Here is a 144,179-nt window from a genome sequence, read left to right on the forward strand (position 1 = left end):
AGATTTGATGATTTTGTTACAGACTTTTCAAAAAAAGTGTTTTGTTTTTCTTTCACAAATGTGGGGATTAAATTGTGTTAAAATGTACAAAACAGTGATGTCATGTTTTGAGACGAGGACCCAGGCACAGAGAGACTTGATGAGTTTAAGAATCTTATGATTTAATAAAGAAATTTGCAGACTTGCACAGAGATGGTAAAATTATGATGACTGATAACGGAGACTAAGACAACAGACCACGAGGACAGGGAGGAACAGGGGTTTAAATGCACCTAAGAGACAGTTATAGAGAACTCGGGACAACTGGAGACATTTAAGGATGCAGGGACTGACAGAGACAGGGAAGAAGTCTCATCGTGACGTGTAAAGTTTATTTTGCCGGGCTGGGCAGCTCTCTGGGTGCTCAGCACCCCCAAAGCTCTGATCCTAGAATCGCCCCTGTGTTGAACCCCAGCTGGGTTCTGTGAGTAATGAGTAATTGTGATGCAATGAAAATGAACTGTTTCGCTCCGACTACAACCTTAGACATGTACGGTTTATCTGTAGGAGGTCACTGTGAATTCATTCTGCATTACTCTAAAAAGGTCAGTAGACCTATAGCTACTTTCTTATGGGAAAAGGAGATAATGGGATGCACCATCATGTGGCTAAATTTAATTAAATGTTATTTTAAAAGGCTGATAGGAGAAGGTAAAAAGCATGCCGAAACCTTGTCACTGCAAGGTCATCCATCAACATATCTGTAGCACAAATGAGTCTGAGAAGATGTACGACTATGACCCCCAGCTACCATCTTCTCTGTTGCCCTGTGACTCAGATGTCATGAATCACCGGTCATCAGAAATGATACATGGCATCATTACCATTTTAGGGGTCCTTGACCAATGAATTAATAACCGAGGATTATGCCGATTAAAAAGGACATTCTATTTCAAGGCTCTGATTCTCACAGTGGTGTCTATACTGACGGTGTGTCAGAGCATTTTACAACTTTACAATGTGCAAATGACAAATGATTTAACATTATCCACTTCAGTATGTTCGTTTTTCCAATAGAATAAGATGCCATAGAAGTAATTAGACGCCTAACTAGCCTCTGTACGGTAACCATGCTCATAATATAACAGAAAATTAAACATCCCCATCATATTTTATGCAGTGGATTTCTTTGAGTTCAGGAGTTCTGAGCTCCGTGCAACTGTCAGACAGTCTCATTTTACTGACCAGAATTATTGCAGCTACATTTATCTGTTTGAGACTGATTGCAGACGGTCTAAGTTGAATTGTGATTGTTTGGAGACAGGTTGCCTCCCACTACGCAACCTATGCAGTCAGCTCTTGATCAAAAGTGGTCACCCAGAGGTTTAGCATATTGCATACTCAACCTCTGGGGATCCAGCTGGTCACAACTAATTGCAATTGACCACCAAATGTGAAAAATTAAATGCAAATACCAGACGACCAGCAATTTTTCCTAGTCACAAAGAGGTTGTGCCCTTTTTTTACTCCAGTGTGACTGAATCATAATCTTGCTAAAAGGCAAAACTATTTTTCTTTTTTTTAATGTTTGCAGTGTTTCTGTTTAGTTTCAGTGTTTTTAAATTCAACCAAAAGACTTTAATTATAAAATCAGACGCTTGTATATTTGCATTTGAGTTCCCTGCCAATATGGCACAAAACAAAAAGATGCTTTTTGCACACAGCAAAGAAAACACAGCATTGCAGGCTAAACACATTTCTCCTCTAGCTTTCCCCACTTGCTGTGATTTCTATCACTGACAGGTAGAAGTGGGAATGTGGGTGGAATTGCTGATATTCATATGCACCAGCAGCTCTCTGCATGCAATCACATGGCGACCAGCTGCCTACCCCAAAGGGAGTCCCTCAGTGCTGCGGTGCTGTCTCTGTGGTCAGCAGCTGAGATTTTCTACAGCAGAGATGAGTCAGAGAGGGGCAAATGAGGGGAAAGTTGCCCAAGTGTTAGACTCAAACCATTTTTTCCCCCCTATTCAACTATTCTTTTACAATTAGTTAAGAAACACTATTCTGACACATTATGATATAAAACACTCACATGGCATTCCTAACAGAAATAAGGTAAAATAAAGAAAAACAAGACAAGTAGTTGATTAATTCGGTCTCTAACCCCCTTAATCCCCAGACATGTAAACAGACATGCAGCAGCTTTAACATGTGACCATCATGACGTCTGTTAAGCACCTCTGCTGAATTCTAATCCAAGCCAGCCTCCTTTTGAGAAAATACCACTGAATCTTAATAGATGTTTAGTTGCCTGTGAAATAGCTGTTTGGAAAAGGAGTCATATATGACTAACTGTAAATTCATGCTAAGCAAACCCCGTGAATACCAGCCCCCGTCTAACATGTATGTTTTACCTGCTTTCCTTCTACGTTTCGACTCAAGGCTGTTTTTAGTGACTAACACTCAGCTCCTTCCATTACAAGAGGACAACACAAAAGAGTAATTTGTGTGTTTCTCTTGCCCCCGACCTCTCGTCTTGTATTGTGGTATTGCTCCTGATGTGCTCTTTTGAAAGCAGAGCAGCATGTAATAAGAACAAGCATTTTCAAAGTGTTCTCGTATCTGGGGAGAGCTGTCAGGGATTTGAGAAGGAGTCTGCACCTGAGGGTCGCAATGACAGAAACACGGACAATCAATTATCTGAACTGCTTTTCAAAGCATGCAGCAGCTCCTCATCTATCCACCTGAGGTTCACTTCTAGTACTTCTGCTGAGCTGTTGTAGTAGCAGGAAAGAAAACGGGCAATGACAGACGCGACCCTCTGGGAGAGTTTGCACTAAGTCACCGTGATGCATTTAAGAGTCGACCTGCGGAGCCATTTGGGCCAAAAGGAACAGCTCGGGCACTTAAGGTCTGATTTAGAGCCATCAGATAATTTAAAGAACAGAAGCTTCTTGGCTTTAGTGACAGACTAAAATAGTACTAGAATAATTTTCCAAACATGAAGCATCAAGTTCTTGGATAGCCAATCCCACACAGTAGGGTGATTGTATTAAAATGCTCCAAAAGGCACCAACAGCAACACAAAGTCGTGTTGCTGATCAGCAGCAGCTCCCACTGTCAGCCTCGTCCTTAAATTGCACATCTGGGTCAAATCAACAACTGCTTTTCGCCAGTTCAGGCTTTGTCTTCCAGTCAGTTTTTCAAATTCATTTTCATCCATTCATTCTTAACCACTTCATACTCCACATCTACAGCAAATATTGAATCACCAGTTAACCAAACACCAAACATTATTGTCTTTGGACTATGGGAGGAATCTGTTGTACCCATGCAGACACAGGGAGAAAGTGCAAACTTATTATGAAGACATGACAAGAGAGTTTATAACAGGTGAAAAGTGACAAACAACCAGCTTTTGCACAGCTCTTCACCTCTGTGTAGCGGTTGTGAAGCGATGTCTTCAGCAACAGTGACATTTTGTCATGGCCTCATTAAAGGTTAGCGTTGAGCACTGGCTCACACTGTCATTACAAATCCTCCCCCCAGTCCTGACAGAGCTGCAAATGTCACAAGCATCATTTAGATGCAACACCAGCAACAGCAGAGCGTGCAGTTTTCATGTCCAATTTTCAAGCCAGAGAGGAAGAAAGACCCCAGTTATAACTCAAATGAATCCAGGGTCTGGTGGTTTTATCTGCCTCTGCCTTTGATCACAGCAAACACTGCCACTTGGTTAAAAAGCTGAGAGAAAGCAATCAGTTCCTTTTTTGTTTGTTTGTTTTTTATATATTTTTTAAAATCCCAAACTCTCGCAGCAGGAAAAGCAATACAAAGCTGAAAACTAGGACGTAAACAAGTTAAATGTCTGCCACACACTGTGATCACTACTTTGCATCTGTAGTTTTGTAAAGATATTCCACTGTGTTATGTTTTGTCTTGCCATAATTTTGTTCAGGTTTTGTTAAAACTGCGTTAATGAAATATCAAATTGTGCTCATATGCCAGCAGAAATGTAATGTGAAAACGCTTACTTACTTTTTAATGTCACTCCTACTCTCCTATAAATTATACACACTGCAATTGTTGCAGAAGTGCAATCAAAAATCCAAATCTTTATTTCCAAGTTGAGGCCATAAATAAATAAATAATAATAAAATCTAGCTTAAAACTCATGTTTTCATCATGTAGTGCATTTTGGAAAGGTGAGTTTTTAGTGGAAGCGGTGGTAAGAGTGGTAAAAGTACATACATCTGACACTTAAGGAGAAGTACAGATAGTTTTGGTAAAAATACCAGAATAAGTTTAAAGTCTTTATTTGTGTCAAAGTGAAAAGGTACAGCTTCTGACATGTACTCAAAGTATGAAAGTAAAAGTAGGTCTCTTGGGGGACATTCAGGTGTTTTAGCGAAGCTAACTGATCCTCATGTCATATTAATACAGTAATAAAACAATATTGAAGATCCTATCCTCTTTGTCTTACATCTTTCTCCATCTCTGTCAGTGAACTTATCACACGTTATACTTTTCTCTCCCTGTGAGCAGCTGTACCTTTAGCTGGCAGACACACTGTGTGACGAGCTGCACGAAATGCTGCCTTTGAAATTACCTGCCGCTTAAACACATCACTTTAACTCCTGAGCACAGTGCAATAAATAATACATAAATTACATTGTTTTTGCCTCTTCTATCTCTTTATCTTTTACATCAGTTGTGTGTGATAAGCATCAATGATGACTGCACAATTATACATTATCGTTCCCTCTGTTTAATCGGCTCAAAATAGGCATTTAGATACTTGTATTACAGTGCAGTGAATGAAAGTAAAAAAGTAAAAAAGACAGATAAATAAATACTCCAGTATAAATGTATGAAAATTCAATTTAAATTCGGTAAGAAAGAATTTGTAGTTAGCTACTTCCCACCTATTGACTATATAATGTTTTTAAGTTAGCTACAAAAAAAGAAAAAATGAAGGAAACTCCAGTAATACAATTTTTAATAAAAGAAGACTAAAATCAGGTTTTGTGTAATAAAGAAACATGGCCGCCCTGCAATTGGAATTATTTACAGACGTTAAGGAACTCTTTGATTATGTCTGTACAGTTTCTGCCTTAAACCAAAACACTGGGACATATTTAACACTGCTGAGGATACAGAGATACTATACTGTACTATACTGTTATACTGTAGATGGATTCTTGAGCTTCTTCTACCGAAGTGAATTAATTGTAATTAATATTGTAAAGTTTATTCTATATATAATATTGTAAACTACTTATGTCTTTGTGTAATGCATATAAATGGTGCATAGTCTTTGTGTTGGTTAATAGTTCTATCCTCAGTTTTTGCTTTGCTCCTATGTTCGTGTCTGCCATGTCCTTTCTGTGTGTCCGATGTCTGCTTTTCTGTTTTTCAGTTAATATCGGTTATTTTTCCATTATTTTCCTGATGTGACATCCTGGGACTGAGCTTTCTTCTTTTTTCAGTTTTTTGTTATTGTCTTGCAAAATAGTCGTGCATATTGCACATTTCTTTTTCTTTAAGTTGATTGTATGAGCTAAGAGACGAAGCCAGGCTTTGAAGACAGGCACCAGGTCTGTGACCACTCACAATTCAATTCAGTTTAGTTCAGTTCCATGTTATTTATATAGCACCAAATCATAACAGCAGTTGCCTCGAGACACTTTATATTGTAATGCAAAGAACCTCAGTAATACAGAGGACACTCCAAATCAGATGGCCGCCTATGAGCAAGGCCTTGGTGAAGAAAAACTCCCTCTTAACAGGAAGAAACCTCCAGCAGAACCAGGCTCAGGGAGGGGCAGCCAACCAGTTGGGGGTGAGTAGACAAAACAGGCTGTGAGCCATAGATTAATAATAACTAATGATTCAGTGCAGAGAGCTGTATAAGCACACAGAGAGTGAAAATGTTTAGTGGAGAAGAAACACAGTGCATCGTGGGAAGCCATCAGCAGCCGAGGCCTAATGCAGCATAACTAATTCGGGTCACCTGATCCAGCCCTAACTATATACTGTATAAAAAAGAAAAGTTGCACGCAATATTAAAAGTAGAGAGGGACCAGCTCTCAGTTTGAATCTGAAACTGAGAGCTGGTCCACAGAATAGAATAGAATAGACCTTTGTTGTACATGTACAAAGAAATTGTGGATAGGGACCTGAAAGCTGAAGATTCTGCCTCCCGTTCTACATTAAATATCCTAGGAGCCACATTTAAAACAGCAGTCTGAGACCAAAGTGCTCTACGTATGTAAAATGGCAATTTAACTGCAGAATGACATAGGTATTCAGCAACCTTGGTTTTGTATAGGAATACTTGAATCAATTCTCCTATTGTAGAGAGACGCATTGCAGACGAGTTGCGCTCATTGTCGCTGACATGTTCGCAATCTGTCCTCGTTTATAAATCACACAATTATCTGCAAACCTTTGCCCGTCTGAGAGTGGTTGCAGTCAGTCAAAGTCAGACTTTAGCTGGTTGGAGATAAGTTGCCTTCCACTAGGGAAACATTTGCAGTCAGTCTGGGCAACTTATAAGGGCTGATTACAAGAAATTGCAATCAGTCATTGACAAGTTGACCAGAGTTGTACAGCGGCTGAGCTTACAATACCCTTAACCTTCAGATGACTGAAAGGTATTCATTATCTCATCTAACTCCTAAAAAGAAAGTAAGTAAGTCTAATTTTCAAAATGTTGAATTATCCTTTTAACTCAGCTCATTTTGGATTTGTTGAGGCGGCTGACAATGATCTATGAGCAACCCTCAACTGAACAGCAGGTAAGTCAGTGGGGTTTGAAGGGTCACCTGAAACACTTGCTTCTCATTAGTGACCACGGCTTGGTGGCTTTGTACGTACATTTTTTATTCTTTTTTATGGAGAAATACATAAAAGGTCCAACATGTGCTATCAAAGTGGCTCCTCAGAAAGGTGCCTCGCCATCTAAGGTTATACACAGTGAACAGACGTGAGTGCTCAAGAGAAAAACAAGCACTTTTAATATATAATGAAGAAATATCCATCAAGGCTTCCATTAGAAAGGGCGTTTGGTTAAAACAAAAGGACCTTTAAGAGGCATGAATAACACATTTGATGGATTACTTTAAAGCAATTTTTATTCTGCGTTTAGCAGGAAAATGTCTCACTGAGTTTGAATATCAAGGTTACGTTAAATAGCTTGCTTTCCAACTATGTCAACATTCTGGGTAATCATTCATTGTTATTCTTGCCGAGAATGTCTTTCTGCAAATCAAAGCTTTTCATACATCAAAGGGAAAAAAAATAATGTTAGACAGGATTGTAGTTTTAAAGCGCTCAGAGATAAAAACGCAGTGTTTTCTCTTTTAACCGAGCAGGATTTCATCACAAAGATACGTGTCTTTTGCAGACATATGCGGCTTTCAATCCCTGTAAGCTTCGAACCAAATCACTTATTTGGTTTCTCTGAGAATTGTTAATTGTGAAGAAGGGGTGAAGAATTTATGATGAAAAAGGGTAAAAGTGGCTCAAACAGTTTTCCAGTCAACTTTCAAAGGATAAAATATTACATTTAATGGTCTGTCATAAATGGTCTGCCAAGGAGGAGATACGATCATTTAATTTGAGGGAGACTAATTTCTCTCTGCAGAGGAGTTAAATGAAGACACGTAATTTAAGGTTCAACAGCACAGGTCAAAGGTCAAAGGTTTGCACATTTTATGGGACTAATTGGCAGCTTAAGAGGAAATTTTAAGACCTGTAAGACATTCTGGATAGCATTGTAACATTGTAAATGTTAGAAAAGGATCAATATAATCTGAAATAACTTTAACATTGAAATCCAAATATCACATTTATACTATATTGCCTTTCAGATTTCAGATTTTTAAGTACTTCCAAGACCATTCAGTTTAAGGTGTCATGGATCCAGATCTTTGACCGAGTGTTTTGTGTTTGTGGACTTTCTGAATTGTGTTTAGTTATCATTGTGTATTCCTGAAAAGTGATTTATGTTTCCTAGTTTAGTTTTCTTGTGCATATGATTTTCTGATTATGTTGTTTATCTCTGGTGATTCAGCTTTACTTGAGATTGTTTACTTTACTTTCTCGTTTCCCTTTCTGTCTCGTCCTCAGTGTCTTTTCTCCATGTTTATTTACCTCCCTACATCTCCCCCTCTCTCGCTGTGTTGCTCTCACCTCCTCTGTGTCTCTGTCTCTCTCGTTCTGCATCTCTCTTCCTCGTCTCACTCATGTCTCTGTGTTTTGTCTCCTTTACCTGTTTCCACCTACTTCTCTGTTTTATTCCCTGTCACTAGTTTTTTTTGTCTGTCCCTGTCTTGTGTCTTTGTCTGAGTCTCAGTCTTTATACTACTTCCTGTCTCATGTGCATCGTGTTCATTTTTCTAAAGCTTGAAAAGAAAGCTTGACTGGAGTTCTTTAAGTTTCAAGAAACCTAAAGAAATCAAGTCTTCAAGCTCCTTAGATTAATATGACCTGGATGACTGAGAACCTAAACAGACATATGTGTTTAGTTTTGTACCCCCTGTTTCATTATGTCTAATTTGTTCCTGCTGTGTTCCCATGTGTTTCCTTTCCTAATCACTCTCTTGTGTAAGTGTCAGTCTGCCTTTGTCCTTTGTTGGATTGTCTGTGCTGTCCTTGGAGTTTCCCAGTGTCTGTGCGTTCCAGTTTAGTTTTCAGTTTTTAGTGTTCAGTGTTCACCATTTTTTGCATCCAGTTATTACTCTCAATAAACAACTCGTCTTTTGTTAAGCCTTCCGTCTCCAAGCATCTGCATGTGGGTCATCACTCCATGCATCACTGAGTCTGCATATCTCACAGTCTGACTGACATAGGATACTTCAAAATAAAATGGGAGGCAGAGCCTTCAGATTTAAGGCCTCTCTTCTGTGAAACCAGCTCACAGTTTGGATTTGGGAGACATACACCCTCATTGTGGAGCTTTCCCATACTTTTGTTAGTGATCCTTTATGTGATGATGACAAACCTGACCTTGTGAAGAGGCCCCTACTGGCTACCTCTATGGGGCTGATTACTGCTAATTAAGTCCATTGACTGGACTGATAACACCTGGTTGCACCCTCTCTACCTTTCAGGTCTAAGATTAAGCTTTAACATTTCTGTTTATTAAAGCTTGTTGTACTGGATGAAGTGTTTTTTGTCTCGTCTTCCTCCCCTCACCCCCAACCAGTCACAAAGATGGCTGCCCCTCCCTGAGCCTGAGGTTTCTTCCTGTTAAAAGAGTGTTTTTCCTTTCCACTGTCACCAAGTGCTTGCTCATATCAGGTTGACTGATTGTTGGAGTTTTCTCTCTATTATTGTTGGGTATTTACAGTATAAAACACATATACATATTCTGTAAAACTGTATTAAATTGAATTAAATTTGCCCTGCAAGCTCTTTTCCCAGTTTAAACATGTAAAATTCAGTTCATCTTTAGTTTGATACAAGAAATATTTCTAACTGTCTCCAACTTAGCCTAATAATCAATAATAAAGCCTTAATTTTACTCCACAGGCACAAAACTGCATATTGCAGCTGTTTGTTTTCAATGATACTTTGCAGTGTGACAAATTCTATGAGTATTGCACCTGCGTCAGCATTAAAATGCCCCTCTCTCTCTCCTGCATTGTGGGTGGCTGATTTGGTCACAGCAGAGAGTCACAATTCTCCTGCGGCACAGGACGGTTGAAAAATACATGGAGCATTTGCAATTAGATACGCACTGTGAAGGCCATCCGCCATTAGTCAAGGCCATCCTGTCCCACAGCAGTCTTGGGTCATTTTAATCCTTTGGAAAAGTCTTTAAAAGATAATAACACTACATGTAAAGCTAAAATTAAACGGTTTTTGATGACAGACATAACTCTGAATTAATACCCAGTTTGAAATAGCTGAACCACTGTGGACCAAATGGATTACTGCAAAATCACTGTGTAATGGCTGGATATAAGTTTGTGAACTGTTTTCCAATGTTCTAGAAAAGAAGGGCTGTATGAGTGAGTGGATGTTCTCTGTACTGTAAAAGCACTGTGAGTGGTCAGTGAGACTATCAAAAATGCTACATATTTAGCTGATTTTAGCCAAAAACCTGTCCATGCATGTGCTAAACATTTATCTGCTTTCAGGAACCATGACTGTCAGGGTTTCTGTGTGTCTGCTGGATCACAAATAGTTTTATCAGCTTTAAAATATGTGCATGTTTTCATTACATGTTTCTTTTTGCAGCTTGTTTCTAGCAGATAAGCTAGGTTTAAATGTCCAAGTAGATTAAAAACCCAGGATAGCATGAACATTTCTCACTTACAATTTGGCATTTAATTTAAAATAACACATGCCACATATTATTATTAATTGGAAATAAAATTAATGAAATTAAAACCCACCACTAGTAAAATCTGTCTAACTTTGGTGAGCCTTTGCTGAAATCCGCACAGGTGGCCAGGTAGTCAAAACTGTGTGAGTGTTTGAGATGGACTGCAGCAGAGAGCCCCCATAGCATGTAGTGCTGTGCTCTTGTTATTTCAATGTGTTTCAAGTAGGTCACTGGTGGAAAAGTGCTCGGTATTGATCTCCAAACACGGTGGGAAACAGCGTGTGTCCTCCGATACAAATGCAGGCTGACACCTCCAGCGTCACCTCCCTCTTTCTGCTGCCCATTTGCTGCCTCCTTCTCCGTCTCTGTTTCTATCACCCGATTGCAGGCAGGCATTTTGAGGTTTGACTTCCTGTTTTTCTTATGATTTCTGATTTGACTTTATTAACATCCAACAAATTTCTGGTCCACTTAAACTAAAAAACACTGCTCCAAGAAATACCTTTTCCTTTCTTCACCACGGCTTTGCCATATTGTCAAGATATCTCGGGTAGCAGTGGTCAAAGACATCATAAACAATTAACTTCAGACAGTAAGAGTGTGTGGGTGTGTGTCAGTGCGTGCGTCTCGCCCCATTAAAAGTGTGAAACAGGCAGCTGCAGGAGGAGTCTGTCTCTCGTTTGTCTCAGCAGTGCTTTCCCCTGCTTGTGCCAATAGCCACCTCCGACCAGAGTGTGATGGAGGAGGAGGATCACGGGAGAAGAAAGGAGGTGGCAAATGAGATAGAAAACTGGACTCAAAGGATAGAGCGGGGGGTTGGGGGAGTAATGAATGCAGATGAAAAATCAATCTTGCCATCGCTGACTACTGTTACCCACCCACACCGTCAGCACCAGTGTCAAAAAAAAGGCATATGCGAGTTTGCTTTTGCTGCACTGCAGTGTAAACAGTTCAGCTTCGGTACGGGGACTAAGGAATCTTAGTGAACTCTCAGCACAAGGCTGTTGGGTAAATAATACGCCTGTGGATAGATGTGTCGGCGCATGTACCACTTATGTTAAGCGCACTACAAGCCACTTTTCTCAATTTGACTATCTGTGCTCTGTCACCTCCTCCTCCTCATCCTCCTCCTGCAGCATCTTCTGCCCTTGTCCTTGAGATACTGTACTCCCCTCACACAAGCAACCCCCTCCTAGCTGTAGCACCTCAATTCACATACACACTCATGTCTCCTTCCAGCCAGGACGATCTGCCAGGAGGACTGCTTCACATACAATGAAGAGGGATAAATTTCATTAGCAGATAATCTGTCATGCCCCCACAGTTTAACACTCTTTTATTCTAACAGTCCAAGTATACATGCATGTATTATGTTCGAGTGTGTGCATATGAGGCTCTGTGTGTGTGCTTATGCCCTCAAAACATTGCTGCTGTTTAGTGTGTTAGATTTATGGTCATACATTCCCTTGGCTGTAACTGAACAGCGCTGTAGTTTCTTGTACAAATGGATTGCAGAGATTTAGTGTAGCAGTAGTGTAATCCTCTCCTGAGATTACAACAGACAGTATTGTTTAGCAGCTGGGCACCATGAAAATGAGTGGGCTCCAATCAATGGCCTGTGTGATGAGAACAAACCCTTAGATAGGATTAACACAGATGGAAAAAAAAACAGGAAGACGCTTATTGATCAAAGGATCTGAACTCCTTTTGGCCAAAACATTAAACCACTGATACAAAATTCATCACAAATGCAATGTTTTGCTGGGAATTTGCTGGGAATGCCCTGGCATTTAGGTTGATTTGACTTTGACATGAATTACCATCTTAAACACTGTTGTAGGCCAAATGAACTCCCTTATGGCAGTCTCTACCTAAGACAACCTAATGAACACACCACACTGCAAAAACTGCTCAGGAAGGGCTCAAAGAACATGTGAAAGAGCCCGAGGCATTCCCACAGCCTTCAAACTCCCCTGCTGCTAATTCAACCAAACATCAGCAGGGTGTGCTGGAATAAGCTTGATCCCTGCAACCTACAGGAACTAAAGGATGTTGTCCAAGAACACTGGGATGACACTGGGATGATGATGATTTTGCATTTGGTAATGTAACACCGGGACACCGTTCAGCCAGAATTTTAATAGCACCTGGTTAATATTGTATAAGTGCCCTTCATGATACCCAAACAGCTTTGGTGGGGTGTGAACATGAGATCTCTGCGGGTTTATTACCAAATGCAAAATCATTGTTTATCAACTCCAAGTGTGATACAGCAAACATACTGTAAGGCCTTTGCTTGCAATAAACAGTATACAGGCACCAAATATTGACTATTTGGTTTTAAATTAAACTTAGCTGTGCCAGTCAGTTCGACCTGGCACTCCTCTCTGAATTACTCTGAAAAACCTGTCCTCATGCAGCTGAGCTAAAACACACAAACCACAGCCGTAAGCATTTAGTCGAGATTGACATGTATGTTGTTTGAGCAGACTATCAGAGACGTTTACATGAAGATTTAAAGCAAAATAGGTCACTATGTCACTTGCTGATTTGTTTCTCTAGCAGCCTTGAAAATCATCAGTTCAACCACCTGCTAGACGATAGAAGCTGGGGTTGACCTACAAAGGTGCAAATATCTAACATTACAATCCGCTACATGTTAGATATTCTAAAGCTGTACATGTTACAGTGAACATGACATGTATTGTAGTTGATGTTTGACACTAGTTTTTTGATTCTACATGAAACCTTTACTCTTGAGGACACCTGCTGTAGTTGTTACTAGTCAAATTCGAACACACTTTTCTGACTGTCAAATATAATAAGAAATTATGCCCAAATTGCTGACTTTAATTTAATTTCATATAAAGTTTCTGTGTCACTTTGTTACATAAGTACAATGTAAAATATTACATTTAATGGAATTTGGTCAAATGAACTTGAAATTATTGCTTCATTTTTATTAGTTATTTATTATTTATTCATTAATGGGAGTGAAAAATCTTTTTTTTTTGATGCATCACAGGCAGAATGAAATAAAAATTAAAACAGTCTTTTAAACATTAATTTAATGTAATAATTGATTATAATCCATTAGATTTTCCAGTGTCTCAGTGATGGAGCTTCCTTCACTCTATTGCCTGTGCACTTACTGATAATTGGGATCGGTCATGTATGAAAACTCATTTTGAATCCTTGGGTTAAACAAGTGAATTGATAAGCAGCACCATGTGACTTTATCCTGAATACCTCACGTACCTCTTTGAATATTTTGTAAGAAAATTAATTCAGAAAAGTCCAAATTAAAATAAATAACTGGAAATGTTTCCATTAGTGTGTCTGTCACAGTGACACAACTGTTGGAGGTGTATGCATGAGTTTCATTTAACACAATACGGGAAACATTCTGTAACAGTCCATTTCACTACATGCAAGTCGCATGAAACACACTCCACGGTTTATTGTAATTGACAGTACAGAAACTTGTGATTTTTATCATTTTGAGTTATCATACATCAGAATTACATCTGCCATCTTCTTTTTATGATGGGTTAAAAACAAGCATATATTTATCAGTTTAAAGAATTTCTCATCTTATTTGAAAGGAAACAAAGCTATGAAATTATAATAAATGAATAGCAGCAAACTTAATGACTCAGAAAACCACTTACAAGGTGGAACATAATGATACATAATCATAATAGTGTGCTGCGTGGAGGTTTGGGGTGCTACTTACAATATAATCTTCACAAAATGATTCACACTGCTAGACATTGCACACATTATTTATTAATTAAAGTGAGTTAACATCATTTCACTGGTTTACTGTTATTTGTCAAATTTTTCCCTGCAAGTGAACATCCTTATTTATCCCATAGTGTGAGCACTGGGAGATATACAGGCAAAGAGCTGCGCTGCTGATCTTATTTCAACTATGTCCTTTTTAAACATCCCAACGCTAGACAGCTGTTATTGCCCCACTGTTCCAGGCGGAGGTCCTGCACGGCAGCTTGGATCAATGCTTCAGTGCTTGTAGTCCACCAGTGATGGCATTTCCCTGTAAACCTTCCCACAGAACAGACTGAAGTGCCTCTCATGTCCCACTGGCGGCTGATACTGAGTGCCTGGTGTGAAGGACAGGCATGCTTCGCAAACAGGGACTTTCTATGCTCAGGTTCACATCCCCTCCAGATTTTTATGCTTTAAGAAATCTTTAAGAACTTTAAGAACCTTTAAACTTTAAGAAAGTGTGCCACAAACTATAAGTATTTAGGTATAAATTATTTTTTTTATTTATTGATTGATTGATTGATCAATAAATTGATGTATTTCATAATGTTAGAAGAGATCAAAAGATCATAAGAAACATAAAGTGTTTGTTTCACCTCATTACACCCAAAGAACTCCTTCCTGTTAATGGTCTCCCTGAATTCTTTTGTCCTTGGCTTTGGCTCTGACAGCTGTCACGCTACAGTAATGACATTAACTGCCACAAATGTTACATGATCCCATCACGTCATCATGTGAGAGGCGAGCAGCGTATTGATCTCAGTTTATTTTCTGTTTCGGTTGCTGTTTTCTCAGGATAATTGTCTGATGCAGGCGGCATGCCTGCTTCAGCCCTGTTTGAAACCGACGTAGGAGTCAGAGGGAACTTGGCTTCAAATAAAGCTAAGATTATTTGTGCACAAGCCACCGCTCCTAATTTCCAGTCACAGTACACTAGTCATGAAAGACTGCATGAAACTGCTGTGACAGTATCTATTGAGGCATTGCTGTGCAATGTGGATACAGATGTAAGTGGACATCAGATCATAAATGTGCATAATTTCCTACCTTAAATACTGTGTGTAGCATTATCACATTTTGTGCATCCTACACAGAGACACACACCTTTTCATCACCAGACAGAGATGCATTTAATCTCCAAGCCGAGCTCATCAACTGTGGTTAGAATGTCAAGGATGCAATCACATCAGGGAGGTCAAACTTAACTTTTGCAAAAGTAATTCATGATATTAGTTTCCTAACAAACGGCCCTCTACAGATGCAGTGATGCAGTAGCAACTGCAAATGACCGTCAGTACATAATAAAAGCAATGGCTCATAGATCTGCCTGATACAGCAGGTCAACTCCATCAGATATTCTGTTGTCTGTAATGACCAATGACCTCAATATGGTACATCCTAAATAAAACTTTGCTGTGCACCCAGATAATGACACAACGTGCAGATTTATTGGCATCATTTTTAATAGGAACAGTGTCACAAACATTAGGAATAAAACGATAAAAAGGTTTTGTTGTTTATGTTTTCAAGTGATGTGACAGAACCAAAGCAGTGTTATAAGTTTTTAGCCATAAAAAGAGAAATGTTGTTAAAAACTCCAACGTGTTGGTGTTGGTTAGACAGGACACAGAAACAGTTTAAACTTCTGTAGGAATGAAAATATACATTAAGATTGAAACATAATTATCCCACTGCTTTATAAAAAAAAAAAGCCTTTGGCATTTAAACCACTAGCATGTTGTTATTTTGGAGCTAGAAGTGACATTTAGATATAGAGTGTGAAAGTATGAGCTAATGATAGTAAGCTTGATACGAAGCTCTATCCACAAACTGCATGAGTGAAATGCACAGTTACAAATATTTTCTGCTTTATTATATCCTCTGAAGCTAAAGCCACACACAGCAGGTTATTTTATTATTCTGCTAATTGAATAAAATGTTCCAAAAAGCAGCCGCACCGCAAATAGGGCAGAGAGGTCTGGTTCAGTGACTCTGATGAGCGGAGGTGAGAGCAGGCGGCAGCAAACAGCTGCCATGTTTGTGTCGGCTCACTTTTCAATCAAAGCGTCTTCACGCTTCACTTTTCGGCCCGGAAGGCTCCAACTTAGCACAACACCATTAAACTTCTCACCTGATGCACTGCCTTCAGGCTTGGCTACTTACTGACACCTCCCCTGAAAATTGCTATTATGCCTAAGGTCATAGTTGGAGACCCAGCTAGTATCACTTGCATATGAAATAAATTGCTGCTTGGTCTGACACATATATAGCACACATATAATTCTAAACTTCACCCTATTAGAGCACTTCGCTCTTGCACTGCAGGCCTACTTGTTGTTCCTAGAGTATTTAAAATGGGAGGCAGAGCCTTCAGTTTTCAGGCCCCTCTTCTGTGGAACCAACTTCCAGTTTGGATTCGGGAGACAGACACTATCTCTACTTTTAAGTTTAGGCTTAAAACTTTCCTTTTTGCTAAAGCATATAGTTAGGGCTGGATCAGGTGACCCTGAATCCTCCCTTAGTTATGCTGCAATAGGTGTAGACTGCTGGGGGATTCCCATAATGCATTGAGTATTTCCTTTTCAGTCACCTTTTCTCACTGAACATGTGTTAATAGACCTCTCTGCTGAATCACACTTGTTATTAATCTCTCACTCTCTTCCACAGCATGTCTTCTATCCTGTCTTTCTTCTCTCTCCCCAACCGGTCGCGGAAGATGGCCCCGCCCCTTCTTCCTGTTAAAAGGGAGTTTTTCCTTCCCACTGTCGCCAAAGTGCTTGCTCATAGGGGGTCAAATGATTGTTGGTTTTTTTCTCAGTATGTATTATTGTAGGTTCTACCTTACAATATAAAGCGCCTTGAGGCGACTGCTGTTGTGATTTGGCGCTATATAAATAAAATTGAATTGAATTGAAAAATTGAAAAAACAAACTGTGTAGCCATCTCCCCCAAATTTCATGGCAACCCATCCAAGAATTTAGTCTGAACCTGAGATGTGGACAAAAACAACAGTGACCTGTATCAATGAACACAGCAAACAAGGGAAATCTTGTCAAACTTTAGCCTATTTTATAAACTCAGAGTGATCACCTCTTATACAGGAACTAAAAGTGTCATTATTTCACTCAAGATTAACTGTCCAGTATTATAAAGATTCTAAAGAATATCACTGTGATATACAATAGTGCAATAGCCCCTTTGTGCCTTTGTGCAAGGCTTTCAAAGGTCATAGGAACTAATCACTAATATCAAGACCGAAAGGCCAAACCCAATATGTGGATGTGAGAGAAAGCTATTACTATGGGTTTATTGGAGGTGTCTGAACTTATACATCCTTCCAGGCTTCTGAGATGATACCATCAAAAAATGTATAGGTGAATTATATTTATAAATAAAGCATAAAGTATAAATAATATGTTATGAAAAAGCTTGTTTCATAAAATTGAGACTGAAATTTCTGTTTCACTTTCAACATGTTAATTACTGAGACTTGGAGGCACTGTCAATTTTTTAAAAGTCATATGACTTATGACACATTATCTTTAGAACCAAGACTGGGTCAGGCTTTAATCTTATGCACATCTTTAAAAGAAAACAGAAGAACCTATGTTAGATATAGATGCTGTGAGTGCTTGATCTACTTGGACACCTTTCATGGAAATATTGCTTCAGAGAAAAAGTTGGCCTACTTCTAAAGAGTGCTTGATCTGAACTACAAGCAGACTGGAGACATTGTTGCAAAAAAAAAAAAAAAAAAAAAAAAGCAAAAATGCACAAGAGGAGCTAATAGCACGTCAAGTTTAAAAACCATGTTGTGCTCTGTATGTTAAGTGTCTGCTGTAAAAGCTTCAGTATTTTATGTGCATTGTTAACCTTTATATACACATTAACTTATTAAAACTTACGATTAAAAAAAAATGTAGACAAAATTTTAACTTGTTAAAAAGCTTTAAGAGCACAAACAGGTAGTAAGTACACTATTCTGATTTTTAATCAATATAAGGTTAATATATCTGGGGAGACTACTATAAGCTGACTTTAGCTGACACACTAAGAAATATAAATTTACTTGTCAGTTTGCACCTGTCCCACTCGATGACGCCAATAAGGTCCTTAAAGCCTCCAGCAAGCTGTAACAAACAGGTTTCTTATTTCACACATCAAAATCAGCCTACCGATCTCTCACTATGCTAGACGCCACATTTTTCAACCATTCATATGCAAAAGACAGGTTTCCATGCACTTTTAGCTAGTCCTTTCACTGTTACTAATTTTAGAATAAAGGGTGCTTCCCTCATTTACAGATGGATGGATGGCAGCAGGGAGGATTGTTAAGGTGTTGCGTACTCATTCAGATATAGCATGAAGACTGCTGCCAGGAGATGAGAGATTGATGCAGCACCGAGGTTACCTTCTTTAGCTCTGAAATTGATTTTGAACAACCATTAAACTCAAGGACATTTGCCATGTTTATAACAGTAAATCTTTGCAAGAGAGACCGAGGCGCAGTTTGAAAAGATGTGAATTCAAAGCACAATGAAGAGTACAGAAAGATTATTATCAGTTTTGTTTTATTAATGCTCAGTTTTCAACACTTTTAAGACTTATGAACCACATGACCTATTACCATGTCTTAAAACCTGAAATAAACTAGTCTGCACCCCTCTTTAAAATAACTGGGTTTGCAAGGCAAAAAAAGCCACCCACTTTCATCCTTTTTCATTGCTTCAAGATTGCTCCTGTCACCAGCAACATTCATCTCTAACACAGAACTACACTGCATGGACAGGTCATTTCCAGCACAAACAACTATCCATAAAGAGAATTCATTATCCCGTCAAAGACTTTTCCTCTGAGACTCATCACTATGACACTAAACAGGGAGAAAAATTCCATCCTACACACAGTCCAGGCCTGTAATCCCAGCAAGATGGAAACACCTGCTGTTAGTGAGTATGTCATTACCAAAACAGACACTACATTTTAGTCAAGAGAACTGTTCACTGCTGCATTACAATGTGCCAATTTAAGGGACTAGGCAAGAAAGACTGAAATAAAATGTAAAACTGCTGCTTCACCCTGGATTTTCAAATTAATAATCACAGCAAATGTTGTTGTTACTACTTATAAAACTGTGTGGTTTGAAAAAATTCTGAAAATTCGATATGTTGTTGTGCTTGTGTTTGCTCCTGTGAATGAGTTCAGAAGAGATGAGTTTCCACAGTGGATCATTCTCCTGGCAAGAAACACACAATCCCCTCGATGCGAACATCAAAGAAGCATCCAAACCCGCTCCTTTAGAGTCTTACTCCTCACAGGCAGGCAGGAGAACAGACCCGATTCCCCAAAAGCAAACCAGTTCCTAATGAGGTTGGGAGATTTCAAACAGGGCTCAGACTCAGCTCTGCTCCCACAAAGATGAGAAGCAATGCATAAAATATGAGATGAACTGATCTTCTTCTACCTGCCGCTGTCTTCCGTTGGCACTTGGAGACACATTCATTGCTCTATATTCACAAGTCTGACCTAGATCTTTTTTGAATGATGAAAATCCTTAGAGCAGATGTTTTAAAAGATGTTCGCTTAGATTTCTACAGCTACCTCTTGCTTTTCCAGAATTATAAAATTTGGAACATTGTCTAACAGACCCAAACAGCTTCTTAATGGATTTTTCCTACTTCATTACTCATTAACATTAACTATAAATCAAGGTGTGTAATTCCCTTATGGCAATTGCCGTTTATTAACTGATTATCTGCTGTATTGTTATTGACAGGCACATGCAATAATTAATCATCCCTGGTAAAACTTTGCATGCTTATTTAATAATGATGGGATAAAAAACAGAAGAAAAGAGTCTGTAGTTTTTGTGGGGGTACAACTAATGGTCTAGTCTACATACTGTCATCAACTTACTGGAAAAAAGGGTAGTAAACACATCAAACAAGTCTTGTGGTTATATATTTAACACTTAAGAGAGATTTTTAAAAACAGGAGATTTGTAAGAAAATATTTAAACACCACACAGAAAATTAGTGCATTAAACTTTTTTCGATCTATTGTATATTCTTGATTTACCTTTATACACTCAAATTAATGTTGAAAGTAATAATCATCTTAAGTTGGTTTCCACTAAGATGACTTGGAATGAATGTATTTACAATTAGCATGCAGATGCAAATGGCACCAGTCACTTATGGCTTCTTCTTTATATGATAGCACTTTAACCTGTATTTGTGAGTGACACAGAAAACTGTATCCACATACAGTGATTTCCATGAGCCCAATAACTTCAATGACAGAATCATCCCTGTTTTTATTGCCATAATGTGCGAGGGCCCAAACATCACTGTTATCAAATATTGGTTTTTAGATTTCGTCCTTTTTATGTAGCACCCCTATTTTGTGGGAATTGGGGTTGCATAATGTTCCCCTTTTACTGTCTTGCATTAACATGCTAACATTTGCTAATTACCCCTATCAAAGCAGTGGATAAACTAGCAGACAGTGGAGTCTCACCACTATGATGGCAGAATATATTTTATATGAAGGTGTAAGATCACAGTGATCCTAGAGTGAGCACAATACATAAATAGAGGTTTCCTCATTCTGTCACAGGTTTTTATGGGGTAAAGCGTTACATAGATTTTAAAAATACTCTCAAAAAAACATTAGTCTGACTTGAATTTAACTCCAGAAAAGCATCAGCATGACTCAACAGAGTAGTGATGGGAATTGCCAGCATGACCTGGCGACCCAGTCCTGACAGCAAGGAACGGCGACAGTAAGAGACAACGCGTATGATTGGCAGCAGGGCAGAGGTATACCTCTGCCTGCATTTGTAAGTAGTGTCTCCACTGTTGTTTACCGGGTGAAGCCAGGTTGGGAGAGGGTCGCCATGGCTATAAGCCAGGGCCGCTTCCGGGACGACCGTTCTGGCCCCTGTTTGTTATTTTACAGGGCGCTCAGGCGAGGGAAGCCGTGGTGGCATCGCATGACGGACTCTGGTGCAGAACACGAGCTGGGCTGGGATGCGATGGGCCCAGTGAAGGGACAAGAGGAGGATAGGAGGCTCCTCCTTGTCTGCCGGAGACAAGGCTGGCGTGGACTCCGCTCTAAAGAAGGAATTCCTGGCCTCCTGGTGGACCCATAATAAACATGTGGCATAATTATATCAGGGGGTTTTAATGAATGTAGAAAATTGTAGTTTTACTGGTTTTAGAATTGTTTTATTTATTTTTAATAGATTGATAACATTTTATTACATACGTTTTTAAGAGGTGTTTCTTTATTTATGCTCCCTGGCCTGGAAATAAACTGTTTCCGATCAGACCTGCTTCATCTGTGTGCCCTTGGTATCTGACTCGCTTGCTCCCCCTTGTATTTTAAAGAATCATTCTTTTTAGCATGACATTGTGGCACAACCGCTTTAGTGTCTGCGTTACAGGCATATGGTCAGAGAATACAGCATCCTCGACATGTAAGTTAGATACGGATAACCCATAAGATAACACCAAGTCCAATGTGTGACCACGTTCTTGAGTGGGACCTTTAACAGACAGTCCATGAAGTTCTTAACCAGCGGCTTCCCTGGGCAACAGACGTGGATATTAAAATCACAGAGCAGCAGGATCTGGTCGTACCATGATGTCCAGTCAGCAAGAAAGTCCGAAAACTCATATTAAAAATCCTTATTATTTCTAGGAGGCTGGTAAACTATCGCATACAGCAACGAAGGTGAGTGGCCCAGTTCACACAAAGTTCAAAACCGGTGCAGCGTGTCGGTGAGGACAGCTGCCTAAAATCGAAGTGTGCTTTAAAAACAACAGCTAACCCCCCGCCACGACCAGAAGCTCTTGGGGCGCTAAAATAAGCACAGCCAGCCGGCAGAAAAGGCACTTAACTCACCAGGTGAAGTCCAAGTTTCAGTCAGACAGAGGAAACCCAACGCATGGGAAGAAAAGAAATCCTTCAAAATGAAAGTTTTGTTTGCCACCAATCTGGCATTTATTAAACCCAACCTGAGGGGAGCTGGTTTGGAGACTTCTGGGGGAGCGACTACCTGATCCACCGGTCGAAGGTTTGATTGATCCGCTCCCCGCCAATGCAGATGTCGACAGGAAGGATTTAAGAGGGCTCCTCTCGATAGAGCCGACAACGGGAACCAACCAGGAGTCCACAGGGTCCAGAGCACGCGATGGCACCAGGAGTCGTGGAAAAGATTGACGAATGGAGTGAAGATCGTGGGGAAGGTAAGAAATCCTGATTCTCAGCTTAACAAGGCGATTCCACGGGTACCCCGCATCCTGCGTCGCTTGCGCATAGGTGGTGGAGTTGGTATGGGATGCCGGCGCGATGGTATTGCTTCCAGATAGGGAGGCAGAGACCCTGGCTAACTTCACCAAGGCGAACTAAAAATTTGGTGGATGAACACGTTTCCAATAACGTCAATAATGTCCAATAATAAGACAACGTGGAACTGACATCTTGCACAACGTTGGCTAAAAATAATAAAATGAGACAAATAAGAAAGAGCGGTAGACGGTGTGCCAAACACACAGGTGCCACCTTTACTTCAATCAGTTCATCAAATAAAATCAGTTGTTGATCGACTCAGTGTGATTGACAGGACAGATGATCAGAGGTGAAGAGTTGTTACCACCCTGATTCATATAGGGACTGAAGTATGGGTGGAGTTTGTGAGTGAAGGAGCAGCCAGTAAAGGAGTAGATCAGAGCTCCAGTACCAACATCATAAAAGGAGACCAGACCCTCCTCATAATCCACAAACACCCCCACCTTCTCCGGACCAGAATAAAGACAGAGACGGAATGAAGGACCTGCACAAGCTCTGTATTCATTTCCATTTCTCAGCACTACAGTCCAGAGACCATACTGAGGTCTCAGCATAACATTTCCCTTCCTGTTGATCGACTCTCTGGCCACTCCCAAGTCCCAGTCAGTCTTTCCTTTAACCTGAACCTCAAAGTAAAATCTGCCTGAAGAGAAACTCTGCACTCCTAAAACACAAACACAAGCAGAAAATCTCTCTGGGTTGTCTGGAACATTGATCCTCACATCACCACAGTATACTTGCTTCCCATCATCAGACAGGATGAGATTAGGATACGCTGTATCAGGATCCAGAGTCACATCCACTGCATACTGCTGGACCGTCTTCAGCTCAGCCTCAAACAGCTTCTTCAAGTCTTTCCTGAGTGTCTCCTCCAGCTGAGCCACAGCTCTCACCACAGTCCCCTCATATGATGGTGGATGGACTCTGACCTCTGTCCAGTCCTTGGTGGGTGGAGCAGCTTTCAGGGATGAGAAGCTTTGGAGGAGGTGGAGGTGGTCTTCAGAGTGTAAGAGCTGCTCCACCTCAGAGCTTCTCTTCATCAGCTCAGAGATTTCCTGTTCCAGATCTTTGATGAGACCTTCAGCCTGTTTCTCTGTAGTTTCCTGTTTGTCTTCGATCTCCTTTTTGAGCTCCTTCAGGCGTCTCTCAACAGACTCCTTCAGAGCAGTGAGGACCTGAACACCTTCTGCTTTCTGTCTGTCTGCAGCACCTTTACTCGTCTTCACTGACTCTTTGAGCTCTTGAATCTTCAGTCGTCTCTTCTGGATCATCTGCTGAATCACAGCCTCTGTCTTCCCCAGCTCTGCCTTCTTTCCTTCATATTCTTCTCTCAGAGGAACAAACTCGTGGTTCTTGTGCTCTAAAACAGAGCAGAGCATGCAGACACATGTCTGGTCGGTCTTACAGAACAGCTCCAGAGGTTTTTCATGCTTCTTACACATCTTGTCTTCCAGGTTCTCCACAGCATCAATCAACTGATGTCCTCTCAGAGCTTTCTTTGTCAGATGAGGCTCCAGGTGAGTCTGACAGTAGGAAGTCTGACACACCAGGCAGGACTTCAGGGCCTTCAGTCTGGTTCCAGTGCAGACGTCACAGAGAACTTCTCCTGGTTTGGCAGCTTGTTGCTCTGAGCTGCTGCTGCTGGCTTTCTGCTGAGCTTCATGTCTGAACTGAGCAACCATCTCAGAGAACAAAGTGTTGATGTCTAGTTCAGGTCGTCTCTTGAACACTCTGTTACACATAGGACAATTATGTCTGCCATTAGTGTTCCAGTGCTGAGTGATGCAGTTTTTGCAGAAGTTGTGTCCACATGGTGTGCTGACTGGATCAGTGAACACATCCAGACAGATGGAGCACAGAAACTGATCTTCAGATTGCAGATTACTGGCAGCAGCCATGTCTGCACTCTGAGGGAGAAGGAAAGGAAAAATAAGTTTTAATTCAATTTTAATTTAATGTTTAAGAAGAAAGAAAAAGGAAAGTGTCAGTCTTTTAATTTTTACATGTGTCCATCAGCCGTTTTGAGTTATTGCTGTGACGAGCAGATGAAGCACTTTAACCCTCTGAATTAACAAACCTCCAGGCGAGAGTGAAAAATGTGGAAATCACCAGAACGATGCCATTTGTCAAGGCCAAATCAGACATGATTGGCAGTTTCTACTTTCTGATCGTTCTTGGACCATAAAGTTCTTAGGCAAAGTAAAGCAGCAGAAAATGTTTTAAAAATTTACCTGGTGTTGAAAACAAAACATGTTCTCAGTTAAAATTAGAGTAAAATTTGGAAACTCCAGAATGTTGATCTATTGGTCCCGAGTCTGCGAGTCAGTGTTTGATGTTCTGGTTAAGTTTCTATTCTTTGATGTTAGTCATGGTTCTTGCTCTTCCCAGTTTAATCATTTGTGTTTCCTGTTCGCTTATTTTATTAGTCTTTAGGTTCTTGTTACTGTCCCTCACCTGTGAGTCACGTTTCATGTTTAGTCTTTATGTTGTTTTGTCTGCATGTCTCTCGCCCTCTCTCTCTCCCTCTGTCCCTCGCCCTCTCGCTCCACCCCTTAGTCATGTCTGTATTACCTGTCCCCATCTTCGCCTCCTTGTGGTGCATCCTTTGCCTCCTCAGTCTGACGTGTGCGTCCCTGTCTTTCCTCTGTTCATCTGTCAAGTGTACCTGACCTTGTCTGGGTTTCAGTCTGTGTCCCACTTCCTGTTTAGTTTTGACAGTCCCCTGTCTCACATGCTTTGTGTTCAGTTTGCTTTCCCTTTGCTCATTGTCAGGTTGTCTGTTCATCTTCCCCATGTTCCCAATCTCTAGTTTTTTCCACCTTCCTTGTGCAGTGCTCTGAGTTTAGCTTCTCCCAGTTTACATTAGTTATTAGTTTTTCTTATTTTTGTAGCCTTGTGTTTTTTGCCTAAATAAACGGCTCGCCTTTTGTTATTAAGTTCCTGTCTCCCTGTGTTGTCAGTACCTGGGTCCTCACCCTCATCTTTGATGACAGTCTACTGATATTGTTTGTTTAGTGGTAAACTTGTTCACAGTAGCTCAGGTTAGAATGAAATTTGAAAGGAAAAAGTATTTTCTTCATTTTTTTCTAAGAAATCCATGTTAAAAGTGTTCAACATATGTTGTTTGCAATATTTTGAAATTCAACTATATACCATTAAGAAATTGTCATTTGTTGTCTTTTGCATTGTTCAGATTTTTATTAGTGCGTGCCCAAATGACACTTTACAGGATGAGTTTGCTCAGCATTAGACATGCAGTAGCCTGGCCACCTGTCCAGGGTGTATCCCGGCCTGTATCATCTGGGAGCCTGAATTTGATCAGTAGACATGAAAATGGATAGATAAGGTTTGCTGATGGTGTTGCACCACCCTTTATTTAACTTCCTGTTCCTGTTTTAATTGTTCATGATGAAAGTGGTGGTATGTGAGAGACAGCTCAGCTAACAAAACTCTCCTCACTCTGTGACAAACACACTATTTCCTCTCAATGCTTCACAATAAAAGTTTACCTGCGCTTTGCTTTTAATGTGAAAGAGCTAAAGGAAACAGAAGCACTAATAAGAAGAGGAAATGTGGAGTCAGCCTGAAGTCAAAAAGATAGAAGGTGCGTTCCAAAGAAACAAGGTCACTGAGGCACGCAAACCCCCGACTACGTTAACTGAAAAATAAAACAACAAAAAATAAAATTAAATATTCCTCATCAGATTCTGACAACTAAAAACATGACTTTTACCTTAATTGGATGGCCTATATCAAATATAACAATAACATTTCTCGCTGTTGCCAATATTAAGAAAACTAGAAAGGGTTGCCAGGGTAATAAAAAAAATCACCATGTCTTTTCCTACAATTTTAAAATTAATGTGTAGAGCACAGCAGGTTCAGAACTGAACATTTGAACTTTTTTCATCTTATTTTAAGCTTGTTTGTTTTACAAGGAACTGAACTCTGTTTGCAGCCGAACAGCTCCACTCTCCTTTCTCTTCATTCATTCTACAACAACAATCTCCTGCTTCCCTTACAGATTCATCCATATCCAAGTTATTTGTTATGGACTTCTCATGGGCTTCGTTTTGCTCTGCCCTGCCCTCTGAGAAACCTGACACCGGCTCATTTGCATACTAACAGTGATTGGATGTTTAGCTGCAGGGAGCTATCTCTGCGGAGTGCTGTGTGAGTCTGCGCACAAACTAGTGGTGGGAATTCTGGCTCTTTTTAGAGAGCTGATTCTTTTGGCTCCCAAGCAGTTTTTGAGGTTATTTTGTTACTTTCATTAATTTATTATCAACAACAATATAAAGTTATGCACAAAATGAATTACTAATGTAAAAAAAAACAACGTGTTTTTATTTATATATGTTTATTATACACATATGCTTTTATTTATTCACTCCACATAAAATGTAAAAAAATAAATTATAAAATACAAAAACAAACTGTTTACAATTCAACTTTTAACTCTTTAAATTTTCAGCTTTTTCCTTTTAAACAAATTCAAAGTGAAACAACACAAAACACTGCAAACCACAACACAATAAAATATAGATTAAAATGTGCAAAATGAAAAGAAAAAAAATGCACCTTCATTAATATCACACTCAGTTTGACTGTGTGTGATCTTCCCATTGCACTGATGGGTGGACAGTTCTCAGGTGCCTGTGCAGGTTGTTTGTGGAGTCGGCTCTCTATGATATCCTTTTCTTGCAGACTCTACACTCTGCCTTTGTGTTGTCAGTAAAATTTAAATGGTTTCAGATTTTGCTTCTTTTCTTGGCGTCACTCATTTTCTTTATGATACCTTTCTAATGTGTCGATGTTGTTGCCCCTGGCTCTCTTTCCCTCTCTCCCTCCTGCTCTGTTTGTGTGCTACTGGTGCTGCCAGTGTAACTACCACCCCTCCTCCCTCTGCTCAGCGCAAACAGAGCAGAGGAGGGTGAGAGAAAGAATAGAGATTGAAAATGTGACGTCATTTCTGGGGCAAAACCGCAAAGGATTGTAGGTACGAGTGGCAAGTGGTACTAGCGCATGCAGGCTTTCACAAGAAAACAGTCACACAGTGATAAAAAGAAACGTAAAAAGAAAGGCAAGAAGCTGTATTATTATTATCTGCAATAGCCGGTCGCATGACAGCCATGGGAAGCCGACGGGTAAAGAGATCGGATTACGTCGTGGAAGAGAAATTGTTCAAGCCATGTTTCCGAAGTAACAAAGAGCCGACGGATGGCCTGGATTGCAGCCATTCGAAGACCAAATATAACATTCCAGAACACTCCAGCTCACATGTTAGTCTGCTCCAAGCATTTCCACAAAGGTCAGTGTTTTGTAGTAGTTATTACGTAATTTATCATAACATAATTGATGATGTAGGTTACAAATAAGTCTTATATTGATTTGAATTGAATTCGTTGCGCTATGCTGCTTTGTTCACTGTGGCTTTGCGGGCTAATGTTTGTTGTGTTTTGTAGGAAAACCAGCCTACAAAATGCTGGAATGCGATCCAGACTGGGCACCCTCTATCAACCTGGGTCATACCGAGTTTAAAGCTGCTACCACAGCGAGATTTGATCGGTTAAGAGAGAGAGCGATATCAAAACAGCCATGAAAAGCATATATGTGCCCAAGGGTTGTATTGAAGCAATCAAGTGATGAATAACTGTTTTCCAGTATGCTGTTTTGCAATGTTTTTGGTTTTTGGGTTTTTTTGCATTGTTGATTTGTTTTTCACTGAAGCAGCTAATTAAAACCGCAGAATTAATGATGACTGGTGCTGGAAATGCTAACGCTTGATGCAGTGTTTTGTTTTTGCTGCCACTCGTACCTACAATGCAATGCGCAAAAGTCACGTGGTCTCTATAAGCAGCCGGTTCCCATCGTTCACTTCAATGAGTCGGCTCTAAGAGCCGTTTCGTTCGCGACCGACCCATCACTATCACAAACAGAGCATGGAGGGAAAGAGCGAACGAGAGGTGAAACCATCTCATTTGTGCCTTTTCAGTGGATTTTTCTGCTACTTTAGTAAAACTTGTCCACATTCAGTTTGTGGGTAATCTATTTTGGCAATTATGTATCAGAATTTCAGGAGGGGGACCACGCCTCCAAACGCTCCTTCCGGTTATCATCAGGTTCCCCCAGTTCTCCAGTTCTGCAAGCTGTTTACGTGCCCCACCCTCCCTCCCTCCTTGTTTTCAATTCTGTAACTTCTTCATTTCTATTTAGTACATGGGGATCTGCCAGGCCCGGGAGCCATTGCCAGTCCCCTTCGAGGTCTTCCCGAAACCGCAGCTCAATTCATGTCAAAGCATTCACTTTTACCTACTAAACTGCTGTCAAGCCTAAATTGAGGACGTGGGCCCAGCTAGTGAAATTTTCTTTCTCAACTTCTAAAAGCTTGACTTAAGGGGCGTTGCCTCCTCTTGTACCAGTGTAGAGCCAGCCCCGTTCATATGACTCATTTAAATGTCCTCCTGAAAGTGAAACTCTTACACACATAAGGTGTAATGGTGTCAGTGTTTTCTAGTCTTCTGCAGTTCTCAGCGCACAGCTCTTCTCTTTTCCTAAGTCCTTATCATATCTCCTAACAACTTTTCCTTGACCTCAGTGTTTTCATTGAGGTCAAGGAAAGCAGGTTAGGAATATGAGATAGGAGGTACTTGTGGACACCCAGATGTTTATTCTCCTGAGCAGTGCCACAGTGAGACTCTTTCAAACAGCAGCTCCATGTTTCTACAGTAGATCTGTGGCTATATGAGCACATTTCTATTGAACCAATGTGACTGTGATGAACAGAGTGATCAGCTGCACTCACCACTGTTGCTGAGAGAAACCTGATGGACTCGGCTGAATCTTCTTTCAGAGACAAAGAAGACGCAACTGCAGCTCTGCTCCCTCATACGTTCCACTTCTTGCTCCGCCTCTGCATGTACATGTTTGCATTTCCTGCATTAGAGGAGGATCAGCTGGTTTGTAGCCGCTAACTGGTGTAGCAGGGGGCAGGAGTGGATCCTGAATTTACACAGTAATGATGGTGTCAGGGGATCAGGAGAAACTCAGCTGTTTTCTCTGAGCTGAAATGATGCTTGAAATTTAAGAAGTTAGAAATTCATTCTTGAAACCTCTGAGCTTTTCTCTCCTTTCAGCCTGCTGCAGGTACAGGTGACATCAGGTTAAAAGCATATGTTCATCTACATTTCTGTATTTTTATTACTGAAAAAATGTAAATATACTTTTATGTTCATATATATTTGTATTTTCTAATTAGTGTTCTTAAATATATACAACAATAACATTAATTATGATTAATTACAGTATATTATAATTATCATTATAATGTTATCATTATTATTATCATTATTAGTAGTAGTAATCTGGAGGCCGATTCGATTAACCGACTAGCCTGGCTCAGGTCGTTGACGCTGTGAGGGGAAGTACAGAGTACTTCCAGCGCATCACTACTACCAGCGCATTACTACTACCAGCGCATCACTACTACCAGCGCATCACTACTACCACAACACAATACAATATAAATTAAAATATGCAAAACAAAAAGAAGATGCACATTCTCTGTCATATGGGCCTGCATGAATAAACTTACTAAATCCTTTATCATCCGCAACTGAAAATAGTTGTGGATGATTACTATACCTTGCTAATGTGACGTTGTTGTCCCTGGCTCTCTTTCTCTCTCTTTACCTCCCGCTCTGTTCCTGTGCTACTGCGAGTGTACCTACCGCCCCTCCCCCCTCTGCTCAGCGCAAACACAAGGCTCTCGTGCAGAGTGAAGCGGAAAAAAAGTGCGAGAGAGAGGGTGAGAGAAAGAAAAAAAGGAAAAAAAACAATAAGGAGCGGGCTCGCGTCGTTCATGTCAAAGAGTCGGCTCTAAGAGCCGTTTCGTTCGCGACCGACACATCACTAAAACAGAGACTTAACTGAAAAACACACATACAATTTCCACAAAGAATATTTTATTTTATAATATTTGATTCACTCACACAGCCAGGTTATGTGTCTTTATAACAACCTTCAACTAAATTAGATTATACACAGTTTTTTTATGTGTGCTATTCTTTAGGAGTTCATTTTAGTATAGAGCTTGTGAGTCATGTTCAAAAGGTAAAACGAGGCTGCATCTGAATTTCATTGTGAATTATCCTCAAATCTTTATCCTAGTGACCCAAATTTTAGGTCTATATTTAAGACTTCTGTTTGTTTTCCAGAAGAAAATTCAGTTGGACACTGGGCTGTCTGGTGCTCTCCTGTTTCCAGTGTGCATCATGAAACCCAAAAATGAGTTCTTACATAGCTGCTGGGATCTGGGTCATATGTGTTGTGTCATATGTGGTGTTGTAATGACACCCAGCATACATCATCTCTTCCTGGCCTAAAAATAAATAACCTGCTAGGCTGTGAGGGTGCACAAATTTAATTAGAACATCTTAGTCACAAATATCACCAGAAACTTTCTCCTTCTAAAAAGCTGGTTTAGATTTGGGATATGGTGTCCTAACTATCACACTGAAGCTGAATGAAAATGTGAATGAAAGGTTTTTTGTTTTTTGCACGTTAATGTTTTAATGAGACAAATGTCTGACTGGAAATCCAAGTATCGTATGGACTGGGAGTCCTTATTGTTAGAGCCATGCTACCAGACAAATACCATAAAGCATTTGAAGAACCTTTAGCTCAACTAATTTTTAAGATAATGGCATCCAACTTTCCTTTTAAGAAGCATATCTTTCCCCTTTTTTTGTTTTTTTAGGATGATCTGAAATTGGTCAGGTTGGAGGCATCTGATGAAATGAACATGGGATGACCCAGTGAAGAGCTTCCAGCTGTGAATCATAGGCACAAAGTTAAGCAAACCTTCAGATTCACAAAGAAGTAACACTTTCCTTGTGAATTTTCTTCAAATCTTTGTTCCACTGACCCAATTTTAGGCCCAAATTTAAGGCTTCTGCTGTTTTGTTTTTTTACAAGAAAACTCAGCCAGCTGGACTTTGTGCTGTGTGGCACTGTTCTGCTTCAGTTGTGCATCATGAAAACCAAAAAGGAATTCTTGCATAGCTGTAGGCATCTGGGTCACTCTGCTGCTATTTTACTTGAAAGCGCTCAAATAATCTTTTTCAGGACTTTGTTCCATATGTCTTTCCCTCATGTCTTTCCACTTCTCTATAAAATGAAGCTCACTGCTGAATAATTCACCACCACTTGGAGTTGAGTTATAGAACCAGAGAGGGAATATTCTTTTCTCATAGCTGATACCCTAACAGAGCGATCTCTTCAAGGAAACAAAGTACTCCCTCCTATAATATTCCTAAAAACAGAATCATATGACTCATTTAACGGGCGACCGTGGCTCAGGGGGTTGGGAAGCGCACCTGTAACCGGAAGGTCGCCGGTTCGATCCCCGGCCTTTCTGTCCTGGTCGGTGTATCCTCTGGCAAGACACTTTACCCTACCGCCTACTGGTGTTGGCCAGAGGGGCCGATGGCGCGATATGGCAGCCTTGTAAACGGCATTGTAAAGCGCTTTGGGTGCCTTGAAAAGCGCTATGTAAATCCAATCCATTATTATATTGAAATTTTAGTAATCTGATCAGCATCTTAAAAATAATCGAAGCTATGGCTCCCATAATACATTAAAAGAATACTAACACACACAGACACACACACACAATGTTGCTCAATTTAATGTGCTTTGAGGCCACACATAGCAAAAATGGTAGTAGTTGGTTTTTCGGGTATAAAAACTCAGAGCTCATTTATCTCTACAGAAACATGAAACTAATTTGTCACTTTGAAATTTGATAGCAGATGATTAGTACTTTAAAAATGTAGGCTAAATTATTTGCAAACCTTTACTATGGTTATCATGCAAGCAGTGGTTTCTAATCTCCTACTGAGGTCTTTACAGGTTTTTACATCGGGAACAGTTTACTGTAGTATTTATGCTAGGCGAGGCTATTAGCTACCACGCTCTCCGTCTAAGTGAGTCGTGAAATTTTGTTGCAACTGTCTTTGTAAAAGAGATAAAGATTTATTTTGAACAAAATACCAAGTTGTGGATTTAGACTATCCAGCTTTCTTCACCATGTTTGTGCTCAGGATATTTTTTAACACACTTAGCATAGCTACCTAATGCTAAAGCATGATAAAAACTACACATTAGCATAAGTGGTTCTTGACTGCAGCCTGCAGTGTCCTGAGTAGCTACTCTCCTACAAAGGCAACTTCCCTTGATGTCATAATTTTACTGAATGGCTCCTTTTTAAGAATTGATGAGATTTAGCTGAACTGATTTGTTGAGAGCTACAGATCTGGGGGTGGGGGAATTGGCAAATTTCAATTAGTTAATGTCCAAACAGCTTGCTAACCAAGCTTGCTAGTTGCAGCTGATATTTAGAACTCCGGCTTCTGATTAAAAAGCGGGAAAAAGCAATATCCGGTCTTTAAGTGATGACGTGGCTTCCGGGCCCAAAGTATTCTGCGTTTAATATGGCTTTTGTGTTGTTAACATGTTTAATGTTTTGTATCTTCTTCTATTTAATTTCAAAAGCCCCTAAAAACAATCAGTGATCACTGTCGGCCTCTCTCGGCTTTTATTACCGCTAATCATTTTAAAGCTCAGTTTTTAAAATCTTACGATGTAACTACAGCCCAGCCCATGCACCAGTATATGAATGACTCACCTGGTATTGTGGATGGATTATCTCAGATTTAATATTTAACATTTAGATTTAACGTTTAAAATTGTGTTTTAAATATGAAAAGTTACAAATATTTTACTAAATGTTGTAAAAAAAAATTACTCGAAAAAACATGTTTTTGTAAGGTTTTGAGCTAAATGTGGAAAAATGTTGCCGTTAATTTCAGCATGTTTCACTTTACAAACGGCGCCCCACAGTCTGCACCAAAATGTATGGTCACATCTAATATCACACCAAGATACCCAGTTTGTAAAACTGTAGGTAAATAACTATAAATTTGATATAAATGATGGTGATTATTTAAAGCAGTGGGGTCTTAAATGACACATGACAGTGGGAGCAGTTCTTTACATCCCAGAATGCTAAATGGCTGTTTAACTGCAGGTACTTGTCTCCCTCCGTCTCACCCACCTGCTCCAGATGGAGGTAAGGGATATCACAGTGTGTGGGCTTCATTGCTGGAAGCAATTAATTCCACTAAGCAATGGGATGGTTTGTCAGTCTAGCTTGCATGTCTTTTGTATTTGCCTCTCAAATGGCTGCATTTAATTCAAACGTAAAAGGGGAGTGTGCGTCATTACAGAGGTCACATTTCTTCACACTGAGATTATCATTTTCTATATGCAGCGTAAACAAACAAGCCTTAAATGTGAAAAATCAGTTCCCAATAAATTAGTTTTAATAATGACTTACTACAGTAACAATTTGCAAGTAATAAAGTGACTCTTTTTAAGTATCAAAAGTAACTTTCCAGATGAGTTAGCCTAACCTTCATTCACCCCAAACCTGACCAGGACATAGCTGGAAGCCTAGTCTCACTATGAGGAGATTAGCTGGACAGCTAGGGTGACTCTAAGAGGATCGGATGGCCTCGAAATTCTCACTCTCTTCTGACTTTGTTATCTGGTTTCACCCCCACCTGTCTATCTAGGTTTTCCGACGCAGTGGGGGGTCTGCTGAAAGGAGCTGCTAGTTCTAGTTCTAATTTCTTTTCATTATCTATCATCAGTTTCACTGCAGGGGCCATGGTGTTATATCAACTGCCAGACTCTTCTTCTTTCTGGCTGTTGGAGGTAAATGCAATGTATTTGCCAACAGCAACAGCTGCCTCAGTGCATCCCCCATTCTGTAATTCATTTGTATTTGAGCTGGTGTACATTTTTCTCCTGTGTCAGTGTTTCTCTAAATCAAGATTAACAAAGAAAATCATTGAGCGTTCAAAGCTGGTTGTCTTTCAGGAGATTATTTAACAGCAGCAATCAATCTACAGTGCCAACATAATCAACCACGGACACTGCACAGGCTAATATTGAATATACTGTTCGCAGTAAAACCTGAACATCAATGAGATATTCTGCGGATAGCTCCTTTGTCAATACTTGTTGTATTCCAGTTGATGTGTGACATTTACCTGACTTTTAAATACTGAGTGCATTTCTATCCACTTCCTGTTTGACTTCCTAGTCCAGGATTTTGTAGTCCAGTTGCTCGGATGGTTCTCATCTAGTCTGTTATGACCTTTTGACTTAGAACTCCTCACTGTTAGTGTACTGTGTTCTTACTTTGTAGCTTTAAACTTCTAATTCTTGTCTCAAACAGTTTCTTTTAAATCTTTTTTTTTATTATTACTCAGCACACATTGTTACTTAATATTGTCATATCACCTGAATGCTTCAGTGCATTTCACTCTGCTTGGTCAAAGCTGGTTTACTGACCCTGCAAACTGCTGAGCAGTAGTGCAGGACCACATTGCAGCAGTGTGATGATTTTTCAGACTGAGAGTTGTTTTCCATGAGCCTGTGGGTTTGTTTTTCCTTTCTCCCATAGTCCAAAAACATGCATGCAAATTGGTGATTCTAAAGTAGCTGTAGGTGTTAGTTTTGTATGCACTATTAAACCAAATTGTTTTAGTAGGTGATGTAGCAGCTTCTCCCTTCTTGAGTTAATGAATCCATTTGTGATTAACTTAAGTGTTAAATTAAAGGTATAATTTCACAGTATATCTCCACTTGTCCATTAATGTTGTAGCATCCAAAGCAAGGTTTCTGAAGGTCTTCTAAATAATATATCATTTTATAATAAGCTGTTCTGTGTTTCCTACAGTTCCGTTGCTAAGGAAACTTTTATTTACCTTCATGCTATGAGAGGTTGGGTTAATTGCTACACTGAGGTAGTACAGAGTGTACAGAATTGTAAAGCAAACAAGTTCAAGCTGCATAGATCTACCAGTAGGTAATTATCATAAATGTTTCATGCAGCACAAAAGCAAAGAACATGTATAACATGTAAGATGTAATTTGAGAAAGCATGTTAATGTTACTTGTGGCAGCCTATAGTAATGGAATGTGTTTTGAATTACACTACTTTTGTGTCAACAGAAAATTAAAACAAAAAAGTATGTATGAAAATGACATTTTTTAGGATTTTGGAAAGCAGGGCAACACGGTAGTTAGCACTGTTTTCTTACAGCAACAAGGTCCTGGGTTTGAATCCAACAACTGGCTTTCAATGTGGAGATTCCATGTTTTCCACATGTCTGTGCTTTTTCTCTCCAGGTACTCAAGCTTCTCCCCACAGTCCAAAGACATGCAGTTGGTGGGGTTAGGTTAACTGGTGACTCTAAATTCCCCATAGGTGAGAATGATTGTCTGTCTCTCTGTGTTAACCCTCTGACAGACTGAGGCTGTACCCTACCGCTCGCCCCATGGCACCTGGTATAGGCTCGAGCTCACACGCAACCCTGAAATGGATAAACAGAAGAAGAAACACTGCTGGTCTGGTCACTGATGCCAGATTTGATTGATCGAAAGTAACCAAGTCTAAATATGACACTTATTTCTTAATATTTTGTTAGATTTTGGAGGCTGATTAAAAGCAAAAATGAAAAGAAGCAGTGTTTTTTTTATCAGTATAAATCAATAACACAACACCAGTATTTCTTTCCTATGAACTCTTTTGTATAATATGTTAAAAGGTTTCAGTCTTTGAGCCGAATGAACAGTTGAAACAAATCTGACAAGGACGCGTTACCCTGTCAGAGTAAGGACACTCTGGATATTATGAAAGAGAAGCGTGCTCAAAATCATTTGAATATCTTAACTTTTTTATCCTAACTACAAAAAGTGTATAAAAAGCAAACAAAATTAACACAATCTTTCCAAAACGTGCTTTATGTGTTAAAATGAGTCAAAATAAGTACATTTGGGGTGGAAAAACATCACATGGGGCATTCTAGCTGAGCACTACGAGGATGTTTTTGCAGGAAAAAGTGAATCCTGATAAATATGACAAAGATATCTCAGAAAGCATCCACTAGCTCAGATGTTGAGCTAAATTGAGTGATATATAATCACCATGTTCTTGCACTTTACCGCAGACACACCAAAGAATGGTGCACACTTCTTCCTCCTCATAGGTCATCGTTTCCTCTGACAACACATTTAACGTATGCCATTATTAATCATGAGCAACTATTAGCTTTTGATAAATTGCCACTCAACCTAGAACAGGCTCGCCGCCAGTAACAAAAGACCCTTGGTGTCTACTATACGTTCGCTTCACTTCGTGTTGTTTATCTGTGAGTGCACTTAACGTTCATTTGTACAAAGAAAAGAAGAGTGTGTCAATCAGAAAGAAGAGTGTGCCCTTGGAGACAAGAGCAGCGTCTCCTCTGGCTAATGTGGTTTGTCACACAGCCAGCTGCACAGGCCAACGCCAGAGGAGGAGGTGAAATGAGGAGCACGGTCACTGATAAAGAGAAGAGAAAGCAGCATAAGGAAGTTTGAAAATGTGGAAGCAATTTTCAAAAAAAGAAAACTGAAACTCAAAGTATCTTTTACATGTCTGAATTAGCACAAAGACCAGAGGCGGCTGATTCTGTATAGATTCAACAAATATGTGCTGCAATTAGGTGATGGTGTGTGGTTTACATATCAACATATAATAATTACAATATTATTTCTATAATTTCTTGCAACACTAGAACTACAATGTGCTTCACAAATTCACGAGAGCAGCTTCAAAGCACCAAACAGAAAAAAAACCCCAAAACGGAGTAGCATTATTCACAGAGACCATTTTTTAAAATGCATTACACAAATGCCAGTGTGTACAAGTAGGCTTCAAATCCTTTTCAGACTGAGTCACAAGCTGATCTGACAGTGAAGGAACAGTTAGTGCCACAGTATTGAACTAAAAGATAAAAAGCACGGTCCCTCATTAAATCAGCTTCTATCCTGTTATGTTGAATCAAAGCTGATTTGCACACCAGGAACTAAATGAAGTTCAACTATCAATAACCAGGTCAGCGGCAGTCCCTTTCACGTCTGCACATGACGTTCAGATCGCTTCTGATTGTCTGGTGTAGAATCCACAGTGGTGGTGTACAGACAAATTTACAAAAATACATAACCTTTTGCCTGATAAACTATAACAGGAGCTGCTGACGTGCAGCGCAATTAAAAAAGCAACTCAAACTGAATTGTCCCGAAGCAATTAATTAAGCAACTACTTTTTATGATGTTTATTCTGGATTCTTGTTCATTTTTCTGCCTCTTCATCTGCAAACAGAGCCACGTTTAGTAAGTCGCCTCGAGCAGGATGCGCCACGCTGCTGGAAGCACTTAAACATAAATTATCACATCTAACCTACTGACGGGGGTGCCGTGATTTTCTGACCTGTGAGAAAGAGGGTAATTCAGATATTAATTATGCAAATCAAATGTGTGAAATTGCAGAAAATTGTTTTCAAGTAGCCATCATCTTCTCTGCGAAGCATCCTCCAGACTCCCCTGTGCGGAGTTTAGATGAAATGTTGATGAGCACCAGTCCTAAAGACGCGTTTATGATAATGACATGCACACGCCTGTGTGAGGCTGTGAACATCAATCCAATTAATGCGATGCAGACGAGCAACCTCAGCATTTCTCACATGACAGCGAAGGACATCAAAGATGACACTGAGGGGTTGCTTGCAGTGCATGTTTCAAAGTGAGGTGGTAAGACAATGTTGGCAAAGATGATGTTTATATAATGATGACCACTGCAGAGAAGTTAGCCTGAGACGAGCACGAGCACTTATTCTCATGGCAGATTCAGAAAACAGAGTCCAAGTGGCATGAGATCACCCAGTGATGAGGTGAGGACAGAGGCTGATGGAGACAAGCAGAAAATAGACAGCTGACACTGACAGGTCGCAGTGGGTGACTTTGTGTTTGAATGTATTTAATGTCCACAGGCTCTGAAGACAGCATCTGCAAAAAAAAACAATAACAAAAGGAGAAAACTAACTAATTACAAAGATAAGTCTTTGACACTTCTGGCGTGCAGTGAGTCAGTCAGCATCTGCATTTGTACAGGAGTAGGTGTGTGCTGACGTCAAAGCTTTTGCAGGGAACTTGAAAGAACCGTTGGGGAGTGAAGGGGGCTCAAAAGAGAGATTGGCAGAAGAAACAGACGTGCACAAAAGCGAGTGCTGATGCACCGACATTATAGCTTCAAACTGCATCTGTGAAGAGAGATTTAGGTCAAGAGTGTGTGTGCGGGATCAGAAAAATGAAGCAACATCTATTCCAGCACCTTGAAACACAAACATATTTAAATATCACTGAAAATACATAAAATGAATGTGGAGAAACCAAGATGAGGATGTGTACAGAAACAAGCAGAAATATTTGTGAAAATAAAGAATCTCTGCAAACAAAATGATTAGAGAGGATTTTTCTTCTTCTACTTAAGCAAACAAATATTTTGGACATAACTGAGAAAAATAAACTTCCATTTCCACCCACTTTGCCTGAGTTATTTCGCTTTTATGCAATTAAAATGAAATGAATACTACATTTCACATAATCTCACCCTCAACTGCCTGTGGACGAGTCCAGCTCTTTTGCTGCTAAGTTCCCCACTGTTAGCTCCGTCCCATTTAGAAAAATAGGGTTTTCATTTAATTAGCCCAAAAATTATATTTACAAAAGTACTAAATGTTGAGCTGAGCATAAAAGAGGTCAAAGAAACAAAACTAGACTCAGGCAAAGAACTGTGAACTCAACAAACCAAACAAACATAACTGACCTAAAGAGGAAATGACACACAGGGGTATATATAATGGCTGATCAGACCACTACCACACAACAGGGGTAACTAAACAAAACACAATCATAAACAACAAAAGCGATACAGTACAGTCCAGTTTGTTAATAAACCAAAAACCAAAGAAGAAAATCAAAACCACTAAACCCTAAACTCAAATATTTAATTAAGTACAAAAGCTTTTTTTTTAATTAAAGAAAATACACATTCTCCCCTTCAGCAGGAAGTGGTGGTGCGGTCCAATTATCCTTCTTTGTATTTAACGGCTTGAAACCCTGTCCATCACCTTCTGTCTGGCAGCTCCCAGGGATCATGGCAGGTAAGAAACAGGTAAAAGAAACAAAGTAATCAACTGGTATGCATACATAAGTAAACTAAACGTGCGTGCTTACAAATAGGACAAATGTACTTAAACCAATCAATAAACTTATTGGAAACTAAAGTGTGTTATTGTGTTAAAATGAAGAAAGAGTTACCAACTTCAGAGTGTGGCCATGCTTTTGGCCATCACAGTGTTAAAGTGGGTCCAAACAACATTTTTACCTCCTGATCTTTCTGATAACTGGACCCTACAGAGGTTGTACAGGTAGTCCAGCTTCTCCAGGATGGCACATCATTAAAAGTCCTCAACCTATCAGCAGAACTGGTATTTGCTCCTTTGTGCAAGGAGGACACTGGTGTGAATATCTCTTCCCAAACAATCAGAAACAGACTTCATGAGGATGGCCTCAGAATCCGATCTCCTACAGTGGGCCTTGTGCTCACTGCCTGCCGTTTGCCACAGAATACCAGAACTGGCAGGTCCACTGATGGCACCCTGTGCTTTTCACAGGTGAGAGCAGGTTCTTTCTGAGCATGAGCTGAGTTGGTGGTGGGTCAGTAATGGTCTGGGGAGGCATATTCATGCAGAGATGTGCAATGGCACCCTGACTGCCATTAGGTATCAGCATAAAATCCTTAATAAAATATATATATATTGGTGGCTATTAATAATATTTTATTAATAGCCACCAGCCACCAGGTTTGGAAACATTGTGCAATATAACACAGGTGTGGCAGCTAAAACTCTTTTGAATCCATGACTCAATGAGGACACAGAGCATCCAAGAACACTCTTACTCCTCCACTGCGGCTCTGGGACTTGCAGACCACAGAATCAACAAAGGCGTTCTATCTCTCACAATGGCATGTTATAATTTCCATTTCTGGCAGCTCTGATGAAATGCTCATTCACACATACACACACGTCTATCTTATCCAATTACTGCGAGGACAAGATATGGTTTACTGTAATGAATTATTCATAGCACAATAAGGATGCACCACAGAGGTTAGTGTGTCAGTCTAAAGTGTGCTCCTCAGAATCCCTTTAAAAGATTATTTCTAGAATTCAGCTGCCACAATTGCCCGCCGTAATTAAGTTGCTCTTTGCAGGGGCAGAATCGAGCCCACCAATCTGTGTCTCGCTGCGATTACAGTTTAATTCTGGCTGCCCTTGTAACTGCACATGGAATTTGACTTGTGAAACGTTAAAACGAGATTTTAAAGGAGGGAGACTCATGACGTGTTACCACCGTGTCGCCATGCACACATACACATCCTCTGCGTGCGCTCTTATTTGTCCCTGTTCTCCAGTGATGCTAACCCTTTTTTTTTGGGGGGGGGGGAGACTGACAGAAGAGATTCTTTGGTAAATTTTCAAAGACGTTTATGGCACTGAACATAAGCGTGTCAATAATAATGACAGCCGCTATCCACAGAGAATTGTTTACGCAATTAAAAAGCTTATATCCAGCAGCGAGCTTGAAAATGAACAATTATTTTAGCTGTAAGAACGAAGCTGGAACGTGCAAAAACACACAGACAGCACACTTTTTAAAACTTGAGAATGGGCTGCATCTACAGCAATGTATTAAAGCTGCAGTATGCTCTGTCCTCAACTTCCAAGTTCAAATCCTCTCCTCTGTTAATCCCTCGGAGAGGGCAGGGATGATGGGACACACGGCCATTTGAGAGAACCTGGTTTTGGGCACAAGGTTTATTCTGCTATTTAACAAAATGAGCAGACGCCAGCTGTTGCAGCAGTGGATGTGGGCTGAGTGTAAGTCAGGAGCCACGAGCACTTATTCTCAAACGTGGCAGCTGTTTGTGGAATCAGACAATCTGAATTTGTGACTCGTCAAATTGCCCATCTGGGTCAAAGCAATAGTAAATAAATAATCAGTGGGTTTTAGTCATGTGTTGAGTTATTATAAAAAAAAAATGAACATCATTAGTTGCAAAAGTACTGGGCTGTCTTTCTCCTCAGTAATTTTATTAGATATTGTGCTCGGAGCTAAAAGCAGCCGAGGTAAATTGCTTGGCCCCACAAAACAATCTGTGTTAGCAGGTCTGTAATCCATTAATTAACCTATTATCCTTTTCATAAATTCATGTCATGGTGAATTATTGTATTAAGCATATCCACAGTTAGATAAAATGAAATAAGTATAGCTACAAGCAATCCCTATCCACCAAAGATTCAGGCTTCAATTTCTTCCAAATGCTCTGTTTAGGACAGTTTTTCTACTCTTAGCTCTGTATGATGTCATTAAGAACGCATATCCTTAATATGATCACCTAAGACACACGCACTACTGTTCACTTATTGTGTTTGAGTGTTTTAGCTCCGCTCTCTTTATGAGTGGTTTGTTTCAGGGAGGAACTGTAGATCTGCACCAAGACCCAGAATAAGCTACACAAAAGCTTAATAAAACTCTGAAGTATGCAAAGGTGAAAACAGGGGGTTTAAAATGAGCACATGTCTTCTTTGAATTCTCTTTAAACGAATTAACATTTGTGTGTAGATGCATATTCATCAGGGGTCCAATGCGTGCTTCCCCCTTTAGTGAAATCACATTTGGAAAGCCCAAGTAGGGGTGCAGCGAGTTCATTAAGCCAAGCTGTTTCACATTAATTTTACATTCAGCTGTTTAATAACTTCAAAGAACCATACTTAATGGCTTTGAAATAAAAATTCTTTGAGGGAAAAAATTAAAACATAATGAAAAAAAAAGTTCTGTTTGAAATGTTTTTGAAGGGCTTTAACAGGTACACAGGTCTGTATGACTTCAGTGACAAAAAGAGACAGTAACATGTGAACTCACAGCTTCACATAGATGGAGCTTATATGCTGTGGCTTTAATTATTGCATTTGTATGACACTTTTATGGTAAATGAACTGGTTCTTATATAGCGCTTTTCTACTCTTTCTGAGCACTCAAAGCGCTTCACACAACTTGTGCATTCACCCATTCACATCTTTCTAAGTGCTTCATAGCTAACATTCATACTCCGATGGATGCATCAGAGAGCAATTTGGGGTTAGTACCTTGCCCAAGGCATGTACACTAGGAGAAGCCAGGAATCGAACCACCAACCTTCTGATCAGTGGATGACCTGCTCTACCACCTGAGCTACAGCCACCCCTATGGACAATTGTTTTTCTAGCTTACTTTGGCTGTCTTAACAATCCATCAAGTCTACCAGGTTTACACACAATCGTCTGCCGGTTGATTCTTCATATACAAAATACAAACATGAGAGTATTAATTTTCTTTTTAATCTCATAGCAAGAAAGAGGAGCGTATAAGCTGCATTTCCCCCCCTCATCTCTGTATTTCAAAGGCTACATTTTTGTGTGTTCTTCTTGTTTGCCACTTCCCGCTACAGGACTTTGCTTTGTCCATTTCAGATAAGGACTGTAATTTTGAGAGAAGAATAAATTACTTTAATTCGCCTTTCAGAACGCCTAAAAGAAAAAAAGAGAAAAAGTCAGCAAGCAATCAGCTTTATTTCTGCCTAAAGCCGTGTGGACATGCATGAAAGTAGTTGTAATGATTGAATGAGCTCATAGAGTCTGAATATCACCTCTGGAGCCCCACACAGGTTTCTCTAAAAGACACCAGAGGGTAGCCGGGTTAACTGCTGCAGCCTGACAGGAGAGAGTCAGGAAGCGTGTGTTGATGCTTATAGATGTCTGAGTGATGGTAAAACTGCCAGAGATAGAGCTCTGTCATGTTTGAAGTGCTAATGTTTGTGACAGTGAGGGGGAAAAAAGCTACTTTAAAGTTCATTATGGAGCTAATTCCCAGCACAGTGAGAGTAGCGTTACAATAATTGCATCTCCGGGGAGAAAAGCAGTGGGTGATTTTGTACATTCAAGCAGATGTGCATTGCTGAAATATGCTCAGAGATCACCTTTAGAGGGATTCCATTTAATTAAACTTATGGCCTCTCGCTAAATTAAGAGAGAAATGCCTTATTCAGAAGGTCTGATCAGATAGAAAAAGAGGAGAAAAAACATTAAAGACTTGTCTAAATTTAAATGCTTATGGAGAGCAGTAAAAGCAATAATATTAAACATAAAAAGGATGCCTACACAGAACAAAAACTTAACTAGATATCTATATCTGAATGCTGTTGACCTATTTATTGATAACAGTTTAATTTCAAGTGCTGCTGGTCTGAACAATATATCGATGAATCACTGTTTCCCAGCATAACAGCGCAATTGCATCACAGTTCTTCTTCAATCTACTGTGTTTTTAAGGGGGAGATGGGTGTTAGTAATAATCACAGGCTTACCACTTACCCTCCCTTACAATATCCTTGGCAAGAAAGGAGAACATATTTTATTACAGAGTCAAGCTGTGGCATAAATCCCTGCTGTATGGAGGGGGAGCATAAAGCTCCTTCTGTGCCTTGAATGAAAAACCTTTAAGTGGTGAATGAATGGCACGTGAGCAAGTGAGTCAGTGGGTGAACTGCACAATTTAAGCACTTCCAGTCTGTGCGACATCCCCACATCTTAAAGAGAATTCTGCTATTTTAAATCATCCTGTAGGCGCGCAGAAACGAGGTCAGACACAAACAATGTCGCCGTGGGAACCCTGCGCTTCAGCAGCACAGTGACATTTCTCTGTGGAAAAAACGAGGTGGAGGAAGACCACCTCAAAATGTCACAGGACCCACAGATACGCATTTATTAAAAAAGGAAAATCAGAACAGTTAATGAACTGTCACCATTTGGTTTCTAGTGCACGTGAGACTCTGAGTGTGAGAAGTTTCCTACAGAGGTTCACAATATAGAATATAAGCATGTATGTGAAATCTCATCATTACCCCTTTTTACATTGGTAATATAAAAAGGTGCAGCTATAATAAAAAAAAACTGTTGGAGAACATCCCCATCCTCTCTAATCTGTCAGGCATAAGATTACTGTTCAGTCAGCAGGTGTTAGGGACATGACTTCAGGTGTTCCTCATCAGTGTTTTGACCTTTTACTCACAATACACCCTTAGTTGAGGTAGGCCCAACCACAGGATGATGAGGTCTGGGTGTGTGTTCCTAACAACCCTCCTCATCCACAGCTCAGAAATTAATGCTGGTAGATGCTGGGCAAAGAGAACATTTTTAAGCTCTACATTATAATTATTGTGATATAATTACCCTATGTGCATCACAAGAAATGGGGGTTTTAATTGGATTACAGCAGTCCTGAATTAAAAGTCATAAATGGATTTACATTTTAAAACATGCGTAGGCTTTAAACGGAAATAGAAGTAGGGTAAAATAAAGGCATGTAAGTAATGCTGATGTTTGCTAAATTGGTTCGTTTCATCTGCCTGTCAGGACCTGGAGATTGAGAGGATATTTTGATTTCAAAATAAAAGCGGTGGATTGAAAGCATAAGTCAAATTAAAGCGTCAGCTGCATTATCTGTTAACTGTTTGAGCTATGAGGTAATTCAAGAAAGAAACAACGCCTTTATTTCAACATGTATGTCTTTGTTTTACTTTTTTATTTTTTGTGTTTTCGAAGTACAGCCAAACTCCTAATCTCAGTAGACCTAAATATAGACCCAAGAATACAAAAAGTCTTACTTTGAAAGTATAAAAGGAAGCCTGACGTTCCTGTTGGGTCTGACTTGTCACTGGTATATTGACCTAGTTTCAGCAAACAGCAGTCTCAGGTTGGCTTTTGAATTAGCGGCGCGCGAGGAGCCGGTGTGAGAGCGCCGACGAGCGCACAGCCTCTCGTGCCCAGAGATGCGCGCAGCACAATGCTGGAAACCAAGTTTTCATCCGCGAAATGAATCTCCCTAACGAAACCAGAGCCGGGAGAAGTACAGAACATTACATTTTCGCACTTGGCACCTATAAACTTCTCGCTTTTACCATTGGGACTATCGGAGTATTCGGCTTTTGCAATAACGTCTTTGTCATAATACTCTACTGTAGGTTCAAAAGACTCCGGACGCCTACCAATTTGCTGCTGGTCAACATAAGTTTGAGCGATTTACTAGTTTCTGTCATCGGAATAAACTTTACCTTCGCTTCGTGCGTTAAAGGCGGATGGATTTGGAGCCAGTCGACGTGCATCTGGGACGGCTTCAGCAACAGCTTATTTGGTGAGAGGAGAAAAAAATAAAGTCATTTAATCGTTTATGCTAGCATGTGTTAACATTTAATAATATTTTTTATTAAAATAATTTGCAAATATAATTCTTTAACCCTGTTACAGTTTTGTGTGTCTCGCACTATATGCAAGGACATAGCGGCTCAGTGTAAATAGGCAGAAGGCGGAGAGGAGCTCATAACAAAGAATGCACTACGAAGACATTATCAGTAACATAAATCTAAATATAATTGTTTTGTTTTTTTAAAATGACACTTTATCTGCGAGTTCTTGTGCAAATTTCCTCTCTTCAGTTGTATTAAAATACAGAGTAAACCATGCAGTCCCTCCCCATGATGAGCTGTAGTAATATCTAGCTGCTATGCTGAGCTTTATATTGTGTATTTTTTTTCTTCCTGTATTTATACTTGCGTCATGCAGTGAGGAATGTTTTGACACCTCCCTGCGCCTGTCCTTCTATGTTAGCAAAAGTGTCCATTTATTTCCAGCATAAGTCTATTCAGCTGGGAAGTGTGAATAAACATTGAGGGTCATTGTCTGGGTCCCACCAGCGTAGGAATTAGAGCTCAGCAGGACTCATGTGTGGTAATGAGCTCATTAGTGCAAGCCTCCAAGTCTCCTTCTTTTATTTTTTTCTCCCACTTCAGCAAATGAAACCCAGAGAACCAGCTGGACTTCTGTCATCCTGCTGTCCTTTAAGTGACATTGTCTTCTTTCCACATATTCCAAAGGGCACACTTGCTCGCCTGTGTCCGGTGTGCAGCACTGCAGCAGTGATTGTAGCTTGCAATGTACATGTCACAGGAGAATTCAGAATCAAAGCGCATACAAAGATAGTGTTGATATAACAGTTTATATAAGATGAAGTCTTTCGTGACTAAAGTGGCATTGAAGAGAGAAGATGCCGCGTTCTGTCTCTTTGGCCCTTAGATAACCTCCCTTTCTTGTCATTCACTACACAGCACTAAAAGGGGGAAAAAGGATTCTGTGTGATATTTGATATGTGAAAAACTCAAGGTCATACAGGTTGTCATGGCTTGATTGGGTGTGAGCACTGCAAATCCAGAGAACCTGCTTACACTGAGTATACTGTTACAATTGAAGTATATAAAAATAACCCCCTTGGCTTGACAGTACGCATGTCCTCCAGTAATCCATGCACAAATATGATGTCTTCTTTGCACATTACTTTAAGTGTTACTCAGTAACTGACACACAAAGGGCCACAGGAGCTGCAGCAGTAAGCCCTGGCTGTTCTGTCCAAGCACGTCCTTCCTTCAGCTGGCTTGCTGTGGCTCAAGCTTAGTGCATACTATATAACGTCTCCCTTTGTAATCTGTGCATCCACCTATTGATGCTGTATCTGCCTCATTCATATGTAACAAACGAATAACAAACCTATCTGGGCGTACATAACTGGCTATACATGTATATAGGTTAGGGGAGGGTGTATGATGAAGTTTGACTGAAAATATTTTCCCTGGCATATTGACCCAATTTCAGCAAGTTATTGTAGATGCTATACCAGGGCTTTAAGAGGTGCTCTTAAGATTGCATGCCGTATAGGCTTATAAGTAAAATGATGCACAGGATGAACAAAAGAGCGACAGCTATGCACACAAGCCACTTCAGTACGTGTGGTAAAAGCAGGCTGTGTAATGCAGATGCAGGTTGAAAAGGTGTGTGTGCGTGGGAGTCAAGAGCCTCTTTCTGTGCGTCTTCACAGAGTTTTGCAACAAAATGACTGAATGTGATGTCCAGACACAAGATGTTCAGATTTGTGTTTACACTGAGTGCGATGTACACTCAACCCAGACACGCTGCGTAGCCACTGACCCAGATCCTGCAGTGCGCAGTCTGCATTACTCAGCGTGGTTGTCTCTCTCCCTTTGCTGCCAGGCATCGTTTCCATCATGACTCTGGCGGCCCTGGCTTATGAGCGCTATATCCGGGTGGTCCATGCACAGGTGGTGGACTTCCCCTGGGCGTGGCGAGCCATCGCCCACATCTGGCTCTACTCCCTGGCCTGGACAGGTGCTCCCCTGCTCGGGTGGAACCGCTACACTCTAGAGATCCACAGGCTGGGCTGCTCTCTGGACTGGACCTCGAAGGACCCAAACGATGCCTCGTTCATCCTCTTCTTCCTCCTGGCATGTTTCTTTGTGCCTGTTGGTGTCATGATCTACTGCTATGGGAACATCCTGTATACAGTGCAAAGGGTAAGGAATAAAAAGGATGGTTTGTCTTTTTTTTTTTTTTATTGCTTGCTTCTCTTAGAAACAATAAGATTAAGAAACTGAATGAACAACATGGGGTTGTAAATGAAGGCTAGCCTATCAAAACATTAACCACGACAGTCGAAACTGATGGTACTCCTCTCCACAAAAATACATCTCTATTCAAATATTAACCCCCATCTATTGATGTAGAGTGTTTTACATTGTTATTTCTCATTTCCAGAATACTAGACTTCAGCTGTTTTAAGATTTTGCACAAAACACATTTTTATTTTTGGGTCATACTCCTGAAACATCTTCTTTTTTTGCTGTAACTTGAATTTTCACTGCTGTTTTCTTCCCTTGTCCTATAACTGACAGCTCAACTGTGCAAGCATGTACAATGCAAGTGAGACATCAGAGAACAATACAAAAACAAAACTCCAGCTCTTATACCTGACAGCAAATTCCAATGTGTAAACACACTCCAGCTGCTTTGAGTGCTAACACCTCAGTTCATGTGACACTTTGAGTGTCGCTGTCTTTCAGCTTACACATGACTTAGCACTGATGTGTCGCAGGACTTCCACTTCAGCTGACTTTGAGGTCAGTTCATCACATGCAGCGAAAGAACATTTCAGCGTTTTATACCACTTACAAAGGATATTTCAGTGTCATCACTTGATCTCCAATCAGTTGTTTAAAAGAAGAGAAAAAAAGTGGAACTAAAAAGAAAAAGCTAGAGGAACAACAGCTTAAGCAGAAACTGCTTAGGTTAACTGGTGTTAAATTCTCCAGTTCTTTTGATCTTTGGGCTGAAGGAAGGACAACACTCGGTGTATAAATGCTCAATCAACAATCATTTTATTCCATACAATTCTCATTATTCCATACAACACTTTTGAGCATAAACCATCCGGAGGGGAGATGAGCGCGGGAGGGTGTCCGTCTGATCTCCAAGTGTCTGAGCGTTTCTCACATTCTTATAGCTTCGGCCCCCCTCCAAAGTCATAAAACCTAAACATCCACATTCTTTCTCTCTCTCAGTGAGCCTAAGTTATGACCTTGGCTTCCTGTGCAGTCTGTTCTGTTCTTTTCTAATCAGACAAATAAGGCCATGATTCTCTGAAAACAATATGTCTTATAACTCAGCAGTATAATGCATCATAAAACAATATCATTCATTCACAACAAATCAGCAGTCTAATGCAATACAAATCAGTTTAATAAATCTAATAGTTATCACCTCTTCAGGAGAATAATGCAAACTAAAACTACATAATAGTTTCACAATCTTTAATTAGGGGTATAACATGGCATAAGATAATATAATAATCTCACACTGGCAACAGGTAATAATCATGACTGGGTATAAGGGGCTACGTCCACACTATCCTGGATAAATTTGAAAACGGTGTTTTCGTCTAAAAATGCTCCACGTCCACACTATCGTTTTCAGTCGTTTTCACAGAGTTGCGCGTCCACATCGAAGCGGACGAAAACGCTTACGTTCTAGTACTGCGCATGCGTGAAACGCAAGACGATTCGACCTGCCTCATTTCTGTCTGCCGCTTATTTACTTTCCGGCTCTTCAAAACATTGCGGCAAAATGTCGAGGAAAAGCACCGAGTTTTTAAAATGGACTAACATGAGGTGGAGTTGTTGCTGCGAGTAACACAAAAGTACAAAGTTGCAAAAGTGATTGAGAATAAAAAAATTTGAAGAAAAGCTATCAGGAGCATGTACAGACTGATATTAATCTTTAATAGGGCTGTCAAAATTGACAGCAAACAACTGCTGTATAATGCCCTCCGCTATCTTAGTTTAACTGGTCACATGACTGCATCACATGACTAAAAGGTGTCATTGTTTTCGAAAAGGCTCCGGGTTCGCTGTCTACACTGCGACGCGAAAACAGCGTTTTCAAATGTATCTGCTTTGGAGAGCGTTTTCAAAACGCTGCGTTTTCCTTGAGTGAAAGCGCCGTCTCAGTGTGGACGGAAGGCCAAAATGGAGAGGAAAAGATGCGTTTTCAACTGAAAACTCATTAGTGTGGACTTAGAGAGGCAGCGTTTCTCACAAGTAAAGATAGCCAGAGTTTCACCAGTCTGAAAGAACTGCATTTACAAATGCCTGTGATTAAAAACAGGCACGATTCTGTCATGTAAATTGTTACATGGGCTCAGGAACAATTCCAGAAATCATTATCTGTGAACACATTTCACCATGGTATCCTCAAGTGCAGATTAAAGCTCTGTCATGCAAACAAGAAGCCATATGTGAACATGATCCAGAAATGCTGCTGTCTATTCTGCCCTAAATTTAATTTAAAATAGACTAAGGCAAAATGGAAAATTGTTCCGTGGTCAAGCAACCTTAAAATTTGAAATTATTTTTGGAAAACATGGAAACTGTTTTCAAAAAAGCATGAAGAGGAGAGCGTCCCTCAGTGCTTGTTTTAAAAGCCTGCCTCTGGTATTATAGGGGTGCATTAGGGAATATTGAATTGGAAGCTTGCAGATCTGGAAACGCACCACAAATGCTGTATCTACAGGATTCAGAGCAACACGTGTACCCACCCAGATTACATCTTTTTCAGAGAAGGCCTTACTTATTTTAGAAAGACAAAACACTGCATACTGCAGATATTACAACAGCACAGCTTTGTAGTAGAAGATGCTGAACTGAACTCTGCAGACTTTACACCAATAGAACGAATGATACGCCAGACATATTCACTCAGTATCGGCTTCTATAGCAGCTGATAAATAACAAAGTAATAAAGACAGGGGAAAACCATGTTATGAGTATTGGCATTGCATTGTTTGTCTACCAGAGAGCTCTCTGCGACTTCACTGTTGGAAACATAACCAAACCAACCACATAATCAATATTAGGAAAATCTGTTTATGTACTTACTTTGTAAGTATTTGCTGATATATTGGAATCTCACTAAATATTTGTGTAGTTTCAGCTGAGGGGTTGCATTGAGTGAAATCTAATCTAAAAGACATCTGACAATTTAAATTTTTAGTTAGTTTAAAACAGAACATCAGTCATGTGGCTCCACCTCACAGTCCATCACACTTCACAGGTTATTGTAATGTGTGAAATGAATTGTAGATTGACACGTTGCCATGGTATAAGCTCACTGGGCCTTTACTCAAATGCCCTAAAAATGGTCGTCATTTATAAACTGTGACTGGCGACTGGAACAAGAAGTCTTAGTCAAGAAGCCACAACAAACAAGTCGTCACTTCCAGACGCTAAATAAGCATACTAGTCAATAGCTTCCCAAATTGTTAAACTTAAACTCAGTTACTGTTGCAGCAGGTTTTTTTTATCTCTTTGCCTGATTATTTTATACCTTTAGCCAGAGACTGAAAATGCAGACTCTGCGGCGTTCATTTGAATAAAAATAGACTCCTTGACCTTAAAGGGTTAAGTGCTGCCTTTCCCACATTTTTCATTAACGGCTGTTTTATCATTACATTCCTCTGTGCCTTCGGGACCTGTCCTGTACGCTGGAACTCATCCAGAAAACTCACTATTGTGCTTCTTAGAAGCATTGCCTTAAATTCTTGTGGCAAAGGACAAGTGATATGAGTTCAGTTTATTTTAATAATTTCACGAAAAAAATACTTTGTCATGAAGGAATCTGCAGTCATCATTCAGGAGATGACTGCTGAAGTTGTGACAGAGCATACTTTGTAATGAAACATGTAAAAGAGAAAGGGACGAACTGATTTCCAAGCTTTTCTGCATCAGTTTCCTTTCTTAAATATGCACAATCATGCAGGAAGTGTGAGCTGCTGCGTTCTTGGAGCCCCAAGCTCGTGCACCTCAGAGGCCTGGGTGGATTTGTCACATGTCACAGTATTTTGGGAACATCTTCAAAGAGGAATAACTCAGTACCCTGCAGACTATTTCTGGTTTGATGCGAGAGCAGCTGGCCGGCTTTGCCACAGCAAGAAATTCTTATTGTAGATAAGTGAAGACCTGGAGAAACAATAGAATTTAAGCATGCAAAAGGTTGTGGATTAATAAGAAAAAGAGCATAAAGAGCACAAATTGTAAAGTCATAAATATTGTATTCACGTCTACGTTCAGCTGCTGTGTTCTTTTTTGAGCGAGGCTAGAGAATAGCTATATTGTTTATCATCTCATCTCTCTAGCTGAAGGGTAGGTTTGATCTGCAGTGTCATGCACCCAGCCTGTTACCAAGGCATTATCATGTTTTCACGACTTTTACGATGTTACCAAGATCTTAAGATACAACTCTCAAGAGGAGAAGAGAGGTAAAACAGGGGAAATTAATGTAATCTATCTTATTGTAACCAGTAAATTAACCTGACAGCTGTAGAGCTTTGGGTGTTGTTAAATATAAAAAGAAATAAAACAAATAGAGAGAACTCCCAATGAAAATGAAAACTAACTTTCTGTTTCTTAACTCTCCTTCCATCCATCCATATGGTTACTAAACCAATAAATTTACCACAAGGGACACAGAACCAGGATGCTCACTCCAAATAACAGCCGTCCTGACACAGAGCTTAAATTGATTTAATCTGAGCCGAGACCTGGACTCAGCAGCTGTCCAATCACCATCTTAATGACGGCAGCCAGGAGAGAGATTGTGTCGTGCCGTAGAATCAGAGGCCAATCATAAAATGGGGAGCACACACCGTGCTTACACAAAAGCTAGTGCCAGCCAACAGGATAAATGGTCTGTATTTATATAGCGCTTTACTAGTCCCTAAGGACCCCAAAGCACTTTACACATCCAGTCATTCACGCACACATTCACACACTGGTGACGGCAAGCTACATTGCAGCCACAGCCACCCTGGGGCGCACTGACAGAGGCGAGGCTGCCGGACACTGCGCCACCGGGCCCTCTGACCACCACCAGTAAGCAACGGGTGAAGTGTCTTGCCCAAGGACACAACGACCGAGACTGTCAAGCCGGGGCTCGAACCGGCAACCTTCCAATTACAAGGCGAACTCCCAACTCTTGAGCCACAATCGCCCACAACATTATGGAAATTTTACTGAAACCAACTCACAGAAGACAGAATTAGGAAATGTAATAAGGTCTGCTCCAGAAAGCAGGTTTAACCTGACCCAGAACTATGAGTTGATTTCAGCCTGAGATGGTACATTTAGAGTTTTTGCTTTTGGTTAAACTATAAAGTCAAAAGCTAACCTAGTAATAATAATGTTTTACAGTGATTTACAGGCAAAGAGCTCAAAATGACTAAACATTTATTGATTTCTACTGAAATGCTGCCCAAACACATTTAGACTACATGGAGGATGTATTTAAAAAAATAATATTTAAACTACATTTAGGCCACTTGTAGAATTTTATGTGACTAAAGCATCACAGAAATTTGTTTGATTTAAACAATGTTTACCCCTAGTAATTACACTAAATATTTCAGTGCAGGGAAACTGGATTGAATGTGCACAGAATCGCAGTGTTAGAAAGAAAGACATTGCAAAGGTTTGATTCTGAGACGAGAATGAAATCCACAATGTCCACGTTCTGTGTCTGTCATAAGGCAGGCATGTTGAAGATACTTCTTCGATAACAAGCTAACATCTTACCAGTATTCTTCTTTCCTTAAGAATGTAAACTCCTGCAGATTAATTTGTTCTGGTATATGTTTGGTATACGCGAAGTTAGCAGGAGGGGAGGTTTGTTGTACAAATTCTACCAGCAAGAGGGTTAGGTTCACAGAGTCTGTTGCCATGGTAACTGACCCAGAGTTTAAATAACCCTCTCTTTGACTAAGCCTGCTTTCTGGAACAGGCCCCAAGATGAAACACAGGCAAAAGCCCTTAGGATGATAAAAACTAAACCAAAGAAAAACTGAATAAAAACCACTGAAATGTGACTATCAAAGTAGAAGAGCTGCTGAGGGAACAAGACAGACAGGGGAGAATGGGGAGATCAGTAATACAGCACAGGTTGATGTATATCCCAAAGCTGAGAAATTACTTTGGTGTAGCAGGTAGAAATTAGGATTAATTCCCCCCAAAAGAACATAAAATTGTCTTAGATAAGTAGAATGGTAATTATGTAAGACGGGGAAAAGGCAAAGGCAGAAAGCAAACAAACAAAATCAAAGACTATGACATAAATTTACTTTATAACAAAGTGTCACTGTAACTTGTTTGCTTGATGAAGAAATATCCCATCATGTCAGCATCCTGCTCTGTCCTGTTTCTTATAGCTGCGCTCTCTCCAAGACCTCCAAACGGTTCAAATCATCAAGATTTTGCGTTATGAGAAGAAAGTCGCCGTGATGTTTCTCCTGATGATAACCTGCTTCCTGGTTTGTTGGACACCCTACGCTGTCGTCTCCATGATGGAGGCCTTCGGCAGGAAGAGCATGGTCTCTCCCACTCTGGCCATCATCCCATCATTCTTTGCCAAGTCAAGCACGGCGTACAACCCCCTCATTTACGTCTTTATGAGCAGAAAGGTTTGTAATCAAATTATTTTTCTTTCTTTTTTAATGTTTGGGGCAAGGCTACCTCTCCAGAACCAGTTTCTTTGTGTTGCTGCTCGAAAATCAGCCCAGGTTAGGCTGCTGTCTAGAATACATGATATATTTTACTTGAGAGTTCTGAATAGCCGCTTGCTGTGTAGTTTGTCATCCCTCCCCCGGAGTGACCACAGCTGACCCATAATTAAATATGGACAAACACAACAAATCGATAGCATCTCAATGTGGGGGGGACGGTTTGGTCTCCTCCTGTGCAGCTGCAGCTTTGAGTAGCAAATTGGAGGAATATTTTATCACAAAATGTCACCATTTTAAAAATATTTTTTCATTCCTTAATATGGTGAGCATAAAAATGATTTTATTTTGTATGTCAGAGTGAAATGGTCCAGTCCACTAGTCTTGGTTTGCTGGCTAGAGGTTGATCTCTTGTGTGTTTGACATACTAATGAGTGAAGACAGGAGGCTGTTGTTAAATACCAGCCTTTGCTTCTGTTTCTCTTCCACAGTTCCGCCGCTGTTTGCTGCAGCTGCTCTGCTCTCGGATCTCTTGGCTGCAGCGCAACCTCAAAGAGCGCCCCCTGGCTCCGATCGAGCGTCCCATCCGGCCGATCGTTGTGTCCAGTACGTGCAGCAGCACCAAGGCGCGACCCAAGAAGAGGGTGACCTTCAATTCCTCCTCAATCGTCTTCATCATCACCGGCGATGACTTCCAGCACCTGGATGTGACCTCCAAGGCTGGAAACTCCACGCAGTTCAATGTTATCCAAGTGAGGCCACTGTGAGCCAAAAACACCGGACTTCTCACCCCACTACTCCGTATGCCTTAGGACCTAACATGCAACTCCAAGCCAAAATAATCCTGTCTGACCTCCCTGGCTGTTTCTGTCCACACGTGGTTACAGCCTGGTTACAGCTTCATGTATAAACCCAACTGTAAGCCCAAGTTCTCAAATAAACCAGTTTGAGTAATATGAAAGTTTGACATCCTCATCTAACATCGGCTATTGTGATATAAGTAACTTAATGATGTAGTAGTGGTGGTATTTTTCTCACACGTATTTGTCAGATATGCCACACAGTATATGTGACAGCTGTAGGACTTTGTTGAGTATATGGAAGGCAGTTGAGGACCTGAGTTTGGCTTAACACGTGGTAGCATTTTTATTTTTTGGTTGGTACCCAACTGTGTATAATGGAATACAAGCCTTAGATTCTTAGCCATAACCCATAATGCACAAACTGACATTACTGTGTATGGATTCAATAAAGAGACCCTATTTTAAGCTATCTAGGCCTGTTTACTTAAGCTCATCTTATTTCAATGTAAATATCAAGTGTGACAAGATCAGTCACTGTGAAATTACACTTGGTAGATTTGTATGTATTAGGATGTTGGGAGTAGCCCTTCTTGAAGACTAAGAGGAAATGAGACTAAGACCTTAGTGACACGCTCCTTTCATTTCCTCCTGAGCTGCCAGCTATGAATAGATTTAATGAATGGTTTTCCTTAGCTGATAAAAACCCTTTTAACTGTGGATGTGAGAACGAGTGAGAGGGATTTTTTTGTCTTTTTAGACAGTTGGAAAACTGGGACTTGGTTGATTTCTTACTGTATTTTCATTATGAAGCATATCTTATAATAAAGACTGGAAACAGAAAAAAAACTTGCCTAGCTGTGTCCATAGGTGACAAAACTGGAAATTTAACATTTATGCTTTTTGCCAGAGAGTGAAAATGATCAATGAGTAAATAAAAGTCCTTAAAACCAGTCATCTTCACTTGTTTTATATAGATTATAGCCTGGTGAGCATAGCAGCACATTTGAAGTGGACAAACCAGCCAAACTCCAAGCCCAAAGAGAGGAAATACTACATTGCTGGTTGGTCAGAAGTACAGGAGTAAAACTGTATCTTTGTTACCAGCAGGCTGTTGTGAAAACACATAAATTGTTCCAATTTCTTTAGTTAAATCTACAAAAATAAAGATAAACAGATAAAATCAAAGATAACACAGTCTGACAGGCAGAAAATACCTGTCATATCTCAGAGTGGTGTGAAGTCTTGGAGGGCTGGCAGATCTAAACCTATACTGCAGGTGAACAGTGTTTGATAGTCATATCCTTAAGAAATAGGAAAAGAAATTCCAGCAAACTTCTCACATAGAACCTGATCCATCAAGCCCTTCAGTTGATCACCAGTCATTATCAGAAATGGTCAGAAATATTATCAGAAATGGTCTCAGTGGATGGCTGGCTGTCAAGAAGGGACTCTTAAGGGAAATGTGGAGAAAAGACTAAGTTATGTCAAATATATAAGAGCTGGACCCAAATTTGAACTTTCACCTTTCTTGAAGCAGTGTGACACGATCTTGACAGACCACAGAATAAAACATCCAAAGAAGAGCTCATTAGAATTGTACACAATTTTGTCCTCTATATTTGCATTTATGTTTTAGCATATTTCAATAAATCACTGCACCTGTTTCCCTGCACCTATATAAAGAAATAAGGGTTGGCTCAATATATTTGCACAGTAATGTATGTATAAGTGGAACATTGCAAAAACATCAGGTAAAATAACTCAGATGATTTAATGCACCTTTAAAAACAAAAACAAATCCCAGATGTTGCATGAAGTAAATGTCACTGGGCCCAGTGGAGACAAAGAAAAAAAGCTGACATCATTCTTGTGTAAAAACAGTAAAAACTTCTACACACACCTAATACTGAGGCTGTGTTCTCGAATTAAAACTTGCTTCATAATTAAAACCCCAGTGTTCTGCTCATCACTGCTGATCATTATCAGTATAACACTAATGAAATGGTGTAAGTCATTCTGATCAATCACTGTCAGTCCTTGAAGTGAGGGCGGCCATCATTGGAGTAATTTGCCATTACTGGAGTTATAGCTGTGAATTAGATCATTTAGTCAAAATCTAATTAATATTTGGGCACCTCTCAATTCTTTTCTAGTGTTTAACACTATAGTCTGTACACCTGTCTGTGAGATCAGCGACGATGCCTGTGCTCAGAGCGTCCTGAGAGCCACAAGCCTGTCCCACATTTTCTCAGCAGAGACGATGAGCTTGTTGATGTCTGGAGGATTTTTAATGAGCAGGTAGGAACCACCAAGAACAGCCCCCACAGCACTGAGCAGCAGGCCACGGTTTATCACCTGTGAAGAAATGAATAGATGATTAGTTTGAATTCAGTTATTTGCTTCACAAATCACACAAGGGTTTGTAAATTGCTTCCAGTTTCAGGTACATCAGTATCCCAAACGTATGTGCTTTATGTTTCCCTGGAGATCTATGGCAGTCTGTGGCAGGGGTGTGGTCTCTGGCTCTGCTGCAGTGGAAGGGTGGTGCAGCGGGCTTGAGGGGCAGTGCCAGCGAGGCTGAGGGCCAGGTGGAAGGGATTTAATTAATGAATGCTCCTCTTTTTATAGTGACGCCGAGGACCAGAGATGAGGCGCAGAGATGTGCAGAGACTGGAGTTATTGAGGTGCCAACCAGCAAACTCTGTGGCTAGGCTGCCGGGAGGAAAGCATCTCGCTTTTGACACACTGTACAAATAAAACTGTTGCAATATATGCAAGATGCTCAGATTTCAGCCATTCTCACCTGGCCTGTTAGACAAATTAGCAGTTCTTGGGAGGCTTTTATTTAGCGGTAACATAAATTGATTTCACTCAAGCATTGCTATCCTCTTTTTTCCCCACTGGCCTTCCCTGTCTAACTGATAACATGGCATTACATCTAAATATGGCACCATTGTATATTTACATACATAACTCTTAATGTCAAGATGATCCCTGTTAGGTGGAGACATAACAATGGTTCCTTGAGTTAGGTTATAACTGAATGATTTGTAGGTCATTTATTGTCATAGGGTTAATAAACAACGTGTTTGTTTCAAAAATTTAAAGTAAATTAAATAATTTGACAACTTCTTAAAATCTTTTTTATATGTAATTGTTTTAGTTCAGTTGCTTACCTAAAGTGAAGTAATCCCTTCACCCAATCAATGACCTTTCTGTTACCAACACTTTCATAATACAGCCTTACACTTCACTGCCACCCTGTCTCTGACCTGTATTTTTACCTATCATTCCATATTCAGTATCACACCATATTATCGTGTTAACTGTAATGCTTCAGAGATTATATTTCTTTTCTTTCTCCCATGAAGGTCATTTCACCCTTTGCCCAAACAGCCCTACGGGTTGAATCAATTTACAAGGGAGGCTGTGAAAATCCCGGCTGTCCAACTGTCTATTAGAGCAGAAGCCGCCAGCACAGGCCAAATCAGACAGTTCAACACAGAGCCAAGGACTAACAGCCTTATCTACAGCCCAGCGAGAGAAACCACAAACGCGTACGGCCGAGATATGTGTTAAATGGAGAACTGTTTACTCAGAGTCGCAGCCGCCTTTAGTGCTGCTTCTGATAACACTGTCACTTTGCTAATTACAGTGCTTAGCTGTTCAAAGGTACGAAAAGTCCCATCAAAATTAAATTGCATTCACGTGTAGTGCAGTGTAAAAGCACATTTTCTCCAAGTATTTTACTTTGTTTTGCCAGTGCCACCGCTTGACTGCTTCGTGGTATCTGGTCCTAGTGAAAGTGACCTAGAGACAAGAAAACAGAAAGAATAGCAGATTTAGTTTTCAGATAAAATGATGTGGAAACAGCTACTATTCATTAGAGATACTGTATCCAACTTACCATTGTGTAAAGTGGAATTATTGTCTTTGGCATGAAGAAGTGGAGGATGTTGTCAACATATTTTCTGAAAATGAACCATTTGGAGTTGACGTGTGCTCGCATCTACGAAACAATACAACAAATGTGTTTGTGAGCCATTTGACCTGTTTATGATATCATTAGGTAGAGCTTTCAGCCATATGAGAAACTTCAGACTTCCTTCTTCCCGCCTTTCGATATAATTGCAGCAGTGGGAGAGTATTGTTAAGGCAACACATAGTCCTGCTATCGGTTTTAATTGCTTTATCCATGTCAGGATCTGACGGCGCCCTGACCGGTCGACCTGCCAGTATGTATATTTGTGTGCGTGTGTGTGTGTGTGCCTCTCCTATCGCCCTGTCTTCCCCTCCGGCCCCGCTGTGATGTGTTAGGAGGTAACCTAGCAACAAGCTACCTCCGACCCGGAAGTGCTGTCGCCCGGAGCTGCCGCACCTGCAATCAATCCACCAGCTGCTGCCAATCAACTACCATCTTCAGCAGGGCTACTTAATGGTGTGGCTGAGCGACAGACAGCGCTGGAGTATTGCACTAAGCCTGGTAGTGTTTTTGAGCCGCTAAACGTTATCAAAGTACTGTCTGGTCTACGTCCTCATTTTGCTGTCGTGTGTGTGTTCACCCAGGGATTGACGGAGGATTTACGGACACAAAGGAAGCACTTGGAGGAGAGACGGGCACTCACTACCACGCACGGGCTTACACGGAAGGAGGGACGCACTATCACCATTGTTGCACATTTGAGTTGTTGTCACCTTGCTGCACTGTAAATAAATGCACTGTCCTTATTCCTGAGCTCTGCGCCTGAGTCCACTCTTTAACCACCGTGACAATCCATTACTTTTGAGAGCGAGACTTTAAATGCACAGAAGGTTAGAGAACTGTTCCACTTCAGATGTGATGAAGAGTCTAAATATTCATAGGTTTAGGAGCCAAGCAGAGTTTCTTATGCCCATCAACACCTTTTTGTTTTTCAGTTTTCAGGTCAGTGGAAATACATTTTATTGAGCAGTTTAGATTCACTCGAATAAATGGTTCTAGTGAAGCTTTACGATGGCCGTTTCAAAAGTTTAATGGGTCATTTCTGTCACCCTCAGATGAGAGGAAATTGGTTAGGATGTTTAGGAACAACCCAACAACCACCAAGGCTCAAGCCTGCCAAAAACTGGAAACTGTTGGAACAGCAGTGTCACTGTCCACCCTTCAAGTGAGTTTTACATCACTATGGTCTGAGACGTTGCTGACCAAGAAATAAGCCCCTGCTCCAAAACCGATACATTCAAGCTCACCTGAAATTCACAGGTTCCCAAATGGACAAACAAAATGCCTTCTGGAGAAAATTTCTATGGTCAGATGAGACAATGATCGAGCTACTTGGCCACAATGATAAGTGGTATGTTTGAAGGTATAAAGGTGAGGCTTGCAAACCTAACAACACTGTAACAACTCTCATGCATAGTGGTGGTAGCGGGGCTGTTCTGCTGCCAGCTGTACTGGTACATTGCACAAAATGGATGGAGTAATGAAGAACAAGGGTTACTGCCAAATTCTTCAACTTCACCTCAAACAGCTCAACAGCTGAAACTTGGAGACAAGTGGATATTACAACGGGAGAATGTTGGAAAAAACACACATCAAAACAGGGTTTGGAACAGATAAAACAGGTTAACATCAAGCCTTTTCTTCACAAAAACTGGAACTTCAACCCACTATGCTTAGAAGCTGTGCCGTGGCAAGAAACCAACCAATTTATGTGACATTTAACCAAATATTAGTGGGAGCATATGTCACGGTACTGGGCCTGTGACCCAGTGTTTTGGGTTTTTGGATTAAGTTATATTCTTTGATTTGTTGTTTTTCACATTTTTGGTTCTCTTTATTGTTTTCCCCTTGTGCTATATTTTTAGTTTTCTGTCACTGTGCCTTCCATATTACCTTCCATATTCCACGGTTAGTTACTCTTGTCTCTGTGTTTCTGGTTCCCTAGTTAGTCATGCCTCCATGTCACAGTGTCAAGTCAGTTTCTTTGTGTAGTTCTTGTTTCCTGTTTTACTTTGACAGTCTCAGTGTTTTCACTTTTGCTTCCTCCCTGTCTCATTTTGTCAGATTAATCCCAGCTGTGTTTCCCTCCTGTTTCCCATTACTTCGTTACACCCTTGTGTATTTAAGCCCTGTGTTTTCCTTTCCCAGTTGTTGTGTCGTTCCCATTTGCTGTGTATGTTTCTCCATAGTCATCATTTCCCTGGTTTCTTCAGAGTCTGTTCCTAGCTCCTTAGTTTTCTAGCTTTTCTGTTCTTGCTACTAGTTTCCAGTTTTAGGTTTTATTTCTTGTATTCTGTATGTTAGTTTTCTTCAGCACAATAAAGGTGCCTCCCTTAGTTCATCCCTTTGTGTTTTGCGAGTCCTGTGTTTGGGTCCAATCCTGCCTGCCACACAGTGTGACACGACAGTGTAAGTATATATTTGACCATTTGTGGATTAGATAAAATAAAAAAAAATTAAACTTGTGCACCCAATTCTTTTTTTTTTTAAGTCATTAAAGATGTATGGTGTACAATCATCCCACTATGTAAAAAAAAAAGAAAAAACGCTCAACAAAATAATTTGAAGTCCCATGACAATCATGCCCATGAGCAGTATATAAAATTTTGACCACAACGTCCTGCTTTCATATTTAAAAAAACAATATGTGGATTACTTCGATGTAGTTGTACATGGCCAGGTCAGCAATTGCGTGGTCGTCCGGAACCCGAACTCTGGTATACTCAGGCAGAACAGCTCCTAGCGGGATACACAAAGAGCCGTATGGAAATTATTCTGTATGCTCAGCTTTTCTCTCTTTGTTAATCTTTGGTCATTTAAAAAGTGCTTACTGAAATCCTCATTGAATTGATCCATTATTTCGTCAAAGACAATGCAGTCCTCAAAGCCCTATAAAACATGAATAGATGAATTAGTCTCTGTCTAATTCTGCCTTTTCCTCTCCTCATTTAGTGCTGCTTACAGCATTCATTCCTTGTCCATAGAAAGGCACTACTGCATGGGCTGCATCGCCCATAAGGACGCACGTGTCACCAATGTGATATGGGTTGCATTTGACAGACACCATGGCCTGCGCAGGCAATCGGAAATAATCTCTCTGGAGAGTATCCCTGCAACGCACAAATTGAAATTAGAATTACAAACTCATTTTGCACAATTTAATCTGACAGTTGCAACAGACTGTTTTTATGTTTGCTAAAAGAGAATTTATCACAAAACACTAAAAACAGCTATGCTCTGTCTGTCTAACTAAGCAGCTAAACTGAGAAATGAAAGCAGCACTTAGCTGTTTATGCCTAAGCACTCTGAATGAGTAACTAAATGAAAGCTTCAAGCGTTTCTGCACCTCACACAGCCCTCCACCTCTGTCACCCGCAACATATGGTTCACCTCAAATTAGAACCTCACCTCACAAAATCCACGTAACTGTAAGTCTGCAATTTCACACTTCACAGAACAGAGCTGTGGATGTGGCTGGAGCTGATGGGATGACGGGAAATAAAAGGCTTTTTGAAGACACTTTGGCAGGTCGGATGAAGAGATAAAGGCAGAGTGCGAGGACAGAGGAGGCAGAGATGAGAGACGGGGGATTCAGGGAAATGGGTGGGGAGTGAGAAAGTCACTTACGCTCCTATTAGTGGTATGGTGTCAGGGAAGTATTTCTGGAAAAACTCGATGACTTCATCTCCTGTGGTGATCTTCTCAAAATCTTCAAAGGGCATGAAAAGGGTACAGGTGAATGTCTTGTCCTAAATCGGAAAGTAAACAGAGTACACAGAGACGTTAGCTCCCAAATCCATCGTGACACTCTTGACCACAGGACGCTTCACATGATTAACCTTTTACCGCCCGTTGTTCCAGCAGAGATACACGAGCACTGAACTGTTAGCATCACGCCAAGTTATACGTCGAAATGAAAGATTAGACTGTTGTGTGGTCTCACTAATTTTGGCACATTGAATCTTGTTTTTTTCCCCAAACTATGCTAACTGCATACTAACAGCCAAAATAAATACACCTTTATTATAACATTTTAATTCAGTAAATGTAGGAGATTACCATAAAAACAAAGTACCAAAGCACTTATTTTGCAGAATAATATCTAATTATCTTCTGTATTTATTATTTATGCTAATGCTGCTGTTAATGTGAGTCTAACTGCAGGTTTTACACTGCCAGCTATGTATTGCACTTTTTAATAATATGGATTTAATCATCTAAATCTGGAAAGTAGAACAGCTAAATAAACATAGATAATTATAGTATATTGATAGCAATAATAATGATTAACATTCAATTATCAAAAGATGTTAAAGTTTTAAGCATTAGCATAATTCGTCTCCTTATTTAACAGTACAGTTAAGGACGAAAGTTATTCGTTTTGCTGATATTTGGTCGTAAAGCATTAGTTAACATGCTTGTTTTTTAAACTGTGTTGTCCTCTGGGACATAGGAATATTTAGAATATTTATATATTTATATAAGCGAAGAGATGTTTCTATAAAGAAATACCATTAGTCCATAAGGATTGTTCTTTCTTTTTTCATTCCCAGTACTCTTTCATGGATTGCCACTGAATAGTAGTTTCAGGGATATTCTACTTAAAGTGATTGACCAATGAACCTACAAACTCCCCAACAAGGATAAATTCTGCTACCATTTGGTGTCACCAGTTTGGTAGTGACGATTAAGTCATGCAACTGTGATATAGTTTCCTAATTTCATTTAGGCTTCAATAATCACAAAAGTTGAGCTATTTTTGAAGATTTTTCTGAACCAAAAGGTAAAAGTGTTGTTGACCCCTCTGTGACCCTGATAAGGATAAGCGGAAGAGAATGAATGGATGGAGGGAATGCTAACTTCCCTGGCATATACAAAAAAGAAAGAAAATCTTAAGTTAATGCAGGAACTGTATAATGGGGAAAGGTAAGCCATTGTGATTGACATGTGATGTACATGTACATATTAGTGGGTCTCGATAAAGTTCCTGTTCCTTTTTGGAAGCAAGTTCAAGAAAAAGTAAGATCAAGAAAAACTGAAGGCCACTGTGTTTATTCCTCCTTCATCATTATCGTTCTGGTTGAAGTAAACAAAATCACTCACACGCTGCATACCACACAGTACACAAATGACAATATAATCAACACAGTTTGATTATTAAAAGCCTTAAAAACATTCAGCTTAAATTCATCACAAATGTTTAATGAAAAAAAATGAATTAGGCAGATGATGTATTAAAATGTCAGTCAGTTAAACGGGTACCTCATGCACTAAACACTTGCATAAAGTGAATCATATCACCTTCCAGATTGCAAGTGTCAGCAACTTTGTCTAGTTGCTTCAGTGGGTTTCCAGAGATGCATGGCCATTCCGAAGCTCGAGTACCCAAAGCGTTACCAAAAAATTAGCACGCTCTAAAAAATGCTGCATCCCGGTGCATATAAGGCAGCAGGATGCAGCATTTAAAGTTTAAATAGTTTGATTCACACTCACATCTATGGGCAATTTAGAGTTTCCAATTAACCTATCCCCACTAACTAACTGCATGTCTTTGGACAGTGGGAGGAAGCCGGAATACCCGGAGAGAATCCACGCAAACAAGGGGAGAGCATGCAAACTCCACACAGAAAGAGCCCAGCCTGATGGTGGAAATAAACTCAGGACCTAATTGCTGTGAGGCAACAGTGCTAACCACCGTGCCACAGTGCTGTACCCTGCCTCTCGCCCTATGACAGCAGGGATAAGCTCCAGCCCCCCCACCGACCCTGAAAAAGGATAAGCAGAAGAATGGATGGATGGATTTATATGTTTGAGAAATCTTCCCTGCTGATCATAGTTTAGAATTTTCCGTCCTCAGTGTAAACGTAATGCCATACACCACAGGACGGAAGTTCACTGAGGTTGTGCATGTGCCATTATCTGTCCTTCTGAGCAGGTGTCATCTATCAACATCACAAAGTCCTCCCTGTGGACATTTTAGCACTGTTACCATGGTATCCACAGCAGGGAAGACAATTTTTTTTCACAGCCGTGTGAAATGTGTTTCTGGGAAATGGGGAGTGAGTGACAGTGTGAAGGCACTCCAAAGTCAGTTGCCTTAACCTAGTCTCCTTTAGGTGAGGAAAAGAGTTGTGCTGAGTCAGCCACGCAGCCAAATCATTATGGGATTAACCAGATAAAGGAAAGACAGAGAGTGTGTGAGTCAGAGAAAAAGATGCAGAGGCACAGGTGAGGAGTGCAACACTGCTGTGTGAAAAGTAGGGTGAACCTCAGGGTGCCAAGATACTTCTGATGAGTACGCCTCACTTCATGGTTATGAAGTGAGCCTAATTAACTCCATGAGGACATCCCAGAGGTCAGTCAAGGTCTGAAATTTGCTAGTGTTTGTTTCCTTTAGCTTTCCACATAATATGCAGTAGTAACTTTACAAATAAACAAATCTTGAATTGCTTAATTCACTGATATAGTTTAGAAATCAGTTCACACTTACCAAGTTGGGCAGGGCGATCATCATAAATGTGTTTCGTGGCCAGATGTGTAGATAATTAGGCTTCATAGCAAACTGGGGATAATGAAGACAGCCAGCAGAAATTAAATGAGCAGAAAGATAACTACGACTGCAGCTGAATTTTGCTGAGCCAAATACTAGAAGCGTGCTGACCTCTCCATTAATGGGTGGCATAGTGAGCTCCATGTAGCCATGAGGGATGTAGGTCTGGCTATAGTCAAAGCGGCTACGTCGAAGGAACTGCTTGCGGACGGCAGAGAAAGCCCCATCACACCCCACAATCAAGTCTGCCTTGACCTGCTCCTTGGACCCGTCCAACCTGAGAAACACATTAGCAACATGACAAGTTAACTTCATTAAAAACTAAGTAACATGGAGGTTATTTTTAAGAATTAACTGCTTTAATGATTAAGCCACAGAGTTCCTAATTACACAAAAAATACCCATAAGAATTGAATCGTGTAATGAGCAAAGGCTGACTGGCAGCAGTGTCCTATCGCATACAGAGCCGTCACTGCTTGGCTTTATAAAAAGCCTCTCTTTTCTGATACTTGAGAAAATGAGGTAACTGCTCAGCCCCAAGGCTATTAGCTTAAGGTGTGAATGAGACACAAATGAACTACTGACTCAAAGCCTGAGTTGACTTAAAATGTATCTTCTTGAATGTTTCATTAGATACAGCAGATTTATATTAAATTTCCAATGTCAGAATGTTACTATTATTAGAATCAAAAGCCACATGATGATCATTTAGTGGTCATTAAAAACTTTTACTTAGATGAATGATGGTAAAGGATGGTTGCATTTCTGCCGTTACATATAAAAGCTGCTGTACAGAGCAAGAGTCACACAGTGTGGTGTGCTATATGCAGAGATTTTCTCTTTAGTTCCAGACCTTACATACGATCACAGATCCGATGCTGCTCACAGGACAGCATGTGTAGGTGGATGCAGCTGCATCTGTCAAACTCAAAGTTAACTACCTCTGAATATTTTCTTGGCAACCTATCTTCGTATTTAATGATCCTTGCAGAATACAAAATGATGTTTAGTGCTGCCAAATTGCTTGAGCACCATACACCAGTAAATAATGCGGCACAATGTAATTTATTTAAGTGCATTTAATTATTTTTTGACCCATATGTATTCATTTGTTTCAGGTCACTTCTTCTGTGATGCAGTGCATCATTGCTTGTGGTGGAAACATACAGACCTGCCTGCTGCCTAAATCTGAACTTGGTCTTTAAAAAACTAAAGTCTGCCTAAAATGAGTGTATGCAAGCTAAGTTAGCTGTTCTTCAAAGCTGTATTTATGAGTACATGCTAATGTCACCATGGAAACCACAATGATGCCAATGCCCTAACATGGTAGAACTAGTATAAAGAGTAAAAAATGGTCATGGTTGTAGTGGATAAATTAGAAAAACCCTGACCTCTAATTGAGTAAATAATCAAATACTAGACTTTTGCCCAGGAGACTGGAATTTATGGGGTCCTAAAGCTAAGTTAACCTTAATCTAGTTAAAGTTTAGCAGGTTCAACTTAATGATAACACTTTATAATATAGGCTGGTTTGATTTAAATAGATTGCTTTGTCTGTAACTACATAAGTTCTGAAGACAACATTTCAGTTTTTGTCCATCTATTCAGAGAAAAAACAGCTTATTACTTTATTATTAACAACACACATGACTGACAACTATTTCATTTCATGTTACATGTGTTTTCTCAAGAATTAAAGCGCTTGACCAATCAAAGCTGAGGTGGAGAACATAAAACCTCAAAACCAAAAAAATCTTGATAATACAAGATTTCTTTTAACAAAGCAATTATTTCCATTAGCCAACATGCTAAGTCACGGAGAGTGAGGGGTCAGTGCTCCACTTTAGTCCTGACGCAGATGGAGTTAAAATGCAACACTCCTAATAAAAGATAATCAAATCTTTCATTTGGTTGCCATACATACTGTGAATGCAGTTTCCAGTCTACCCAGTAATGAGAGTTTAGGTCACAGGAACATCTGAATACAGATAGTTCCATTAAATGCCATTACAACAATATTAGCTAAGTGGATTTATTATTGTTAATGACCAGCTATAAAGCCGTGCATAATTACCAAGTGCATAGTAAATCTAGCAGCATCTGGTTTTGCAATGATGAGAGTCTGGCTTCAGATTGTTTTTAATTTACATTTGCAGCACTGCATGGATTTAAGGGAGTCTTTTTCTAGGACCGCCCAAGGGTTAAGGGAGTCACACTCTGTGACTAGAAGTCATCTGCATTTACGCATTTCATGCCGATGCCTTTCTGTTGTACATTTCCCACCTAGTATGGGATGATGCAACTACAGACACGACCAGCAGATTATTCGTGTGCTTTAAATTATATACGCTTGAGAGAGCAAATACAACCTGCTGCAGTTCAGCCACAGCAGAACAGGAGAGATGTGCCCTGGATGCATAAGGTGTGTGAGACTGGGTGGCATTTGGAGCCTTCACAAAAGACTTAATTTAAGTGTTTTTTTAAGTGCAGTAACTTCACAGTGACTCATTCTAGTCCAAATTTAATGAAGTACCACTAGGGATACAAATGAATAAACAAGCAGATAGGACAGCATAGACATCAAATGGTTTTTTACACATTATAGATAAGGCTCAATTCAATTTAGGACCCTCTGATCAGACTGAGCGGAGTTTGTGCTCATGTATCCTGTGTTAATATTTTACTGCATGGATATGCTGATCATGTCTAAAAAAGATTTTGTGTAAGAGGCCAATAGGCAGATACATGGAAGTGGACCCAAAAGCAGACTGATTAGCAGTTAACAGTGCTTTATTGAACACGGGGAAACTGCTTCAGGTGAGTTGAGGATAATGTAGCATGAGTCTCTGACGTGGGGACAACTAAAACAGAGGGGGATTCATTCCTGAATGGAAGTTTGGCTAAAAGGTAAGCAGTGAGTTAGGAGTAATGGCTTACTATTCAGGTGAAGCGAAATGAGCTCCGTGGAGGGACGGAGTGTCCCGGCTGAGAAGCGGGATGACAGAGGTGGTTGATCCAATCCTTTATTTCCAGTGATTCACAAGGGCAGGCAGGTGAGGTGGATGCTGCCGTAGCGTGTAGCCTGAGTGATGGTAGATAGGTAGCGATGATTGTGCAGCCACAGTAGTGGCAGAGGACGTGCGAGGCGAGCTGCAGGTGAGTTGAGTATTGTTCCAGGAATGGCAAAAAAACATAGGCGTAGTTGACAGACAGGCAAGGAGTGGAAGGCTGAGCTGGTCTTAAATTAGCCAGTCTGCTGATCGCCACTGATGGACCACAGGTGTAGAAACGAGCCTCCACCCCAATGTGTGGATGCCGGAACCAGCATGGAAAACAAAACAAAACAGCAGAAACTCACTTGGATCATGAAACTGAGGGGGTGGGGGTCAATGGCACAATCACAGGGCCTGTGGGGAGGAGGCGACATAGCTTTATCTTTACAGAAAACTTCCTGTAGGTTATGCTACTCCTTCAGAACAGAGGATAGCACCGAGGGTTGGTTGACAGGTGGCGATGAGTCAGAGGAACCATTTTATTTTATTGCCGGCCCAATCAATGAGGATTGTTCTTTTCCAACCATGAACAGCCGAGGATCAAACGGGTGTCGGGTGAAGCGAATCTGAAAAATGAAATGGATTCCCAATGATTTCTGGAGGAAAATAAACAAATGGGCTTGGTTTGGTGTGAATTTGAGCAAAAACTTGGCTGTTTAGTGCGGTGGCCGGTATGGCAGGATCTAGGGGGATGAGTGGGAGGTCCAACTGTTTGGCTAACTCAAGGTCAATGCGGTTTAGTTCAGCACCAGAATCTATAAGTTCATGGACGGAATTGGAAGACTTGGTTGAAGCGAAGGGTGACTGGTAGTAAGAGACAGGGTTTGGAAGTAATCGACGAGCCATCCACCTGTATCCCTGAAGTTATCGGGGTGGGTAGTCTTTTGGCTGAAGCGGGAATGCAGCAAGAAAATGATCTGGATTCCCATAATAGAAACATTCACGGGCATGAAAGCACCTCTCTTTCCTCCTGAGTGAGCCAAGATCGCCCGATCTGCATAGGTTCGGGTGGAGGATCAATAGGAGAGAGAGGAGCTTATGGTGGATGTTTTTTTCCGGAGATGGCAAGATGGAAGTGGACACAGAGAAGGATTGGAACATTGTTTTATGAGATTAATGGTCTTGTTCAGCCTCTGTCTCCCTCAGATGATTATCAATCGAGAGAGAGAAAGAGAGACTAAATCCTCAAACGAACCAGGCTTGTCCCGTGATGCCAGTTGATGATTCATTTGATCGTATAAGGCGTGCAAAGGGCTCCTGAGCAAAAATCAACAACAAATTCGGCCACACTACGCTTACCTCGACACAGATTTATTAATTTCTTCCCTCAGAGGCTGAATGAGCAAAAGTTTTCTTTTGCTTCTGAAGGCTGGAGGCTGGTGAGCAGCAGGTGTGACCTCAGAACGGAGCTCCTGAACTGCAGAAACAACCCCCCCTCCCCTTGTCATCGGTTTACATCATAGAAACTGGAGCCCCACTCGGTCTGCTGGCTTCATTCTTTTAGGTCATTCCGTACTGTCAGTGGACAGAAGGCCGATGCGTTAGAGTGGACCCAAAACCAGACCCAAGAGACAACTGACGAGCAGTTAGCAGTGCTTAATTGAACATAGGGACACAAAACTGGAAACAAGGAAAATGTAGTGTGAGTCTCTGACGTGGGGACCACTGGCTAAAAGGTGAGCAGTGAGTTAGGAGCAATGGCTTACTTTTCAGGTTAAGGGAAATTAACCCTGTGAAGGGAGGGAGTGTCCCGGCTGCGAAGTGGGATGAGAGAGGTGGTTGATCCAATCCTTATTTCCGGTGATTGACAATGGCAGGCAGGTGAGGTGGATGTGGTTGTAGCGTGTAGCCTGAGTGAATGAGTGATGGCAGATAAGCAGCGATGATTGTGCAGCCACAGTAGTGGCAGAGGACGTGCGAAGCGAGCTGCAGGTGAGCTGAGTATTGTTCCACGAATGGCAAAATTAAACATGGGAGTAGCTGACAGGCAGGCAACACACACCAAAACAGCAGACACTCACTCGGATTATGACACCCAGGGGTGTTTCAGTGTTAATTGAGTTGTAAATTCAGTGTCACATTTACCTCAAGCAGAACCAGTTAGAGAGCAACTAGAAAGTCCCACCACAAGGTTTCAAGTACAGCACGTTTTTCACCAACTCCAGCCTTAGGCGTTTAACATGTACAGGCCCATAGTCAATAAATCCAGAGTTAAAACAAAGAATCCCAAAGTGCAGACCCTCTCCTTAGGTGACCGTCTGCATGTATGGGTGCATGTGTAAGATTAGCGACTGTTTACCTGACAAAGGTCATCAGACCCGTTTCAGCATTCCAGTCCTGCAGTTTGTGGTCGAAGTTCATCTTTGTGTTTGGATATGTCTCTGCCGCTGTGAGGGAAAAATGTTACAAAAAGAGTTTATGGCAAGCATGACACAACAGCATCAGTTTAATACGACCGCTCTATATTTCATTAAAACAATCAGGAAATGTTCAGCTACTGAGGGAATACGGCCTCATGCCAATTGGCACACATCTCATGAACAACACAGCACAGCTGACAGTGGTTTTATGAAAACCTATGTTTAGGCTGTCACACTTTCCAAAATCTCTTTATCTCAGCGTTCCCTCCAGAAGCCTGGATGGACCCTGATAAGAGTGACGGCTTTGTAATCAGCCTCTCTTTCAGCACGAGCAGGCAATCTAATTAAATGTAGAGCCATGCTGTCGCACATTATCTCCAAACGTACACTGAGGCTCTTCATTAAATATTAGGCAAAATCCTTTTTAGCTGAAACACTAACATATGCTCTGACGTCACGTGACGCACTCAGCCGGTTTGAAGACGTGCATAAAGCTACTGCACAGCAGGCGTCTGCAGTGGTCGAGGCTCAGCTCAATAACAATCAAACAAAATTAGGACAACTGCTGAAAGAGAATGTATCCTTTAACATGAACGAATCCACTTGTTTATTTCTGCATCACTTTTCATCATTAAAGCTCATTAGCCAGCACAAAGCACTTAATGACAAGACATATAGTTGGGACTCTTGTTAAATGCTGATTAATTCATGTGCTCTACTTTAAGTTTGATCTGCAATTTGTGTGTCTTTTGGGATTTGCAGGTCAGGTGTGGCAACGGTGTCATTGTAACATTTATGTCTTATTTCAGTGCCTCGTTTTACATCGTGGGTGACATGCAGCCCACTTTGATCTTAAGTGGGGCGGACCAGTGAAACTCACCTTTCTGTCAGTGTAGAAAAGTTTACATTAAATCTCTAAAATATATAAATGAAAGAAAAAAGAGAAATTTCAGCAGTTCTTCTACATGATGAAAAAATGCTGCTGTAATAACTGAAAAATGTGTCAGAATAACTGGGCTTAAATTCACAAAGAATGTCCCTTTTTTCCTCCAGTAATTTATTTTCATTTAATTATTTATCAATTAATCACTTTGATGTTGTGTGAATAGCTATGAGGGAGCACTTGATCATGAGGAACAGCTGTAAAACTTATGAAAATGCTATTAAAAGTCCAAAGTTTGACCCATCCAAGTCATCCAGGCGACTAGATTGGAGTCTTTTGTGGTGTCAGTTCTGGCCCTCAGGCCTTATGTTTGACACCCCTGTATTATTTGAACCCCAACAAGTTAAACTGCCCATACAGGCTGTAGGTCTGAAAGAAGGAAACCCTATGCCAAAAAAACAAAAATCCCATTTTGACTCATTTCCTTGTAACAAAGACTCAGCGTTTGGCTGATAAAACTTCCATTTTGGTGTGACAGTTGCTTGGTAATGTCATCTCACTTCCAGAGACAATATTTATGTTCTTACCTGTTAGCAGCTCTTTGTTCAAATTGGCTCGGTCTACCGACAGGATGTACTAAAAGAAGAACAATCTGTAATGTAGTGCAATTGTACAGGTACAGCTTATCAACTCTGCTCATTTTCATATGGGAACAGGAAGTCTCTAGGGTTTAGAATGCCTGCCTCTGCTTTCACTATCTTCACTGTATAATTTTGTTTTTTTCCCCAACCACGAGGTGAAGAATCCTCGCCAAACTGTCAGCACTCTAATTGAACAACCGCTTCCAGACACCCTAAAAGTCTGCAGTCTGTAAAGGCAAACAAACTCTATACTGTCGTGTGACAAAAACTCAAGGCTCGCTGCACAGCCTGTCACTTGTAGTTGTCATCCTTTGGTGAATTCTTGAGTTACTTCACCAAACAACTACCAGTGTGTGTGTGTGTGTGTGTGTGTGTGTGTGTGTGTGTGTATGTGTGTGTGAGTGTGTGTATGCGTTTTAACACAGGCGAGGTTTAGCAAGCAAAGTAAATTATTCATCTGCAGGCCGTATCTGTACACATGAGGCAATCCTTACAGTATGTTTAGCAAAAACCAGACTCTTCTGTAACATTATTTTTCAGCAAACTAATGATAGAAGATAATGGATGTGCAGTCAGTTAAACAGCCCTCAAAAAGAAGCAGTAATGAGCAACATAACATATAAAAGTAACATATTTTCTGCTCATTAATCAGTCTTTACAGTGTAATCTGGTTCATTTAGACTTTTCTGGTTTTGTGTAAGTGTGAGACATCACAGAATTAGAAAGTTCTGTACTTATCTGACATCAGTCATGCACTTGGTAAGGCTTACCTGGCCTTTCCTGCCATAAGGGATTGGGGACTGTTTCCCATCCAGCGAATGAATCATTCTTGCATGCATCGGGATTCCTTGGGCAACAATCTAAGAGAGAAAAAAATTGCAGAACATCTTAAATGTTAAAACTGGACCATTTGAGATAAATAATTATTTATAACGGCAGAAATTTCTGCACAAAAGTTAAACAAGGGCAATCTATGGACAGCCAGCTTGTGCATGCAGTGACTCAGTGTTTGCCCTTTAGAGCATATGTGAAAACGTGGCGAAGCGGGCCTTATTCTGTCAACCTGAAAAAGTCATGCATGTGTAAAAATAAGGGACTGATGCAGAGTTCGCTCATGACGTGATCAGCGCAGCAAAGTTGGAGCACCAAAAGAAGGGTCAGTGACCTTAGATGCTAGTATAAAGCATCTTGAGTGGACTCAGGCAAAAAAAAAAAAAGGAGGAAAAATAGGAGAGTGGGAGATTCAGAAATCAAAAGGAGGTTTGCCTTCGTGCACTTTGGTCTTTCATTTGGGCCAATAAACAAGTGGGTGGGGTGGGGAGTTGCGGCAGGGGGTCACCAAGCCCCCCTCCTGTAAACTTTGCCTTTCCTCCGCTTCACTAGTTAAACAGTGAATGAATCGGCATACCTTCTCCTCCAGTCCAACATGTTTCAGTGCTTGCCGGCCTCGATGAGACAAGGCCAGGTTGATGCTTCTCCCCTTCACAATCTTAGCACGTCGGATATCTGACCAAAGACCACATGCACAGGTTTTACACATGTGTGTAATGTTCTTCAGTGTGTGGGTATATTGAGAGAGTGGTGTGTGATGATAGCAATTACTGAGAAAAGCAAAGTTTAAAGAAAAAAATGCTTTGACTGCTACCTTCCCGACTTTCAAAGAGTTCCACATCAAAGCCTCGTTTTGCAAAGAAGCAGGCATTCAGTGCCCCAACCTAAAGGATAGATTGTAGAAACTTTGTATAATCCCATTCTGCATGGTCATGTATACATAATTATCTTGTGGTCAAACAAGTAACAATATTAATATGTAAGCTGCATATACCCACTGCTAAACAATCTTCCCCCTTAAATGAAGCCTTTAAAATGCAAATACACTTTCTAAAGTGTGAAAGTCACTCCCACTCATAAAAGGCCACACAGCGTGAAAAAAAGCACATTAACAATACTTCACTTTGAGTTTCTTGTCTTACCAAACCACCTCCCACCACTGCTACAACTTTTTTCCTGCTCTGTCTGCTTGCTGATCTCTCCATTGTGCTCAGGGTGCTCCAGCTCTCTGACCCACACAGTGTCCAGTCCAAAGGCACTGACAGGATAGCTGAGTTAAGATTTAAAAGAGGAGGAGCGTTTTACTTTCATAATCAGTTCCCCTTTTGAAAGCAAATACGTGCAACGGATAACAGGATTGTCCAAACAGTCATCTCTGCTGTCACAAAGCATCAGATGTCCCTCTGTTAAACTTATGCATGAGTTGCATAAGTTATGCATGAGTTGCATAAGTTTAACTTTATGATAACTTGTACCTTATTGCGGGATATTAATCCTGAAAGTGAAAACATTCACCAAGCTAATGTCCTATTACGAGTTCAGCCGTAACAGGAGTGCACAAAAGTTCACAGCAGACATATGTTTTTGGGGAGGACGTTACCGGAATCTTTAACGGAAACGGTGCCTGATGTGACGGATTAGAGCTCCCGATCTAATAAAGAACAGGTAATGGACGTCAGTGATAGCTATATGAGGAAAGAAATCTGCTGCCATCTAGTGGCTATAGGTTCCATAGCGCTTTGACGAAATGACCACGCCAACCAGCAGGGGGCCCCCAAGCGCACGGAAATGTCAAACTAGGCCGGCAATATATTAATGTAAGCATATATAATCCACCAGTCAGTCAATATTTTATGATTCAAGACAAACATGAAAATATAACAAAATAAACAAGAAAAACAAAGGGAATCACATACATTTAAAGTTATTACATACATTTACAATTACACATATGGGGAAAAGCGGGGAGAAGGAAAAAACACACAAGGGAAAAAAAATTATTTACCATCTATTCACCCACAGATTTAAAAAAGAGACTACAATCGGTATTTTCAATGTCAGAGCTGGGGCCGAGTTCATCCACTTTAAGTGTTCTGCAAGCAGATCGCCATAAGTATAGCTCTGAAGCTGAACAGAGAAAAGGGAAAACCGGAGGAGGAAGAAGCAGCAGGATAAAGGTGTGTTTATTACATCTCAGTTATTCATCGTTAATAGTCACTAACAATGACGTTGGTTAAACAGAAGCGTCAGATCAGTCGTGGCCAACTTGGATTGGTAACCTACTGTTAGCTGTATAGTCGGTTAGTTTCTTTTTAATACATTTAATGCTGCCTGTTTTATATATATGTATTTGCCTTGTGATGTAAAAACTAATATTTTAGGCCTATCTTAAATTCTTTGTGACTGCTCTGACCTTCTTTTTAAAATGTGAATTGTCTCCTTGTTTGTTTTCTTGCAAGCAGGTTAGTAAGTTATGATAATGCACAACTGATCAACTATGGACAATACAGAGTTAATATTGGCAGTGTTGAGATGGGTGGTTGCAATGACTTGCATGTGGCAGAACATCATTGGTTAGCACTGCTGCTTCACAGTAAGAAGCACTGTCCAAAGACATGCATGTTCAAAGACATGCATAGGGTCAGGTTCACTGGTGATTCTAAGCTGGCCATATGTGTGGATGGACATCTGTTTGTCTGTATTTACACTGCAGTAGACTGTAAACCTGTCTAGGGTATTCACTGCCTTTCCCCCTGTGACATGGCATCTGTCCCATAAAAACATGGCTAATTTTTAAACTGAGTAAAAAAAAAACCTGCAATAACAAGCTTGAAAAGCAAGTCATACTAAAACAGAATAGCTGGAAGAATACTGCAACTAATTAGGTAACCAGCAATAAGTCAGTAACATGACTGGATATGAAATGAGATTCTTAGAGAGGCAGAGTTTCTCAGTAAAGACAGGCAAAAGTTCAACCACCGTAAAAACCTGTGTTACCATATAACATATTCAGACATGCTCTTCTACATACCTTAATGATGTCTTCCTATCAGAAGGTATAAGCAAAGCATTTTCAACCAAAGAACTGCCACTCAGTGGACGTTTTCTCTTTTTGGACCATTCTCTATAAACTCTACAGATTGTTTTGTGGACAAAATCAGTAATTTTAGAAATACTCAGACAGCGTGCCATATTCAGAGTCACTTAATTTCACCGTTCTTTCACATTCTGATTCTCAGTTTGAAATTTCGAAGGTTGTCTTGATCATGTCTACATGCCTAAATGTACTGAATTGCTTCTATGTTGTTGGCTGATTAGATATGTGTAGCTGAACGGGTGGACCTAAAGAAGTGGCCAGTGACCGTAGAAAGGATCATGCAGAGAAAGACCCAAAGCACAATACAGAACAGCAGTTTTTGGTTATTTAAATTCATTTTTAACGATTGAGTCATATTGTATTTTCTTCTTGTCATCCTTCAGTCTTACATTTCCACTTTAAAATATCACAATGACGCTTGTTCTTAATTGTAAAATTAAAAAACACACAACAACCATAATATTTTGCAAACTTATATTCATACCCAGTTTTCAAATGTATATAGGCTAATATAGTAATTTCTTTTGAGACTTTAATATAAAATATTACCTACCGATTGCTTGTATTATACATTTAGAGGAGGTGGGGGAGCACGGAGAAGCCTTGTGATTTTTAAAAATTATTATTATTATTAATAGTAATAACAATAAAAAAAAATTGGGGGGGGGGGGACCAAATTATATATTTTTCTCTTTTATTTTCAAGCAGCTTTATTCATTTTTCACTCTGACAAAGGGATGGAAACTTGATCTGTCATGCTTAACGTAAAAGGAAATCCACACGCAGGCTGTCTAATCGGTGTCCGAATCAATGACAGTGCGCAATATTCTGAACTACTCTAGCCTGCTTGGCGCTTTGTTGCCGTTTTAATTTTAAGTATTTGGCTTTCCGACTGACGCTGTCGTGGTCTAAGGCGTCAGTGGCAGAATTTATTAAATATTTGACAACCTGCCTTCGTGAGGTGCGTTCTGCTCTTCTTTCGATTGCTTGTTTCTAGTCAAAGATGGCGCCGTAACAGCCCAGGTTTGTTTTTCATGGGTGCAAAGTATGTTTAAGTGCTTTAACCGAACGGCCCAGTTTACGAGATATCTTCAGTCAGCAGGCTACGTTTTCTGTCTTAACCGACCTTTTAGGTGAGCTCTTTTAGGTAAGTGTTGTAACTGAAAAATAGGAGAGTTATTTTTACACCGAGCAGCGAGCTGGCTAAACACCAAACTAATCTTAGCGGCTCGAGCCGGTTTTTTGACCCAGCTAACCTCACTAGCTAAAGCGAAATGTTAGCTGATCATACATTGTGTATTTGTGTCCGGAGCTTCCGTGATCGATTACAATACACTTTTCAGCCTCGCGGAACCAAATGTTTGCCAGAGAGTTAGACGAGAAATCCCGTTTCTCACATGGTTGCTTGGTAACTTTTCTGAAGCTTTTATTCCTCATTAAATAAGCTAGCGCGACTTTCTGCGTAATGGATTAATTTATGTCCTCTACTGAGTCACTGTAGCACACTGTAATCCCCGTTGTGCTCAGTACCAGAGAGATGTATTAATGTTTCCACACATCTACGTCGTGGCTGTCTTTTAACTGTCATTGCTGTTTAGCTTACTGTACGTAAGTAGCAATTACACCAAGGGAGTGATAATAGTTGGTTATCTAAACTGTGTTGATGGTTTCGTTTAATTTTTTGTTGTTCAAAAATACTGTTCCCGAAAATCATTAAAGATTTAATGTAATATTCCAGTAGAACTGCAGTAAACGAGCCATGTGTTGCTTAACAGCTCTTACAGTGATGTGTAGAAACTACGTGAGTCATGGCACCTGTTAAAACACAGCTTCCTTTAATCCTTCGGGGTGTTTTTTTTTTTCCTTTTTTTTCATATTTATCCAGACAGAAACTTTTTATATACAGAACTGTCTAGACACATTTCACTTCTTTATGCTTCCAAGGAACCAGACTTTTTTTCATTTATTTAAATATTTTGATTGGTCTTGAACAGTAGTTCTCCTGGCTTTCTGACACAAGTTTTTATTTGGACTCTGGCAGCTTTTTGAGTCGGTTTTAGCCCTTGTACATGATCATTTTCACAGTAATGTTTGTGGTGTTGGTTTTTAAATTTTGTTAAGACACTTATACCAATCAGGTGATTCCCATACAGCTATTAGCTGAAAACTTATGACCTACGTCAACATCTTGTGCAGTGTATCCTGCAATTTGAGGAAATTGGTTAAAAGAAGAAGTGACAGGTCTAAAATTATCTGCAACAGATGAACCGTATCTTACAGTCATGTCCTTAAGGAATAGGGGGAAAAAACATCCTGTCAATACTTGAAAGATGCATCTGGGACCGTCAGATGATCCATCTGCTCATCGCTGCACTCTCATTAGAAACGTTCTCAGTGGAAGAGTGGATGTCATCATGTTTCCCTTCTTAAAGAATGTAAAATTACACAAGAACTGGACTTAAAATCAGTGGAAGAACAAAATTTTACACAGCGATGAATCCAGATTTGAACATTTCAGTGCAAGTCCTCAGCAGTATGTATGGAGGTGGCTGGGAGAGGTCCAACTGAGTTTCTATAGTCATCTGTGAAACATGGTGGAGGCAATGTCATGTTTTGGGACTGTGATGTTGGCAATCATGTAAACAAACTGTGCAATACTATCTGGAACGTGTCTGATTGGTTCATTTTTAGCATGACAGTGTGTTTAAGAATAAAGGTGGTCATACCAAATATGGACTTCTAAGCTCACTTGCATTTAGAAGCATCTTTAGTCCTAAAATCTCCTTCGGCCATTATATCACGTTAAATCAAAACATATTAGACTTTTAACTGTAAGTGTCCATTTGATTTTCTTTGCTTGCAGGCTGGTGTCATCCTTGTCAGTCAGAATGACCGACCCGGCTGTGAGGAGGGTGGTTAGTGATGTTATTCGCTCACCTGAGGATAAACGGGAGTACAGGGGCCTGGAGTTTATCAATGGCCTGAAGGCAGTGCTCATCAGTGACCCGACCACAGACAAATCTTCAGCTGCTTTGGATGTCCACATAGGTAAATAGGCTTTAATTTTCTTTGTCCTGCCAGGTGACCATGATTTTTTTTTTTTTTTTTTTTTTTTTTCTCTCTCATGTTCTATCACACTATTTGGAAAAGCAGAGCAATTTTCCCACATCATAATATAACTGTGTCTTGCTGACCAGTATAATTTCATATATAGAGTTGCCTCATTAGTGGCCAGACTTCTTTTAAGCTTTGGATGGGTATTTTCTGAAGTCTATTATCTAGTATTTCTATTTGCAAACTAGATATGACATTATGTACTTATCTGGTTTTTCTATTATAGCTGTTGACCAGCAAATAACATGTAACTGTTGTGACTCACAGCTTAAAGCTCTCACTGACTAAGCATTAGATAGTTGTTTTAAATGTCTGAGGAAGTAATGAAATTCCTGTGACATTCTTTTTATATGTTGAATAAAAATGATGAAGAATTTAGCCATGTACATCTTTATTGTATATAAATCTACCTGTTCTGGTGCCATTGCAGATCTGTTTTTCTCACCTGGCAAACCTTAAAAGTCACAACTGTTGCATTGAACAAATTTCACTGATCAAAGAGAAGCAGCGCCATTAACTACATTTCTATGGGAATTTCTCTTAATTTGCAGGTTCTCTGTCAGACCCACCGAACATCTCAGGGCTGGCACACTTTTGTGAACACATGCTGTTCCTGGGAACAGAGAAGTACCCCAAGGAGAACGAGTACAGCCAGTTCCTCAGTGAGCACGCAGGCAGCTCCAATGCCTTCACCAGCGGAGAACATACCAACTATTACTTTGACGTTTCCCATGAACACTTGCAAGGAGCATTAGATAGGTATGTTGGTATTAGGGTTGCACGATATTAGGAAAACCTGCGATGTGCGATAACTGTGATCAATATTGCGATAACGATATGACTTGCGATAAAATAAATAGCAAAACAAAAAAACCCCGAATACATAATTTCCGTTTTACTGCAACAGTTTTATTTAAAGAAAGCTGCTGTATTAGCAGTGTAACAACAAAGTGCACTTTAACATTGAAACATTGCCCCCATAAAAATTTTTCTGAGGCTTGAATTCTGAAAGACATCCTTCCCGGTCTCTATAATTAGTTTTAAATAAACATAACTTAAATTATACTGCAAATTATCTCAATGCAGTTGCTCATCATTTTACCACTCACCAAGTAGTTATGATGTAAGTCAAAACTGGAGAGGAAACTTTACTGTAGTGCTTGCGTAGTTTTCAGCTTGGCTCAGTTCAAACATGACGGTCTTGCGGCATGTTTCGTACATTTGCAGAATGGCGACATGGGAAAAGTAGTTTCGTGAGGGGATGCGGTATCTCCGGTCCACTTTATGTATCAGACTGGTGAAGCCCTCTCTGCTAACTGTATTTATAGGCATCATGTCTTTAGCCAAAAAATGTGTAATGGCCTCTGTTATTTCTTTGTACCGCTTCGACGTTTTCTCATAAGGAGTTCCACTTGAAAAACTCTGGTACAGAGACGGCTGTTGGGCTGCTGTGCTCTGTCTTAACATTAGCAACCTTTGTTTGGCTAGCCCTATCTTTCTGGAACTCTTCAAACAGTTCTCTGTGGTTGTATTGAAGATGTTGGTGGAGATTAGTCGTGTTTCTTCTGGTGGTTGCCACGAGTGTTCGGCAAGTTTTGCAGAATACCTGTGTTTGGAGAACGTCGTCTTTATCAAATCCAAAGTACCTCCAAATAAGCGAGGTACTATTTTTTTATTATTTTTTTTTAGCCACAAGTTCATAGTCAGTAGGGTTCTCGTCATTCGTCTCGCTCTCAGCCATTACAACTCTGACTCGTTGCTGCAGCATTGTTTGCTCCCCACCTACGTAGGAGGCGGGCCTCTAATCCATTTGATTGGTTAATGCCGTGAAGGGCTCTATTCGACTGGTCAAATGTGTAAAGGGGTTTCTTTGATTGGTAAATTCTTTAAAGCACGTGTGTAAACATTTTAAGGTACCCAATTATCGCAGTTTACGCCGTGTTTTGCGATGGGCCCATCGCACAGGCTGATATCGCGATGACAATAAATTTTCGATTTATTGTGCAGGCCTAGTTGGTATTCATTTGATGGTATTCATTTTGGCAGAAATGTCAATGTGATACATGATACACATTTAAAAGCTCAGTGGTCTTAAATGTCTAGGATATATATGCTGATATAGACATTTATCTACATGTCTTAGGTTAATCTAGGTTACAAAAGTTTGTTTCTACTTTGTAACCATCAGCTCCCCTAATGAGAGTTTAAACCTCAGGCAAGGGGTTCTTTTAATATCCGCTGTGCTGGTTTAGAAAGGACATTCAGGAGGTCAGAACTGAACTTACAGGGTAGGCTTACCTAATTAGAAATGAATGATGGTCTAGGAAGCACCTGTTTCTGTGGCATTGGCTAATTGTTCCCTTATGTTGTTCAAGCCACCTGGACTTCAGTGGTAGGAAAGAACTGTGAGGAGTGATCTGAATTATTGATGATGATTCCTTTGTGGAAAATGAAAGGATCATATATGTCAGTTAGTCAGCCTAATTTTCCAATTCTTATTAAAAATATATACAGACTAGATATCTGAATATTATGGTTTTTCTTTTCAAATTAATGTTACATAATTAAACCAACATTTCTAGGTTTTTAGGAGGTAAACGGTGAAAGATTATGATAATGCAATAATGTTGATTTTTTTTTTTTTTTTTTTTTTTTTTTTTTAAGCAGCCTTATGATGTGACAGAACTACAGTGATTGCTTTTTACAGTATAATGGTTGCTGTGTACATCTTTAGATGCACACTATGAATTTTAGAGTGTGCTTAGCATTTCCTCATTTGCATGGCAGTTGCTCTGACTTTGTACTCTTGCAAAGCTTTTGTTCATTTTTCAAACGGTCATAACGTATAATCTGTATTTAATATAAACAAGATTGTACACACCAGCAAATGCTGAAAATCCAAAATCTATTATTATTATCACACACCTCTGTTGTTATTCTACATACTGAAATGTACTCCTTGATAACAGCAACTCCTGACCTTTGTAGGTTTGCTCAGTTCTTTCTGTGCCCATTGTTTGACGAGAGCTGCAAGGACCGCGAGGTGAACGCTGTGGACTCGGAGCATGAGAAAAACCTGATGAATGATGCTTGGAGGCTGTTTCAATTGGAGAAGGCCACTGGCAACCCAAAACACCCTTTCAGTAAATTTGGAACAGGTAGAAACTGTTCTTACCAGACTTCACTTTAAAACTATATCATTACATCATTCATTCTGACTGCTTAGCGCATCGCATTTCAATTGTTACAGCAGGATATGATATTTTGACTGGAGAGCAAAACGGTCCTGCACAGAATATTTAAGCAAGAATTCCCTTCATAGGGTTGATATGATGTGTTTTAGATTTTGTATTAGACTACTAATCTAGAGCAGAATCCAGTTGCATATGTTAACGCTGGCTAATATTTGATTAAATGAGGTTTACATTCATGCAGCCTACTTCTTATAAGAGAGAGCTGTTTTAGCCCAGAAATACTTCTTAATGGCTTTGGTTTTTTATTTTAAACATGAACTAATTTCAGTTTGTTTTTTGAGAAAGCAGTTTAGGAGTTTTCTGATAGTAATTCCAGATCAGAGTGACGTATACTCAGAGCAGCTCTGAGCTCAAAATAGCCACCTGATGGCAGTCTTGAACTATACCGTCTGTATTCCCATTAAGAACAGGAGCGGATCAGACGAATCTGAAAGCAGTGCACTCAGCAGACTAACATAAGCTTCTCCTGACTGCTGCTTTGATGGTGTCTCTTAAAAAAAAACAAAAACAAAAAAAACACACTTAATTTGTCTTAGAAGTGCTTCATGTAGACTGTAGCACTTGTTTTGGGGGGTTGATTTTATAATATGGAAATTGATTATGGAATGTAATTTCACTATGGGAGTGTGTTGCCTTTTCTTAATTACATTAATATGTACAGTGCTGATCTTTTTTTTTTCTTCTTATAGGAAATAAATTGACACTAGAGACCCGACCATCTAAAGAGGGGGTTGATGTCCGTCAGGAGCTTCTGAAATTCCACTCTACATATTACTCTTCTAACCTCATGGGACTGTGTGTGTTAGGAAGAGGTAAGATGACATTGCTCACGCATGTGATGTTTAAGTGTTGCAAAATAATCATTTGACCTGAACAATGTGCAAGTCATGCATGAATGTCGCCTGAATTCTAGCATTTCACGTTTCATTCTAGAGCAAAACGACGTGTTGTTCTCAACACATCGTTGATCCTGTGCATGGTGTCACTGCCAAAAACGAGAGAGTTTCAAGATAACTTATCTGTCTCGTTCCATCGAATAATGTGGAAGTGATGAGACACTTGAGTTACTGGCTTTTAGGGACATTAAACCTGTAGTTGAACATTTTTGACTTAGTGGTACCATGGACAAGTGCTGCTGCCATGCCTAAAAAAGAGCTAATTTTGTATAAAGTAAGCTATATTAATGTATTTTCATTTATTAATAGATTTATATAAGTAATCTAAAGTTGCAAAATAACTTGAAATTAAACCTGTAAAATGAATAAATGAATGCTGGACTTGTAGAGTCACCACCCTTCCAGTCCATACAGAACACATGACGCTGCATACCACAGTTGTCACATTCTTACTGCATCACCCACGCATGCAGTTAGTAATTAGAAGTAAAGATGTGTTATAGTCATGTGGGTGTGGTGTCATACAGCCTGTATGATTTTTTTTTTTTTTCTTTTCTTGTCCTCCTGTACTAAGCTGTATTAATCAATGAGCGTAATCAGCGTTCTTAATATTTAAGACTTCAAGACTTAGTTTGAAATCAAAGTTGTTAGCTTCACTTAGTAGAGAAATATTTAGTAGCATTAAATCCTACTAAAGAAATGTGTTGGTTTAATAGAGTTCCTATTACCTAGGAACACCTTGGGTTAATTATAAATATGACTCAAACACTACTAAAATGTATTACCTGTCCAAACTAATACATTTTAGTTAGCTGAACTATTACTTCAAATACTCTTTGACAAAGAACATGTAGATTAAAAAAAAAAAAAAAAAAAAAAACTAGATTAAAAAACCAAAACAAAATACAAATGTTAAGTGCCAAATGTTCAGCAATGTACTTTTAACTTAAAACTTAACACTTAACAGTGTCTAATTTCAAGCCAGGATGCACACAGTTTGCTTTAGTGTTAAAATACAGACTGCAAGCAAGGTTTACTTGAGCCACTTTGTTTGACAGCTAAAAGTTGCAGGCTTGAAATGCTAATAGCTAGCCAATCAACTGTTTTGGGGTTTTGTTTTATTTTTTTTAACCCTTTGTTGGCAGAATCACTGGATGAATTGACGGCCATGGTGGTTAAATTATTTGGAGAAGTGGAAAACAAGAACGTACCTGTTCCAGAATTTCCTGAACACCCCTTCCAGGAACAACACCTTAAAGTAAGCTGCTTACTTCTCACTCCTTTACATTTTTACAGCATTGCAAAATGTCTGTAAACATTTTTTCCCCTAACGTGTTACTGTGGGAATCACAAATTCTTCTGTTTACTACAGTCATTGAAGTGTCAGATGAATGAGCTCCTTAGTAACACATTTCTGGTTGGTGGTGTTCTTTTTTTCCTGTTACAGCAATTCTACAAAGTGGTTCCCATCAAAGACATTAGAAATCTTTACGTGACTTTCCCCATCCCAGACCTACAGAAGTACTACAAATCAAACCCAGGACATTATCTGGGACATCTGATTGGTCACGAAGGACCCGGAAGTTTGTTATCTGAGCTGAAATCTAAAGGTAGCAGACTGCAAGCTGGTGTCAGATATTATTAGAGCAAGCGATAGACTTAGTAAAACCATATCCTAAAATATATGATTGGCTCCGAGGTTACTTAATTATGTGTTTTGTGACATAACAAAAAAAATTTTCATCATTAAACCATAAAATGTAACACACCAGGAGACCTGTGTTCATCTACAGTGATTGGAATAGAAGTCAATTTTCTTTTAGGACAGAAGCATTCACAGTAACTGTTTCTTTCATTTTTATGATAAAGGAAACACCTTACTAAATTTTCACAATAAATACTTTCTAAGGCTGGGTGAACACACTTGTTGGAGGTCAGAAAGAGGGAGCCAGAGGATTCATGTTCTTCATCATCAATGTGGACTTGACCGAGGAGGGCCTCTGTAAGTCATGCATCTCACTACTTTACATGAATTGTGCCTAGTTTGTGTGTTTTGCATGTGATTATGATCAATCCCAGTATGTGTAGGGAAAAGAAATGTAAATATTAAATCTTGGGGCATGATCTGTGTGTCACTGCAGTGCACGTTGAGGACATAATCTTCCACATGTTCCAGTACATCCAGAAACTACGTACTGAAGGGCCTCAAGAGTGGGTGTTTGAGGAGTGCAAGGTGATTTATGTTGTTAGTTCAGTAATACTTTCTAAGAGTCAATATAAACGTATTTCATATTCTTCTCTGTAAAAGCTAGTTAAAAAAAAAAAGAAATTAGGATAGCATATGGATTCAATTATGTGCATCACAGTTAATAGATCAGGATCAATAAGCTAAATGAATGTAGCCATTGTACGTTTTGGGACTTCAACTGTTACACCTTCAACCCTTTTGTCTCTCTCTATAGGATTTAAACAATGTTGCCTTCAGGTTCAAAGACAAGGAGCGTCCCCGTGGCTACACTTCCAAAATAGCAGGTTTACTACATGTAGGTCCCTTTTTTATCTGCAATCATTGTTTCCAGGAAGCCTTGTCAGAATCAGGCTAGTTTTTATTTGTATCAAAATGCACACTATGTGATTGTTGCAGCAGGTGCAGTAAGGTACCAAATGTTTAATTTACTGTTGGGTTCTGGAGGCAGCAGTCTAAGGAGAGAAGCCTAGACTTCCCTCCCACTAGCCAGTTTTACAGAGTTCTTCCCTTGACAGACAGGAGATCTCCAGTGAGTCTTGGGTCTGCCCCGGGCCCTTGTCCAGGTAGGACATGCCTGAAACAACTCGTCTAGGAGGCGACCAGGAGGCCTCGTCTCAGATACTCATGAATAACTAAGCCCTATCTCTAAAGGAGAGCGCAGTCTCCCTACAAAGATACTCATTTTCACTGTGTGTAACCACATTATCATCCTTTTGGTCATAATCCAGAGCTCATGACCATAGGTAACAGTAGAAATATAGATTGACCAGTAAGCAGTCTGCACAGCTCTTTCTGTACCACATTGGTATAATCTGTTTGTAAGTCCTGTGCTCCATTTTAGCCTCAGTCGTGAACAAGATCCCAAGATACTTAAACACCTCTATTTGGGACAGCAGCTTGACCCAAACTTTGAGTGGGCACTCCACCTTTTTTTGGCTGGGAACCATGGTCTCTGAGTTGGAGGTGCTGAATGTCATTCCTGATGCTTCAGCCACAAACTGCTTCAGTGTGACCTGGAGGTCACTACCTGATGAAGCCAACAGAATTAAGTGATCCTCAAAAAGCAAATATAGTAGAGACAGAGATGTAGAACTGAACAGAATCTGATACGAAGGACAATCCTGGTCCAGCTGGACATGAGTCTGACTTACTGGTGCCAATGCAGATGAAGTTGTCACCGTGATTCTTCAAGCACCGAATAGCTCAACAGGCCAGACAACCTATGCTTGGCAAACACCACCCACAGGACACCCTAAGGGCATGTGGTCAAATGTATGCAAAATACCCACCCCTGCCCACTGTTTGTCACCTAGTGCATCTCCAGAGTGGAACAGAGTCCAGCCCTTCTCCAGGAGCTTTGTTCCAGAGCCCAAGCTGAGAGTTGAGGCGAGCGCAATGTATCCAGTCAGACATTTCATGTACCACAAGCAAGTACATGGAAGCTGGGAGTTGTGTCTTCACCTTTGAAGGTCCCAGTTGACAAGGCACTGAACCCCTACAGCCTATTTAGACCCATGTAGGCTTCTTTGGGCAAAGGCCAGCTGGACCCCATGGGCTAAAGCACATGGCTCCCTGTTGACCCAGTACTGGGCAGAGTAAACTGGACCCTTTATTTTATTTATTTTATTTCTAATAAAAGGTTTTTTTTTTCCATATTTAAGATGGAATACATGCACATCTCCATACATTTGAGAGCTTGTAGTCATTGTAAGATATTATGCAACAACTTTGTATATCTGCTGTGCTACCAAAAACACAATGAGGTTTTAATAGTAAATGAGATTGATCATCAGTCCTTTTAAGAAGTTTAGAATTTGCTTTATGGAGGCCTTTTATACATTTGTGTTTTCAAGCAGTACAATGCCAACAGCTTTCTTTGTGTGTCGTAGTACTACCCTCTCAAAGAAGTTCTAGCAGCAGAGTACCTCTTGGAAGACTTCAGGCCAGATCTGATCGAGATGGTGCTGGATAAGCTGAGACCAGAACACGTCAGGTCAGTGTGACTTGGTGATGTGTAGTGAGACTCACTTTGCTTTTTCTGTTACCAAGTAATAAACTGCACAAAACTAGAAGTAGATTGAGGCAATAACAACGGTTTTAAAAAAGACTGAATTTTATGGAACACTGTTTTGTGTTTATCAAGCGAAAAATAACCTGCTAATTAGATCATTTCTGCAGCAGTGAACTTGTTGGGCAAATTTCTGTTTGCTTCTTTTACTTTAATCTGAGTGTATAACCTCTCAGAGGAAGATGTGGGCACATGGTGTAATAAATTTTTAGCTAAGCTTTACAGCTGCAGTCCCACTTGGATAACTGGACTGAAATAAAAGTGTGCCTGGTGTAGCTTTAATTCATTTTCTGGGTTGCAGCTGCTGTGCCAAGCAAAGTCCAGACTTGTAACCGGTCCATTCCTTAATGCGTATTAAGGAGACGACAGCATGCAGTCATTGGCTGACCCTGAGGGTTTGCATGCCAGTCTCTTCCTTTACTGAAGTGGCCATTTAACTCTGGGCTTTAGCCAACACTGCTTTAAATTCATGACAAAGTGCTTCTTTATTTATCCATCTCATTCCAGCTACAAGTGAAGTCACCGAGAAACACCTTTTGCTTTTACACTGAGTCCTTCAACTTTGTTTAACTAAAACATACTGATGGGATAAATGTTCAAACTTAGGTGAAACCCACACTCTGATGGTCTGACAGCTCCAGCCAAACGATGTGTCAATGGCTGTGCACCACCTGAAACATGATCGAAATGGAAAAGCACTCACATCTTGTGCAGCAAACAGGCACTAAGTACTCTGTGCACAGAGGGCTTTCTGTATAGATCTATAATGTGACCTGTTGTCTTCTTACTTTTCCAGAGTTGCAGTGGTGTCAAAATCATTTGAAGGACAAACAGACATGACAGAAGAGTGGTACGGCACGCAGTACAAACAGGAGGCCATCTCTGAGGAGACCATCAAGGTGAATGATTGTCTCCAGTTTTTCTGCTGTGTAATCAGTGTATAACCGCTACATCAGTTATATAAGGCTCTGCTTGCTGATTGTTTGGCTTTTTTTGTTGTAGAAATGGGCAAATGCAGACCTCAACGGCAAGTTCAAATTGCCAATGAAAAATGAGTTCATCCCTACCAACTTCGAGATCTACCCTCTTGAGAAAGAATCTCCTTCAGTTCCCACTTTAATCAAGGCAAGTGTTTTCTCTGCACAGCTCCATCATCAAAGTGTTGTCACTTTTCATTGTCTGACTGCAGTGGACGGTCCCTGCTTACCTGCTCCTTGTTAAAAGTATCGTATGCTTTCATATGGAAATGTGGTATTGTGATTTAGACATCAAGCATTAGTTGTTTTATTGTTATGTCAGGATCAGAGGAACTAAGCAGCTAATAAAAGCTTACATTTTCCATCTCTGTAGGAACAACTGAATAAAAGTTAGTATGGCTTTTGTTGTTTGTTGCTAAATAACCTATCAAAGTAACGCTGTTTGATTTCTGTGATTAAATGAGCGTCGTCTGCTTGTACAGTTTACCTTCTGCTTGCATTTCAATGCTTTACTTTGCTAAGACTTCCCATGAATATGAAATTAAGTTTGGTGTTCACTTCTTCCAGGACACTGCTATGAGCAAGGTGTGGTTCAAGCAGGATGACAAATTCTTCCTCCCCAAGGCTTGCCTGAACTTTGAGTTCTTCAGGTGAGTAGTAAATACTGAGGATTTGTTCTGCAGCTGGAGTGTGGACACAAATTCTTACCAAGTAAACTGTGTCTCTTAAGATTAACTCAATAATGAGAAATAGTAAATGTACTGCTGCTACAACAGTGCATAATTAGTTTTAAAGTAATCAGATAACAAAGTGCAAAAATAAATATCAAAATATTCATTTATTAGTGGCATCAGGTTTCCCAATATGATAAGGAGACACACATTTTCTCTGAAGTTGTGTCAGATGTAAAATTGCCAAAGTTACCTACTTTAATGAACCCTTGTAACAAGAGAGCAGCTAAAAGTAGCTTTTACAACTGTACCTGTGAGTAGATCTCATATCGGTTACACTGGAAATGCAGATCTTCTGGAAAATAAGTCCAGGTTTGACTGTGGATGGTCACAGGTCAGCATGTTAAAAACAAAGTTAAATGAGTGCCATGTGTAACTCCACATAAATGGACACACCATTCTACTGGTTGTCTTCTTTATTCAAGGTAGGTGGCTGTTCCCTTGTTCAGTGTTGATTTAATTTAGTAGGGTTAAATGCTTCTGGAATTAGCTACTGTGTAATATAGGATCGTTTGGATTAACTTGGATCAGCTTCTTGACAAACACTGCCAAACCCTTCTAGGTGGGACTGCAATTAGACAGTATTAGTCTGTAAGTAATTCCACTGTTACACTTTGATAGCTACAATTAATTATATGTTCATAAATTGTAAAATATGCTATACAATAGTTGCAGTTTGCATCAGCTCGTGCTGCTTTATTTATATGCTTTGTGTGACATTTTCTCTACAGCCCGTTTGCGTACGTGGACCCATTGCATTGTAACATGGCATATTTATACCTGGAGCTCCTCAAGGACTCCCTCAACGAGTATGCATATGCAGCCGAGCTAGCTGGCTTGAACTATGACCTCCAAAATACCATCTATGGGATGTATGTAAGTATTCACAATCCCTTCCCATCTCCGACCTCATGCCGCCTTCCCTTTATTATCCTCAGACCGGGCTACAGTGGCTCAGGTGGGCCTTGGTCGATAGCTGACGTTAACCTTCCAATCTGACCGCGTCTGTGGCCAGACTGCAAGTTACAATAACAGGAAACTGCTGTATATTAAAAGTTAATTGTTTGTTATTGTTTGACATGCTTGATCATTTGAGACGGTTTTGTAGAGATTTTGAACCTGCGTGTGTTTTACATCACTTCAGAAAACCTTCTAACCCGTACCCGGCTGGCATAGCATCTGTTTTATTTTCAACTCCCTCTTTTATCCCTGATCATCAACCTCCTGATAAAACACCATGCCTACCTGTGAGGGCTTTTATTCTCTCCATATCAAATCATCCTTTAGGTGTGCTGGGGTTAATTACACACACCTGTAATTAAGCCATCAGGTTTGAAAGTCAGCCACTATTCTTGCATAAAAAAGTTTTTGTCAGTCAGTGCAGAACAGAAAGCTGGTCATGTTGGCTGCATATACATACTCTTCATTATCATTCTTCTCATATGTGTTTTTCTTTAGTGTTGGGCAACACATGATTCCCAACAAACATTTATTTGTTTCATTTCTTTCTTTTTTTCCTTCCATTAGTCGCTACCTTTACGCAGACCCCCTGCACTGCAACATGACCTACTTGTTGCTCAGGTTACTGAAGGATGATTTAAAAGAGTATACATATGCAGCCCGCCTGGCTGGGCTGGTGTATGGTGTAGCCTCAGGGATGAATGCCATCCTCGTAAGTAAGCCGTTTGAAGTCTGGAGGGAAGATGGGGTGCCAGTGAAGGTTGTACTTTGAGGCTTTAACAGAGTGAAAATAACTTGGTAGTTGTGGTTTCTACACTCTTGATTCTGTGAAATCCTGCTTGTTCAGTCTGAGAGAGAAGTCTAATATGCATTTGCCTGCAAATAACAAAAGTGGGAGTGACATCACTCCTGTGTTCTGAGGTATCTGGAGCGCAGCATTAAATTTAAAGATCTGTGCAGGTTTATCTAGGTTTAACATCATTAGGAGTGTCTCACTAAATCACGTGTTTTTCTGTTTCCTTGATTTATGAATGAGCAACTTGCACGTGTGCGTATGTGTGGGATTTAATGTTGCACATCAAAGTAATGGCCTGAATCAATCTGGTTTGATGTGGTGTTGTTTCTCCTCTGTTCTTTAAAACATCTGACTTCTGACTGACTTCTAACAACTCTTCAGCTGTCATAATGACCAACTAACCTGCATTCATTAGCTCCCTTTTCACCTGTGAATTCATGACTGGGGTGTGTCCTTACAGAGAGTTGTACAGCTGTGTGATGGGCTGCAAGTAATTGATCTGAGTCAGCAGTATTAGTGTGGATGCTGGCTGTTTGTCAAGGTTAACGATGTTTGGAGAGATTACTTTTAACAGGTGTCACTGCAGGGGCTTGGCCACAAGGTGAGGTGAGCTGTGGGATGGAAGTGACAGTGAAGCCCTGGGAGGTTATGCTGAATCATGAAGGGCCGTTAGGTGTGCGTGATGCAGGAAAATTCATTTATGCCCAAGCACGTGCGGCGAATTCAGGCAGAACATTGACATTGTTTTTGTTTTTGAGTCGGTCTAATCTGGAAAGATTTTCTTCACAGTAGTTTGGCCAGCCCACGACTAAATTAAATGGAGAACACATTCATGTATTCATGGTAGCAAATGAATGCAAAACCTTCAATAACAACAAATGTTAACTGTTATGCTAATAAGCTTAATGTATCCTTTTGTTTGTTGATGATGTGCCGCCTGTCTCCTGTCACTGTGTGCTGCAGCTGTCTGTTAAAGGCTACAGTGACAAACAGCACATCCTGCTGAAGAAGATCATCGAGAAGATGGCCACTTTTGAGATAGACGAGAAGCGCTTTGACATCATCAAGGAAGCTGTAAGTTCAGACTCACTGACTCCGTAATAGTTTAGCTTCCAGTCTCAGTTTTAATGGTGATCTGATTCTGCCTTCTTTCTTTCTGCAGTACATGAGGTCTTTGAATAACTTCAGAGCTGAGCAGCCTCACCAGCATGCCATGTACTACCTCCGTCTTCTAATGACCGAGGTCGCTTGGACCAAAGATGAGCTCAGAGAGGCTCTAGATGGTGAGACTCTTAATGTTTCTCTTCTGTCTCAGCAGGTATGCTTACTGGCTGCTTTTTCGTCTGTGGACTAAACCGAGTTAATTGAAACACAGAATACAGAGCATTTCTTACATTTAAAAAAAACTTGTTTTTGGAGTGGTAGAAAACCAAGCATGTGTGGAACTTCCACTGGCATTTTCCACACTCACTGAAAGGTCAGTTCAGGTGCCAGGATGGCACAGTAGTTGTCACCACCCCCTCGCAGGGAGAAGGTTCCTGGGAAGAAGGTTCCAATTCCTTTCTGTGTGGAGTTGGCCTGTTTTCCCTGCGCTCCCTGACTTCTTCCCACAGTCCAAAAACATGCATTTTTGGTAAAGTGGTGACTCTAAATTGGCCATGAATGTGAAGTAAATAAAGTACATGAAGCGTGTGGACTAAACCCAGTAAAGCAATCAAATTTGACCTGCAGCCTAAAACAAAATTTGGAGATTGCAGATAAAATGTCTTTATTTTTGTATATTTCGGTAGCTATTTATCAAAATTCAGGATAAAAAGATGACACACATTGTATTTTTTCTGTAGTCAAATCTCAGAACAGGTCAAATTTAACCCAGACACGGTAAAGGTTAAATAACATAGCTACAGTGAAAAATGTAAAACTATCACTGAAGTTTTCAGGTTTTTGCACACAGTTGATAGAGGCGTCTCCTCTCACCTTGGTTCTTTTCTTCTTTTCAGTTTTTCTCCTTAAGTTCTCGTTTAAATGCTGAAGCAGTTGCGTCCCTAGCAGTGCACAGTGCCAGTCTGGAGCCTGAAGGGCAGCTTGTTATATTTTTAACCACAGAGCTTACACAGAGTATCCTCAGATTCACACGAGACTCAATTAACCTGCTGGGTCAGGACCTGGAGCTCAGTCACCTGGGCCTCCACTTAGCACAGCTCGTTTTTGTTATCAGTCCTTTTAGCCCACTGTCCTCCTCTGTCTGGGGTCTCTGAGACGCTGTGAGTGTCATGACTTTAAATTTAAACTTTTATGATCTGAATCTTTAGGTATGATTTTTACTACCATGCAATATGATGTGCTGCTTTGCTGCTTTGTTCATCGGGCAGGAAGACTGCCTTGCCACACTCAATACTCATTCTTTGAATCATTCTGTTACCAGCCTTGGAAAAGTACTCTTTGATTGCTTTTGCCTGTCATCTGTATTGCAGATGTAACTCTCCCACGCCTTAAGGCCTTCATACCTCAGCTGTTGTCACGGTTACATATTGAAGCCCTTCTTCATGGCAACATCACCAAGGAGGTTTGTTTGGAGTCACTACTTATTACTACTTATTTATCCATATCTCAGAGGTTTATTGTCTCATATAAGATCCTGTGATCCAGCTGCACTTCAACCAGCTCGAGGGAGAATAACACTCATAAAATGGACAAATGATCCTTTTCGTGATCATCGAATTATAGTAATGAACAGCTTCTCTAACAGCAGAAGATGAACTAACTGAGTGGTTTATGTGAGAAGGTTTGTAGTCTGAGGTTTTATGATGTGATATGTATATTTTGCTTGTGTATTACCATTGTGTAATAATGGTAATGGGATTATGTCAGTTAAGTAATCATTAAGCATTTCACTTGGATACACTAAAGACTGAGGTGGTATGGGTTCTCTTCTACATGTTTGAACTCACGTAAGACGGTGTTTTCTGAATCGGAGTCATTTATTAGCTAAAACAGGTACAGCATACATTGTTCTTATGTAGAAATTGCATAAATCTTTGTTTAGATCTTAAAAACTTTGAGTTTTTAAAAGTGCAACAACCCAGTTTTATTGAATGTATCACAATTAATATTATAAAGTATACAATGTTTAATTTTTTAAGGAAATTGATTTATGGTGGCAAAATGTCTACACTGTATATCAGTACAGTGTCAAGATGCTTACCACACATATTGAGAATAACTTCTATCACAGCTGACTATACAGGTGCTCATAAAAAGAACCTGCTGGTTATTTTGAGTAATGTAGTAAATGTTGGTAGGTACGATAAATGTAAAATTCTTGGATCTCTACAAAATGTTTGTTTCTGAGAGTTCAGCTAGTGTTATTCAAGAGTTTGTGGACTGAAATGTTTGAATTTCATTTCCATCTGTCACTCCTCTAGTCTGCTCTTGGCATGATGCAAATGGTGGAGGACACGCTCATTGAGCATGCTCACACAAAGCCTCTCCTCCCGAGCCAGCTGATTCGCTACAGAGAGGTGCAGGTTCCAGACGGTAGGTCCTCTACTCCTCCAAACCACACACACGAACACAGACACACACACAGACACACACACACCTGCCAGTCATGACTGTCTCCACGGCAACCACGCAGATGGGTTCTTGTCCAACGCTCTCGCCCTCGTCATCAGTGACGCCATCGTGTGTTTGTCGAGAAAAGACCTGATTAAATTCAGCATCCCACATTTAGCTCAAAGGAACATAATGGTCACTGAGTGGAAATGGATGTCATTGGCCACAATACATACACACCTTACTGTCAGCAGCTCAGACAATGAACACACACAGGCAAACCTGCACTGCCTTTCAGATCACATTAGGAAAGCTGAATGATGTGGAGGCGAAAAGCAGAGCTGTAAATTATACAGAAAATTATCAACGGTTTCCCTGTGACTTAACAAAATCTACAATGAGAAACTCACATTTTCACACATCACATTAGTACTTTGATTATTCAAAGGATGTGTCTGACAGCAATGTTGAGCTATTACTTGCTCAAGTGTGGAACTTTTGACATGTTGAGAACAATGTGAGCTCAGTGCTCAGGGAGTATCAGGTCCAAAGTGCTCAGTCAGCATGTGCATAAAGACACCTGCATTACCCAGCCTGCACTCGTCCTGCATTCAGAGCAGACTTGATTACTGAGGATTTAAACAAACCAGAACTGATGCTGTTGGCATTCAGCGGGCTGTTTCTGCCTTATTGGAAAGTGTCCCCTGTCCTCTGTCTGAACTGTGCTGGTTTTACTGTACAGTACTTATCTATGGCTCAAGCAATGTGCTGAAGTTCAGCTGTAAAACTACAATGAAACAGCTCATGTGCTTTTTGTAGGAACCACTTGTGCAAGTTTCTAATGCAGCACTGAAAGACCTGATTAAGTGTGCAGGGATGGATTGTATTAAGTTGTACAGCACAGCTGGTGAAATTCATTTCTAAGCTTATCAGAGTTCATGAGTCAGTGGATTTTGGGTTAATGAAAAGGATTGTGCTTTAAATTACTTCACATGGTTTTGCTCACTCACATGCCAAGTTTAGTTCTCAGCGTATCTCAGTGAGGCCTTGTTGAACTTTCACACACCAGGAAGCAAAGCCAGAAGAATTACAGGTGCTCATATTTTTACATCTAGGCTTTCTGTTTCCTGTTTTGTAGTCTGTGTGATATTACATATAACTGCATAAGTACAAAAACAAGGTGAGTAAATGGGGTTAAAGTTGAAAAATGAATGTAAAAAACTAATAAAATACACTGTTGTGAAGTGTCATTAAGTTTTCCCCATAAAATGAAATGTTTTTTTTCGCCATGTGAAGGAAGACGGTCCAGTTATTTTGTTTTGCGGGGGGTTTTTGGTGATGTTTGGTTGTGGTCATCTTTTCATAGAGTGATTTGTCTTCCATGATTACAGCATAAATGTATATTCTTGTGTTCCTCTCAGGTGGCTGGTATGTTTACCAGCAAAGGAATGAGGTACACAACAATTGTGGCATCGAGATCTACTACCAAACAGACATGCAGACCACCCACGACAACATGCTGCTGGAGCTGTTCTGTCAGATCATCTCTGAGCCCTGCTTCAACACACTGAGAACCAAAGAACAGCTGGGTGAGGCTGCAAAACACACATGATAAGGCATTACACAGAACGTGGGTACCTTTTTCCAGACCATTTCAAGTTTATACAAACAGTGTCAGCTTTATCAAGTTAATTATTTAGTATTATTATTATTTATATTATTCATGCATGTAGTTGGTCCATAGGGGAATGGGTTACAAAAACCTTTCTGGAACAGTGTTTACAGCAGTCAGGAGCTCTTACCTACCTACTTCCTCTCTTAATCCCCCAAAAGGCTACATTGTCTTTAGTGGGCCACGGCGGGCTAACGGAGTGCAAGGGCTGCGTTTCATCATCCAGTCGGAGAAGGCGCCCCACTACCTGGAGAGCCGAGTGGAAGCCTTCCTGTGTGCTATGGAGAAAGCTGTTGAGGAAATGAGCGAGGAAGCCTTCCAAAAACACATCCAAGCCCTGGCCATCCGCCGCCTGGACAAACCGAAGAAGCTGTCTGCTGAGTGTGCTAAATACTGGGGAGAGATCATCTCTCAGCAGTACAATTTCGATAGAGGTGAGGCCTCCTGACGGTCCGGTTCACCTCTCTGATAACTCTTAATTATGTTTAGTTTGCAGGCCAAATGGGTTTTTCCTGATCCACTAGTTTGTGTAACACAAAAAGACAGCCATCCGCCCAGGTGTGGCAAATGGCTGCCCCTCCCTGGGCCTGGTTCAGCCGGAGGTTTCTTCCTTTAATCATATATAAAAAGATAATTAAAATAGCCTACCTTATTTATCATGGATTTACTTTTGAGTCCATCTCTTAAGCATTGCAAACTGGAACTATTGTCCTTTTCTTTTTAATTTAATTTAATTAATTTACTTCTGTTTTTCCTGCTGTTTTGCAGACAACATTGAAGTGGCATATCTGAAGACTTTGACAAAAGAAAACATAATGGAGTTTTACAGAGTAAGTAGTACAGCTTTATGTCTCATGGTGCCTCTTCCCTGGAAGACTTTTAACAGCATGAGACGTGTCCTTGTGCTTTTATAGGATTGCTCAGTCTGACATCTGTTTGAGTCAAAACTGTTTGTAGCTTTTTTTTAGGGTAACTATAGCAACTCCTAATCATAGTTTAGACACTGACAGGTTTGTTAAGCAGGATCAATTTGTGCACTAGATGAGGTTCAGTTCATTTACTCACCTGCTACCTGCAGCTCCCTGGTCAGTATACCTGTCAAAGTGGCCACGCCCCTCACTGTAAGCCTGATGAAGTTTCAAAGGATACGTTATGACAAGAATTCACCGAACTTAAAGATGTTCTCAACATGCTTTTTAATGCTGTGAAGTTAGAGACTTTTAGTATGGGACTCTATGGGGGTTTGGCCACTCAAAGAACTGCAGTTTTTCATCAGCATCTTTTTTTTTTTTTTCAAAGGTCACATATCCTCGCCCCCATGTTTTGCACTGCTGAAAGAATATATGTCAGACAAATCTCCATTAGTATCTACTCAGGTTGACTCGGCTCGACATGGTTTTGAGGGTATTCCATTAGGTGGTAGTAACTGATGCCAGGTACTTTTTTAGTACCTTTTCAACTGGAGTTCATAGCAATCAGAGGCGATCTGAAAATGTGACGTCAATAGACTGCATGTCACCGATTGGGTAGTCGGTGGCATCACTCGATGAGTCACGAGAGTGTCTCCTGTACGAAAATCATATCTACCATTTCTGAAACCCGGCAACAAGAGAAATGGCTACACAGAAACAACACTGTGGTCCCCATGTCTGACAGAAAGCCACAGACCGAGCAGCAGGTATAACATCGCCTCCGGGTCCACCTATGTTGTAGCGTTCGTGTCACATACAGATGACGTCACGGGATGTTCGGTTGCGTCGCTATAATGACCCCACGCACATTAGGTGGTATTCGATTGTAATGGAAAAACGAGTCGAACTGGGTTGCATCAAGCTGATCCGAGAAGGTACTAATGGGAAAAAAAGGACTTTATTCAGCACCACCTACTCTGTGTGTCCACACACACAGATCCGCTCCATTCATTCTGCCCTCCTAGCTTTCATCTCATCCAGCCTCCTGCTTCTATTCATAGCTGTGGAGGTGACACTGACACAGGACGCTCACAGCATATCAGCGGCAATAATGACAGCCAGCCGGCTTGTTTCGGGGGGATAAAGAGCCTAAAGACACCTGGCCCCAGAAAGAACTGGCATTATCGGAGCCCAGCAGAAACCATTACAGCCCCCATGCAGAATAAACCTAATGCATTTCTAATGTCATATCAGCAGCAATCGCACAAGCTGCGTCTTTTCTTTTATTATTTCATTTCAGTTTGCCACTGTTGACGCCATCTGACTGCAGACGAGCCAAATGTTCAGTCTAATATAATCCTCCATCCAGAGTCAAAGATGAAGCCCGACTGTGTCGCTAAATCTCCACAGGGCTGTCACAACTGATCACACACTCAGTGGGGAAACACACACAGCCATCCTGTCTGTGCTGGGTTTCTTTTTCTGTCTTAGCAGTGCTCTTTCCCAAAAGTGATGAGTCATTCCATTAATGGAGGGAATAGTTTCTGGTCATGATGTTCCCTGACAACCTCCATGTATCATCCTCACCTGTCTGTCTGTCTGTCTGTCCAGGAACGACTGACGGTCGAAGCCCCAAAGAGACACAAAGTGTCTGTGCACGTGCTGTCCAGGGAGATGGACTCCTGTGAGTATCTGTAGACACAGGATGATAACATGGGCTTCATTTAGACACCCACTGAGGTCACTCACTGTCAGCCTGACCTGTCTGTGTGTACATCAGGTCCAGTAGTGGGAGAGTTCCCCGCTCAGAATGATGTCAACCTGGCTCCTGCTCCTTCCCTGCCACAGGTAAGGATCAAACCTTTTATTTTTATTTGTTAACCCGACAGATTCCCCCAACATTACTATAAATGCACAGCTTAAATGTGAAAAGGTGACAATAATCAGGACATCCCAATATGTCTCATCTGTGTCTGTTAAACAATAACTGAAGGGTAGAACTGCAAGCCACACCATTAACCTGGGTTGATATGTAGCTTGTCTGTCTCACACACCGAATTGCTCAAATATATGTGATTATCTTTTTTTTTTTCTCTTTTATAAATTAAAATTCTTCACTCTGACAGTTTTTGTTTTTTAATCATCAGCTTGTGTCAAATGAGGTGGGCATACCTTTAAAATGCATCTTCTTGCTATTTTAGCCATGCTCAGTGAAGACATTCAGGCTGCTCCTTTAATGTCCTGGAGGCCTCTTGGCAGCCTCTTTTGATCAGTTTTTCCTTTTCTCCATTTGATGACAGTGTTCATTGTGTTCTGTAGTGTCTAATACTTTGGAGCCTAAAAGCAGGATCTGACAAGCTTATAACATGTCATTCAGAAAGAGAACAGCATTTGTTTGTTTCTGGACTATTTCTGGAGTTTATGGAGGGGGTCGTTTTTCAGCCTCCCTTTGATCTGATCTTTCTTGCAGCCCACAGTGATTCAGGACATGACGGAGTTCAAGAGAAGTCTGCCTCTGTTCCCCCTGGTCAAACCTCACATCAACTTCATGGCAGCCAAACTGTGAGCGAGGCCGGCAGGTCGACACAGCAGGGAGGCACGGAGGGGCGGCCCTGCTCTGTTTCACATCTAACCACTTCACCTCCTCCTGCCACTTGGAAGACCTTCATCTGACGGAGCCTGCATGAGTGTGTGTTTGTTTGCGTGGATGCATGTTGAATGCGGGTGTGTGCACGTGTAGCAGGGAGGAGCCACTCAAAGAGGAAATCACAAAGTTGTTGACGTAGCTGTGATAATGATAGAGGTAACACCAGAATCACCTCATGTAACGTCTCTAAGAGGAGATGTAAGCTCACGCTTCACAGCACTGTGTAGGCTGCTGTAGACGAAACAAGAAGCAAAACGACAAAAAAAAGCAAAAAAAAAAGCTGAGGGCCAGGACCCTTTAATGAGTTCAAGTATACTGCAGAAGCTTCACAGTAGGAGGCTTTTTATTTGGATTATTCAGAGACCTCCTGCTTTGAGGATGGATTGCGATTTTATTGTGATGAGCTGTTGAGGTTAAAGACAGTAGCTCCATGAAGGTCTTTGCTTTTATTTGTTTGGACTGGTGTGTTTGTAACTCTCTGAGAGGAACCACAGCTCTCCTGGGGGGAGAAATCCCAGAAGATGCACTCGGGCAAATGAAATCTTTTAAGTCAAATTTCTGAATTTTAATGTATTTGCCTGTAAACTGCTAAAATATTGGGATACTATGAGGAGCTGTTTTTAAATTGCTAACCACTAAACCATGCCCGTACATCTCTTCTTTTTTTAATGCATTTTACAGTAGTATGTCACTCAGACATCTCAGGGGTATGTCCATGCTGTTTTGTTTTTTATTATTATTCAATTTTATTAGTAATTAAAATAAAAACATTTAGTCTGTCATCTACATTAGTACGTTATTCAATTTACAGTGTGATCAGTTTCTGAAAACTGAAAAATAATGGCTGTAGAGACATTTTGTTTCTCTGTGTTGAAGCTTTAGGGAGGTCGTCAGGATCCGTTCACTCTGCATGAGAGACTTTCTGCAGCTGCTGCCTTTCAGATTAGTTTGTATCCTGGTCTGATTTGAGGCACAATCCTGGAGGATCTATCCTGTCCCCAGCATAATTCTGGGTGAGCATTAGCTCTTAAAGCATAGATGTCAAACAAAGCAGCTTGAACTTTTTCTCTAAAAACAAGAAAACATTTCATATTGATGTCTGAAGGCGAGAGTTTGGTAAAACGCTCCAGTCTGGATCCTTTTACCGAAATATATGCACTTCTCTCACTAAGCAATAAACTCAATGCTGTGCAGAGGAAATAGCGTGGGCCTAAACCCCAGAGAGGACCGCCTCCAGCCTGATTGCTTTGTTGGCCCTGCATGGTGCAGCGCTAACGTGACCTGCTCTCTTGGTGCTAACCAGTTTCACAGTGTAAAAACTGCTGCTGGTGGAGCCACAAATCTTAATTTATGTTTTCCCATTCCCCTAACATATCTGCTCTCAGGTAGAGTTCATGAATAGTCCTGCTTTTTCAAAAGTTTCTTAAATATTTCCTGGCATTTTACTGTCTCAATCGGATCCAAACTATTTCATTTTTTTAATTTCCAGCAAGTCCTCTTCATTATCAACTTCTACTGCTTTAAAAGGCACTATATTACCTTGTGGTGAAAACCCAAAGAACCAGCAGCAGAAGCATGCCTTAGTCTGTTACTTACACAGCATGTAGCTCCACAGCGTCTCGGGAGAGCGGGTGATAAAGCAGTTTTCACACAGCGTTCTAGAAGAAACCAATGTTACATATCAGGCTTGGGCGGGCCGTGCACTGTTTGACGTGAAGTACCTAGTGAGTGGTTTTCATTTAGAAAATCAAATTTTAAATTTCTGGATGTATTTAGCAACTCAGAACGACTGTGATTGGCTGGTGGGGGTCATGGGCAGGTGAAGAGTGTTGAGTTTGGTCTTTTTATGTTTCTTGTGTGTTTCTAATTAATAAACAGCTGAATGGAAACTCGTCTGTCGCACTTTTCCAGTCTCAACACGTGCACGTCAATATTTTGAAAATACATTTATTCACAGAGCTCATACTGTAGAAGTCTAAAGTTAGAAGCATCGTGTGCAGTTCAGCCTCTCTCTTGGCAGAGAGGAGATCTGATGGGAAAGGTGTAGTCTGCAGATCTCACAACGCCTGTACAGAAGTTGACATGTGCAGGTTAAATATTCCAGGTTGTTGGTTATACAGTGTGTTAAACAGGCTCTCACACTCAGATTCTCATCTCAGCAAGAACTTGTTAATTCAAAGCCACGTTATTTACACATGAACAAAGGAGTTTGAGTTTCTGTTTCAGTCTGTTCACTCAAATTACAGAGCTCTATATTCATCCTTCCTAATATTTCAACATTTCAATACATTTGCCAGAACTTGAACATTACCTCACAGTATTTAACTAAAACAGGAGCACTGTGATGGGTTTTGAAAATTGGAGATGATGACTTGGGTACCAGGGTTTTATCCTGCTCATCAAAGCCATGTGCAAAACAATTGTGATCATGTTTGTTGACAGTGTAAGTGTATTTGGACCCACGAGGATGGTCCTCTGCAGGTTCGAGTTGATGATGCTGAACATGAGTTTCCCTACGATGGTGGGAAAGACCAGGACGCCGCACAGGATCCGTGTGGCCCACACGTGGTCTGCCAATATCCTCTGCAGGGATCCGAGGAACTGGACAGCCGATCCCTGCAGACACATGAGTATTAGTTTTATTCCTGCATAAACCTGTTAGCGCAGCTGCTGACACAGTTGAGTTTCAGAGGCTGAGGAATGATTTATTTATCTGTTTTGTGGCTGTGATGAAGTGAACGCAGACCGGCTGCAGCGAGGATTTCTGTGATGGATGAGGAGACGGTGTTTGAGGTGTTAGTAACTCTCCATATTATTTGTTTTTGTCTGAAACTCGTCTGCCATCATCAGGTTATGATGATCAAGTTTCTAACTCGGCTCTTTACATGGATTTATATTATTGTCCTTTGAAAAGACATCCTGTCTCTCCAGCAGTGCTGGCTGTTCTTTAGCAGCAGCAGACATTAGAGCATCATCATTTCACACTGACAGTTACACCTGAGTAAGGTTAGACTCTCACAGTGCAGTATACATGTAACGAACAAAGGTATGAAGATATAAATGTAGATACACATTTTCAGGATCAAATGTAAAGAGTGTGTCCTGAGGAGATGGTCAAGAAAACAGCTGCACACAAGTCCAACTGACTGAACTGTGAACTCAACATCACTACATCTAAAAATGGCAACAGAAAACAAGCCGGATGCATGAAACTGCTTTACACTTCACTGTGACTTTAATTTCCTTTACTCAAACTCAAGCAGACAGACACTCATGTGACAGCGGTCCAGTAGATGGAGCCCACCGTGATGCCAGCTGCAGCAAAGGGGCCAGCTTTGGAGATGATGGAAGCAATATCAGACATATCAGACCCTGTCCTCATGTACACTGGTAATTTTTGTATGCATTTTTGCATTGCATCCATAGTAAATTGAGATTTTACTAAATTCTTTCTAGTGTGAGGAAACTCGGCTTCTCCATTTGGGGTTATATCGCAACCAATTCCACACACATGCTAAATCTACAAACGGCAGACCTACTAGTCCTGCTCTTACTCATTACCTTGAGTGTTTTTCTGACCTCCGTTCAGCACCTGAAGGCGACATGGACAAGGATTTTTTTGGGAATGCTATAATACTGCTGGGCTTTTATCATTGGGGAGATTGGATGCAGGGGTGACTCTACTCTGACGCCTACAGCCCTACGTGGGTACCTGCCAGCCTGCAGCCCACTCAGGGGTTGGAGGCTGTTTTGGAGATTATTACAAGCGGACGATGAAGCCACTCTTGCTGTTATTCATAGTGGTCTGATAAGCGGGCTTTTTTGGGGGGAGATAAAGGGCCATTCTCCCTGCAGAACGATCTGCAGGGAGAAATGACCCTTTATCAGTGCTGAAGTTCACGGATTTTACTCAGATGACGGCAGGACTGGACTGGGAAAAAAAATCAGCCCGGGCATTTTGACTTGAGAATGGCCCACCAGGTATTATAGGAAAAGCCATAAAACCTTTGAATGAAAACAAATGCTGTTGTGACAGTGATGTACACCGTCTTGTTGGTATATATGTATCAGTCTAATAAACTTAAACCTACACCATCCTCCCTATTCTGGTATTCTAAACAGTACCCGAAAGTAGACTGCTTGGTCGAGTTAACCTCCTGAACTATCCTGAACACGTGGTGAAAACCTGAAATTAAGACAGAGAAGACTAGAGGTGAGACATGATCATTACTGATTACTGATGACAGATTTAGATATATTTTCATAAACCATTCATTTGCCACATCAATAAACAGCATGGCAGGGCAAAATATTTTTTCTAACATGGCAACCTTTAAAAAGTGAAAGGAGACAGAAAGAGGTGAGAAAGAATAAAACTTCATTGACTTTTTGATGGCATTTTACACACAGTACTGGTACAGAATCTAGAAAATGTGGGAAAATAGTAGCATCATATACAGTACTTAGCTACTTCTGAAGAAATTATGATGGGACCCTGAAAAAAAATTACTACGTACAAAAATGGATTTCTATACATTTTACATCAGATGAAAACGTTTGTTGTAAGATTCAGATAATTATTTAATAAAAGCTAGACATTTTAAATGAGAATAAGAAAGAAAAGTATTTCTTTGTGCCCTCCTTTCCCTGTTAATGGAGGGGGAGAGAATGAGAGGAGAAGAGGAGAAGAGGCAGCTGTGCAGCAAAGACACAGAATAACTCCAGCTTTGTGTCTTTTTCATTGTAGCTGAAGTCCGGGACAAACTGTGTTCCTTTTCACCTCAATACGAAACGCGCAATATTTTCTCTGAATACCAGACGATTCCGTTTTTTACGGGACGGTTGAAAACTCTAATAACTAACCTTATAAATAAGACTAGAAAGCGAAAATTTCAGAAGAAATTTTATGTGTGCCTATGCCGCTGCTAATCTGTGTAGTTTTCCATTCATACGGCTACAGACAGCAAAACTCAGAAGAGCAGCCATTCTCCACCATGAATTATGGTAAAAACAAACACCGCTCGCGCCTCACAGATGACAGCTTACAGTTTTGGGTAAAGATGAGGTCACTTTGTACAGCCCCGATTTGCAGACGCTGTGCACACAGGTTCATAAGCAGAAGTCCCTCTGTACCACGGCAGACCCCGACAATGTTTGCACGAACACACTTTGAACCAGTACGTTATGGACCACTTTTCACACATGGTTGGTGTACCCTCCCAGCCAGCTGTAGATTTTCAACTCACAGCCCGACACACACCCAAAAAACAGCCGAGAGAGCACAGACTACGCCCGAGAGGTGTGATTGCAGATGCCCCTCAGGTGGGTCCACCTCCCCTGCAGCGGCACTGCAGACCACGCCCCGCCACACATATCAAACACGTAAAATAAATATTTATGCACTTTTGCATTCACTTTTTGTTTTTTGTTATTTTTACACAGTGTTCTGAATGATGAACAATGGTCTACAGCCAATCTTGTGTATTATTATACAAACTTTGGTTGTAAGATTCAGATAACTATTTAATAAAAGCTAAATATTTTATACAGGGAGTGCAGAATTATTAGGCAAATGAGTATTTTGTCCACATCATCCTCTTCATGCATGTTGTCTTACTCCAAGCTGTATAGGCTCGAAAGCCTACTACCAATTAAGCATATTAGGTGATGTGCATCTCTGTAATGAGAAGGGGTGTGGTCTAATGACATCAACACCCTATATCAGGTGTGCATAATTATTAGGCAACCTCCTTTCCTTTGGCAAAATGGGTCAAAAGAAGGACTTGACAGGCTCAGAAAAGTCAAAAATAGTGAGATATCTTGCAGAGGGATGCAGCAGTCTTAAAATTGCAAAGCTTCTGAAGCGTGATCATCGAACAATCAAGCGTTTCATTCAAAATAGTCAACAGGGTCGCAAGAAGCGTGTGGAAAAACCAAGGCGCAAAATAACTGCCCATGAACTGAGAAAAGTCAAGCGTGCAGCTGCCAAGATGCCACTTGCCACCAGTTTGGCCATATTTCAGAGCTGCAACATCACTGGAGTGCCCAAAAGCACAAGGTGTGCAATACTCAGAGACACGGCCAAGGTAAGAAAGGCTGAAAGATGACCACCACTGAACAAGACACACAAGCTGAAACGTCAAGACTGGGCCAAGAAATATCTCAAGACTGATTTTTCTAAGGTTTTATGGACTGATGAAATGAGAGTGAGTCTTGATGGGCCAGATGGATGGGCCCGTGGCTGGATTGGTAAAGGGCAGAGAGCTCCAGTCCGACTCAGACGCCAGCAAGGTGGAGGTGGAGTACTGGTTTGGGCTGGTATCATCAAAGGTGAGCTTGTGGGGCCTTTTCGGGTTGAGGATGGAGTCAAGCTCAACTCCCAGTCCTACTGCCAGTTTCTGGAAGACACCTTCTTCAAGCAGTGGTACAGGAAGAAGTCTGCATCCTTCAAGAAAAACATGATTTTCATGCAGGACAATGCTCCATCACACGCGTCCAAGTACTCCACAGCGTGGCTGGCAAGAAAGGGTATAAAAGAAGAAAAACTAATGACATGGCCTCCTTGTTCACCTGATCTGAACCCCATTGAGAACCTGTGGTCCATCATCAAATGTGAGATTTACAAGGAGGGAAAACAGTACACCTCTCTGAACAGTGTCTGGGAGGCTGTGGTTGCTGCTGCACGCAATGTTGATGGTGAACAGATCAAAACACTGACAGAATCCATGGATGGCAGGCTTTTGAGTGTCCTTGCAAAGAAAGGTGGCTATATTGGTCGCTGATTTGTTTTTGTTTTGTTTTTGAATGTCAGAAATGTATATTTGTGAATGTGGAGATGTTATATTGGTTTCACTGGTAAAAATAAATAATTGAAATGGGTATATATTTGTTTTTTGTTAAGTTGCCTAATAATTATGCACAGTAATAGTCACCTGCACACACAGATATCCCCCTAAAATAGCTAAAACTAAACACAAACTAAAAACTACTTCTGAAAACATTCAGCTTTGATATTAATGTGTTTTTTGGGTTCATTGAGAACATGGTTGTTGTTCAATAATAAAATTATTCCTCAAAAATACAACTTGCCTAAACAGGTAAACCTGTTTCTCCATCACCAGTTCAGCTCTGATGATTCAGTAAGGTCATCTCCTGGTTTCGACCAGCCGCTTCTACAGCTGTGGCTCCAGCAAACATCAGCTGATACTAGAAATTAAAATCAAATGAATTCTAACAACAGCTGATCAAGCTTAAACGTGCTGCTGTTGTTTAGCGCGATAAACAAACAAGACAGAAAAGCCGATCATTGATCAGTTTCATGACTGAAGTTTGAACAGGCGAGAGAATGACAGGGGAGGCTGTCATAAAGTTCAACATCAGTAACTTAGCGGGCACACAGCTGTATAGAAACTCCATCGTGCTAGCTACCACGCAGTACGAGTTATTATAACTGATTGTAAAAAGTCAGCACAACGAAAATAAACTACACCTAAACTCGGTTTATATCTGACCCAAATAGAGTGCAGGTCATAACTTCTTACCTGAAATTCAGTTCACCTCACGCTCCGACCGGCAGCCGCCTGCTTCTCCTGCCTTCGGTTTCCCTGATCCATGATCTACCACCGGTCGATCGGCGGTCGCCTCGCCGCCTCGTTCCCCGCATGTTCTTTCTGACACACACCGGTGGATAGCTGCCCTCGGTTGTAGCTCCGCGTCAGCGACTACCAAACAACTCAGTTATTTTTTCCACATCGACCAGCATCTGGACAATCCACCGCCTTTCACTGTTTGTACCGTTACTAAAAAAAAACCCCTCATCGGCTCATAAAAACGAAAAATAAGTCCAGCTATGACCCTGAGTCAAAAAGACAGCCAGCTCGGGTTAGCTAGCTACCTGTCTAGCTCTTTGCAGGCACCGAAAACATCAGAGCTAATATGGGATGTCTTGGTAACACGAGCAGATATTTGAAGTTTACATCTGGCCAATCCACCACCTTTCACTGTTTATACCGTTATTAAAATGAATAAATAAATAAATCATCGGTCCATATAAACGAAAAATAAGTCCAGCTAAAACACATACTGTCGGCGAGCGACCGGGTGCTGACACGAGTTTCACCCGCCTCAATATAAGCCAAGCCTGGGTGCTTTTTCACGAAGGGTCGCTAGCGGTGCTAGCTAACTATGCTAGCGGCGCTAGCTAGCTAGCCGGCTATCAGCAACACATAAGAGAACTGCTGCTAAATAAACTACACCTAAACTCGGTTTATATCTGACCCAAATAGAGTGCAGGTCATAACTTCTTACCTGAAATTCAGTTCACCTCACGCTCCTGCCTTCGCTTTCCCTGATCCACGATTGACCTCCGTGTTAGCAAACACCGGTCGATCGGCGGTCGCGGCATGTCCTTTCTGTCATACACCGGTGGATAGCTGCCCACTGTTGTAGCTCCGCGTTATAGCACCACCAAACAACTCAGTTATTTTTTCCACATCCAGCTGTAACTCCGATTCTATGCGAGCATTTGCGAGAGACCGGGGAGGTGAAACGACAGAGAGAGTCCCCTCGCTATCCATTTGCAGCCAAGTGCGGCAGCTAGCTAGGTAGCCGGCTAGCTGTCAGGCAGGACCGACGTCGTCAGAGCACTGTCGCTAAATATGGGATGTCTTGATAAAACAAGCAGATATTTGAAGTTTACACACCTACATTCTCGCCTGAAAATATCTTAAAAGTTTATTTTGTGACCTAGAAACACGAATAAAAGACATATAAAACGAAGTGGTGGCCGCCATTGTTCACTCTGTAGAGGCGTGCTATGAATTGTGGGATATGGAGTTTTCAACACAAGGATAAAATCTTTTCGGCTGTACTACTCCCGGTATACCACTAGAGAGAGCCAAGACACCACAAATGAAGTCTGTTTCTATGGTGCCAAAAGCAGAATCTTTCTCAGGAGCCTAGAAATTGGCCTAAATTTGCACTAAAATCTAAATATTTCAAAAACTATAAAAGTTATAAACACCAAAAGTCACACCATACTAGCCCAGCTCCAGCCGCACAAAATGATGTAACATATGTACCCCTATTGTCAAAACTGTTTGGCAGAGGAGCGCGGGAAAATTTTCACTAAAATATTAATATTTAAAAAACTATAATATTCATAAACACCAAAAGTCATAGCACACCATTCCAGATCCAGCCGCACAAAATGAGGTAACATATATGAAGCTTGTCCAAAAACTGCGGGTCGAGATACACTGCAAAATTTCAGGCGGAAAAAGGAAAATAATAATAATAATAATAAGAATAATAAATCCGACGAATAGTAATATGTGTGCCTCTTGGCATAGGCACACATAAAAATTTGCATTTCCTGCGAAAATGCTGTGTGGATGCCTTAATGCTGAAGCTGTCTACTCAAAAACTGAAAAAGATGAAAAGTTGCAAAAAGTTGTATGGTGGTGAAAAAAAAAATTGCCCTCAGGAGGATTCGAACCTGGCCCTCCAGGTCTCAAGGCAGCCACTCATCTCACTGAGCTAAACTCACTCTGACAAAGAAGAGGTGGAGAGATGGACAATTCTGCTGAAATGAGCAGAAGCTGCTGAGAATTGTGCTGATAAGAGGAGAAAAGGCTGAAAATTTTGCAGAAAAGAGGTGAATCAGCAGAATTTCTGCTGAAAAGAGGTAAAGAAGCAGAACGTTGCGCTGAAAAGAGATGAATCAGCAGAATTTTTTGCTCAAAAGTGTTTTTTCTGAAAACAGCTGATATTTGTGCTAATAAGAGGTGAAAAGGCTGAAAATTTTGCAGAAGAGGTGAATAAGCAGAATTTGGCCTTAAAAGAGGTGAAAATTCTGCTGAAAAGAGTTCAATCAGCAGAATTTCTGCTGAAAAGAGTTCTGCAGAACTCTTTTCAGAATTCTGCTGAAAAGATGTTTTTGCTGAAAATAGCTGAAAAAGCTGGGAAACTGAAAATTTTGCTGGAAAGGGGTGAAAAAGCTGAAACTGAGTTAAAAAGGTTTCTCTGCGTAAAACAGGTTTCTGCTTAAAACAGCTAAAAAGTTAAGATCTGTGCTGAAAACAGGTGTTCAAATCCCATGACCAGGATTTGAACCTGGCCCTTCTGTTCTCAAGGCAGCTATTCATCTCACTGAACTAAACTTGTTCTGACAAACACAAGAGATGGAGAAACTGACAATTTTGCTAAATGAGCAGAGGCTGCTGAGTTTTGTGCTGAGAAGAAGTGAAAAGCTGAAAAATTTGCAGAAAAGAGGTGAATCAGCAGAATTTCTGCAGAAAAGATGGAAAGAAGAATATTGCACTGAAAAGAGGTAAATCAGCAGAATTTCTGCTGAAAAGACGGAAAGAAGCAATCACAGTAGCTGCTCATCTCACTGAGCCAAAGCAGTTCTTGTCCCACCAAGAGATATGATGAGAGAAAAAATATGCACGGGGGGGCCGAAGAAGCTGAATTGTTGTGAAAAGATGTGAAAAAGCTGAAATTCTTCTGAAAGAGCAGAACAGGCTGAAAATTTTCAGCTACTCATTGAGCCAAACTGGTTCTCACATAACTGAAAAAAGGTGAAAAAGCTGAAAATTCTGATAAAAACAGCAGAAGTGGCTGACATTTGTGCTGATAAGGGGTGAAAACGCAAACTTTCTGCTGAAAAGAGGCAGAACAGTGGCTGTTAAGAGTCTGGGCTTGGTATATCTAGGTCAGTTAAATTAGCTGCACCTGCTGTAATCAGGCCTTACACACACAGACACACAGAGAGGTATAAGTTTTCTGCAGTGTATTTCTTACATTCACATTCAGGATTCCCCTCGAACCTCCTGGTCTCAAGGCAGCTACTCATCTCACTGAGCCAAACTCATTCTCACAAAGAAGAGGTGGATAGACTGACAATTGTGCTGAAATTATCAGAAGCTGCTGAGAACTGTGCTGATAAGAGGCAAAAAGGATGAAAATTTTGCAGAAAAGAGGTGAATCAGCAGAATTTCTGCAGAAAAGAGGCAAAGAAGCAGAACGTTGCGCTGAAAAGAGGTGAATCAGCAGAGTTTCTGCTGAAAAGAGTTTTTTTTTCTGAAAACCGCCAAAAAAGCTGGAATTTGTGCTGAAAAGGGGTGAAAAAAATGAAAATTTTGCTGAAAAGGGGTGAAGAAGCTAAAGTATACCAAATCAAAGTATTTGTGCCAAAACATGGTATTTCTGCCATATTGTGGTATTTGCGCCACAAAAGTTACTACATTACAACATGAATACGGATTAAAGATGAAAGAAACTGGCAACAAATTCCTCCACTACAAACCAGTCTGATACCACTTCTTTGCAGTGTTCACGTTTACTAAGGCACTACCCAAAAGGCGCCACAAGAGGGCACTCCAACACAACAGATGACCTATGTACACTGATGCACTTAGTAACAGTCAGCCTCCTACTTAGCCACTACGTAATACAGTGATATTACAGTGTACAAATTCACAGAAATTTGCAGGGGGAACAAACAAAACAGGAACAAGCCCAAAACAATCAAATAACTGGGCTGCCATAGCTATCGCTAACTAGCACATACGCTAAAGGTAACTAAAACCAATACACACAAGTAGCAGGGTAAACATCTTAAGCATGGAACATTAACTCACGTTTATGTGACACACACCATCCCCAACAAATACAGGATGGGCTATTTGCTCCCCTTCCCAGCAGCTCTCTCCTCAATCGTTAGCCCAGGAACGAAGGAAGACCATCTAGCTCAGAAGTCCCATGAATTCCCTCACTGCTCAGAGGCTGCTGGGTAATGTAGCTCACACTAACACAGGTTTTTCTACAAGCACAAATACTATAACATAGCAGAGATACTGTGATTTTGTTGAAATACTATTCTTTAGGACAAATACTATGATTTGGCAGAAATACTATGTTTTAGGACATATACTATGATTTGGCTCAAATACTATGATATAGCAGCAATACTATGTTTTGGTACAAATGCTGCGCTTAGGCACAAATATTATGATTTGGCAGACACTATGATTTAGCAGAGATAATATGATTTGGCAGAAATACTAAACTTTGGCACAAATACTATAATTGAGTGCAAGTACTTTAAGATAACAGAAATACTATGATTTAGCAGAAATACAGTGTTTTTGCAGAAACACTGTAATTTCACTCAAATACTTTGAAATAGCCGTAATACTATGATTTGGCAGAACATAACAGAAATTCTACGACTTAGTAGTAATACTATAACATAACAGAAATATTAATTGGGCACAAATACTATAATTTGGCACAAGTACCATGTTTTGGCAAAATCCCATAATTTGGCATAAATACTATGATTTGGCAGACACTATGATTTAGCAGAGATAATATGATTTGGCAGAAATACTAAACTTTGGCACAAATACAATAATTGAGTACTTTAAGATGAGAGAAATACTATGATTTTGCAGAAATACAATGTTTTTGCAGAAACACTAATTTCACTCAAATACTATGACTTAGAAGTAATACTATGATTTGGCAGAAATACTATGTTTCAGTACAAATACTATGACAAAGCAGAAATACTATGACTTAGAAGTAATACTATAACAAAAGGGATTCCTCAAAATACTATGAAATTGCAGTAATTCTATGATTTGGCAGAAATACTGTACTTCGTACAAATACAATGCTTTGGTACAAATACTATATTTTGATTTGAATACTATGATTTGGCACGAGTAGTATGATTTAGTACAAATACTACGAATTGGCAGAAATACTGTGACTTAGTAGTAATACTATAACATAACAGATATACTATGATTTTGCAGACAGTCTATGTTTTTGCACAACTAGCACAATATGGCAGAAATACTATGATCTGGCACAAGTACTATGATTTAGTACAAATACTACGATTTGGCAATAATACTGGGTTTTAGCACAACTACTGAGATTTGGGTGAAATACTATGATTTAGAAGAAATACTATGACTTCGTACAAATACAATGTTTTGGTTCAAATAATATGATTTGCAAAATATACTATGATTTGGTACAAGTACCATGATTTAGTACAAATACTACAGTTTCGCTCAAATACTATGAAATTGCAGTGATACTATGATTTTGAAGGAATACTATGATTTGGTAGAAATACTATGCCTTAGTAGTAATACTATAACATAGCAGATATAATGTGATTTTGCAGACATAGTATGTTTTTGCACAAATACTACGATTTCGCTCAAATACTATGGAATTGCAGTAATACTATGATTTGGAATACTATGATTTGGTAGGAATACTATGCCTTAGTAGTAATACTATAACATAACAGATATACTATGATTTTGCAGAAATTCTATGTTTTTGCACAAATACTACAACAACTACTACTACAAATACTACAAGAAATACTATGTTTGGGCAGTAATACTATTATTTGCTATAAATACTATTATTTGGCACATATACTATAATCAGCAGATATACTATAACATAACAGAAATTCTACGACTTAGTAGTAACACTATAATATAACAGAAATTTTAACTGGGCACAAATAACATGATTTGGCACAAATACCATGATTTGGCAAAAAGATACCACGATTTGGCACAAATACGATCATATTGCAGAAATACTATGATTTGGCACAAGTACTATGAATAAGTACAAATACTATGATTTGGCAGAAATACTATGATTTAGCAGAAATACTATGTTTTAACATAAATAATATCTTTTCACAGAAATTTCTGCTAAAAGGTACTATTTCTGCTTTTTAGCAGAAATACTGTAATTTTGCATAAATACTATGATTTGGGATAAATACTATGATTTGGCAGATATACTATATTCAGCACATAAACTATAACATAACAGACATTCCTCCACTTAGTAGTAATCTCATAACATAAAATAAATATTATGGTTCTGCCCCAAAACCATGATTTGGCACAAATACCATGATTTGGCAAAAATACTATGATTTAGCAGAAATACTATGATTGAGCAGAAGTACTAAGATGTAGTAGAAGTACTTTGATTTAGCACAAATACTATTATGGAGGAGTAATACTTTAACATGGGAGAAATATTGATATACAAACACACACATACACATAGAGCAAAGTGTACAGGGGCTGTTAAGAGTCTGGGCTTGGTATATCTAGGTCAGCTAAATTGGCTGCACCTGCTGTAATCAGCACTTACACACACAGAGACAGCTATGAGTTTTCTGCAGTGTATTTCTCACATTCAGGATTCCCCTCGAACAAATGGCCATAATTTCCTAACTGTAGGGGCTAGAACGCTCATTCTGACACCGATTTGTTCAGAAGAGACGGGGAAAACTTCAGGCCTTCATAATTCAGAGATAAAATATAAATTATTGAAGATATATGACTTGTAATACACTGTAACTGAGTAGAGGCGAAGCAAAACTGCCTTGACTTGCCCTCAAACAACGTTTTGTAACTCTTAATCTATATGGAGCATCAAAATCATTCTTTCACCGTAAGAAACAGCAGGCTTTGGTGAACAGTCATGGAAATTTTCAGGTCTCTGTTGAAATCAATCAAAAAGATATGACGAGAGAAAAAAGTGCCTCATTTCCACAGTTTGAAATCTGAAGAAATCTGAGCGAGGGACAAATTTCCTATGCTCAAACAAGTGTAATTCATGGCCAAACGGTAATAGGTGAGGAAAAAATTCTTGAATTGTGAGCATCAGGGATGTCTGAAGATATATTGGCACAAGCCTCATGTCTCAACTCTGTTTTGTTAAGGAGATATGACGATTTGAAAATGACTCTCATTAGAGAAATCCAGCGCTGATTTTGAACAAACTCTCCATTGACTTTCTATGGAGAGTTTTCAGACTTTGTGTTGCCCTGAGGAGATTTGCAAAAAATGTGTAAATCCCACAAGAATGATAGTGACATTTTGTGAAAGCCAGCAAAAATACCTACGTTTTGATGTATAATTTGTGGGGGTTGGGTGGAAATTGAGCGAGTAGCAAGAAGTTGTTTAGACAAGAAGAGAAAATTCAAAACGGACCAGCCCTCACTCTGAGTTAATTGCATAGCAACCATAGCAACACATGTATTTTCTGAAAAATCACAATTTTGCAAATGAAAACTTAAAGAGGTATAAGATTAAAACGGTAGAAGATCTGAAAAAGCTGAATCAGACAGGAATAGCCCAATAATCTGAGAACATTTTAAAGTTTGAATGGAGTTTCTAGGTGAAAGTATGACAAAGTAGTTAAGTTTCAAAAACAAGCAAGTTTTAGCAGAATTGTGGAAGTTTTCCATTCATTTCAATGGGACAAATTAAAGGAAAAAAGTCTAATATTTTAAAAAGTATAACAGTAATAAACACCAAAAGTCATAGCAGTCATTAGCAGAAAGAGCAGAACAGTATAGAGTTTGAACGGAGAAAATCGGCTGAAAACTGAGGGAGTAGTTAAACGGCGAAATACGGAGCAACTAGAAGAATAAAGTATAAAGATAAAGAATAAAGAGAAACAGGAACTCAATAGTGTGGAAGCCCTTTGAGGGCATCCACACAATAATAACTAGAAAGGGAAAATTTCAGAAGAAATTTTATGTGTGCCTATGCCGCTGGTAATCAGTGTAGTTTGCCATTCATACAGCTACAGAGAGCAAAACTCAGCAGAGCAGCCATTCTCCACCATGAATTATGATAAAAACAAACACCGCTCGCGCCTCACAGATGACAGCTTACAGTTTTGGGTAAAGATGAAGTGACTTTGTACAGCCCCGATTTGCAGACGCTGTGCACACAGGTTCATGAGCAGAAGTCCCATTGTACCACGGCAGACCCAACAATGTTTGCATGAACACGCTTTGAAGCATTATGTTATGGACCACTTTTCACACATGGTTGGTGTACCCACACAGGCAGCTGTAGCTTTTCAACTCATAGCCCAACACACACCCAAAAAACAGCCAAGAGAGCACAGACTTTACACCCGTGGGTCCACCTCCCCTGCAGCGGCACTGCAGACCACGCCCCGACACACACATCAAACACATAAAATAAATATATATATGCACTTTTGCATTCACTTTTTGTTTTTTGTTATTTTTACACAGTGTTCTGAATGATGAACAATGGTCTACAGCCAACCTTGTGTATTATTATACAAACTTTGGTTGTAAGATTCGGATAAGCATTTAATAAAAGCTAAATATTTTATATGAGAGTAAGAAAGAAAAGTATATCTTTATGTCCACCTTTCTCTGTTAATGCCCTACCTGGCCCCCTGGCAAAAGCTTTGCTAGATCCGCCCCTGCACAGTTACCAGCTGTCAGCTACACAAAAAAAGGAGCTTGGTGTTTACAGGGAGTGCAGAATTATTAGGCAAATGAGTATTTTGTCCACATCATCCTCTTCATGCATGTTGTCTTACTCCAAGCTGTATAGGCTCGAAAGCCTACTACCAATTAAGCATATTAGGTGATGTGCATCTCTGTAATGAGAAGGGGTGTGGTCTAATGACATCAACACCCTATATCAGGTGTGCATAATTATTAGGCAACTTCCTTTCCTTTGGCAAAATGGGTCAAAAGAAGGACTTGACAGGCTCAGAAAAGTCAAAAATAGTGAGATATCTTGCAGAGGGATGCAGCAGTCTTAAAATTGCAAAGCTTCTGAAGCGTGATCATCGAACAATCAAGCGTTTCATTCAAAATAGTCAACAGGGTCGCAAGAAGCGTGTGGAAAAACCAAGGCGCAAAATAACTGCCCATGAACTGAGAAAAGTCAAGCGTGCAGCTGCCAAGATGCCACTTGCCACCAGTTTGGCCATATTTCAGAGCTGCAACATCACTGGAGTGCCCAAAAGCACAAGGTGTGCAATACTCAGAGACATGGCCAAGGTAAGAAAGGCTGAAAGACGACCACCACTGAACAAGACACACAAGCTGAAACGTCAAGACTGGGCCAAGAAATATCTCAAGACTGAGTTTTCTAAGGTTTTATGGACTGATGAAATGAGAGTGAGTCTTGATGGGCCAGATGGATGGGCCCGTGGCTGGATTGGTAAAGGGCAGAGAGCTCCAGTCCCACTCAGATGCCAGCAAGGTGGAGGTGGAGTACTGGTTTGGGCTGGTATCATCAAAGATGAGCTTGTGGGGCCTTTTCGGGTTGAGGATGGAGTCAAGCTCAACTCACAGTGCTACTGCCAGTTTCTGGAAGACACCTTCTTCAAGCAGTGGTACAGGAAGAAGTCTGCATCCTTCAAGAAAAACATGATTTTCATGCAGGACAATGCTCCATCACACGCGTCCAAGTACTCCACAGCGTGGCTGGCAAGAAAGGGTATAAAAGAAGAAAAACTAATGACATGGCCTCCTTGTTCACCTGATCTGAACCCATTGAGAACCTGTGGTCCATCATCAAATGTGAGATTTACAAGGAGGGAAAACAATACACCTCTCTGAACAGTGTCTGGGAGGCTGTGGTTGCTGCTGCATGCAATGTTGATGGTGAACAGATCAAAACACTGACAGAATCCATGGATGGCAGGCTTTTGAGTGTCCTTGCAAAGAAAGGTGGCTATATTGGTCGCTGATTTGCTTTGGTTTTGTTTTTGAATGTCAGAAATGTATATTTGTGAATGTGGAGATGTTATATTGGTTTCACTGGTAAAAATAAATAATTGAAATGGGTATATATTTGTTTTTTGTTAAGTTGCCTAATAATTATGCACAGTAATAGTCACCTGCACACACAGATATCCCCCTAAAATAGCTAAAACTAAAAACTACTTCCAAAAACTTTCAGCTTTGATATTAATGAGTTTTTTGGGTTCATTTAGAACATGGTTGTTGTTCAATAATAAAATTATTCCTCAAAAATACAACTTGCCTAATAATTCTGCACTCCCTGTATTTGTCTGTCAAAAATAGTTCATAACTTCCCTTCAACTTATTCATGTCACCTAAAGAGTAAACCTGTTTCTCCATCACCAGTTCAGCTCTGATGATTCAGTAAGGACATCTGCCGTTTTTACAGCTGTAGCTCCAGCAAACATCAGCTGATACCAGAAATTAAAAGCAAATGAATTCTAACAACAGCTGATCAAGCTTAAACGTGCTGCTGTTGTTTTGCGCGATAAACAAACAAGAGAGAAACGCCGATCATTGATCAGTTTCATGACTGAAGTTTCGACAGGGGAGGCTGTCATAAAGTTCAACATGCGCACACAGCTGTATAGAAACTCCGTCGTGCTAGCTAGAACGCAGTACGAGTTATTGTACGTGATTGAAAAAGTCAGCACAACGAAAATAAACTACACCTAAACTCGGTTTATATCTGACCGAAATAGAGTGCAGTTCAAAACTTCTTACCTGAAATTCAGTTCACCTCACGCTCCTGCCTTCGCTTTCCCTGATCCATGATTGACCACCGCGTTAGCAATCGCCTGCCCGGCCTCGTATGTCTCGTTGGCGGCATGTCCTTTCTGTCACACACCGGTGGATAGCTGCCCTCTGTTGTAGCTCCACCACCAAACAACTCAGTTATTTTTTCCACATCGACCAGCATCATCGGCCCATATAAACGAAAAATAAGTCCAGCTAAGACACAGACCCTTGCCGAGCGATCGGGCGATTAAACACATTTTAGCCACCTCACTATCAGCCAAGCCTGGGTGGTTTTTCACGAAGGGTCGCTAGCCGCGCTAGCTAGCTAAGCTAGCGGCGCTAGCTAGCTAGCCGGCCGGCTATCAGCAACACGTAAGAGAACTGTTGCTAAATAAACTACACCTAAACTCCGTTTATATCTGACCCAAATAGAGTGCAGGTCATAACTTCTTACCTGAAATTCAGTTCACCTCACGCTCCTGCCTTCGCTTTCCCTGATCCACGATTGACCTCCGCGTTAGCAAACACCAGTCGCCTGCCTCGTATGTCTCATTCGCGGCATATCCTTTCTGTCATACACCGGTGGATAGCTGCCCACTGTTGTAGCTCCGCGTTATAGCACCACCAAACAACTCAGTTATTTTTTCCACATCCAGCTGTAACTCCGATTCTATGCGAGCATTTGCGAGAGACCGGGGAGGTGAAACTACAGAGAGAGTCCCCTCGCTATCCATTTGCAGCCAAGTGCGGCAGCTAGCTAGGTAGCCGGCTAGCTGTCAGGCAGGACCGACGTAGTCAGAGCACTGTCGCTAAATATGGGATGTCTTGATAAAACAAGCAGATATTTGAAGTTTACACACCTAGATTCTCGCCTGAAAATATCTTAAAAGCTTATTTTGTGACCTAGAAACACGAATAAAAGACATATAAAACGAAGTGGTGGCCGCCATTGTTCACTCTGTAGAGGCGTGCTATGAATTGTGGGATATGGAGTTTTCAACACAAGGATAAATCTTTTCGGCTGTACTACTCCCGGTATACCACTAGAGAGAGCCAAGACACCACAAATGAAGTCTGTTTATTTGGCGCCAAAAGATGAATTGGCCTAAATTTGCACTAAAATCTAAATATTTCAAAAACTATAAAAGTTATAAACACCAAAAGTCACACCATACTAGCCCAGCTCCAGCCGCACAAAATGATCTAACATATGTAATCCTAATGTCAAAACTGTTTGGCAGAGGAGCGCGGGAAAATTTTCACTAAAATATTAATATTTAAAAAACTATAAAATTCATAAACACCAAAAGTCATAGCACACCATTCCAGATCCGGCCGCACAAAATGAGGTAACATATATGAAGCTTGTCTCAAAACTGCGAGGCGAGATTCGCTGCAAAATTTCAGGCGGAAACTGGAGAATAATAATAATAATAACTAGAAAGCGAAAATTTCAGAAGAAATTTTATGTGTGCCTATGCCGCTGCTAATCACTGTAGTTTGCCATTCATACGGCTACAGAGAGCAAAACTCAGAAGAGCAGCCATTCTCCACCATGAACTATGGTAAAAACAAACACCGCTCACGCTTCACAGATGACAGCTTACAGTTTTGTGTAAAGATGAAGTTACTTTGTACAGCGCCGATTTGCAGACGCTGTGCACACAGGTTCATGAGCAGAAGTCCCATTGTACCACGGCAGACCCGACAATGTTTGCATGAACACACTTTGAAGCATTACATTATAGACCACTTTTCACACATGCATTCACTTTTTGTTTTTTGTTATTTTTACACAGTGTTCTGAATTATGAACAATGGTCTACAGCCAATCCTGTGTATTATTATACAAACTTTGGTTGTGAGATTCAGATAACTATTTAATAAAAGCTAAATATTTTATATGAGAGTAAGAAAGAAAAGTATATCTTTGTGTCCACCTTTCTCTGTTAATGCCCTAGCTCCCCCCCCCCTAAAAGCTTTGCTAGATCCGCCCCTGCACAGTTACCAGCTGTCAGCTACACAAAAAAGGAGCTTGGTCTTTGTCTCTCAGAAACAACTCATAACTTCCCTTCAACTCATTCATGTCACCTAAAGTGTAAACCTGTTTCTCCATCACCAGTTCAGCTCTGATGATTCAGTAAGGACATCTCCTGATTTCATCTTCATGCTCCAGCAAACATCAGCTGATACTAGAAATTAAAATCAAAAGAATTCTAACAACAGCTGATCAAGCTTAAACGTGCTGCTGTTGTTTAGCGCGATAAATAAGAGCGAACAGCCGATCATTGATCAGTTTCATGATTGACGTTTCAACACGCGAGAGAATGACAGGGGAGGCTTCGTAACGACAGAATAAATCATAATGTTTTCTCTGAATGTGGGACGATTCCGTTTGTACGGCACGGCAACTCTATGAACTAACCCTAATGAATAAAATAAAGTCCAACGTCAGTAACTTAGTACGCACACAGCTGTATATAAACTCCCGTGGCATTACGATTGTAAAAGGTCAACGAAAATAAATTACACCTAAACTCGGTTTATATCTGACCCAAATAGAGAGCGACCGGGTGCTGACACGAGTTTCACCCGCCTCAATATAAGCCAAGCCTGGGTGCTTTTTCACGAAGGGTTGCTAGCGGCGCGAGCTAACTATGCTAGCGGCGCTAGCTAGCTAGCCGGCTATCAGCAACACATAAGAGAACTGCTGCTAAATAAACTACACCTAAACTCGGTTTATATCTGACCCAAATAGAGAGCGACCGGGTGCTGACACGAGTTTCACCCGCCTCAATATAAGCCAAGCCTGGGTGCTTTTTCACGAAGGGTTGCTAGCGGCGCGAGCTAACTATGCTAGCGGCGCTAGCTAGCTAGCCGGCTATCAGCAACACATAAGAGAACTGCTGCTAAATAAACTACACCTAAACTCGGTTTATATCTGACCCAAATAGAGTGCAGTTCATAACTTCTGACCTGAAATTCAGTTCACCTCACGCTCCTGCCTTCGCTTTCCCTGATCCATGATTGACCACCGCGTTAGCAATCGCCTGCCCGGCCTCATATGTCTCGTTGGCGGCATGTCCTTTCTGTCACACACCGGTGGGTAGCTGCCCTCTGTTGTAGCTCCACCACCAAACAACTCAGTTATTTTTTCCACATCCAGCTGTAACTCCGATTCTATGCGAGCATTTGCGAGAGACCAGGGAGGTGAAACGACAGAGAGAGTCCCCTCGCTATCCATTTGCAGCCAAGTGCGGCAGCTAGCTAGGTAGCCAGCTAGGTAGCCGGCTAGCTGTCAGGCAGGACCGACGTAGTCAGAGCACTGTCGCTAAATATGGGATGTCTTGATAAAACAAGCAGATATTTGAAGTTTACACACCTACATTCTCGCCTGAAAATATCTTAAAAGCTTATTTTGTGACCTAGAAACACGAATAAAAGACATATAAAACGAAGTGGTGGCCGCCATTGTTCACTCTGTAGAGGCGTGCTATGAATTGTGGGATATTGAGTTTTCCACCAAGCATTACCGTAACTTTTGAATGATTTGCGCAACCTTAAAAATTCCAAGGGCTCCTGAAAGCAGCGACGCTGTGCGCACCGTTGAAATTGTCATCATTACGGTAATCCAAATAAGGGTACACAGGCTGTACCACTCCCGGCATACCACTAGAGAGAGCCAACACACCACAAATGAAGTCTGTTTATTTGGCGCCAAAAGATGAATTGGCCTAAATTTGCACTAAAATATTAATATTTAAAAAACTATAAAAGTTATAAACACCAAAAGTCATAACATAATAGTCCAGCTCCAGCCGCACAAAATGATCTAACATATGTAACCCTAATGTCAAAACTGTTTGGCAGAGGAGCGCGGGAAAATTTTCACTAAAATATTAATATTTAAAAACTATAAAATTCATAAACACCAAAAGTCATAGCACACCATTCCAGATCCGGCCGCACAAAATGAGGTAACATATATGAAGCTTGTCTCAAAACTGCGAGGCGAGATTCGCTGCAAAATTTCAGGCGGAAACTGGAGAATAATAATAACTAGAAAGCGAAAATTTCAGAAGAAATTTTATGTGTGCCTATGCCGCTGCTAATCACTGTAGTTTGCCATTCATACGGCTACAGAGAGCAAAACTCAGAAGAGCAGCCATTCTCCACCATGAACTATGGTAAAACAAACACCGCTCACGCTTCACAGATGACAGCTTACAGTTTTGTGTAAAGATGAAGTTACTTTGTACAGCGCCGATTTGCAGATGCTGTGCACACAGGTTCATGAGCAGAAGTCCCATTGTACCACGGCAGACCCGACAATGTTTGCATGAACACACTTTGAAGCATTACATTATAGACCACTTTTCACACATGCATTCACTTTTTGTTTTTGTTATTTTTACACAGTGTTCTGAATTATGAACAATGGTCTACAGCCAATCCTGTGTATTATTATACAAACTTTGGTTGTGAGATTCAGATAACTATTTAATAAAAGCTAAATATTTTATATGAGAGTAAGAAAGAAAGTATATCTTTGTGTCCACCTTTCTCTGTTAATGCCCTAGCTTCCCCCCCCCTAAAAGCTTTGCTAGATCCGCCCCTGCACAGTTACCAGCTGTCAGCTACACAAAAAAGGAGCTTGGTCTTTGTCTCTCAGAAACAACTCATAACTTCCCTTCAACTCATTCATGTCACCTAAAGTGTAAACCTGTTTCTCCATCACCAGTTCAGCTCTGATGATTCAGTAAGGACATCTCCTGATTTCATCTTCATGCTCCAGCAAACATCAGCTGATACTAGAAATTAAAATCAAAGAATTCTAACAACAGCTGATCAAGCTTAAACGTGCTGCTGTTGTTTAGCGCGATAAATAAGAGCGAACAGCCGATCATTGATCAGTTTCATGATTGACGTTTCAACACGCGAGAGAATGACAGGGGAGGCTTCGTAACGACAGAATAAATCATGTTTTCTCTGAATGTGGGACGATTCCGTTTGTACAGCACGGCAACTCTATGAACTAACCCTAATGAATAAAATAAAGTCCAACGTCAGTAACTTAGTACGCACACAGCTGTATATAAACTCCCGTGGCATTACGATTGTAAAAGGTCAACGAAAATAAATTACACCTAAACTCGGTTTATATCTGACCCAAATAGAGAGCGACCGGGTGCTGACACGAGTTTCACCCGCCTCAATATAAGCCAAGCCTGGGTGCTTTTTCACGAAGGGTTGCTAGCGGCGCGAGCTAACTATGCTAGCGGCGCTAGCTAGCTAGCCGGCTATCAGCAACACATAAGAGAACTGCTGCTAAATAAACTACACCTAAACTCGGTTTATATCTGACCCAAATAGAGAGCGACCGGGTGCTGACACGAGTTTCACCCGCCTCAATATAAGCCAAGCCTGGGTGCTTTTTCACGAAGGGTTGCTAGCGGCGCGAGCTAACTATGCTAGCGGCGCTAGCTAGCTAGCCGGCTATCAGCAACACATAAGAGAACTGCTGCTAAATAAACTACACCTAAACTCGGTTTATATCTGACCCAAATAGAGTGCAGTTCATAACTTCTTACCTGAAATTCAGTTCACCTCAAGCTCCTGCCTTCGCTTTCCCTGATCCACGATTGACCTCCGCGTTAGCAATCGCCTGCCCGGCCTCATATGTCTCGTTGGCGGCATGTCCTTTCTGTCACACACCGGTGGGTAGCTGCCCTCTGTTGTAGCTCCACCACCAAACAACTCAGTTATTTTTTCCACATCCAGCTGTAACTCCGATTCTATGCGAGCATTTGCGAGAGACCAGGGAGGTGAAACGACAGAGAGAGTCCCCTCGCTATCCATTTGCAGCCAAGTGCGGCAGCTAGCTAGATAGCCAGCTAGGTAGCCGGCTAGCTGTCAGGCAGGACCGACGTAGTCAGAGCACTGTCGCTAAATATGGGATGTCTTGATAAAACAAGCAGATATTTGAAGTTTACACACCTACATTCTCGCCTGAAAATATCTTAAAAGCTTATTTTGTGACCTAGAAACACGAATAAAAGACATATAAAACGAAGTGGTGGCCGCCATTGTTCACTCTGTAGAGGTGTGCTATGAATTGTGGGATATTGAGTTTTCCACCAAGCATTACCGTAACTTTTGAATGATTTGCGCAACCTTAAAATTCCAATGGCTCCTGAAAGCAGCGACGCTGTGCGCACCGTTGAAATTGTCATCATTACGGTAATCCAAATAAGGGTACACAGGCTGTACCACTCCCGGCATACCACTAGAGAGAGCCAACACACCACAAATGAAGTCTGTTTATTTGGCGCCAAAAGATGAATTGGCCTAAATTTGCACTAAAATATTAATATTAAAAAACTATAAAAGTCATGAACACCAAAAGTCATGACATAATAGTCCAGCTCCAGCCGCACAAAATGATCTAACATATGTAACCCTAATGTCAAAACTGTTCGGCAGAGGAGCGCGGGAAAATTTTCACTAAAATATTAATATTTAAAAAACTATAACATTCACAAAGACCAAAAGTCATAGCACACCATTCCAGATCCGGCCGCACAAAATGAGGTAACATATATGAAGCTTGTCTCAAAACTGCGGGGCGAGATTCGCTGCAAAATTTCAGGCGGAAACTGGAGAATAATAATAACTAGAAAGCGAAAATTTCAGAAGAAATTTTATGTGTGCCTATGCCGCTGCTATTCAGTGTAGTTTGCCATTCATACAGCTACAGAGAGCAAAACTCAGAAGAGCACCCATTCTCCACCATGAACTATGGTAAAAACAAACACCGCTCATGCTTCACAGATAACAGCTTACAGTTTTGTGTAAAGATGAAGTTACTTCGTACAGCGCCGATTTGCAGACGCTGTGCACACAGGTTCATGAGCAGAAGTCCCATTGTACCACGGCAGATCCGACAATGTTTGCATGAACACGCTTTGAAGCATTACGTTATGGACCACTTTTCACACATGGTTGGTGTACCCAAACAGCCGGCTGTAGCTTTTCAACTCACAGCCCGACACACACCCAAAAACAGCCGAGAGAGCACAGACTACGCCCGAGAGGCGTGATTGCAGGTGCCGCTCAGGTGGGTCCACCTCCCCTGCAGCGGCACTGCAGACCACGCCCCGCCACACACATCAAACACGTAAAATAATATTTATGCACTTTTGCATTCACTTTTGTTTTTTGTTATTTTTACACAGTGTTCTGAATGATGAACAATGGTCTACAGCCAATCTTGTGTATTATTATACAAACTTTGGTTGTAAGATTCAGATAACTATTTAATAAAAGCTAAATATTTTATATGAGAGTAAGAAAGAAAAGTATATCTTTGTGTCCACCTTTCTCTGTTAATGCCCTACCTGGCCCCCTGGCAAAAGCTTTGCTAGATCCGCCCCTGCACAGTTACCAGCTGTCAGCTACACAAAAAAGGAGCTTGGTGTATATTTGTCTGTCAGAAACAGTTCATAACTTCCCTTCAACTCATTCATGTCACCTAAGGGTAAACCTGTTTCTCCATCACCAGTTCAGCTCTGATGATTCAGTAAGGACATCTCCTGATTTCATCTTCATGCTCCAGCAAACATCAGCTGATACTAGAAATTAAAATCAAAAGAATTCTAACAACAGCTGATCAAGCTTAAACGTGCTGCTGTTGTTTAGCGCGATAAACAAACAAGAGAGTAAAGCCGATCATTGATCAGTTTCATGACTGAAGTTTCAACAGGCGAGAGAATGACAGGGGAGGCTGTCATAAAGTTCAACATCGGTAACATCGGTAACTTAGTGCGCACACAGCTGTATACAAACTCCGTTGTGCTAGCTAGCACGCAGTACGAGTTATTGTAAGTGATTGAAAAAGTCAGCACAACGAAAATAAACTACACCTAAACTCGGTTTATATCTGACCCAAATAGAGTGCAGGTCATAACTTCTTACCTGAAATTCAGTTCACCTCACGCTCCTGCCTTCGCTTTCCCTGATCCACGATTGACCTCCGCGTTAGCAAACACCGGTCGATCGGCGGTAGCCTCACCGCCTTGTATGTCTCGTTCGCGGCATGTCCTTTCTGTCACACACCGGTGGATAGCTGCCCTCTGTTGTAGCTCCACCACCAAACAACTCAGTTATTTTTTCCACATCGACCAGCATCATCGGCCCATATAAACGAAAAATAAGTCCAGCTAAGACACAGACCCTTGCCGAGCGATCGGGCGATTAAACAAATTTTAGCCACCTCACTATCAGCCAAGCCTGGGTGGTTTTTCACGAAGGGTCGCTAGCCGCGCTAGCTAGCTAAGCTAGCGGCGCTAGCTAGCTAGCCAGCCGGCTATCAGCAACACGTAAGAGAACTGTTGCTAAATAAACTACACCTAAACTCGGTTTATATCTGACCCAAATAGAGTGCAGGTCATAACTTCTTACCTGAAATTCAGTTCACCTCACGCTCCTGCCTTCGCTTTCCCTGATCCATGATTGACCACCGCGTTAGCAATCGCCTGCCCGGCCTCGTATGTCTCGTTGGCGGCATGTCCTTTCTGTCACACACCGGTGGATAGCTGCCCTCTGTTGTAGCTCCACCACCAAACAACTCAGTTATTTTTTCCACATCGACCAGCATCATCGGCCCATATAAACGAAAAATAAGTCCAGCTAAGACACAGACCCTTGCCGAGCGATCGGGCGATTAAACAAATTTTAGCCACCTCACTATCAGCCAAGCCTGGGTGGTTTTTCACGAAGGGGCGCTAGCTAGCTAGCTAGCTAGCCGGCTATCAGCAAGACTTAAGAGAATTGTCGCTAATATGGGATGTCTTGATAAAACGAGCAGATATTTGAAGTTTACACACCTACATTCTCGCCTGAAAATATCTTAAAAGTGTATTTTGTGACCTAGAAACACGAATAAAAGACATATAAAACGAAGTGGTGTCCGCCATTGTTTGACTCGGTAGAGGCATGCTATGAATTGTGGGATATGGAGTTTTCCACCAAGCATAGAAGCCATTGTGTTTTCCGTAACTATTCAATGGTTCGCGCAACCTTAAAATCTCCAATGGTTCCTGAAAGCAGCGAGGCTGTGCGCGCCATTGATATTGTCATCATTACGGTATCCAAATAAGGGTAGACAGGCTGTACCACTCCCGGCATACCACTAGAGAGAACCAACACACCACAAATGAAGTTTGAAATTTGTTTCAATGGGACCAAAAGATGGCGCCAACACACCACAAATGAAGTCTGTTTATTTGGCGCCAAAAGATGAATTGGCCTAAATTTGCACTAAAATATTAATATTTAAAAAACTATAAAAGTTATGAACACCAAAAGTCATGACATAATAGTCCAGCTCCAGCCGCACAAAATGATCTAACATATGTAACCCTAATGTCAAAACTGTTCGGCAGAGGAGCGCGGGAAAATTTTCACTAAAATATTAATATTTAAAAAACTATAAAATTCATAAACACCAAAAGTCATAGCACACCATTCCAGATCCGGCCGCACAAAATGAGGTAACATATATGAAGCTTGTCTCAAAACTGCGGGGCGAGATTCGCTGCAAAATTTCAGGCGGAAACTGGAGAATAATAATAATAATAATAATAATAATAATAAATCCGAGGAATAGTAATATGTGTGCCTCTTGGCATAGGCACACATAATAACTAGAAAGCGAAAATTTCAGAAGAAATTTTATGTGTGCCTATGCCGCTGCTATTCAGTGTAGTTTGCCATTCATACAGCTACAGAGAGCAAAACTCAGAAGAGCACCCATTCTCCACCATGAACTATGGTAAAAACAAACACCGCTCACGCTTCACAGATAACAGCTTACAGTTTTGTGTAAAGATGAAGTTACTTCGTACAGCGCCGATTTGCAGACGCTGTGCACACAGGTTCATGAGCAGAAGTCCCATTGTACCACGGCAGACCCGACAATGTTTGCATGAACACGCTTTGAAGCATTACGTTATGGACCACTTTTCACACATGGTTGGTGTACCCAAACAGCCGGCTGTAGCTTTTCAACTCACAGCCCGACACACACCCAAAAACAGCCGAGAGAGCACAGACTACGCCCGAGAGGCGTGATTGCAGGTGCCGCTCAGGTGGGTCCACCTCCCCTGCAGCGGCACTGCAGACCACGCCCCGCCACACACATCAAACACGTAAAATAAATATTTATGCACTTTTGCATTCACTTTTTGTTTTTTGTTATTTTGACACAGTGTTCTGAATGATGAACAATGGTCTACAGCCAATCTTGTGTATTATTATACAAACTTTGGTTGTAAGATTCAGATAACTATTTAATAAAAGCTAAATATTTTATATGAGAGTAAGAAAGAAAAGTATATCTTTGTGTCCACCTTTCTCTGTTAATGGCCTACCTGGCCCCCTGGCAAAAGCTTTGCTAGATCCGCCCCTGCACAGTTACCAGCTGTCAGCTACACAAAAAAAGGAGCTTGGTGTATATTTGTCTGTCAGAAACAGTTCATAACTTCCCTTCAACTCATTCATGTCACCTAAGGGTAAACCTGTTTCTCCATCACCAGTTCAGCTCTGATGATTCAGTAAGGACATCTCCTGATTTCATCTTCATGCTCCAGCAAACATCAGCTGATACTAGAAATTAAAATCAAAAGAATTCTAACAACAGCTGATCAAGCTTAAACGTGCTGCTGTTGTTTAGCGCGATAAACAAACAAGAGAGAAAAGCCGATCATTGATCAGTTTCATGACTGAAGTTTCAACAGGCGAGAGAATGACAGGGGAGGCTGTCATAAAGTTCAACATCGGTAACATCGGTAACTTAGCGCGCACACAGCTGTATACAAACTCTGTAGTGCTAGCTAGCACGCAGTACGAGTTATTGTAAGTGATTGAAAAAGTCAGCACAACGAAAATAAACTACACCTAAACTCGGTTTATATCTGACCCAAACAGAGTGCAGGTCATAACTTCTTACCTGAAATTCAGTTCACCTCACGCTCCTGCCTTCGCTTTCCCTGATCCACGATTGACCTCCGCGTTAGCAAACACCGGTCGATCGGCGGTAGCCTCACCGCCTTGTATGTCTCGTTCGCGGCATGTCCTTTCTGTCACACACCGGTGGATAGCTGCCCTCTGTTGTATCTCCACCACCAAACAACTCAGTTATTTTTTCCACATCGACCAGCATCATCGGCCCATATAAACGAAAAATAAGTCCAGCTAAGACACAGACCCTTGCCGAGCGATCGGGCGATTAAACAAATTTTAGCCACCTCACTATCAGCCAAGCCTGGGTGGTTTTTCACGAAGGGTCGCTAGCCGCGCTAGCTAGCTAAGCTAGCGGCGCTAGCTAGCTAGCCAGCCGGCTATCAGCAACACGTAAGAGAACTGTTGCTAAATAAACTACACCTAAACTCGGTTTATATCTGACCCAAATACAGTGCAGGTCATAACTTCTTACCTGAAATTCAGTTCACCTCACGCTCCTGCCTTCGCTTTCCCTGATCCACGATTGACCTCCGCGTTAGCAAACACCGGTTGATCGGCGGTAGCCTCACCGCCTTGTATGTCTCGTTCGCGGCATGTCCTTTCTGTCACACACCGGTGGATAGCTGCCCTCTGTTGTAGCTCCACCACCAAACAACTCAGTTATTTTTTCCACATCGACCAGCATCATCGGCCCATATAAACGAAAAATAAGTCCAGCTAAGACACAGACCCTTGCCGAGCGATCGGGCGATTAAACAAATTTTAGCCACCTCACTATCAGCCAAGCCTGGGTGGTTTTTCACGAAGGGTCGCTAACCGCGCTAGCTAGCTAAGCTAGCGGCGCTAGCTAGCTAGCCAGCCGGCTATCAGCAACACGTAAGAGAACTGTTGCTAAATAAACTACACCTAAACTCGGTTTATATCTGACCCAAATAGAGTGCAGGTCATAACTTCTTACCTGAAATTCAGTTCACCTCATGCTCCTGCCTTCGCTTTCCCTGATCCACGATTGACCTCCGCGTTAGCAAACACCGGACAATCGGCGGTAGCCTCTCCGCCTTGTATGTCTCGTTCGCGGCATGTCCTTTCTGTCACACACCGGTGGATAGCTGCCCTCTGTTGTAGCTCCACCACCAAACAACTCAGTTATTTTTTCCACATCGACCAGCATCATCGGCCCATATAAACGAAAAATAAGTCCAGCTAAGACACAGACCCTTGCCGAGCGATCGGGCGATTAAACAAATTTTAGCCACCTCACTATCAGCCAAGCCTGGGTGGTTTTTCACGAAGGGTCGCTAGCCGCGCTAGCTAGCTAAGCTAGCTAGCTAGCCAGCCGGCTATCAGCAACACGTAAGAGAACTGTTGCTAAATAAACTACACCTAAACTCGGTTTATATCTGACCCAAATACAGTGCAGGTCATAACTTCTTACCTGAAATTCAGTTCACCTCACGCTCCTGCCTTCGCTTTCCCTGATCCACGATTGACCTCCGCGTTAGCAAACACCGGACGATCGGCGGTAGCCTCACCGCCTTGTATGTCTCGTTCGCGGCATGTCCTTTCTGTCACACACCGGTGGATAGCTGCCCTCTGTTGTAGCTCCACCACCAAACAACTCAGTTATTTTTTCCACATCGACCAGCATCATCGGCCCATATAAACGAAAAATAAGTCCAGCTAAGACACAGACCCTTGCCGAGCGATCGGGCGATTAAACAAATTTTAGCCACCTCACTATCAGCCAAGCCTGGGTGGTTTTTCACGAAGGGTCGCTAGCCGCGCTAGCTAGCTAAGCTAGCGGCGCTAGCTAGCTAGCCGGCTATCAGCAACACTTAAGAGAATTGTCGCTAATATGGGATGTCTTGATAAAACGAGCAGATATTTGAAGTTTACACACCTACATTCTCGCCTGAAAATATCTTAAAAGTGTATTTTGTGACCTAGAAACACGAATAAAAGACATATAAAACGAAGTGGTGTCCGCCATTGTTTGACTCGGTAGAGGCATGCTATGAATTGTGGGATATGTAGTTTTCACCAACCATGGCACCATTTAGGCCGTACTACTCCCGGTATACCACTAGAGAGAGCCAACACACCACAAATGAAGTCTGTTTCTATGGTGCCAAAAGCAGAATCTTTCTCAGGAGCCTAGAAATTGGCCTAAATTTGCACTAAAATCTAAATATTTCAAAAACTATAAAAGTTATAAACACCAAAAGTCACACCATACTAGCCCAGCTCCAGCCGCACAAAATGATGTAACATATGTACCCCTATTGTCAAAACTGTTTGGCAGAGGAGCGCGGGAAAATTTTCACTAAAATATTAATATTTAAAAAACTATAATAGTCATAAACACCAAAAGTCATAGCACACCATTCCAGATCCAGCCGCACAAAATGAGGTAACATATATGAAGCTTGTCTAAAAACTGCGGGGCGTGATACGTGCCGAAATTTAGGCGGAAGATGGAGAATAATAATAACTAGAAAGCGAAAATTTCAGAAGAAATTTTATGTGTGCCTATGCCGCTGCTAATCACTGTAGTTGCCATTCATACGGCTACAGACAGCAAAACTCAGAAGAGCAGCCATTCTCCACCATGAACTATGGTAAAAACAAACACCGCTCACGCTTCACAGATGACAGCTTACAGTTTTGTGTAAAGATGAAGTTACTTCGTACAGCGCCGATTTGCAGACGCTGTGCACACAGGTTCATGAGCAGAAGTCCCATTGTACCACGGCAGACCCGACAATGTTTGCATGAACACGCTTTGAAGCATTACATTATAGACCACTTTTCACACATGCATTCACTTTTTGTTTTTTGTTATTTCTACACAGTGTTCTGAATTATGAACAATGGTCTACAGCCAATCTTGTGTATTATTATACAAACTTTGGTTGTGAGATTCAGATAACTATTTAATAAAAGCTAAATATTTTATATGAGAGTAATAAAGAAAAGTATATCTTTATGTCCACCTTTCTCTGTTAATGCCCTACCTGGCCACCTGGCAAAAGCTTTGCTAGATCCGCCCCTGCACAGTTACCAGCTGTCAGCTACAAAAAAAAAAGGAGCTTGGTGTTTACAGGGAGTGCAGAATTATTAGGCAAATGAGTATTTTGTCCACATCATCCTCTTCATGCATGTTGTCTTACTCCAAGCTGTATAGGCTCGAAAGCCTACTACCAATTAAGCATATTAGGTGATGTGCATCTCTGTAATGAGAAGGGGTGTGGTCTAATGACATCAACACCCTATATCAGGTGTGCATAATTATTAGGCAACCTCCTTTCCTTTGGCAAAATGGGTCAAAAGAAGGACTTGACAGGCTCAGAAAAGTCAAAAATAGTGAGATATCTTGCAGAGGGATGCAGCAGTCTTAAAATTGCAAAGCTTCTGAAGCGTGATCATCGAACAATCAAGCGTTTCATTCAAAATAGTCAACAGGGTCGCAAGAAGCGTGTGGAAAAACCAAGGGGCAAAATAACTGCCCATGAACTGAGAAAAGTCAAGCGTGCAGCTGCCAAGATGCCACTTGCCACCAGTTTGGCCATATTTCAGAGCTGCAACATCACTGGAGTGCCCAAAAGCACAAGGTGTGCAATACTCAGAGACACGGCCAAGGTAAGAAAGGCTGAAAGACGACCACCACTGAACAAGACACACAAGCTGAAACGTCAAGACTGGGCCAAGAAATATCTCAAGACTGATTTTTCTAAGGTTTTATGGACTGATGAAATGAGAGTGAGTCTTGATGGGCCAGATGGATGGGCCCGTGGCTGGATTGGTAAAGGGCAGAGAGCTCCAGTCCCACTCAGACGCCAGCAAGGTGGAGGTGGAGTACTGGTTTGGGCTGGTATCATCAAAGGTGAGCTTGTGGGGCCTTTTCGGGTTGAGGATGGCGTCAAGCTCAACTCCCAGTCCTACTGCAAGTTTCTGGAAGACACCTTCTTCAAGCAGTGGTACAGGAAGAAGTCTGCATCCTTCAAGAAAAACATGATTTTCATGCAGGACAATGCTCCATCACACGCGTCCAAGTACTCCACAGCGTGGCTGGCAAGAAAGGGTTTAAAAGAAGAAAAACTAATGACATGGCCTCCTTGTTCACCTGATCTGAACCCCATTGAGAACCTGTGGTCCATCATCAAATGTGAGATTTACAAGGAGGGAAAACAGTACACCTCTCTGAACAGTGTCTGGGAGGCTGTGGTTGCTGCTGCACGCAATGTTGATGGTAAACAGATCAAAACACTGACAGAATCCATGGATGGCAGGCTTTTGAGTGTCCTTGCAAAGAAAGGTGGCTATATTGGTCGCTGATTTGTTTTTGTTTTGTTTTTGAATGTCAGAAATGTATATTTGTGAATGTGGAGATGTTATATTGGTTTCACTGGTAAAAATAAATAATTGAAATGGGTATATATTTGTTTTTGTTAAGTTGCCTAATAATTATGCACAGTAATAGTCACCTGCACACACAGATATCCCCCTAAAATAGCTAAAACTAAACACAAACTAAAAACTACTTCCGAAAACATTCAGCTTTGATATTAATGTGTTTTTTGGGTTCATTGAGAACATGGTTGTTGTTCAATAATAAAATTATTCCTCAAAAATACAACTTGCCTAATAATTCTGCACTCCCTGTATGAGAGTAAGAAAGAAAAGTATATCTTTGTGTCCACCTTTCTCTGTTAATGCCCTACCTGGCCCCTGGCAAAAGCTTTGCTAGATCCGCCCCTGCACAGTTACCAGCTGTCAGCTAAATAAAAAAAGGAGCTTGGTGTTTATTTCTCTCAGAAACAGTTCATAACTTCCCTTCAACTCATTCATGTCACCTAAAAAAAAGGTAAACCTGTTTCTCCATCACCAGTTCAGCTCTGATGATTCAGTAAGGTCATCTCCTGGTTTCGACCAGCCGCTTCTACAGCTGTGGCTCCAGCAAACATCAGCTGATACTAGAAATTAAAATCAAATGAATTCTAACAACAGCTGATCAAGCTTAAACGTGCTGCTGTTGTTTAGCGCGATAAACAAACAAGAGAGAAAAGCCGATCATTGATCAGTTTCATGACTGAAGTTTGAACAGGCGAGAGAATGACAGGGGAGGCTGTCATAAAGTTCAACATCAGTAACTTAGCGCGCACACAGCTGTATAGAAACTCCATCGTGCTAGCTACCACGCAGTACGAGTTATTATAACTGATTGTAAAAAGTCAGCACAACGAAAATAAACTACACCTAAACTCGGTTTATATCTGACCCAAATAGAGTGCAGGTCATAACTTCTTACCTGAAATTCAGTTCACCTCACGCTCCGACCGGCAGCCGCCTGCTTCTCCTGCCTTCGGTTTCCCTGATCCACGATCTACCACCGGTCGATCGGCGGTCGCCTCGCCGCCTCGTTCCCCGCATGTTCTTTCTGACACACACCGGTGGATAGCTGCCCTCGGTTGTAGCTCCGCGTCAGCGACTACCAAACAACTCAGTCATTTTTTCCACATCGACCAGCATCTGGACAATCCACCGCCTTTCACTGTTTGTACCGTTACTAAAAAAAACCCCTCATCGGCTCATAAAAACGAAAAATAAGTCCAGCTATGACCCTGAGTCAAAAAGACAGCCAGCTCGGGTTAGCTAGCTACCTGTCTAGCTCTTTGCAGGCACCGAAAACATCAGAGCTAATATGGGATGTCTTGGTAACACGAGCAGATATTTGAAGTTTACATCTGGCCAATCCACCACCTTTCACTGTTTATACCGTTACTAAAATGAATAAATAAATAAATCATCGGTCCATATAAACGAAAAATAAGTCCAGCTAAAACACATACTGTCGGCGAGCGACCGGGTGCTGACACGAGTTTCACCCGCCTCAATATAAGCCAAGCCTGGGTGCTTTTTCACGAAGGGTCGCTAGCGGCGCGAGCTAACTATGCTAGCGGCGCTAGCTAGCTAGCTAGCCGGCTATCAGCAACACATAAGAGAACTGCTGCTAAATAAACTACACCTAAACTCGGTTTATATCTGACCCAAATAGAGTGCAGGTCATAACTTCTTACCTGAAATTCAGTTCACCTCACGCTCCTGCCTTGCTTTCCCTGATCCACGATTGACCTCCGCGTTAGCAAACACCGGTCGATCGGCGGTAGCCTCACCGGCTTGTATGTCTCGTTCGCGGCATGTCCTTTCTGTCACACACCGGTGGATAGCTGCCCTCTGTTGTAGCTCCACCACCAAACAACTCAGTTATTTTTTCCACATCGACCAGCATCATCGGCCCATATAAACGAAAAATAAGTCCAGCTAAGACACAGACCCTTGCCGAGCGATCGGGCGATTAAACAAATTTTAGCCACCTCACTATCAGCCAAGCCTGGGTGGTTTTTCCCGAAGGGTCGCTAGCCGCGCTAGCTAGCTAAGCTAGCGGCGCTAGCTAGCTAGCTAGCCAGCCGGCTATCAGCAACACGTAAGAGAACTGTTGCTAAATAAACTACACCTAAACTCGGTTTATATCTGACCCAAATAGAGTGCAGGTCATAACTTCTTACCTGAAATTCAGTTCACCTCACGCTCCTGCCTTCGCTTTCCCTGATCCACGATTGACCTCCGCGTTAGCAAACACCGGACGATCGGCGGTAGCCTCACCGCCTTGTATGTCTCGTTCGCGGCATGTCCTTTCTGTCACACACCGGTGGATAGCTGCCCTCTGTTGTAGCTCCACCACCAAACAACTCAGTTATTTTTCCACATCGACCAGCATCATCGGCCCATATAAACGAAAAATAAGTCCAGCTAAGACACAGACCCTTGCCGAGCGATCGGGCGATTAAACAAATTTTAGCCACCTCACTATCAGCCAAGCCTGGGTGGTTTTTCACGAAGGGGCGCTAGCTAGCTAAGCTAGCGGCGCTAGCTAGCTAGCCGGCTATCAGCAACACTTAAGAGAATTGTCGCTAATATGGGATGTCTTGATAAAACGAGCAGATATTTGAAGTTTACACACCTACATTCTCGCCTGAAAATATCTTAAAAGTGTATTTTGTGACCTAGAAACATGAATAAAAGACATATAAAACGAAGTGGTGTCCGCCATTGTTTGACTCGGTAGAGGCATGCTATGAATTGTGGGATATGTAGTTTTCACCAAGCATGGCACCCTTTAGGCCGTACTTCTCCCGGTATACCACTAGAGAGAGCCAACACACCACAAATGAAGTCTGTTTCTATGGTGCCAAAAGCAGAATCTTTCTCAGGAGCCTAGAAATTGGCCTAAATTTGCACTAAAATCTAAATATTTCAAAAACTATAAAAGTTATAAACACCAAAAGTCACACCATACTAGCCCAGCTCCAGCCGCACAAAATGATGTAACATATGTACCCCTATTGTCAAAACTGTTTGGCAGAGGAGCGCGGGAAAATTTTCACTAAAATATTAATATTTAAAAAACTATAATAGTCATAAACACCAAAAGTCATAGCACACCATTCCAGATCCAGCCGCACAAAATGAGGTAACATATATGAAGCTTTTCTCAAAACTGCGGGGCGTGATACGTGCCGAAATTTAGGCGGAAGATGGAGAATAATAATAATAATAATAAGAATAATAAATCCGACGAATAGTAATATGTGTGCCTCTTGGCATAGGCACACATAATAATAATAAGAATAATAAATCCGACGAATAGTAATATGTGTGCCTCTTGGCATAGGCACACATAATAATAATAATAATAACTAGAAAGGGAAAATTTCAGAAGAAATTTTATGTGTGCCTATGCTACTGCCAATGAGTGTAGTTTGCCTTTAATGTGGTTCAATTAGTGCCGGTTGCCATTTATAACACTAGAGGGAGCAAGATGCAACATGAGCATAGTTTGCTTTTATACCACAAGAAGGAGGGAAATGGAATACAGCTGATTTTCAACTTAAAGCAAAGTAAGCTGTATTGTGATCTCTGTTATATGCGGCATACAGAGATGAGAGAAAGATGCTCCAGTTACATGATTACAAAATAAGTTAATAGATATAAAAGAAAATAAATTATGCTTTAGTGTCAGGTGTTCAAGAGAAGTTACAATTTAGATTTTACAGTTTTGAGTCGTTTAAAGTGGTAGAAATAAATGTCCATTAAGCGGTATTCAATTTGTATTTCAAAGGTATTTTAATGTGAAAGGGGAAATTCCACATGCAAATTATGAAATTTCCCCTTGTGGGACTAAAATGTATCATGTTATTCAAACAATATTTTGTACAAATACCATTTACAATAATGTATGACATTTAAACATGATATTTAGATTGTGGTAAATAGCAAAGCAATATAAAATAAAAAAGGAAAAGGAAAACATTCAAGTAACTTTATATTATGAACTGAAGAGTAAGGCAAAAGTATAAATGAAAAGCATACAAGAATTAATGTATATAGATAAACCCAACAATCATATGACCCCCTATGAGCAAGCACTTTGGCGACAGTGGGAAGGAAAAACTCCCTTTTGACAGGAAGAAACCTCCGGCAGAACCAGGCTCAGGGAGGGGCGGCCATCTGCCGCGACCGGTTGGGGTGAGATGTAAACAAATCCAAAACTGTCCACAGAGCTACAGGGGGCACACTGGGATCGCAACAGCAGCCATAGAGGGAAACAGATTAGGATGTTCTTCCCAGTACTGAAGTGGGTCGGCTTTTCTTATGTGTGCGTTTTTCTCTGAGAGGTAGGTCTCCACTTTATTTCTGTTGATGAGGCACTCACGGATACTTCTGGATAAGGGTCATTTGGAAGCAAGTGGTTGGCTGACTTTGCGAAAACAGCTAGAAACAGATAAAAGTAAAACACAATTTAAAACAATAAAACAAGAGACATCACAAAGCGCAGCTCTTCAGTTAGCAAACTGGCAAGTAATGAAGTTCTAAAAAATAATTGGGAAAACAAATCTAACTTTAGAACTAAATGACCCAAAACTAAATTAAAAATGAAGTAAAAAAAGAAATTGGCTTAATACTGGTGTCTTCTGATGAGTTAAGTCGCCATGCGAGGTAAAAACCACACGTGGCTGTAATTTGGTGGCCTGTATACAGTTCCAATCCAAGCATGTAGTTGGTTTAAATGGGTTTAATACTGGTGTCTTTTGATCACTTGACTGTATATATAAACCTGTTGAACAAAAGGTGCATTTTAATTTCACTATACCTGCCCATCCTTGTAGCCGGTCTCTACTAGCGTGGCACAGTTTCAAGATCAGTGTAGGGCTTCTCCACTGCCTTCACTGGACAGAACACATCTGAGGAGTTATGAATGGATGGATGAGTTAATTAATGGATGAGATTATAGTTTGTTTCAAAGAATATCAATAAATGTTAGAATATAAAGTAAGAAACAAAAAAATACAAATGACCCGTTATGGCAGGGATCCCATCAGGTGCAGTCTTTCTGTTCACGTTTCTGGTCAGCTCTTCAATGGATGAGAGCACATCAGCAGTCTTATCTATCAGTTCCCACTGGTGAGCTGTCCTTGTTGGTGGTAGAGTGTGTTCAGAAAAACTCCCTTTTAACAGGAAGAAACCTCCAGCAGAACCAGGCTTAGAGGGGTGCAGCCATCTGCCGTAAGCGGTTGGGTGAGATGTAAACAAATCCAAAACTGTCCACAGAGCTACAGGGGGCACACTGGGATCGCAACAGCAGCCATAGAGGGAAACAGATTAGGATGTTCTTCCCAGTACTGAAGTGGGTCGGCTTTTCTTATGTGTGCGTTTTTCTCTGAGAGGTAGGTCTCCACTTTATTTCTGTTGATGAGGCACTCACGGATACTTCTGGATAAGGGTCATTTGGAAGCAAGTGGTTGGCTGACTTTGCGAAAACAGCTAGAAACAGATAAAAGTAAAACACAATTTAAAACAATAAAACAAGAGACATCACAAAGCGCAGCTCTTCAGTTAGCAAACTGGCAAGTAATGAAGTTCTAAAAAATAATTGGGAAAACAAATCTAACTTTAGAACTAAATGACCCAAAACTATATTAAAAAGGTAGTAAAAAAGAAATTGGCTTAATACTGGTGTCTTTGGATGAGGTAAGTTGCTATGTAAGGTAAAAACCACACGTGGCTGTAATTTGGTGGCCTGTATACAGTTCCAATCCAAGCATGTAGTTGGTTTAAATGGGTTTAATACTGGTGTCTTTTGATCACTTGACTGTATATAAACCTGTTGTACAAAAGGTGCATTTTAATTTCACTATACCTGCCCATCCTTGTAGCCGGTCTCTACTAGCGTGGCACAGTTTCAAGATCAGTGTAGGGCTTCTCACTGCCTTCACTGGACAGAACACATCTGAGGAGTTATGAATGAATGGATGACTTAATAATGGATGAGATTATAGTTTGTTCAAAGAATATCAAAATGTTACAATTAAAGTAAGAAACAAAAATACAATTACCTGTTATGGCAGGGATCCCATCAGGTGCAGTTGCAGTCTCTCTGTTCACGTTTCTGGTCAGCTCTTCATGGATGAGAGCAGTCTTATGTATCAGCTCCCACTGGTGAGCTGTCCTTGTTGGTGGTAGAGTGTGCTCAGTTGCAAAGACACTAAGATCACTTGGCAAGTCCATATCCCTCACAACCTTGCAGTCATTTTGTGTTAGTGAATTACACAATAAATGGGGTTGTGATAACTGTGATATGTATTCAGAACACCTGATTGGAGGCAGGCGTATGGCTGTGATATGTAAAGGTGATCAATCAATGTGTGTTTTTCGGTAGTTGCAGCAGTAATAAGTTGTGCATATCCTCTTGACTGAAACAGTTCTTGGATGGGTTTTTTCCTCTGCTCATAAGGTCCTCATTGAATCTCCACAAACAATAATTGGTTGGCAATTCATCATTTCCAATGAGTCCAAAAGACATTGCATTTGTGGTAAAACCTCACGTGGCTGTAATTTGGTGGCCTGTATACAGTTGCTATCAAAGCTGTGACTGGCGATTCAACCTTGATAACAACAAATTCAAGGTCAGTCACATTTTGCAGGTATTTTCGAGACTCTGCTATAAGAACTGTTTTGTAGTACATTGCAACTCCACCGCCATTTACCTTTGCCATGTCTGTATGGTTTGTGTAAGAGACGTGTCTGTTGCGTGTGGCCATGTTGTACTGTTCAGCTGGAAGCGGGGAGAAACTGATGATCCAGACAAGTGAGTTTCTGTTATGCATAAAACATCAGCAAGGCTGAGTTCATGGTGGCATCTCATGTCCTCCATGTGAGTTGGGAGACCTTGTGCATTGTGATGGATAATTGTCATGTGGGGACTGTGGGAACAACTGATTTTAAGAATTGCAACAGTGGTCTTGCATTCTCAAATGATGCATGTCTCATATTTTTGAGTGCATCTGTGATGGCAGGATCAGCATAGATTTTCCTTTCATCAAAGTCTGTGATGTAGAGTCCTTTAAGTGAGGTTGTGCGGCTGAGTGCACATAGGCCATTCCAGGTCAAAAACACGCTTCAAACATACTACTGCTGACTCCATTGTCATGCCTTGTACTTTGTGAGCTGTACATGCAAAGGCCAACTTCATTGGAAATTGCCTGCGAAGAACTCCTTTTTACTTGTAGATTCTTCACATTTCTCAATATATACCAGGTTGTCTGAGGATCCTTGTATTTTTCTGCGAAATTTTTGCCCAGAATTTTGATTGTCCAGCGTAAGTCCAATGAGATTCACAGTTTTGGTCCATCCTGTGTGGTTGTCACAATGTTCGTGATTGTTCCAAATGTCCCATTAACAAGCCCATCTTCAACATCCAAATTTCTAATAATCATAACACGCACTCCAGGTGCAGCTTGTATGTTATCAGGTAAATCTCTTTGTTGCCTTTCATCATATCTGCCAGAGGACCATCTCACCCGTCGTGGGTCTTTTCTGTAGTCTTCGGCCTGAATATTTATGATATCAGAATGAAGAGCAGTTACAGTTGCTGAATTGTGTTTGTCACCTCTTTGTTTGTAGCATAAATGTGTAATACATTAGATGGACAGTCTTTTATGTCATGGATAGCCTGTGTGAGCAAGGCTTTATCATTGGCTTCAAGAGAATCTGTTTTTTGCTTACTCTTATCCTGTTCAGAACTTCAGCAAAAGAATGATCATCTTTCTGTCGCATGATTTCTGTCAGGTTGACCATGTGGAAATAGTCTTTCCAGAGATCAAGACATTGTCCTCGTACACACAGAGTGGTTTGGCTTTTCCAAGGGGTGGCAGCTGGTAAAAGTCTCCTACTGCAAGGATAGACATCCCACCAAAAGGCTTCTTGTTTCCTTTGATCTGCTGAAGTCTCCAGTGGATGTAGGCAAAAGGTCTTTAGAAACCATAGATATCTCATCAATGACCAGAATCTCTGCATTTGAAAGTGAAGCTCTCACTTCATCCAGTGCATTCCCAGTCCCTGATACGGCGGTTTTAAAGATTTTGGCAGCTTTAGCAGAGAGTGCAGTGTTTTCCCAGATATGTTAAAAGCTGCAGTCCAGTAAATGCAGCCAGCAGACTGCAGGGTAGGACATGTCTGCTTGGTCACGGAATCTGGGGAGTTGGTGCAAAATCTTTGTTGCCTCCTCATATATGCACTTGATAACATGTGATTTTCCACAGCCAGCTCCTCCAGAGACAAAATAAAAGAACTGCTCAGGACAGTGACCCCACACAAGTTTGAAACACCACTCACGCACTGCGTAGAATATGGATGCTTGGGTTTCATTCAGACTTTGGTACATTTTTCTGACAAAGTCTGGGCTCAGCTTTGGTGCTATGATTGCTGGCATGGCTCCACTGCTGCTACCACTGACTTGGTAGTCTGGAACAATGTCCATTTCATTTTCGTCAGTGTCATGTCTGGATTGTCGTTGGGCCACACACTCTAAACGATCTACTTCAACCTCAGGTGCAAAGGTGTTCCATGCATTGATAAGTGGGCCTTGTTGTTCAATCTGTTCCAATGCCCTTTCCATTGTTTTGCCATGGCTTTCATAACGCTTTTTGTTAAAGGTAACAATTGCCGTACTGCAAAACCATGTTTTCGTCCACTTTTGTAGAACTGTTCGATGTGGGGTGTTCTGTGTTTTTAAGGTCATCATTTGATCGATGTGGAAAATAAAGTTTTAGTAGTCTGCTATAAAACTTCTCTGGTTGTTTCTTTTCTGAGAAGCGAGGATATCTGATTATTGCAGGTTTCCCTCTTGTTCTCTTTTGAATATAACCCATGTTATTCAAAGAGGGATGGCATTTTTTGACTCTGTTTGACGGCTGTAGAGAATCCTGTACTCTGAAGCAAATTCAGCCAAACACATTCTTTCAAACTCAGGGTTCTGGGTCTGTTTGCATATTTTTCTGGCAATCCAGACATCCACACATTTTCATCATCTGGTGCCATGCTCTGCAACCTGCTCATCGGGAGACTCATTTCAGGGCATCATCATCAGTCTGTATGAACACCACACTGCGTGAACACTTTTTTAGTGGCAGGCTGCATGTCCTTGCCACGGATTCTGGGCACTGACTTCTCTGTGTTTAGCATATGCCTGCATTATCTGTTTCATTTCATCTCTTTCATTGACATTGGACTTTTTGACCTCCTGGATGACTCCATTAAGAAATTGTGTCATCTCAAATTCGGGTTTAGAGACATAAGACATCATGTACATCAGGCAGCTGTAGTCATCAATGACATATTGGATGTCCATGTTGGCATTCCAGGCTCTCAGCAGATCTGCATTGTATGCATTCACCCAGCAGTCATTAGGTTCACGCTTTAAGAGGATGACATGGCCATTGCTTAAATTGAAGACACAATCCAAGTATTGTTCATAAGTTAATCTGCATTTGTGAAGCAGCTCAGACAAGTCCTCAAACGAGGAATTTGGGTCACAGAGCAAATCTCTCAATGGCTGGAGTTTTTCTTTGGCCTCTTTCTGTTTTTTGCGAGCGCCATTCGTCTGTTTTTTGCTTTGTTTTTCATTTGTGCCTTTCTCCTTACTTGTGCTATGCTGCTTATCATTGTGATCATCGTCATCATCTGGGCTTGGGAAAGTGATCATTGTTGGTCTACGGTAGTTTGGGGAACCCAACCTACATGACACATTACCTTTTTTGCAGGATCTGGAGTGATTTCTGCTGTGGACTTGAACCTCAGACACAATTTGTGAAGTTCAGGATCGGCATTTTGGTCAGGCATCTTACATGTTATGTACTTGTCAATAAATTTGTACAC

At 40.8% G+C, this 144,179-nt stretch overlaps 4 protein-coding genes and 4 long non-coding RNA genes across 15 annotated transcripts; 4 read left to right on the forward strand and 4 right to left on the reverse strand.

The window, feature by feature from the left end:
• Positions 1-21,781: 21,781 nt before the first annotated feature.
• Positions 21,782-29,374, reverse strand: LOC100706098 (E3 ubiquitin-protein ligase TRIM21-like). Its single transcript, XM_003441239.5, has 2 exons — positions 29,268-29,374; positions 21,782-24,369 (listed from the first exon to the last, which is right to left on the reverse strand). Exon 2 carries the CDS (start codon positions 24,358-24,360, stop codon positions 22,705-22,707), a length of 1,656 nt encoding a protein of 551 aa, XP_003441287.2. The 5' UTR covers positions 24,361-24,369; positions 29,268-29,374; the 3' UTR covers positions 21,782-22,704.
• A 4,751-nt stretch (positions 29,375-34,125) lies between these two features.
• On the forward strand, positions 34,126-36,054 carry LOC112841965 (uncharacterized). The gene is made up of 2 exons (XR_003213474.1): positions 34,126-34,240; positions 35,844-36,054. It is a non-coding gene; the product is annotated as an uncharacterized LOC112841965 (long non-coding RNA).
• A 9,171-nt stretch (positions 36,055-45,225) lies between these two features.
• opn3 (opsin 3) lies at positions 45,226-57,308 on the forward strand. Of its 2 annotated transcripts, XM_025897525.1 has the most exons (5): positions 45,226-45,424; positions 45,540-45,709; positions 47,617-47,936; positions 54,173-54,424; positions 54,955-55,230. In XM_025897525.1, exons 3-5 carry the CDS (start codon positions 47,631-47,633, stop codon positions 55,228-55,230), a joined length of 834 nt encoding a protein of 277 aa, XP_025753310.1. In that variant the 5' UTR covers positions 45,226-45,424; positions 45,540-45,709; positions 47,617-47,630. The 2 variants fall into 2 exon arrangements, with proteins under 2 accessions (XP_025753310.1, XP_003441288.1); XM_003441240.5 differs by having other exon boundaries at positions 45,391-45,709; positions 54,955-57,308.
• Positions 50,387-54,166, reverse strand: LOC112841969 (uncharacterized). The gene is made up of 2 exons (XR_003213481.1): positions 53,544-54,166; positions 50,387-51,932 (listed from the first exon to the last, which is right to left on the reverse strand). It is a non-coding gene; the product is annotated as an uncharacterized LOC112841969 (long non-coding RNA).
• kmo (kynurenine 3-monooxygenase) lies at positions 56,527-77,253 on the reverse strand. 2 transcript variants are annotated; one of them, XM_019366956.2, is made up of 16 exons: positions 74,709-74,854; positions 74,381-74,450; positions 74,144-74,241; positions 73,506-73,595; positions 72,682-72,730; positions 71,151-71,238; positions 65,910-66,075; positions 65,739-65,810; positions 62,876-62,997; positions 62,211-62,358; positions 62,080-62,137; positions 61,905-61,987; positions 59,174-59,275; positions 59,017-59,076; positions 57,444-57,621; positions 56,527-57,355 (listed from the first exon to the last, which is right to left on the reverse strand). In XM_019366956.2, the coding sequence occupies exons 1-15, from the start codon at positions 74,769-74,771 to the stop codon at positions 57,475-57,477; spliced, it is 1,416 nt and encodes a 471-aa protein (XP_019222501.1). In that variant the 5' UTR covers positions 74,772-74,854; the 3' UTR covers positions 56,527-57,355; positions 57,444-57,474. The 2 variants fall into 2 exon arrangements, with proteins under 2 accessions (XP_019222501.1, XP_003441289.1); XM_003441241.5 differs by adding an exon at positions 77,217-77,253 and having other exon boundaries at positions 57,155-57,621; positions 74,709-74,836.
• On the forward strand, positions 59,608-61,897 carry LOC109204845 (uncharacterized). Its single transcript, XR_002064368.1, has 3 exons — positions 59,608-59,749; positions 59,833-60,190; positions 60,304-61,897. It is a non-coding gene; the product is annotated as an uncharacterized LOC109204845 (long non-coding RNA).
• A 226-nt stretch (positions 77,254-77,479) lies between the features above and the next one.
• Positions 77,480-102,106, forward strand: ide (insulin-degrading enzyme). 6 transcript variants are annotated; one of them, XM_019366831.2, is made up of 25 exons: positions 77,480-77,624; positions 79,527-79,711; positions 80,329-80,536; positions 82,766-82,935; positions 83,721-83,843; positions 85,073-85,185; positions 85,375-85,537; positions 85,837-85,929; positions 86,069-86,160; positions 86,390-86,470; positions 88,065-88,168; positions 89,040-89,142; positions 89,246-89,368; positions 89,788-89,870; positions 90,683-90,827; positions 92,671-92,781; positions 92,870-92,990; positions 94,182-94,273; positions 95,133-95,244; positions 96,684-96,851; positions 97,096-97,368; positions 97,703-97,764; positions 99,457-99,529; positions 99,626-99,693; positions 100,316-102,106. In XM_019366831.2, the coding sequence occupies exons 2-25, from the start codon at positions 79,552-79,554 to the stop codon at positions 100,409-100,411; spliced, it is 2,937 nt and encodes a 978-aa protein (XP_019222376.1). In that variant the 5' UTR covers positions 77,480-77,624; positions 79,527-79,551; the 3' UTR covers positions 100,412-102,106. The 6 variants fall into 6 exon arrangements, with proteins under 6 accessions (XP_019222376.1, XP_019222375.1, XP_019222372.1 ...); XM_019366830.2 differs by having other exon boundaries at positions 77,564-77,686; XM_019366827.2 differs by lacking the exon at positions 77,480-77,624 and adding an exon at positions 77,668-77,796.
• LOC109204833 (uncharacterized) lies at positions 102,069-108,834 on the reverse strand. The gene is made up of 2 exons (XR_002064355.2): positions 108,800-108,834; positions 102,069-103,108 (listed from the first exon to the last, which is right to left on the reverse strand). It is a non-coding gene; the product is annotated as an uncharacterized LOC109204833 (long non-coding RNA).
• Between the last annotated feature and the right edge of the window lie 35,345 nt (positions 108,835-144,179).

Source organism: Oreochromis niloticus, linkage group LG13, assembly GCF_001858045.2.
Source record: "Oreochromis niloticus isolate F11D_XX linkage group LG13, O_niloticus_UMD_NMBU, whole genome shotgun sequence".
Taxonomy (NCBI): Eukaryota; Metazoa; Chordata; class Actinopteri; order Cichliformes; family Cichlidae; genus Oreochromis; species Oreochromis niloticus.

Coding starts and splice junctions, on each gene's coding strand:
- LOC100706098 (XM_003441239.5), bottom strand. CDS start 24,360: ATGGCTGCTGCCAGTAATCTGCAATCTGAAGATCAGTTTCTGTGCTCC.
- opn3 (XM_003441240.5), top strand. CDS start 45,391: ATGAATCTCCCTAACGAAACCAGAGCCGGGAGAAGTACAGAACATTAC. Junction 45,710..47,616: donor CTTCAGCAACAGCTTATTTG/GTGAGAGGAGAA, acceptor CTTTGCTGCCAG/GCATCGTTTCCATCATGACT. Junction 47,937..54,172: donor TCCTGTATACAGTGCAAAGG/GTAAGGAATAAA, acceptor TGTTTCTTATAG/CTGCGCTCTCTCCAAGACCT.
- kmo (XM_019366956.2), bottom strand. CDS start 74,771: ATGGAGAGATCAGCAAGCAGACAGAGCAGGAAAAAAGTTGTAGCAGTG. Junction 66,076..71,150: donor GGTCTGATGACCTTTGTCAG/GTAAACAGTCGC, acceptor TGTGTTTCTCAG/GTTGGACGGGTCCAAGGAGC. Junction 62,138..62,210: donor ATGGACAAGGAATGAATGCT/GTAAGCAGCACT, acceptor CATGTTTTATAG/GGCTTTGAGGACTGCATTGT.
- ide (XM_019366827.2), top strand. CDS start 77,711: ATGTTTAAGTGCTTTAACCGAACGGCCCAGTTTACGAGATATCTTCAG. Junction 89,369..89,787: donor CAGTTCCCACTTTAATCAAG/GCAAGTGTTTTC, acceptor CACTTCTTCCAG/GACACTGCTATGAGCAAGGT. Junction 89,871..90,682: donor CTGAACTTTGAGTTCTTCAG/GTGAGTAGTAAA, acceptor TTTTCTCTACAG/CCCGTTTGCGTACGTGGACC.